Source organism: Herpailurus yagouaroundi, unplaced genomic scaffold, assembly GCF_014898765.1.
Source record: "Herpailurus yagouaroundi ecotype Mexico unplaced genomic scaffold, PumYag 428, whole genome shotgun sequence".
NCBI classification, from domain to species: domain Eukaryota; kingdom Metazoa; phylum Chordata; class Mammalia; order Carnivora; family Felidae; genus Herpailurus; species Herpailurus yagouaroundi.
In genome coordinates this window covers 1,625,362-1,762,422 of record NW_024412645.1, presented here as the reverse complement: position 1 = coordinate 1,762,422, position 137,061 = coordinate 1,625,362, and the positions used below count along the sequence as shown (strand labels likewise).

The 137,061-nt window shown below is 52.5% G+C and overlaps 7 protein-coding genes and 2 long non-coding RNA genes across 30 annotated transcripts; 1 reads left to right on the top strand and 8 right to left on the bottom strand.

The window, feature by feature from the left end:
* Positions 1-3,401: 3,401 nt before the first annotated feature.
* Positions 3,402-20,185, bottom strand: LIF (LIF interleukin 6 family cytokine). 2 transcript variants are annotated; one of them, XM_040463807.1, is made up of 4 exons: positions 20,072-20,185; positions 9,753-9,872; positions 7,774-7,952; positions 3,402-7,039 (listed from the first exon to the last, which is right to left on the bottom strand). In XM_040463807.1, the coding sequence occupies exons 2-4, from the start codon at positions 9,769-9,771 to the stop codon at positions 6,629-6,631; spliced, it is 609 nt and encodes a 202-aa protein (XP_040319741.1). In that variant the 5' UTR covers positions 9,772-9,872; positions 20,072-20,185; the 3' UTR covers positions 3,402-6,628. The 2 variants fall into 2 exon arrangements, with proteins under 2 accessions (XP_040319741.1, XP_040319740.1); XM_040463806.1 differs by lacking the exon at positions 20,072-20,185 and adding an exon at positions 12,116-12,322.
* A 4,141-nt stretch (positions 20,186-24,326) lies between these two features.
* On the bottom strand, positions 24,327-30,409 carry OSM (oncostatin M). 2 transcript variants are annotated; one of them, XM_040463894.1, is made up of 3 exons: positions 27,134-30,409; positions 26,513-26,646; positions 24,327-25,864 (listed from the first exon to the last, which is right to left on the bottom strand). In XM_040463894.1, the coding sequence occupies exons 1-3, from the start codon at positions 27,153-27,155 to the stop codon at positions 25,316-25,318; spliced, it is 705 nt and encodes a 234-aa protein (XP_040319828.1). In that variant the 5' UTR covers positions 27,156-30,409; the 3' UTR covers positions 24,327-25,315. The 2 variants fall into 2 exon arrangements, with proteins under 2 accessions (XP_040319828.1, XP_040319827.1); XM_040463893.1 differs by having other exon boundaries at positions 28,181-28,214.
* Positions 30,410-32,526: 2,117 nt separating this feature from the next.
* LOC121022570 (uncharacterized) lies at positions 32,527-41,455 on the bottom strand. The gene is made up of 2 exons (XR_005787002.1): positions 39,141-41,455; positions 32,527-34,817 (listed from the first exon to the last, which is right to left on the bottom strand). It is a non-coding gene; the product is annotated as an uncharacterized LOC121022570 (long non-coding RNA).
* Positions 41,456-41,855: 400 nt separating this feature from the next.
* Positions 41,856-46,393, bottom strand: CASTOR1 (cytosolic arginine sensor for mTORC1 subunit 1). Of its 7 annotated transcripts, none has more exons than XM_040463850.1 (9): positions 46,187-46,393; positions 45,483-45,553; positions 44,114-44,301; positions 43,895-44,027; positions 43,511-43,637; positions 42,976-43,089; positions 42,720-42,802; positions 42,527-42,621; positions 41,856-42,396 (listed from the first exon to the last, which is right to left on the bottom strand). In XM_040463850.1, exons 1-9 carry the CDS (start codon positions 46,297-46,299, stop codon positions 42,328-42,330), a joined length of 993 nt encoding a protein of 330 aa, XP_040319784.1. In that variant the 5' UTR covers positions 46,300-46,393; the 3' UTR covers positions 41,856-42,327. The 7 variants fall into 7 exon arrangements, with proteins under 7 accessions (XP_040319784.1, XP_040319785.1, XP_040319788.1 ...); XM_040463851.1 differs by having other exon boundaries at positions 43,511-43,634; XM_040463854.1 differs by having other exon boundaries at positions 45,483-45,581; positions 46,187-46,299.
* A 2,364-nt stretch (positions 46,394-48,757) lies between these two features.
* TBC1D10A (TBC1 domain family member 10A) lies at positions 48,758-79,558 on the bottom strand. Its single transcript, XM_040463846.1, has 9 exons — positions 79,283-79,558; positions 60,036-60,135; positions 55,910-56,017; positions 52,315-52,421; positions 51,535-51,649; positions 51,390-51,455; positions 50,516-50,705; positions 50,255-50,409; positions 48,758-49,655 (listed from the first exon to the last, which is right to left on the bottom strand). The coding sequence occupies exons 1-9, from the start codon at positions 79,489-79,491 to the stop codon at positions 49,149-49,151; spliced, it is 1,557 nt and encodes a 518-aa protein (XP_040319780.1). The 5' UTR covers positions 79,492-79,558; the 3' UTR covers positions 48,758-49,148.
* Positions 79,559-86,151: 6,593 nt separating this feature from the next.
* SF3A1 (splicing factor 3a subunit 1) lies at positions 86,152-105,854 on the bottom strand. Its single transcript, XM_040463830.1, has 16 exons — positions 105,746-105,854; positions 102,988-103,109; positions 98,577-98,784; positions 97,194-97,451; positions 94,587-94,661; positions 93,504-93,654; positions 92,954-93,147; positions 91,950-92,067; positions 91,466-91,651; positions 90,703-90,824; positions 90,354-90,599; positions 89,593-89,800; positions 88,927-89,081; positions 87,607-87,708; positions 87,422-87,493; positions 86,152-86,637 (listed from the first exon to the last, which is right to left on the bottom strand). The coding sequence occupies exons 1-16, from the start codon at positions 105,806-105,808 to the stop codon at positions 86,536-86,538; spliced, it is 2,382 nt and encodes a 793-aa protein (XP_040319764.1). The 5' UTR covers positions 105,809-105,854; the 3' UTR covers positions 86,152-86,535.
* A 97-nt stretch (positions 105,855-105,951) lies between these two features.
* On the top strand, positions 105,952-120,323 carry CCDC157 (coiled-coil domain containing 157). 14 transcript variants are annotated; one of them, XM_040463835.1, is made up of 15 exons: positions 105,952-106,225; positions 106,970-107,072; positions 107,766-107,834; positions 108,967-109,080; positions 109,231-109,383; positions 111,438-111,696; positions 113,459-113,630; positions 114,370-115,015; positions 115,728-115,805; positions 116,180-116,370; positions 117,680-117,856; positions 118,022-118,190; positions 119,260-119,399; positions 119,811-119,899; positions 119,987-120,323. In XM_040463835.1, the coding sequence occupies exons 6-15, from the start codon at positions 111,449-111,451 to the stop codon at positions 120,234-120,236; spliced, it is 2,160 nt and encodes a 719-aa protein (XP_040319769.1). In that variant the 5' UTR covers positions 105,952-106,225; positions 106,970-107,072; positions 107,766-107,834; positions 108,967-109,080; positions 109,231-109,383; positions 111,438-111,448; the 3' UTR covers positions 120,237-120,323. The 14 variants fall into 14 exon arrangements, with proteins under 14 accessions (XP_040319769.1, XP_040319773.1, XP_040319778.1 ...); XM_040463839.1 differs by lacking the exon at positions 106,970-107,072; XM_040463844.1 differs by lacking the exon at positions 108,967-109,080 and having other exon boundaries at positions 117,689-117,856.
* On the bottom strand, positions 117,159-119,266 carry LOC121022597 (uncharacterized). Its single transcript, XR_005787014.1, has 2 exons — positions 119,152-119,266; positions 117,159-117,350 (listed from the first exon to the last, which is right to left on the bottom strand). It is a non-coding gene; the product is annotated as an uncharacterized LOC121022597 (long non-coding RNA).
* Positions 120,324-121,959: 1,636 nt separating the features above from the next.
* Positions 121,960-129,029, bottom strand: RNF215 (ring finger protein 215). The gene is made up of 9 exons (XM_040463847.1): positions 128,664-129,029; positions 128,286-128,429; positions 127,740-127,811; positions 127,574-127,659; positions 126,959-127,115; positions 123,436-123,555; positions 123,214-123,357; positions 122,864-122,966; positions 121,960-122,775 (listed from the first exon to the last, which is right to left on the bottom strand). Exons 1-9 carry the CDS (start codon positions 128,946-128,948, stop codon positions 122,753-122,755), a joined length of 1,134 nt encoding a protein of 377 aa, XP_040319781.1. The 5' UTR covers positions 128,949-129,029; the 3' UTR covers positions 121,960-122,752.
* Positions 129,030-137,061: the final 8,032 nt, after the last annotated feature.

Below are 137,061 nucleotides of genomic sequence, written 5' to 3'. Positions count from 1 at the left end.
AATCACCTTTAGAACCAGTCCCAGGATAGGCTCTGTTTTCCCTGAGCCTCAAGGAAGCCTCCTCCTTTGTGACTTAGAGAATTGCACAACAGACTACATTTCCCTTTTTCCTTTCGCTGCCAGGAATCTCAGAGCCAACTTTGGAGCTCAATCAGGGTAACTATGTGGCCCCTTGTGATCTGAAACACTTATTTTTCTTTCTGTCATCTTAGTTTTCTCACTCTGCTTTTATATTCTCTGATGCTGATTCTCTTGATCCATTTTATCAATTTTTTCATTAAGTGCCTTATGTTGTAAGCTGCTTTGCATGCTGTTTAGGACAAAGAGGACTATAAATAAATAAATACATCGTGGTTCCATTTCAACATTAATTGTATTGCTAAAAATATGGTAGTTTAGCATGATAAGTGAATTCTCCTACTGCATTGTCTAAATTTAGGGCAGAGGTGACCCAGAAATTATTTTTCTTCTATCACTAATTCTTGAGGTCCTTGGGTGTGAAGCCTGGCACATAAAGGCCCTTACTGGTCTTGACCAGGTGAGTGTACAGATGATGAAAATAAAGATGAGCAAACTCGTGGGGAGCCTGAGTGGCTCAGTAGGTTGAGCGTTCGACTTGCTCTGGTCATGATCTCGCGGTTCGGGAGTTGGAGCCCTGCGTCAGGCTCTCTGCTGTCGGCGTGGAGCCTGCTTTGGATCTTCTATCTACCTCTCTCTGCCCCTCCTCCACCTCACACATGCTCTTTCTCTCTCAAAAATAAATAAATGTTTAAAAAATGTTAAAAAAAAAAAAAAAAGACGAGCAAGCACGAAGAGCATCTCTCATAAGCTGAGTGATGTCAGGGTAGTCCTTCAGTGTTCTGGGGCTTCTGTTTGTTTATCTAGAAAACGGAAACAGTAATGTAGTCCCACCTTCAAAATGGTTGGGAAGATGTAGTGACGAGTAAGAAAACACTTTGTAAACTGTAAACTGTAGGACCATCATGGAGCCTGTGAGCTGGTGTGTCCAGGGGGATAGCTGTTGGTGATCATCCTGTTGGGATGGGAGTTCCCCTGTTCTGTTGACCCCCTGAAAGCCAGGACGGAAGAAGGCTCAGCTGGGTATCTGGGCTGCCCCTGGCTCCAGTGCATCCCTGGGGTCAGAGGCCCCTCCGTGCCGGTCTCCTCCAAGCCTGGGGCTTAGGCCACCGTCAGAGGACCACCATCAGCTGGAAGGTTGTCCACTCGGCTTGCCTCGTTTCCCATCAGCCCGGCATCTGGCCGCCTGGCCTCTGAGCTGTCAGATTCTGCCTTCTGCATTCATGGGGGAAAGGAGCCCTTCCCCTTCAGAGAGAGCGCCTGTGCCTAATTCATTCTGCTTCCTCCAACTCCACCTAGCCGGTCCTGATTCCCACAGTGTTTCCATCTCCCTGCTCATGGGATCCCTTTGGCAGCCCTTCGAAGCAGACAGAACAGCATTCATCACCGATTCCTCTTGCAGTTTCACTGATAAGAGAGCTGAGCTCACCCGGGAGGGTCACAGGACTGCACGTGGCAGAGCCGCTGAGGACCCAGGCCTCAAGGGCAGGGCTTTCCAGGCCGAACAAAGGCCTCCCTTCCTCCCACCAACTGATTGTTTTCACCTCTTATTGGGACAGTAATCCAATAACCAATCAACAGTCCTTTGTTCTGTCTGGCCAGGGCAGGGCAAAGCACAGAGCACCTGTCCTCTCCTCAGGGACCCAGAGCTCCGAACTCCCCTGCCTCAGACAGAGGCGAGGGAAATACCTAGGGGCCCAGGCACCTGGCTGGCCCCACAGCACAGCAGACAGGATGTGACATCCCTGTACTTCCCTCATTTCTGTGCCTTGGTGCTTGTTTTGTTTTCCTCTTGTTTCCTAGTAAAGACTTCTTTTGAAAAGCTACAACCTTGTCTCCCAGGAGAGAAGGGGAAGGAGGGCAGTGCTGGTGGGGAGTAGCCTGACCATGGGACCCAGCCCACTGGGAGGGGCCGTCACCGGCTGGACTTGGGGAGGAAGAGACCCAAATAGCTGTGGGTCAGGCCCCAGGGACCAGGCAGACTCCCCCTCCCAAGCCACTGCCTGTGCCGCCCTTGACGATTTACACTTGGCATCTTCATAGACTCAGGAGGAGTGAGAAAAGGAAGGACTGCAAGGTGGCCTTTCTCAGACTTGGATAGCCACACAAATCCCCTGGGATCTTGTCAAAAGGCAGATTTCTATTCAGCAGGTCTGCGGTGGGGGTGGAAGCAAGATTCTGCGTTCCTGATCAGCTCTCAGGTGAGGCCAACGTTGCCCAGTGTCGTGGGTCAAGGCCCTTCATTGCACAGACAGCAGGGAGGACCACCGACTGAGCCCCCTGCTGACACCCAGTGCAGTGAGTGCTCTCTCCACCTTGGCCTCTGGCACCTTCTATGTGCCTCTTTCATCATTCACATCCTCCCGGATGTGCTCAGTCATTGTCCCCACTGGCCCTTGAGCTTCCAGAAGTCCTGGACTGTATCCTATTCACCTTTGGAACCCAACACAGGACCTGACGCTTATAAACGCTCATGAAAGAGCAAGCAGGTGACTCTCAGAAAAACTGCCCAGATCCTCAAATGAATCTCAGCTGGGGGAGCCCCAAGACCCAAACCCCAGAGCCTCTATGTCTATGGCTATCTGGTCCCAACCTCCCTTATTCCCCAAGGAAGGAGTCCCAGGAGGCTAGGAAGAAGGTTGCAGTGGAAGGAGGTCCCCACATGTGAAACAGACAGAGGGACAGGACAGCAGCGTTCATTATGGGAGGGCTGCTTAGGCCTAGAAGAGCCAGACAGAAAACCCCCGGCCCGGCCCCAGCATCCTGCACAATTCTGGACAGGACCCTTACTTAGATTTCCTGCTCCAAAGTCATTCATGCCTACGCCCTTTAGCTCCCCTTGGACGGTCACTGGGCCACTCCTTGAGGACAGCAGCTGGAATTTTCTAGATCCCTGAAGTTCCATGTAGCAGAAAGAGCATGAGATTTGGAGCTCAGGGGTGGTGCTAAACACTCTGCCAATAGGACCCCTGGCAAGTGGCTTTATCTGTCTGAGCCTCAGTTTCTCTCTCTGTTAAATGGCTCTTAGAGACTCATGGGGCTACAGTGAGAGGGCTGGGGCCTTTCTGGGCAACACTTCAGGGTCTGGAACCCACCCACCTTGTTCTACCTGTGCCTGTTCTGCCCACCACCCCCATGCACCCATGCCAGCACCCTTGCCCGGTGGAAGTGCCCCCCTCTTCCCAACCGCCTGCCCTTTGTCGAGCAGAACTCCACTCAGTTGGGTGGAGAGACAGCCTCGGCCCCTTCAGCCCCGTCTTCCCACATCAATACAGTCTGGAGAGCTTGCCAAGAGCAGATTCTTTATTAATTTCTCTTTTTTCTTAAAAAAAAAAAAGTATTCCTTCAGTATAAAAAATAAATATTTTAAATATGACATTGAATAAATAAAAATAATCTGTCAGTATGAAACATTCCCACAGGGTACATTCATCAAAGAGGAATTTGTCCCACAAGGCCAAGTCCTGTCCAGTAGAAAGGAAGGAGGGAAACACGGAGGCACAAACGGAGCCAGCAGTGCGAATGGGAGAGATGTCCAGGTACTGGAATCGAGGTCGGGGGGTGGGGTGATCTAAAAGGACCTCTGTACCATCTGAAGGGAAATTCTCACTTGATTCCAGCCTCCAACCCCACATGCTGTGTCTATTCTGGAGAGTCAGCAAGGTGGGGTGGGATTGCTTCAGGAGGAAGGAGTTGGGGGAGTCCCCAAAGAGGGGCAAGGAGAGGAAGAGGAGAGACAAATAAACCAGCGGTGCTCTTTTTGTTTAAAATGTTTTTAAATAAATAAAGTCCCCAATATTGCTTTGTCCATAAATTACAAAATGACTGTCCTACCCCCTCCTCTGCTGACAGCCTCTCCCTTCTCCTCTTGACCCAGGATGCAGGTGTGGGTCCACACCAGCAGATGAAAAACGAGGAAAAGGACAGCTTCCTGCCCTGCAAAGCTTTTTCCACACAGAAGCTCCATAATTCCAGGATGCTGTGCAAAGTGGTCTTCTGGATTGGTTCTAGAAAGAGAGCTGAGGATGGGGGCTGAGGGGCAGGGCAGGAAATAGGGGCAGGAAGGGCAGAGGCAGGAAGAGGGAGGCAGAGGGTCCGTGTTGGGCTCAGGGAAGGAGATCCCCTTGGTCCCTGGGCCTCAGAGGCTGCCCAGGTGGGCTCAGCACTGGGAGTCGGTGTACTCAAGGTGATGGGATGATTAAGGACCCAGCTGGCCCCAAGCCTTCTGAGCCGTGTTCACCAAAGCGCAGGGAGGGCAGCAGGCTCAGACACTGGATGAGGGTGAGTGTGACCCAGATGAAGACAGCCTCAGAAAGAGGTTCATGGTCTCCTCTGCCACCCGCCACAAAATAGCCTTGCCAATGGGACGGACAACTCCCAGCTCTGCACCCCCGCCTTGCCCCCTGCCCCAGGAGTCAGGACCCACCTGCTGCCTCACCACCTGCCACCTGGTGTGCATGGGTAAAGTGCTCAGAGAAGACAGAGAGGTGCAAAGTGAGTGCAAAGTACCATAATCACATTGGCTGAACCACTAGGACCGCCACCCGCTTAGGGTTTGAGAAGAAGCCAGAATGCTGCTTTTAGCAGCTGCCCCAGCTCCGCACCCCCTCCCTTGCTCCCAGACTGGAGGGCGTTTCTCCACTAGCCTGGCCCCAGCACAAAGGAAAGGATCGGGTTCCCTGCCTGGGAGCCCAGACATGGGTGGGGGCGTGGGGGGAGGTGGGGCAGCAGGGACCACAGCTTCCTGGTCCTCGGCCCAGGGCCTCCCTGTTCTCCTCTCTGGAGCAGGGAGCTCCTCCCTGCACCGCCCCAGCTTCCCAAGGTCCAGCCAGGCCCTCTCGCCCTTTGTGGGTGTTTGGGCCACCCGAGAAGGAGCTTCCCCACTGTGTGCAAGCATGCTGGGTACTGCATGTGGATGTTCCAGAGCCCCTCAACTGCTGGCTTAGAGGCAGCCTGGGGACAAGGAAAGAGCAGCAGAGCAGGCCACCAGGAATGCCTTACCCAGTGCTCTAGGAGCACCATTCCAACCACGAATGTTGCCCCTGATCACAATTCCAGGAGGTGCCAGAAAACACAGAGTTGAACGAGCCCCCTGGAGCCAACCAACATGGCAGCCCTGTGGAAGGCCCCTGGCCACTCCACAAACTGGCCTGGCCTGCCTTGCAGCCAGGATCCTGATACCCCCAGAGCAAGTCACATTTGGGATGGGGTATGGAGCCGGGTCCCCTGCTCCCCTCCCCCACCAAGGCTGACCAGTTTTCTCAGATCCTGACCCTCCTCTGAGCTTCACCCGTAAGGCTTATTCCACTTGTAACATCCTTGACTTCTGGACCAGTCCCTGCTAAGGCCTGGCCCCTGGCTCCTATAGGAGCCATCATATTATTTCTGTTGGGTAGGAAGCAGGGAAAGGGGAATTAACTTTGCCATTTAAAGCACCAATAAGTTAATATAAATAGGACATCATAATAAATAGACAATCATGCTGGGTCAGACACACAGCACTCTCGGCTCTCAGGCTTCTCTGAGGCCCTGACCTCAGGTTCTGCTGTTCCCTTGCCCTAGGAACCAGAGATGACCTCTGGTCCCCCTCAAGTACCTTTGTGTGACGTCACAGGGCCTCCCTGGGTCCCAGATGTGAGCTGCCACTCTTAACTACCTAGTCCTTCCCATCCCTTATAGACCATTGCCCAGAAGGAAGAATCTGGGTCCCCTCAGAACCTCCTCAGCTGACTTTGCCACCTGCCCACCTCCACAAACCCTACCCCCAGGTCCAGCCACCAGACCCTGGCCATCCCAGGCTTCAGGAAAGCCTGAGGGCAAGGAGAGCTTGTCAAAGCTTTCCGGACCTCTCTTCCTTCCCAGGCCCGAAGGTGGCCTTTCTGCCTCCCTAGGAGCCTGAATGCCAGCGAGCTCATTCTGGAACTTTCTGCCTCATAGTCCAGTCCCTAGGCCTGAGCTCTCCAATCATGCTCAAGAGAAGGAGCATCTCAAACCAGAACTCCCTTCTCTAACTTCCACTCGCTATACTTGTAGGGGCCAAGGAGTCCTCAGGACCCCAGCTCCTCTGGCCTGCCCGAGCCCAGTCAAACCTTCCAAAACCTACATTAAGGGGCAGCAAAGGCACCAATGGCAGTCATTCTGCGGGGCTGGGAGAGTCCCCTGACCCCTGCTGTCTTGCCCCATGGTCAGGGTCACCATGGACAACTTGTACAGTTTTCTCACAAAGTCCCTGGCCAAGGGGACAAGTGGGGACAGAGGTCCAGCCCATAATCCCCTGACCAGCCTGACACCCTAGTGCCTGGCTGCAGTCTCCAGAGGAAGGGGTGCCTTCTTCTAATTGGCGCTGTAGATAGGCCCTGCCTTTGGGTGTTTTGATTCTGCTCGGCTTCATCACAGCCCACCTAGAGGGGAATGGACTGTCCAGAAACCCCTCGGGGTCTGCCAGCAGTCCCCACTTGGGTCTGGCGATGCTCTGGGCCCTGGCCACAGTTTGACAGCTGCCTGAGCCTAAGATCTCAGGTCACTCACTGCATGCTTCAAGACCTCCTGTCTAGAAGGCCTGGGCCACCACAGCAATGACCTGTTTATACTTCCCCAGGAGCTGACAGCCCAGCTTCTTCTTCTGAAAGACGTCCTTGCCTGAGGTGTCAGGGCCATAGGCCACGTCCACATGGGCCACGTGATACTTGTTACACAGGCGGCAGAGCACGTTGCTGAGGAGGCCCCGCATGATGTCTGCAGTGGCGTTCAGCTTGCTGTGGAGGCTGAGGGCATTGGGATTGAGGACCTTCTGGTCCCGGGTGATGTTGCCCAGGGAGGCACCAAGGTAAGCGATGATGCGGTACAGCTCCACTAACCGGGTCTTCTCTGTGCTGTTGGCATGGAATGGCGGGAAGTCCGTCACGTTGGGGCCGCACAGTTTGTCCAGGTTGTTGGGGAACGGCTCCCCCTGGGCCGTGTACTGAGGAGCAGAGAGGGAGAGGGGAGGTGATGTGGGGGTCGGGGACGGGTATTTCAGCCCGGCCACCAAGCCTCTGGGTGAGCTCTTGGGTCTCAGTTTCCCACCTCTGGCACAGAGAGCTGACTACTTGCCCCGTAGGCATCTTGGGATTGTTAGGAGAGCCCAGAATAATCGTGGTGTGAACACACTTGGTAAAGAATCAAGGGCCACACCAGGCAAGGGATCGTCATCACCACCAGCAAGAGCATCAGGGGACTGAAGGGAAACACCATGTCCCACTTCTTGCGGGCACACCACGCACACTTGCTCTTTCAACCCACCGTCCTCCTCTTCTTCCTCGGCGGCTTTGCACCTCCAGACACCCGCAGCCCACTTTCCCAAAAGCATCTCTCTAGGCCCCCCTACTTCCTCTCTGTCTCTCATCGGCCTTCTGCTCCACGTGGGGGAGGAGTCCCTAGGCCATCAGTGCCCGGCCTCTCCCTTCTCCCCCAGCTTTGCCCAGGATGAACTGGGCACCTTGGGAAAGTGGCTTCCAGTCTCAGAGCCTGGGTTGGGGGTGGGGTGGGGGGCTCAGAAGCCGTAGGAGTCCGCATGTGGTTGAACCAAGCCCTTTCCCCATTCCCTCCTTCCAGCTCCAAAAGCTCTCTTCCCTGACCAGCCCCGACAGCCCAGGTCAGTGCAGCGGCCCTCCCCCCTCCCTCCCTCCTCTCTCAGGACCTGGAAGGGGGACTTACATAGAGAATAAAGAGGGCATTGGCACTGCCATTGAGCTGCGCCAGTTGGTTCCTGATCTGGTTCATGAGGTTGCTGTGACATGGGTGGCGTGTGGCACAGGTGGCGTTGACAGGGGTGATAGGAAGGGGGCTCCCCGCCCCATGTTTCCAGTGCAGAACCAGCAGCAGGGGCACGACTCCTGGGAATAGGCAGGAAGGAGCCATGAGCAGGGGGCAGGGGGCGGGCAAGGGGGCTCATGGCAGAAGATGCGCCTCATCTCCCCAGGGACACCAGTGCCCTGGCTCCCCCTCCGGCTCTATCTTCCCCTGGTTGCTTCTGGTTTTCATGAGGTCACTGCATCTGTTTCTATGTCTCTCTCTCTCTAGCTCTGCTTCCCTCCACTTTCCCAGTTTTCCCTTCTCTTTCCTGAGAGGACACGAGCTGTTCCCACCAGCGGGGAGCTGGGTTCAGGGTGACACCAACCACCCAGCCCTTTCCCCTGAGGCCTCTTGCCCCTCTGGGTGGAAGGGACCATGCCCCAGGCCCAGCGAGTCTCAAGAAAAAGAGAGGCCCCTATCTTCCCACCTCGAAGGATGGTCCAGATTCCTGCACATTGTTTCATGCTCACTGACCCACTGCGGGCCAGGTCTCCCAGATGGGGACCCCATGGGACCCTGGTGGGGGAGGCGGTGGATCTTCTGTTGACACTCTTCTATCTCTTTAAACCTGTCATTTGATTCTGACTCCCAGGGTCATTTGTCCCCTAATTTCGCCTGCCACCCTCCCCCATCTCTTCTATAGCTTTCCTTCTCCAAATGTGGCCACTCGCCTATCTGGGACCTTCAACCCCACCCCAATTCTGCAATTCTGCCCCCTCTCCAACCCCAAATCATCATTCAGAATTTCTTGTCCCCCCACCCCCACCCCCCACCCCACCACCTGCTCTGCACAGCTCCTGCCTCCATGCCATCCCCCTCTTGTCCCAGGCCCTGGATTAGGACAAGGAAAATCCTGGGGTCCCACAGGCCCTCAGAGCCTTAGGGAGGCAAAGGAAATGGTGCAACCAGAAAAGAGAAAAGGGAAAAGGTCACAGGCAGCCAGGTTGGTGGGGGAGGAAGGAAAGTGAAAGGTGACAGGAGAGCTGGGAGCTGTCGGGGCCTGTCCTGGGTCGCCCCTCCCTCCCAAGGCGCCTGCTTCCCCTATTTACTCTCAGGTCCCTTCCGAGGGGCTTCTCCTGGTGGCCCACCAGCAGGAGCTGGGGGTCTGCAGACCAGTGAGGCTGGAGAACCGGTGAGGCTGGGGTGAAGGGGGGGGTGCTGGAGCGCCTCAGGGATCTCCCCTGCTGGGACAGTGGCAGCCTCAAGTTCACTTCTCCTGGGTCCCCTGTTCCTCCCAACATCCCCAGGCAGCTCTGAGGCCCCCGGGGATGGTCGGGGGCCCCCCACACCCCCCGCTCACCTAGCAAAGACCACAGCTTTCCAGGCACTAGCAGATGGAGGCGGCACCTGCTTCCGTCCCCGCCGGAGTTTGCAAGCTGCTTGGCGGCCGGTGCCCCTCCCTGGGAGCAGCCCGGGACGCGGTTGGAAAAGAGAAAGCGGAAAGACAGAAAGAAAGAAAGAGGGAGGGTGAATCGGGAGAAAGCGGAGCGGGAAGAGCAGCAAGGGAAAGTGGCAGGAACAAGGAGGAGGAGGAGGAGGAGGAGGAGGAGGAGGAAGCGGAGGAGGTGGAGGAGGAGCAGGAGGAAGGCTTCGGCAGCCCCCTCCGTTGCCCGCCAACCTGCTGGCCCCCAGGCAGGCTGGGCGCGCGGTGCCGGGACCATGTGTCTGCGCTCGCTCCCGGCCGCCACCCAGCGCCTCCGGCAGCCCGGGCCGGTTGCACGGGTGCCCGGAGCCCGTGTGTCTGAGGCGGGTGGGTGTCCCGTTCGCGATCGCCAAGTGCCCCAAGCTGCCGCAGCACCGGCAGTGGGGCGCGGAAGCCGGTGCGGGGCGGGTGGATTTACCTGCCGCCAAGACCTTCATTATGGGCTGGACTCCAGAGGGCCTTGGAGGAGACCTTAGATGCCGGCAGTTTTCAGAGATTCATGCTCAACGGGGAATTTGCCTGATTTATATACTGGAGCCTGTGTTGTAAGACAGAGAGAGAAACAGCTATATTTAGCAGGGATCCCCGTCCAGGAAGTTGTTTGAGGTGCATCATAGGAAATTATGAATGGAAGAAAGTGAGAGTTGAGGGGGGGGGGGGGAGTGAAGGGGGAGGGTGGAGAGAGCAGACTTTTTCCCTCTTCTAAGAATTTGATTGATAAAATTATAATGAACTCTTCTACAAAACAGCCTGTGGTTTTCCTGAATGGCTCGCCCTAGGAGTTGTTTGAAGTTGGAGAGGGCAAGGAGGGTCCCCAGGCCGAGTCATCGGGGTCCCCGTGGCTGTAGGTGCTCCAGACAGCCCTGACTCACCTGGGTTTGGGGAGGTGGCTTGACCATAGGCAAGCAGATGGAGGCTGGCACCTGTGGCCCCCTGATCAAGGGATTTTGGGGGCAGTGGGGAGGAGGCAGGCTGGGGCTTGGCTGAGAAGGAGGCTCCAGGAAGAGGGGCTGGGGCCCTGCTTGGACTTTAGACAGTAATAAAGCAGAACTGAACGTGGGCACCTCAGAGGTAGCCTCCTCCAACCTGCCCATTGCCACTGGGCAAAATGGGGCTCCAAAGGCAACAGGTTGCCCAGAGTTCCACAGGGTCAGACCCCCTGACCACCATCAGCAAGCCTGCATTGCTGACCGCAGGTACCTGTGAGGCTGGGCAAGGGCTGGGAAGATGGGGAGGGGAGAGGTTGCTGTGACTTAGTAGTTCCTTGGGGACAGCCTGAGAAACTTCTGGGAAGGTGTTGTGTGTCTGGGGTTTACCTAAACTCTGCAACCCCAGCTTGCCCTTCAGGGGAAGGTGGTCCAGTGTTTCCATTCTGGAGGGACACCTGAAGCAGAGACCCAGGTTTCTTCCTCAGGATGCTGAGGGCTGGCCGGGGACGAGAGAAATAGCTTGCCCCTCAAAACCTGCCTTGGAAGCCCCTTGGGGCTCAGCCTCAGAGAATAATGGTGGCCCTCAAAAGGTGCCTCTAAGGTGTCTGTAAGGCAGGGTCACAAATTCTGGTGTCTATCGTGGCCAGTTAGATTTGTAAATGAGTGAGGAGAGGCAGGAAGGAATGGTGAGGACCAGGGCAAAATGAGCACAGGGACAGCTCCCCCCAAAAAGCATTTCCAAAAAATGATGTGAGTGAATGCTGGCCAGAGAACACATATCTGGCACCACACTGTCCCCCCAAGTGGTCAGGGGCACCCTTTGTCCCAGGAGATGTCTCATTCCCCTAGGGCCAGCCTGACCCCAACCAGAAAACAATGTGGGAGAGTTGGTTTTCCAAGACCAGGGAGACGCACAGCCTTTCCCTGACCCCTAGCACCCCGTACTCACCCCCTCACCCATCCCCCATGCATGCCCCCAGCTCCTGCCTCTTGCCACATCCCGGACCTGCCCAGCCACGCGTTCCTCCCTCATCATGCCAGGACGAGCCCTCGTGCCTGCTGCGGTCGGTCCCCCTGCCCCCACACACACCCTGCCCTCTCCAGGCTCACTTCCCTCATGCTCTCCCAGCAGGGCCTGGGATGTGGGGTGATAAAACTGCCCATCCCAGCTGGCACTTCCCAGCAGGAAGGAGGCTGGTAGAGTCCAGACTGGCTCTCCTTCCTCTTCCCTACCTTCTCCCTGGTCTCTTCCTTGGAGGGCCATAGAAGACCCCACCTGGCACTTGCTCCTCCCATGCACCTACTGTGGGTGGGCAGAGGCCCCCAGGAGGCCCACCTACCCCAGCCTAGCTCGGATGACCCCAACAGCACTCCTCTACTCTCCCGCAGGAGGGCCTGACATGAACACAGAGCACATCAACATGAACGCTGCATCAGCCTCCAGTCCTAATGCCACATCTCCTGGACCCCTGTCACCTGACTCAGCCTGGTGCTTCTGATGTGGACCCCAAATCCATTTGACCAAGGCCCCACTGTGGCCCCATCTATGGATCCCCTTGTTCCCCTACCTGAGACTCTCACTAGGTGCCCTGATTTTCCTAGAGGCTGTGACCCTGTGCTGCCACTCTCCTGCCCCTGTCTCTTCCCTGCATCCTTCTGAGTGGACTTCCGGGTCCTCGTACTGTCTTCTGGCTCCCCAGGTCCCACGCCAGCCCGACAATCCACCCCCAATCACCATGTAATCTCAGCCCCACCCCACAGGAAACAGGAAGTGGGGGCAGAGTCTAGAAGATATTTAACTCCCTCCCCAACCGGCCCCCTTCCCATGCCTCAGTTTCCCCTCTCACGGTACCTGACTTGGTCCATGCTCCCCAAGAGCTGTGGGCCCCTTGGCACCCCAGGCCCAGCCTCCCTTTCCTGTCCATGTCCAGGCACCACCTGCACCGGCCTCTGGGGGGAAGCTTGGGCAGGGTCTTGGAGCCGCCAGGCTGTGAGCTGCCTGCAACGTGGCCTCGGTCCCCAGGAATCGGCCGCCCAGACCGCGCTCCAGGCCAGCTTTGGTCTCCTGGAGTTTGTTTTCTTCCCTCCCTCTCTACGCTGTGTGTGTGTGTGTGTGTGTGTGTGTGTGTGTGTGTGTTTTCCCCTCGGCTTCCTCACGGAAGGCATCCTCCCTTCTTGGCTGCATGCTCCCAGGGTCGTGACCCCAGGCCCCACCCTGGAGTGGCAGCCCCAGCTCAGCCCCTTCCAGCTGTGACTTCATCCCCAGCCTGTCCTGCTCCTGCACCCTGGCCTGCTGGGGATTTGACCTGCCTCAGAGTGAGGGGGACAGGAAGGGTCCACATGGGACCCTTCTCTGCCTGGGCAGGGCACTGCCAGGTCAGGGCCCCAGGGTGCTGTCTCCAGGTGGCTGTGCCAGCCACTTGCTCATCTCCTCTCCAGGAAGTAAGCCCATGTGTCGACCTTCCCTGGGCCCCTCAGGTCTCTTTCTGTCCAACACAGTCTGCTGCATGTGGCCATCCAGGCCTCCTTTTCTGCTGATTCTTACCCTCCATCCATAAGCCTCTCCTAGAAAGTCACAAGTGTTTTATTTTTCAGATGGGGAAACTGAGGCTTGGAGAAGTCAAGGCACTTGCCCAGGGCCATGCAGGGACAATACAGCAGGGTCTGGAACCTAGGCCTCTGGCTTGCAGGCCACGGTGATACCAGAAGCACCTCCCACTCTGATGAAAGCAAAGGTTGATGAGGAACACATAGGCCACTTCTTCCAGGATGTCTCCCCTGCACACGGCCCAGACTGGCTCGAGTCTGCCTCATCCTGCCTGCTCTCCTTTCAAGTGGAGACAAGTCTTATTCCTTGCTCTTCGAGGGCTTGGATGGGGTCTGGTACTCATTTGTACTCTTGACAGCATCTGGCTTAGGGTTACACCAGAAGAGATGCTAAGTAGCTTTTAAATGCATTTCACAATTTCCAAAAGCTCTCTGTGCCAAATGTCTCGTGGAGAGACATTGTAGAGCTTCGTGGTTTGAAGCGTGGACTTTGGCCTCAGTCAGAAACTGGCTTTGCCAGTTATGAGCTGGGTGACTTTGGAGAAGTGAGCACCCTGGGGCCTCAGTTTCTCCATCAATAAAATGGGAATAATGGTACCTACTCTGTGGGTTCGCCGTGAGGTGTCAGGGCTCAGCATAGTTCTGGGCACCCAGCAAGCCCTCTATACGTCAGCATTGATTCCTACCAGGTGAGGATCCTTACCTCACCCGTAAGGTAGGGGGTTTTGTCCCCATTTTACAAATGAGGAAAGTGGGCACACTCCAGGGCTGAGGGAGAAAAGCTGAGAGGATAATGGAGGCAGGACACCCTTACAGACCCTTGAGGGACACCCCGGGGAGATCAGACAGCTTACATGGGGGGGAATGGCATGGCAGTCCGCTCACTCCCCCCTTGTCCCCTCCTGGCCCCTGACCACCCCCACCCCAGGCCTGAGCTGAGGACAGCAGCTGACCCCGGGCTCACCGCCCCCAGGAACTGATTCACCCCCAGGCCCCATCTGAGAAGGAAGGAGACATAGCTCAGCTCAGAGGGGCTTGAATCACCAGCCGCCCCCTGCGGAGCCCCAGGGGGGGATGTGGGGGCGGGGGCCAGCCCCCTGCCTGTCTGTCTGTCTCTTTCCTGGGCCTCAGGGCACTCAGGGGAGAGGGCAGTGTGGCAGTGGCCATCGGCAGGGGGGTGGCTGGGAGGTACCCTCACAGTCAGGCATCCTGTGTGGGCAGCCAGTAGCCGTTACTCACCAGGTAAGCAGCTCTCTGGGCATCGGGGAATTCCCCAAGACCAGTGACCCAGAAACAGTGCTCCGGGCAACCCCCACTGCCCAGGCCAGCCCCCTCCTTCCTTCACCATCCCCTCCCCTGTGCCCAGCTAAGATCTCAGTTCTCTGAAAAACCAACCAGCAGCTGCTCTTAGCCACGAGCTTTGCCCAGCCCCGTGCCTTGATGTTCCCACTTGGGAAATGAGCTCAGGGGAGTCAGATGGGCCCCGGGGAGGAAGGTGGGGGTCAGAGGCTGTGGTCCAGGACTAGGGCAAGTGAGGGGCAGCCAGAGTAGACAGGAGCAGCTCAGGAATTCCTGGCACAGCGCTGGAAGTTGGGTGTCCTGTCCAAAAAGGGAAAAGCACCTCATTATTCAACACTTGAGAAGTGAAAGTGTAGCTACACCTGTGGCCCCAGCCGGCAGCCCGCAGTACCACGAAACCATCCACATGCCCTTGTGGACTTTCCTGTGGCCCAGGGCCCCGTCTTGCAAGTCAAGCTCGGGCCAGCCAGGACTACGCTGGTGGTGGTGCCCATGGGTAAAGGTGTGGCTTAGAGCCAGGCAAACCTGGGTTCAAATCCTGCCCACACCACCTACCAGCTGTGTGACCTGGGGCAACCGGCTTCCTTTCTCTGAGCCGTGATTTTCCCTCTGGAAGTAGGGAATCCTATAATGCTGTCATGAGGATGTTAAGTGGGAAACACAGATAAAGTGCCTAACACGTGACGGTCATTCTAACCAGAGATCTGAGTGGTCACAGGAGGGGCTCAAACCCCGGCTTGAGTCAGGGGTTTGGGTCAGAGAGTTAGGCCAGAGAGGGCCCCTGGGTCAGTACACAGAGCATGGCGTGGGTCCTGGGGGGACAGGCAGCTTTCCAGAACCTCAGCAGGGAATAAGTAATACTTCCCACCTCAGCATTCTAGAGAGCCCAGCTGTTGTTAGGACTCTTGAGGCCCAGGCTCTGGGCATATAGTCTGCTCTTTCTCACCCTCACCCCATCACATCTCTGGCAGGGACCAACTATACCCCTCAGGGCCAAGCACAGGGCCCGAAGCCATCCTGGCCTGCTTCCAACTGCCCCCATCATCATCCGGACATTTCCCGACTGGTTCTGCGTCAGGAATCACCCCCCTGGAGGTGAATCAGAGTGACTGCATTTTTTCTTCAATTCTGATAGAAGTTGCAAGGGAAGCATCAGCCCACAGAGCCCTGATCCCATCACCAGCAGGGTCAAGAGGCTGCCTCCAAGGCCCATGTTGTTGCAGGAAGTCTGGTTCCACTCCGGAGTCTGCCCTCAGCATCTCCATCTTTAGAATGGGTTGCTCACCTCTCTCTTCATTCATCAGCATACCCTCTGTAAACACTTTGCCCTCCTCCGGGCTCTCCCTGAGTCTGCAACTAGCTCGAGACTGTAGCAGGAACATGTCGAGAGCAATACTTTCTATCATGCTATAGGTTTCAGTGGCCTCTTAGCAGCCCATGGATTCAATTTGGAGGGCTTGCCGCAGCACTTTCAAAACGGAAATGGAATGGCAAAATCATCGGGCATCGCCCGGAGCGAGGGCAAGCACCGTTCCACAAAACTTTTTTTCCCGTTGTCTGTATGTGTCAGCGTGCGCATCATCTTCTGGTTGCAAGGTGCAATGTGTTTCTAACTGTGGGTCGCGGTCAACAACGTTTGTAAGCCACTGGTATCGATGATGAAAGCCAGGCCCTGAGGGGCTGAGGAGTGACTTGCTCAAGGTCGCTCAGCGGTTGGCAGCATGGGACTCATGACTTCTATGTCATCCGCCATCCCTTCCAGCTCAGGAATGGACGGGAAGCGCTGCAGGCGGGGCGGGGTGGGGCGGGTGCTCCTGGTGTGGGGTGGAGGCCTGTCATCACCTTGTGTGGGACAAAGGCCCTCATGGGCCCCAACCTCCCACTGTCCACTCCCTTCCGTAGCCTCAGACCCCCAGCTCCCCACCCCAACCTGCCCCACCTGGGTGGGGTGAGGACAGTCATGGGCCTTTCCTTACTCATCCACAGGAGCCCTTCATCCTCACCAAAGGCGGTGGCTGGAGCAGGGTAGCCTACAACCCAGAGGCTAAATCCGTGTCTGGGAGTGCCTGCCGGGCATCCCATGGGTCTGTCTGTCTGGGTCTGAATGGGCACTCAAACGTGAGTGTAGCAAGGGCCTTTGTGTGTCTGCACATCTGTGTTCAGCCATGTCTGACCCTATAAATGTGCACGCGTGTGCCTGTGCTGGTCTGTTTGCTTGTGGGAGAGAGCTGAAGCATGCACATCTCCAGCTGACCTTGTGAGTCCTCTGTGTAACTGTGTGGATGTGTAAGTGACTGTGTGCGTGAATCCTGTACACGTATGCATCTGACCTTGTGTCTGTGTGAGTCCGTGCGTGGCAGGGGGTCTCTGGTCACAAGCGAGGAGGCATGACCATGTGCGTGTGTGTATGTGTGTGTGTGTCCTGAGTGTGTCTCCAAAATCCCTACCCCTCACCCTCCAGCTCCCGCCCCTGGGAACCGTGTGGCAGCCTCACGTCACGGGGGCCACCAGCAGCTGGTTTCCTCCCCACCCCACCCCAGGCCCCCCCTGCCCTGGCCACCCTGACTCTTGGCACAGGGACAAAGCTGATGTCAGAGTTGAGCTGACAGCTTCCTTCTCCCACTGGATTTTCCAAAAGAGAGAGACCACAGCTCGGCTCCTATTAAATAATCATGGGGCCGGGGGTGGGGGGGGAGGGTGGGGGGAGGAGGATGTTTCACTCAATGATTTCCTGAACTCAGAGGCAATAAACAGAACAGGAAGCAGCCTTGTGGACCCACTCAGCCTGAAACTGGCCAGCCAGAGGTGGGGCCCAGGCTCCCTCCCGAGTCAAGCTCACTGGAGCCACCCAACCCGACCCCAGAGATGATGTCAGGGAGGCAGTCAGGCCTTCTCTCCAAACTGTCCCTCAGTGCCTGCAGGGACTGAGGAAATGTTCTGAGGACGGTGGGTGGGAGGTGATAAGATGGAAAGAGCAGAGTGGCCCCCTCCCAGTGGGTGGGGATGATGGAGGGAACAAGGCCCAGTCAGGGTTGGACCATTCTCTTCCCTGGGAAGAAAAGAAAAGATGAGCTCCCTGAAGTCAGGGGAGGGACAGGACCAGGTAGGGTAGCAGCTCCTGGGGAGCAAGGAGAAGGCCAGGCCTCCCCCTGCCTCCCTCAGGCAATCTGGATATGATGCCTGTCTCCCACAAACCCTGCACCTGTGGGCCACTCCAGCCCTGCTTCCCACCCTTTCTGGGGCACATGGCTGGCACACTTCAAACCCCAAAGGCCACCATGGGCCTCTGTCCCAATTAATGTCCCCCAAAGCAAGCATTACAAAGTGCTTCCTAAAGTCCCCTATTAACTTCAGTCCTAGTTGGCACCTCCAAAGGAGGCATTTTAATCCTGTTTCACAGACATGGAAACTGAGGCTCAGCGAGCTGAACGTTTGACCAAGGCCACACAGAGTGTGATGGAGCCGGTTCTCCCCCACACCCCCACAGCCTCCCCACAACAGGACCCTGGATGGCAGGTGTGGCCCGCAAGCCGGGCAGGGCCCACTGGCCACAGGGGCCATGGGGGTCCCTGGGATGTGTCGTCTCGGGGGAGCCCCTCCTTCTGCTTGGGCCGGTCACTCAGCTGCTTATCAGCCACAGGACTCCATGACACAATCCTGCTCTGATCTCCTGCCCAGCAGGGCCTCTTCCACCCCGGCCCCACCCCAGGACCCTGTTTCCGTTTCCTCCCTTTCTGGGTGGGACCAGGCCTGCCCCGGGATCAGAGTGGGCAGTTGGGAGAGCCAGTATCCCTGCCAGCCCCTCCGCAGCCAGGAGCTTCCACTTGCACTCTGGCCGGCAGGCGGCCAGCAGGGGACCCTCACAGAAGGAGGATGGTGGCCTATAGTTCCCCATCCTTAGACTCTCTTCTGAAAGCCCACTTCTCCCAAGAGGTCTGAGGAGGACGAGGGAACTTAGAGACCATCATGGCCTCTCTTGGCCTCGGTGTCCCCACTTGTAAAGGGAAAAGTTTGGGAGGATGAGACTGAGGGGTGGGGGAGAACTAGGTGGGCTCAGCAACTGGCCAGACCTCAGGTCCAGTCATAGCTCTGACACTTAAGAGCTGTGGCCCTCAGACAGGGGCCGTCATCTCTCAGACCTCCAACATCTACAAAATGGGACGGAACATCGTCAACCCGTGAGGGTAGCAACACCCTCTGGAAGGTGGGCCTAAGTTATAGATACTAACCTAGCTGTTAAAATTCCACAGGTGGGACCCAGAGAAGGGAAGTCACTCTTCCAAGGCCACAGGCCACATAGCAAATTAGTAGCACATCCCCCAACAGCATGTGTGTGGTTTGCCTCACTTGGACTCTCAGACAGAGCTGGGAACCCTGAGTTTTAGTCCCCTTCGGTTGTGAGAATTCCAGAAGGAAGCTTCTTGGAGTCTCAGCTGCCTCAGCTGTGAAACAGTTCTTTCTAGAGAAGGCCATCAGTCTCAAAGGATCCAGAAACGGCTTTTCAAGATGTGGACTTTGGGGGTCTGGTGGTGGAGGACAGAGAAAGTCTTCCAGGTGCCCTGGAAAGCTGGGCCCGGCAAGGTTGAGAGCTAGCTAGGTCCCTGGCTCGGAGCCCTGCGTTCTCCTCCGCCCAGCCACTTAGGTCCGCTCCAAGCCGCGGGCTGCAGCGCCCCCCACTGCCCAGTCAGCAGCAGCCGCCTTGGCCACAGCACCACCAAGCCCCAGGATGGCGTTTCTCGCGCCGGTGCCTCCCCCAGGGCTGGGCAGGGCGGTAATTGGGAGGGGGGATTGAGGAAGTGGGCGGGGATGCCTGAGGCACCGAATGGAGGGTAAGCAGAGGCCCTTGGCCAAGACCGGGGAAGAGGACACACGCGTATGGGTCCTGGGCGAACCTTGGCCTGGCCCAGCACCTACGTGGGGAAGAGAAGGGGAGAGCCCCGAGTACCGGCCGCAAGGGGGCGCCAATGACCACACTCAGTGGGCTGGGGTGGGGCGGAGTGCCTGGATCCAGCTGGAGATCTGGAAGGAGGGAGTTGGGGACACCACCGCCCCTTCCCACCCACCTCGGGCCCCAGAACCACCTAGTTCACGTAGGACAGGCTCTGGGGACAATGTCCCCGCCATCCCGGAAGCTTCTCCACAGTCAGGAACTGCTGATGGCAAGATTGGGGTCCAGCCCCTTCTCAGGTTATTCGTGCCAAGGTGCCCTCTCCTCTGGTACAAAGCTCTGCACAGACTTCAGTTGTGTTTTTCCTTTTTCCTCACCAAGCTGGTGCTTCCACAATTAGGCCCATCTTACAGAGTGAACAAAGCAGAGTGGTCGAGCCCTGTGCTTGACAAGGTCAAAAGTGTAGGAGCCGTGACCTTGACTGACCACACACCCCAGAGCCTCCAGTGAGGGACTTCGCTTTGCCCTTCTCCCCAACGCATAGGCAGGCAGGGTCCACCCCATGACCCACCACAGCCCCTTCTAAAGAGACAGGGATCCTCTGCCTGCCACATCTCCATCTGAGGAAAAACCAGGCTGCCATGGCCTCAGAACCCTCTACTTCTTTGGGGTAAAGGGAACTTGAGGGTCCCTTGGGAATCCAGGAATCAATACCCTGAAGAGAGGTGACCCTCTGGGATCACATAAAACCAGGATTCTGGCCTCCCCATCCAGTTCTCTCTCCTCCACTCTTCCGTGATCTTTAACCTTTAGTGACCCATAACACTTTCGAATCTAGCATCCGATCTATCCACTTTACCTCAACATCTTTGGTGAGATGGGCAGGGAATGTCTTCCCATGCCTGTTACACAGCTGGGAAGACTGAGGCTCGGAGAACTGTGCAGGCCACCAGGTACCCCCCCCCCCCCCCCGGGGGGGGGGGGGGGGGGGGGGGGGGGGGGGGGGGGGGGGGGTGGGACCACCCCCGCCCCCCCCACCCCCCGCCCCAGCCCTGCCCTGTGAGGGAAGCCTACCGTGGTCTGTTCTGGCGCAGGACCCTCTGGAGTCTCACAGGTGTTTTCCAGGTCTTCAATGGGACACCATCGACTTCAGGGCCAGGCCTCCTCTGCTTCCCTCTCTTGCTGAATCTTCTCTGGAGACAGCTCCTCACGCTGCACCCCACTTGACTTCCCGTCAAGTGCCGCGTGGCCCTGAGGCTCCCCCCACTTCCACCCCACCCCCTGGCTGAAGGGCTGGGTGCAACAGGGGCAGAGAACCCCAGGCCCCTGGCCAGACTGTGCCTAACAAGGGCAGGATCTTCAGGGTGGCCAAGGGGGAAAAGTGGGGCTGCGGCTGGGGCTGGGGAGGGGGCGACCCTGTGCCCAATGCCCCTACCCAGTGCTGCGTGGCAAGGCCGCTGGGACCTGAGTCACAACTGACTGGGCCGCACCCAGCCTGCCTGGGTGACCCAGGCCAGCATAAGGCGATGACTGAGCAGCCCTCCGCATGACCGGCCGGGGTCGGCCTTAGGTGTTTTGACTCAGACCTGCCACAAGCCGTGTGCACCAGGGCCATGCCCCTTGTCCCTGTCCCCAGAAGAGTCACAGGGCCGCAGCTGTCCCCCTGGACACAGTGCCCCCCCCAAGCCACCACACGCTTTCCGGACACCCACCTCAGAACCCCGGAGTCACCTGGCCCGTCTGGTTGGCCCTCCTCCACAGGCTCCAGGGCCCCACCTGCCCAACCCACCTCCCTGGGAGACCTTCGCCCCTCCCCGAGCCAGGGAGCAGAGGCCAGCCCTTGGGGCCGCCCCAGGAAGCAGGGAGTGGGGCTGGCCAAGTGGAAGGCCTCTCCAATGCTGACCATGGACTGTGAGCCTTGCCTCAGCATGGAAAAGGTGGTCTGTGTGCACTCTGGGTCCCAGGCCTGGTGTGGAGGGTAGGGGGTGCAGGGGGACAGGGGCACAGAGAGAAAAGCCGTGAAGAGAGCAATAAGGAAAAAGGGAAAATGAGAGAGAGAAAATACAGAGAACGTTGCTTGTGCACCTGCTCAGTAACCGCTTACGATAATGCCGAAATAGCGCAGTGTTTGTGTGGTCTCCTGGGAAATCTGTCACAGCCAGGGCGGTGGGCCAGTTCAGCCCATTGTACAAAGGGGAAAACTGAGGCTCAACCCAGGAGGTCACACGGCTTTGAAGGCAGGGTGGCTGGGGGTTGAACTCATTTTACTTAACTCTCAAGTATTTTCTCATCCTTCGAGAAAGAGGAGGAAAAAAATCGCATTAATAGTGGTGGACAGTGAAGGCCATGGAGGCGAAAAACCCAGCTCTGCCGTTTGCAAGCTGTGTTTGTTTTGTGGATAGGTAGTAAGTGCACCCCATCCCCACCTCTTTCCAGCAGTGTCCCTGCCCTCTGGGACCCCTGTCCTGGGGAACTTTCCATCCTGTGTGTTACATGTAGTTGACTGAAGGTCTGTCACTTTGAAAAACTTGAAAAAGAAGAAGAAAATCTGGCTTCAAGCTGATGCCTGCAACAAGGCCAGGACCCCTTTATCTTCCTGAGCCTTTGTCCCTTCACATAACCACTGGAGAGGAAGCATACACTGTGGGCCCACAGGGTATTGCCACTCCAGGAAAATGTGCCTTGTATAGGATCAGCTCCTTCTGTGGCACAAAAGCATTATTTGGGCCCCTGCCCCACTGCCTGTCACACCAATGATTGTGGGAACCCCAGTCTCACCATCAGAGAAAGCTTATTCTGACTTGAGATGCAGACTCTAGAAATGTCACCCTGCAGGCTCTCTGTAGGCCACCTGTGGCCCCCAGGGAAGCCCCATAAACCCTTCTGGATGGGGAAATCAAGGAGGAGGGGGAATTCGAACTGGGGCTCAGGGCAGAAGGGTAGGAGGCTGAGGCTGGGAATGGAGGGGGGAAGCCCAGGCTTCAGGGAGGTCAGGATGCCTATATGGGTTAGGGAGCCAGCAAAGCATGGCTCGAACACAGACATGAGCGGGCAAAGCTGGCCTGGCATGAGAGCAGGGGCCTGGCATGTTACGATGAGGGGTTTGGAATTGGTACCACAGCAGTAGGACAGGAAGGAGTCTCTGAAGGTTTGGGAGCAGAAGATATGGTGGCAGTGACATTTTTGACCCTGTCCAGGGAGCCAGGACCTGGCTGGCTGTCGGGAGAGCAGGAGGCATGTGCCAGAGATGGGATGTGGGAGAGATCGAGGGACCTTGTGATCAACGGACAGGGGAGAAGCTGAGAGAGGTGACGGTGAGGACTGGGGCTCTGGAACCTCTGTGGGGGCAAATAGGAAGCAGAAATCAGGTGTGGGGTGGAGGTGACTTTGGCCCTGAGGCCTTTGGCACAGGGCTCCTTGCAGAGGTTCCTAGAAGTCGAGTCTGTAGGCTTGGGAGAGCACCAGACTGGAGATGGCAGTTTGGGGGCACCTGCAGCTGTGGTCTCATCAGGATATGACATAGAGATGACAAGTCCTCAAAGGTGGGACCCCTGAAACTCCCTCCCCAGATTCTGGAGCTCCCTGATCTGCTTCCTATGGAGTGGGTGCTGTTCCAGCTCAAAGTCAGATGCCTCTCCTTAGGCTTATCCACAGAATAAGGGGTTGGCAAGGGGCCCAGGCAGGGGTAGGGGGCAGCCACCCTGGGCTTCCCAGCTCTTCCTCCACAGACCAACCTCTGCTCACTCCGTGGGCAACCGCACGCCTGCCGCAGCGCCAGCTCCCCTTCCGCTCCGAGAACCTGAGCGTGCCTGGCTTTCGGCGTCTGCCACCTCCCACCCACAGCTTCCCAGCAACTCAGCCTGAGGAAAGCCCCCCCTCCCCTATGCCGGGGCAGGGCAGAAAAGAGAGAGGCCCGGCCCCCTGCCGTTGGTGGCACCGGGATGGTACCACCCAAGCCAGCCTCTCTGGCATGCTGCTCGCTGAGCTCCTACTGAGTGCAGGCCCTGTGCTGGGTGCTGAGGCGGAGCAAAGGGAAGCAGCTGCTGTCTCCACATTCTTGGCAGCTCTAGGCTAGTGTGGGAGGCAGATGGTAAAGCACCGCAGCAGGCAAGAGCCTCCCAAGAGGACAGTTTTATGAGGACAAATAACCAAGTTGCTGGACCCAGACCATGGGTGGTAGGGAAGAATAGCTGAAGATGCACTGAGCAAAATGACAGGGAACGGTGTTCCAGACAGAGGGAACAGCATAAGCAGAGGCCTCATGGTAGGACAGAGCCCTGGGCATATCGAGAGCCAAAAGGTGGCCTGTGTGGCAGATCCTCAAGAGCAAGGGAGAGCCCAGTGGGAGACGGTGGAAAGCTCTTACTGGGGACTTGGTAGGTCACCTGGAACACATTGGGCATTGCCGAGAAGACTATTGGTTGGGAGTCAGGGTCCGGAGTTCTGTGCTGGAGTTCCCTCTGTGATCTTGAGCAAGATGCTTCCCTTCTCCGGGCCTTTTTGATATAAATCAGTGACGCCCCTGGCTCACTATATGCTGATCCTGGAATGCTTGGAGCCTTTGCCCTAGCTGTTTCTGCCACCTGGGGGCCCCACCCCCTCTCCTGTGCCATTCAGATTTCAGAGTGGATGGAGAGGCTTCACCTCTCCCAGGGCCATGCCTGTTGCCTGAGGTTCTCATTCTATTACATCACCCGATTGATTTCGTTTTGCAGAGCTCATAGCCCAATATTCTGAGTTGGTTCTTCTGCATGTCTATTGCCTGTCTGCCCCCTAGCCTGGGAGTTCTGTGCCCTTAGGGACTCATGACATTGCTGACCAAGTTACAGAGGTTGAAGAGTAACAGAAGATGCTCTGGCATCTAACAGACCTGAATTCAGCATGTGTCCGCCCTCCCAGAAAACGTGTTCTGAGGACATGGGCAGGTAACTCAGTCTCCCTGAGACTCAGTCTTCTTATCTGCAAAGTGGATCTTATCTATTGCAGAGAGTCCTGCCAGGAGCCCTTCAAGAAACAGGTTCAAGCGCACAGCAAGTCACAGGCCATGTCTGAGGCAGGGTCTGTTACTATCTTGTCTATTTCACGTAACACGCATAAGCACACATACCCCCCAGTCACACACCTACAGGGGACCACACACTCCAGCTTTCCTCCCTCCTCTCTTGCTCCCAAACCCTCTAGTCCCTAGCATCTCAAGGGAGTCACATTCAGACACAATAAATGCCCTGTTTGAGACACCCCCACGGTCAGGCCCCCCCGCCCTTCCTCCAAGAGGCTAGATTCCCTCAAATTCTTTCCCACAAGGCAACAGAGAGACACAGGGACTTTAGAAACCAGGCAAGTTTTAAATATATGTTGGCACAATATTAACATTAAATATGTATCATAAATAAGCCTTATAAATAGGAAACAGATAAAAACTGATAAAAATCGATAAATTAATCATATTCCTGCAAAGAATTGGCCCAGCAGCTTCTGGGACTCCCTCGCTTCAGCATGAGAAAATTTCATGATGCACCACCAGGGGGAGGAGCCAGCAGCCAGGACCCAAGACTGGGTACTTCCAGACACTAGGTCTTTACTCCATGTCCATTTGCACTGCATTTGATATCCACTGTATGCCATAGAATCCCAGCTACTGGCAAGCAGAGAGGGCTTTACACGGTCCCAACTCTCTTGAATCACAAAAAGAAAACTGAAGTCCAGAGAGGTAAGGTGGTCTTCCCGAGGCTACACAGTGAGAGGGGTTGAGCTGGCCTTTGAGCCCCACTTTTAGACACCCTACCCCGATCAGCACTCCTTCTAGGACACTCTGCCTGTGTCACAGCTGCCTAAAATGAGGTCACCCAGATGTCCAGGTGTCTGGCCTGAGACTGTCAATGAGGCATAAGAGGCTAGCTCAGGCCCTGACCTCCCCCTCGGAACCATGCCTCCATGGAAAGGAGGAAGTCTGGGGTCAACAGCCCTGCAAGTCATGAGAGGGAAGGGCCGACAGGCCTCTGGGGAGCAGAGCAGGGGGGGCAGTCAGTCTGGCCATGAGTCAGCCTGTGTCATCAGACCCCTGAATCAATGGAAAGTTAGCCCCGCGTGGCCTGACCTGGCCATCCCACCGAGACTGGGGAACTCAGGGCTGGGGGTTAAATGGTCTAACCCTACCCTCCCCGCCTGGAGGAGGTAGAGGGGCCTGCTTGGCTCCCACCCCTTAAAGTGCGCTTCTGGGGGGGGGGGGACAGAGGAGAGCAGGTTTGGAGGCCGGCAGGGATGGGCCATCCTACAGAATACCTGTGAGTCCTTTATCTGTCAGGGGTACCCCTAAGGCTACCGGGGCAACCACCCTCTGGGAATGAGTCTTTTGTTCCTGCTGGAGAGATGCGTCCTGTGCTTCCCCTTCCGCAGGCCCCGGCGGGGGCTGTGTCTCCGGCTCCGACTCGGGCTCTGCCCCCACTCTCGGAATACCTGACCCACTGAGTGCATGAAGCGGTGGTAGCCATGCAGGAACCTGCAGCCCTCCAGCCTGCGCTGAAAGGCGTCTGAGATGGGGGTGGGTGACGGAGAAGCCCCTGGGCCTGTCGGAGTGGGCTCAGTCTTCTCCAAGGAGCCTGGAAGCAGCTGGGCCATGCAGTGGATATTGTTCTTGAACCCGCGAATGTTTAACTTTGCTATATTTAGCTTCTCTAAGTCCTGGGCTTTGGGGATGTCCTTCTGTAAAGTTCTCAGTCTGTGCAGAACGTGGCCCAGTGTGGTGTTAAGGATCTGCAGAAATTCCTGCCTGCTGAGCCGCTGCAGGGCATCTTTGCTGGGGAAGACCCCGGGGCGCTCCCGACAGTGCTTCTTCAGACCATCCTTGTCCAGGCCTTGGATGCTGATCTAGAGGGAAAGGAGAATCAGAGGGTGAGTGCTAGAGCCCCCACCACACACACACACACACACACATACACACACACAATTCTGCTCTGGTCAGCCTTGAAATGCTCAACCTCATGTATCCCATCCAATCCTCCCATCGTACAGATCAGAAACTGAGGCCAAGGAGGAGCAAGGACTCTCCCATCACTGCAGACAGGACAGAAGGATGTTGGGGGGCTGGCGGGTTGAGGTGACTGCACAGGCGGTGATTGTGGTGTGCAGAGTTTGAGTGGGGGTGGGTGGGTAACCTTGAGCTTTTTTAGGAGGACGGGACTCTGTTTTGTTCACTGTTACATCTCTGAGGCCTAGAGCAGGGCACATGGGTAGGTGTACAATGGAGTTGAGGTTTTCACTCCGGCCCACTGAGCTGGGAAAGCTGTAATGTCTCCTTGGCATTTCAGAGGAGTGAAGTGCCAAGGAGTGGAACACTCCAAGGCCTGGAGTGTTCGATGTGGCCCTGGAATAACACAGGGACTTGGTTTCCCCACCTGCCCCATATCGAGTAGGGGTTGGGTGAATGGGAGTCGGGTCTCATCTTCTCTGGGCTCACTGCTGCCCTAGGCCTACTATTCTCTGAAACTCAGATGCCACCAGGGGCCAGGCGCTCACATAGGGGTCCAGGAGCATGCTGGTGTGCTGCATGAAGTCCGCCTGCTTCTGGAGCTGCCCAAGGAGCTCTTGGTAGTTGTCCAAACAGCTGCCCATGGCCGGCATACTCAGGAACAGGAGTCCAAGGACCAGACCTGGGGCAGAGAAGGGGGGTGTCACCTGACTTGGGAAGGCGGGTGGCTTTCAGAGGGGAGGGAACCTAAGAGGGCCTTAGAGGGCACAGCCCATCGTCTCAGGCTTCGTGCCGTCACGGGTGGGGCTGGGCACCGTGTGTGCACAGGAAGGAGCACCTGCTGGGGCCACCACCACCTCCCCCGTGAGGCACTGCCCAGCATCCAAAACAGGGCTGCACTTCACCATGCAGGCCTTTGAGAGGAGGTTTTGGGGCCCAGTTGGACCTCCTGCACTTGCCAATCTTCCCAACCCCAGGATCTGACACACAGCAGCCCAGGTGGGGCTGCTGCCTGCAAGACCTCCGGGTCCCCCCGTAACAGAGCCTGGCCCTCCTTGCAGGTGGGCTTAGCCTGGCAGCAGCCTGGTGCCCTGAGCTATGTCTGTACAAACAAGAGAGCCCCCATTTTACTGACAGGAAAACCAAGGCACTGAAGGAGAAGGGCTCACCCGGGTCACACAAGGCCAGCATTGTCCTCAACCTCTTGCACCCTCCTCTTCTCTCCCTTCATGTCCCACATCTGTCAGGCCCACCAGATACGCCGTGAGCCAGAATGTTCGGGGTGGGAAGAGCATACTTACTGCCGGCCAACCTCCCCACACCCACCCCCCAGGCACCGGCAGCCATGTGGTCGGAAGGGGCCTGTGGCGCAATGGCCCGGAAGGCAGTGACACCATGTTCCCTTCCTAAGAACCGTTCAGCTCCTGGGGAAGCATGAGGGGCTGGCCACCCAGGCACGGCGACCACAGGGCACTCCTCGCCACCTCCTCAGGTATCTGCTGCTGGGCTTGGGCAGGGGAGTCTGTGTGAGCACCACATGCACGTGGGGCTAGGGTGTCTTCATGGGCGTGTGTCCAGGTCTGTGTGAGGTGAAAGGAAGGAGCTGGCCACAAACAAACGTTGTGCCCTGTCCACCGTGGGGGCCCAGGCTGCATGTGGGGGTTCCCAAGTTGGTGAGATTGAGGGCTCTGAATGACATCACACGGCTCTGTGTGCGCGTCATCCTGTGGGTGTGGCTATGTGTGCTGTGTGATTGTGTGGGTTCCAGGGTCCCTGGGCCTGGCTGGCTGTGTGTATCCATTCCAGACCCTGCAAATCAGGGCAAGAAGGAGGCCTCATCACCCCTCCAGACATCACACTGTTTTCCTCTTGGCTTCTGCAGCTTCCTACTCTATCCAGCACGTCTCTCACCTCCCCTCTGCTTCTCTGGCTTCTCCCCTCAATCTATCCCCTTCCCTCACTCTCTTGTTCCCAGAGCTGCCTCTACATCACCTCCCCTTTAGAAGCCTTCTGGGGATAGTCCTTCTCTACCTTGTAAAGATGCTGTGTTCTCAGTGGACCACTTGCTTTGCCTGACCTCCCAGCTCTCCCCCCTTCTCAGCATCCTTCTGGTGCCCAGCCTTTCCAGCTCCCAAAAGACAGAAGGTGCCTCTGCTCCCCGCTGGTGCCCAGGGGCACAGCAAGTGGGTACTGGTGGAGAGGAAGGAAGTACTTACTGAGCAGCGTCCTCCGCATAAGCTGTGCCCGCATGCTGGGTGCCCGAGCTCCGGCCGGCGCCTGCTGGGGGTGACACCTCCTGGCTGGGAGCCCTGCGGGCTAGCAGCCACTTTATGCCCGCCAGGGCGATTGGCCAACACCTCGTGAGGTGGGTGGGGAGCGGAGGGGGGGGAGGGGCAGGCCTTCTGGGAACATGACCCCAAAAACCAAAGTTTCCACGGGCGGCCAATGGGCGCTGGGTGCGGTGGCATGCCTGCTCCTCCTCCTGTTTTCTTCGAATTCGTTCTTCGAGGTCAGCCCCACGCCCAAGGATGATGCAAACCGCAGCCCCAGCCTTCCTGGGGCGAGTAGGGAACATGGGGGTCCGAGCCATGTGCAGGGAGCTGTGCCCAGGATAGAGGGGAGAGTGTGCCAACTGGGGCCTCAGAGGGCCCGCAGGCCCAGGAGCCATCAGCCTCAGCAGCCACTGTGGTTTGGGACTGAGGGGAGCGAGACATCTTCCTTCTTGAGTGCCCTTCCCGCCCTCCTGCTGGGGCTGTTGGGACATCTGTGAGCGGAAACCACCGGGCTCTGGGCACAGAGCCAGACCCAGGCTGGCAGCCCCGAGATTGTGGTTCTGGCCCCAGGACCTGCATCCTCCAGTGGGGCTCCCAGCCATCTCCTTTCTCCCATCATGCAAACCCCTTGCAACAAACCTTCTTTATCCCAGGCCCATTGCCCACACCTAGTCCCTTTCTTTACAGACAGGGTCTTCTGGGGGAAAACAGGTGCTTAAAGCAAGAGAAACAGGAGGTTAGGGCTCAAGCGGGCTGACATACTGTGTGACCAGAGGCAAGTCATTTAACCTCTCTGGGCCTCAGAGGCCCCACCTGTAAAAGGAGGGTTCAAACAGTATTTCCTGGCTCAGGCTCACAGAGCTGCTGCTGTCATGGACATAAAAGGCAAAAGTCCTTTGAAGGAAAAAAGAAAGCTGAAAGTCTAATTCCAAGTACTAGCTGTTGAGGGATGGTGTGGGGGGCGGAGGAGATGGGGAAGCTGTGAGCTCAGAGGGGAAGCCAGGGTGGGGGAGTCGCCGTGGTGACGGTTGGGGACCAGGTTTCACTTTCTCTGAAAGATAGTGATTGTGGGTTGGTCCTCAGCTTCTCGCAGACCTCTGGACGTCAGAGTGAAGGAACCCTGGAGACCACGCCTCTCTAGTCTACCTGTTACTTTGCCTAGGGTGAAGGAGGCCTGGGCTAGGGCAGACAAGGGGGCGGAAATGCTGGCTCAGGCCTGCAGGTCATGCCTGGCACCCGCAGCATATCTACCAGGCCCGGAAGGGGGTCTGTGGCCCGCACCCTCAGGAGCCCGGTGGGGAGGGGGGCCTCGGAAGGCTGGGAACCAGGGTGGGGCCTCTGGAATCTGCCAGGGAGGCCTGGGCTGCTCCAGCTGGGGAGAGCATTGGGCCCGTGGAGGCTGAACAAGGAGAGCTGGGGTGGCCAGGAAGGAAGAGGATCGGACACCCTCCTGTCCATCCATGTCCCCAGCACCCATCATGACCACCAAGGCTATTCCTACCTGTTCTCTCCTCTGTATATACACTTAACATCACTCATTTACCCATTCAAAAAACTTTTATTTGGCCCTTCTCTGAGCCAGCCATTCCCAAGTGCTAAGGATCCAGTAGTGGGTAAAACCAGACACACCTCCACGCCCAGGAGGCTGTTCGTCACCCCCCACCCACTCCCTGGCACCCCAGCATGGTGCTTACCACACCCACCAGTGCCACCCCCAAAGGCCAGTTCTGGATTCTCCTCCTGAGAACGTTGCTTCTGCTAAATTCCTCATCTCTGTGCCCACCCCCGCAAGACTATTTCCTGGGGCCCAAGCCAAGCTGGGATCCTTCTTCATTTCACATCCCTGATCTCATCTTGCAACAGCCCTGAGAGGGAGAGCACCCAGGCAGGGATGCTTTGGCTCCTTTTAATGAGGAAACTGAGAAGCTCGGGGCCTGGCTCCAAGCAGGAGAGCCACATCCAGCAGGAGAGCCTTTGCCCCTCTCAGCTACTGCAGACCAACCTCCACACTCGGGGGAGAGCTACATGCCTTTACTTTCCCGTCCCCGTGTCACCCTGTGTGGGAATAGTTAAAAGGAGGCGACATTCAGCGGCACCTGGGTGGCTCAGTCAGTTAAGCGTCCAACTTTGGTTCAGGTCATGATCCCGCAGTTTGTGGGCTCGAGCCTTGCCTCAGGCTCTCACTGACAGCTGAGTTGGCTTCGGATTCTCTCTCTCTCTGCCCCTCAACTTGCTCACGTGTGCTCTCCCTCTCTCTCTCTCTAAAAAAATAAACAAATAAACTTAAAAAAAAAAAAAAGAAAAAAGAGGAGGGGGCATTCAAACCAGGGCTGTCAAGTCTAAAAGACGACGCTCTGAGCACGTAGCTAACCGAGGTTCAGTGTGCAGGCCCCAGGGACAAAGGCCACCAAAGGCAAAGGGGGCTTCTATATTAGTTTGCGTGGACTGCTGTAACAAAGCACAGATGGCAGGACATAAACAATAGGAAGGCATGTTGGCGCCGTCCTAAGTCTTGAGACCCAGGTGTCAGCAGGGTGGATTTCATCTGGCAGCCTCTCTCCTTGACTTGTAGATGGCTGCCTTCTCATCTCCTCACATGGTTGGCCCTCTGTCTATCCTAATCTCCTCTTCTTATACGGACACCGGTCATATTGTATTAGCCCCACCCTCCCACAATGACCTCATTATACCTTACCTCTTTGAAGGTCCTATCTCCAAATACAGCCACATTCTGAGGTACAGTGGGGTTAGGTCTTTAACATATAAACTTAAGGGATAAAATTCAGCCTATAACAGCTCGCAAGTGGAGGGCATGGCTGGAGGGCTGCAGGGAGTGGGGACGATGGGGGAGTGTCCAGAGCTCGGTGGGAGGAGACAGTGATGTGTAGGAGGACAGGGAGTGGCCCCAAGGTGAGGAGACCCGGCTGGTCAACAGAGCAAAGCGTGAGGGGAAGATGCGTCAGCGTTTCTGGTGAGGTCAGCACCCAGTGACGTCCCTCTCGCCAGCAGGAAAAGCTTGCAACATGGCCCAGCCAGTATAAATAGGCTCCCCGACCACAGGCCCGGGCTGTCCCCTCTTCCCGGGCCACGTCAGCTAGATCCGCGTGATTTGGAGGGGGAAAGAGGACCAGCTTTGTTCCTTAGAACTGCTGTTTCCATGTCTTTCCGGCCCACCCTCCGGCTGTGGGGCTCTACTGCTTTAAATGCAAGAAAAAGACCTGGGGTGACCTTTGTGAGTGGGTCAAAATGGAAGGCAGGAGGCCATTCATCTGGGAAGAGAGACAGTGATCTCTGACCTGTTAGGGTGGGAGGTGGAGATCCATCCAGTTACCGGTCTCAATTTGCTTATGAGCTCAGTGTTCTTGGCCCAGTCACATCCCCTTTCTGAGCCTCGGTTTCCCCTGTGGACTGCAGTGCCACAATTTAACAATCAAGAGACAACCCAATTTTAAAACGGGCAAAGGAGAAATGAATAGGTATTTCTTCAAAACAGACAGACAAATGGCCAATAAATACATAAAAAGCTGCTCATCATCGTTAGCCATCAGGAAAATGCAAAATCAAACCTGCAATGAGACACCTCTTCATATCCACTAGGTGGCTACAATCAAAGACAGACAATAACAACTACTGGAGAGGACACGGAGAAACCCAAAACCCTCACAGGCTGCTGGTGGGAATGCAAAATGGTGCAGCCGCTTCGGAAGGCTGTCTGGCAGAACCTCAAACCGTTAAACATTAAGAGGTGTCATACACCGAACTATTTCATGCCTACATACACACCCCAGAGACTTGAAAGCATACATTCACACAAGAACTTGCACACAAATATTTATAGCAGCATTTATTCACAATAGCCCCAAAGTGGAAGCAATCCAAATGTCCATCAGCAGAAAACAGGTTTTTAAACTGTGGTATATCCATACAATGGAATATTATTCAGCCACAAAAGGAATGAAGTACAGACACATGCTACAATGTGGATGAGCCTCAAAAACCTTATACTAAGTAAAAGAAACCAGTCACAAAAGGTTGCTGGATGATTCCATTTATATGAAATGTCCAGAATAGGTTAATTCATAGAGACAGAAAGCACCTGAGTGCTCCCCAGTGCCTGGAGAGATCTAAGGATAAGGAGTGACAGCTAATGGGTATGGGGTTTCTTTTGGGGTGATGAAATGTTTTTGAATTAAATAGTGGTGATGGTTGTACAATCTTCTGAATATACTAAAACCCACCGAATTTTTTACTTTAAAATGGTGAAGTTGATAATATACATATCTTGTATCTCTATTTTTTTAAAAATGCAGTGGTAAGTGCTGTCTCAAGAGGACAGTGAGGGTAATTTGGTGGATAATGCGTGCAAATGCCTAGCTCATAGCAAGTGCTCGAAAAATACCCGCCAGCCACTGGGGCAGACAGAGGCGTACATTTGCTTATGTCATAGCATGGCTTTGAGGACGATTGGGAAAGACAACATTACATAAACCCTGGGGTGAGCAAGTATCTACCAGGGCCCTCCCCATGAGGCCAGCGAGGTCACCCTGGGCTGGAGGATCCTTTGGCTTGAGATGTGCCACAGAATTCTTCTGGGACCTGGTGTGTCCACAGTGTGGGAGGCCTCTGTGTGTCCAGCGGCTCCCCCAAATTGGGTAACTGAGCCCCCTTCCAGAGGCCTGAACCTTCAGAGAAATGCAGCATAGAGATAGGGATAGAAGGACTCACTTCTGTTCAGGAGGCTCACTGTCTTCGGCAGTGGGGCGGGGGGCAGGGGACAAGCATCTACTCTGAGATGGGATGACCAGGAGATAAGAGCGCTGCCCTGCTATCTTCTCTCTGGCTGGCCTAGAACAACCACCCCCCTCACCATCCCCTCTGAGCCCAGGGTCCTCTCTGAGAGATGAGGGGATGGGCGAGATGAACACAGAGGGCCTAGAACCCTACAGGCTCTAAGCACTGAGATATCACTGTAAATAAAAATAACCTTAACCATCAAACAAGGATCACGAAGTCCAATGGAGTCCTGACTTTTCTCATGCTGGCAACATACAACGCCTATTTTGAAACATCACATTCTTGCCAAAAATGTTTTGGTGCCCAGGCACGTGCCATTTGCCCACTGGTAATAATCAGACGTTTCTGGAGCTCTTCTGTGGGCTGCACCCAGTTCTGAGCACTTCCTCCTACAGGCTGGCTCTGTGAATTCTCCCAACCATCCTCACAGAGATCATTGTGTCTATCCTGTAGATGGGGAAACTGAGGCCTGAGAGATGAGGTATTTGACGGGAGGTCACACAGGTGGGAGGGAGCAAAGGCAAGTTGGGCTCCAGGCAGCTGTCCTAGGTCCACACGATTGGCCAGCACACCATACACGCAGTGGCTTGCCCAGAACTCATGCAGCCACATGGCTCAACAAACTTGAAAACAAGTGGTTTTCACAGTGGGAAGATGGATATCCACTTGGTCAAGGACCAGCCAGGGAGTAATTGGGTGAGGAGGTCGGTATTTCTACAGGTCTGGGATGGAAGAGGGGGGCGGGGAATGCCAGTTTTACTGGCAAAAATGCAGGAGGGAGATGCTACAAATTCCACGTGGAGAGGACTGCATGAGGTGATATGCAAGCAAGACTGCATAGGTCTGGTTTAGAGAAAAGCAGGTGTGGCTGGAAGTCTTAGCAGAGAGGGAGGAAAGTCAGGAGGAAGGAAGTGGATCCACCCACCAAATGGCTTTACTGCCATTGCAGTCCCTCCAGGGGACTTGTACAATACAGCCTGGTGCCACCCTCTTGTTTAAAACACTCCCCTGGATTCATGCGGACGTTTGGTGAGGCCAAAGTTATTACCACAGCCACCAGGCCCTGCCCACCCCCAAGCCTCACCCATACCTTTCTAGCCCACTGCCTTCTCTGACTTTCTTCAGTCCCTCAGGGGAGCAGAGCACTCACCTCATGGCCTTTGCATATGCTGTTCCCACTGCCTGAACCTCCTCCTACTGAATGAACTGTCATCCAGACATCAAGGTCCAGTCCAAGCTTCACCTCTTCAGGAAAGCCCCCCCTGAACTTCCTCCACCCCAGGCTGGTCCCTGCCCACCCCTGACAAAATTCCGAGAGGGTGTGTGCTGTGGTTGTGGCTCCTCGTTGCCTTTCCAGAGCACAGCACAGTCCACGTCATATAGTAGGTGCTCAATAAATCTTTAGTGAATGGATGAATGCATGACCACAGATGTGGCCATCTGCAGAATCCCCAGGAAAGGTCACCTGTGGCTCCCAGGGTACAGGATCCAGATGTGTCCCTCCCATATCTAGTGCACCTGCAGCCAGGCCTCTGGAAGTTCAGGCCAACCTCACTGCTGGGCAGGAACAGGTTTTCTTGAAAGCCTTTCTCATGCCTTCTCTTGGTCATCTTTCCCCAAAGAAATCAGAATTATATCACTCACAATACACCAAAGCACATGATCCTTTTTTTAGGAAGCCTGGATTTTAAAGACGCTGACTTTTTCCTTTATGATATTTTTTTAAGTGAATTCAAAATATATTCTTTCACCCACTGCAGATTTCAACACTTTCCTGGAAAACGAACTGAAAAAGAAAAAGACAAGGCATTTCTCCTACTTCCTTTAAAGAATTCACTTCAGAATGAATTCCACATAAGCAGTACCTGACAGCCTGATAGAAAGGGGCCAGTCTTCACTAGAGGGCACAATCCTACATTTTGCAAAAAGAGACAAATCGTGGTGGCTTTTCAGTCCCTCACTCAACCTATATTTAAGTAATTCACTGTATGTATCAGGCACCAGGCTAGGTATGGGGTAGAGATCAGCAAGAAAGACTAGGCTTATAGGTAAGTGAATTTGTTGTGAATGTCTTTTTATGTCCAGGTTTTGAAGGGTGAATAAACATACAAGCCAACATCCAGCATGAGGAAGGATCTGGAAGACCCATCATCTGTCAGCCTGCTCAGTTCTCACCCCAGGCCACAGGAGGGAGCACCCAACCCTGCCTGGCCCTTCGTGGTACCTTGGAATCCATCACTACACCTATGTACTGAGCAGAACCAATCACAATCCTTTCCCAAGACTGATGTCAGACTCAGGGGACACACCTCCTTTGCATGGCCAGGGTTTCTGAGCTGGGATGTCACTGGTCTGATGCCAAGAAAGGTCACTTTCCCAACTCCATGGGGTGGGGTGGGGTCCTGTCAAGTGGGTGACAACATGGCTGGCACAGCCAGGGAGGCCAAGCGACTTCCTTGAGTCCCTGGTCTCTGCCTGAAGCCAGGACCAACCCCTTGGCTAGTTCCAGCTACACGGGACAATGATGTCAATCTATTTTCTGCTAGTTGAACTGGTTTCCTGGCACTTGCAGTGGGGAGTCCTTTGTCCTGCCCCAGTATGAGGATGGAGGCAGGAGGGGTGGAGGCTACAGAGGAAGTGGGGTGGGCTTGGAGCCTTCTCTTGGTGCCAGCTGCTGTGAAAGCTCAGAACCTCTGCTCAACAGAGAAAGCAACTGGAGAAAGATGGGTACAACCAGCCAGGGTCCCCATGGGAATGTCTATGATAGTCCTGGTGCCAAGGGGAAGTCCAGGACAGAGGTGGGACTCACTAGCAGGGATGCCTGGAGGAAATGACCTGGGAAAGGTGCTGTGGAAGACCTGCCTTCTTCTTCCTCTTGTTCTTGGGGAGATGCCAAGGAAACTCTGGGTGTTAATCTTTTTTTTTAATGTTTATTTTTGATAAAAAGAAAGTATGAGCAGGGGAGGGCAGAGGGGGGGCAGAGGATCCGAAGTGGGCTCCGCACTGACAGCAGTGAGCCCAATGTGGGGCTCAAACCCACAAACTGCAAGATCATGACTTGAGCCGAAGTCAAATGCTCAACCGACTGAGCCCACCCAGGTGCCTCTGGGTGCTTATCTTGATAAGAAAAAAAAAACAGATCCTGCAGCTCCAAGGGGAGAAAAGGCCATCAAAGCTTGCTCTGTCCAAAGGCCTACTGGTGGACAGTAGGGTGGGCACCCATTCCATGGGTGATGGGAGTGTGGCCAGCTGGGGCCAGGACACCTTGTCCACAGAACAAGCATGTGAGGAAGAGAAGCGGAACAGTATGGCAGTAAACACAAATGTTGGGCACCCTCCCCTAGTCAAGAAGGCAGAGCTTAACAGCCAAAAGGTGGGAACCCAAATGTCCGTCAGCAGATAACAAATTTTTAAAAAGTGGTGTGTCCAGGGGCGCCTGGGTGGCGCAGTCGGTTAAGCGTCCGACTTCAGCCAGGTCACGATCTCACTGTCTGTGAGTTCGAGCCCCACGTCGGGCTCTGGGCTGATGGCTCAGAGCCTGGAGCCTGTTTCTGGTTCTGTGTCTCCCTCTCTCTCTGCCCCTCCCCCGTTCATGCTCTGTCTCTCTCTGTCCCAAAAATAAATAAATGTTGAAAAAAAAAAATTAAAATAAATAAATAAATAAAAAGTGGTGTGTCCATACAATAGAATGTCATTCAGCCACAAAATGGAATGAAGTACTAATACATGCCACCACCTGGATGTACCCTGAAAACATCAAGCTGAGTCAAACAAGCTAGAGGCCAAAAGTCACTTATTACAGAATTCTTTGTGATATGTCCAGAATAGGGAAATCCAGAGATAGAATGTAGATTGGCGGCTGCCAGGGGCTGGTAGGAAGAAGAATGAGTGACTATTGATGGGTATGGGTTTCCTTTTGGGGTGACGAAAATGTTCTAGAACTATACAGGTGGTGGTTGCACAACACTATGAATGTGCTAAATGCCACCGAGGTATTCACTCTAAAATGGTCTGTTACATACTATGTGACTTTCACCTCAATTAAAAAAATTTGGGGGGGGGGCACCTGGGTGGCTCAGTTACTTAGGTGTCTGACTCTTGGTTTTGGCTCAGGTCATGATCTCATGGTCTTGACATTGAGCCCTGAGTCAGGCTCTGCGCTGACAGTGGGGAGGTTGCTTGGGATTCTCTCTCTCCCTCTCTCTGCCCCTCCACTGCATGTGTGCGTGCACTCTCTCTCTCTCTCTCTCTCCCAAAATAAATAAACATTATTATTATTTTTTTTAAGGCAGAGCTTAAAAGTTCTGGCAACTCCAGAAAAACCAAGGGGCTGGAAAGCAGTGAGTCAGCGGCAAGGGAGCAGGAGAGAGTCAGAGGCCTCCCCTGCCCCTCCTGTTACAGCCTGGTTAGCACTTGTCCCAGAGCTCTTGTTCGTTGACTTAGAGAAGGCTCACCTCAGCTTAAAAGGCCGGGGCATGCCTGCTCAGGACAGGGCCTGACAGCTGCCCCAGGGAGAGGATCCCAGTTTTGGGGAAGAACAAGTCTAGGGTGAGGCACTGGAGGTCAGAGCAAGCAGAAGAGCTGATACGGCCAGGAGGTCTCCAAGGCACACCTCCCGAGCAAGGGTCTACCCAAGGCTGGTGATCAGGGAGGGAGGGGACGCACTAAGATTTTGTTGGGGAAAATGTACTTGTGCAGCCAGATGACAGCGAGACCTGTAGGAAGTCTGGGGAAGCGCAGGTGAGGACAACTGTGGGCTGAATCAGGGCCCTGGCAAGTGGGGAGGGCCAGGCTGTGGAGGACACTGGAGCTGGGAAGCCAGGGGTGGGGGGGGGAAGGGGGTCGATTCCTCTGTGTCCTGGTGGAGGGCCCACGTTGAGGGGCAGAAAGGCAGGCCAAGCTTGACTTCAGGCTGCAGACAGAAGAGGAGGGACAGAGGAGGAATGGGCAGAGAGGTAAGAGGGAGACCAGGGAGGCTGAGGCAGCTGGGGCAGAGGGTGAAGGTAGAAGGGTAGGATCGGGGGGCACCCAGCACAGCCCATCAGTCCCCTGGTGACTGCAGGAAGCTGGGCCTCCTGAGATTAGGGAGAGGCAGGGAGGCCTGAGAAGATGTGGGTCCGGGGAAGGAAAGTGGACAGGAAGGCACACACGGACACACACATGAACATGAAAACACAAGATACAGATATGCGCACGGGCACACGCAGACATAAAAAGCTGCCATTCCACAGACAAAAGCAGACATATAGAAACCAGTACCACAAGTGCTCAGACGTGCACATACAGTCACAGATGCACGCTCCAGCCACGCCTACGTGGGGCACACGCAGAAATGGAGCCAGGCACGCAGCTGATGTTCATATGTAACTGGATGTACGTTTGGCCATAGACAGAGGCACAGGTACACACTCGAATACACTGACATGGACACAAGTGTGGACAGACAGACACACTTTCTGGCAAAAATAGGCTTATCTGCAGAGATGCACACAGAGGTCTGCACTGACCGCAAGTACAGCCCTGTACATGCACACCCACACAGAAGACACCCATGCAGCACACACATCTACACGGCATCATGACCAACCATTCTACACAAAAGAAGCTCTGTGCACCCCTATTCGAGGCATCCGTGGCTCTAGAACCCCGGCACCAGAGCCCGCCTGGGAAAGTGAGACACAAACCGCGGCCATTGCGCAACACACCTACTGGGCCCAGCTCAAGGTCAGGGAGGAGCCAGGACCAGTCCTCTCGTGCCTGCCCACGCACTCACTGCCATCGGCGGCAGACACCAGCCACCGACAACGGCCAGCCACCGACGTAGACAGCTGGGATTGCAAGGGATCTTGCAAAATCATCCCCATCCCTCAGGGTTCAGCTAAAGTGTCCCTTCCCCCACGGAACCTCTCCAGGCTGTGGCCACTGTTAGCCTTTTTGAATTCTGGTTTTTGCCGTGCCCAGCTCTGTGACCTTGGGCAAGTCACTCCACCTCTCGGTGCTTTGTTTCCCCCTACGTAGAGCGGAAGGTAATGAGAACGTGTGTTGAGTACATGAGCACATCCCTTCCCACCTCTTGCACAGATGGGAGAAGCAGCTTCCCAGTACTCACAGTCAGCTGGCTGTAGAGGGGGCTGCCCTCCTGCCTCCTGCTTGGTTCCTTCCCACCAGATGGGATCTTGGGGCCAGGTGGAACATCGAGAGGGTGTGGGTGTATTCTCCTTTCTACACAAAACCAAGAAGCCAGCTTTGGAGCAACTTGGCAATAAGCACGGGACCATACAGCCCTGCCTGGCAGGGGTAAGGGACGACTTTAAACCCTGAGTTTCTGCTCAAATAACTTCAAAGAGGACTTACAAGATCATTTCCTCTGCATGGGCATGCAAAATCAGAAAGGGTGGAAATGAGCCACTGACTCTCCCCGCCTGAGGTTTCCTCATCTCCTGTCCCCACCCACCCAAGAGCCCCCCACCTAGGTTCACATCCTCCCAGCAGATGTCAGACACTGGGCTGGCAGTCAGAGGGCTAAGAGCACCTTCCTACTCCCCAGGGGACTGTGGGTACGGTTTCCCCAGACACAGGCTACCATCTTTATGAGGATGAGCACTCAGGCTCCGCAGTCTGGGGCCTTGACCCTTGAACTCAGGAATGGCTGTGCTGATGTGGACAGGTGGACTGGGGCTCCCAGGGTTGGAAGGACAAAGATGTGGACTGTGTGCCAGTGAGCACACCCCAACCTCAGTTCTGAATGACCCAAGCTGTGCTCAACTCCAGGCTGGGTTGACCATACTGACTTCCTTTGTTCTAGAACTCTTCAGGGGCCTGGGTGGGACCAAGAGGTGATTCTGGGAGCCCCCCACCTCATCTTGGGACAGCTTAAGGCCTGTCTATCTAATGGTACCCAGAGCATCAGCCACATGTGAGGTCCAGAGTCATGTTCCCTCTCAGCTGAGTGTGCCCCAGTCACCTCCCAAGCCCTGTGCCCTGACCCCAGGTGGGTCCTGGTCTTCCTGGCAATCTCAGAGCAGATCTCCCCATTTGTAACCTTCTGAAGGCCAAGCTGACTCAGTGAGCCCCAAGGACTCTAATGCCCTGGGAGCTAAGCCCCTCCACACAGACTCACACATATGTGGCAAAGAGACACACGTGAGCTCTAGACCTGGGTCCAAGTCAGACTAGCCCACTGGGGCATGCCGGTGGCCCCCCTACCTGTGGGCAGCATGCCAAGAACTAACCAATGCCAGGTTAAGACCTGGTCTGAGGGACTGGGCAAACCCTGATGCCATCTGGAAAGCCGGGATGACAGAAACATCCAAATCAGCCCATGACTCACAGGGACTCATAAGCAGACAGATGGACAGAGTCCCCAGAGCTGAACATGGGGCCCAGGAGCTCTCTACCTGCAGGTCAGGAGCCCTAAGGATTCTGGTGTTAAAGCCCCCACTCAGCCCAAGACATCCCTTGAACCAGGGCCCAGGGTGGGCCCTCCAGAGAGAAGCCAGAACTCCCCAATTTCCCCCCAAGTCAAACTACAAAGCAATGCCAGCTTCCCAGGGCCAAGAAGAATAGGGATCCTGAAGGAGCTGCCTCCTAGATCTTGATACACATGAGGAAACAGAGGCTGAGGGGAAGGAGATGGTCTAGGGTCCCCGACCGCTCACTCACCAGGTTGGGCTGTGCTCTCTGCTCCTTGATCTGTAGGCCCTGGGTCCCAGGGGTAGGGTGGGCACACTGCCAGAGGCCTGGCCCCCGTTCTGGCTTTTCTGGGGAGCCACTGCAACCTCTGAATACGCCGAAGTCACACCCTTCTTCCTTTCCTGAATGTGGGCGGGTCTGGGCTGAGGGTACCTGATAACCTCCCCAGCACATCTGTAGGGCCCCATCTGGCCACAGTGGAATCCCAGTCTTGTGGAGCAGGGAGGCAGCCCCTCTGTGACAGGAAACCCGGGCCCACATGTGCTGAGCCTCTGGCCCAGGAAGGCAGCCTTTGAAGGCACATTGGGTTCCAGGTGGCCTCCAGGCCCCAGTCCTCTCCTTCTGGCCAGGGGAAGCCCAGTGTGTGGACTCCCAGGTCCCCACTCTGGCTGGCCCCCCTCCTACCACTACTCCAGGAGAGCCCTGGTGACAAGAACTAACTGATTTTTTGGTCAACAGGGACTCCTGTGTGGGACCTCCAGGACTCAGGCGTGGTCTAAAAGCAAGCAAGCAGCAGTCTAGAAGAAAGGTGCTTTTGGGCCCACCTTGGGGTGGCAGGGAAGGCTGGAGGACTTCCAGGTGGGATGGTCTGGGAATCTCTAACCATGTTCAGAACCTTCTGGACTATTGCAAAACAGCAAGAAAGGAAGAAAGAGTGGGGCGCCTGGGTGGCTCAGTTGGTTAAGCGTCCGACTTCAGCTCAGGTCATGATCTCACACTCTGTGAGTTCGAGCCCCATGTCGGACTCTGTGCTGACAGCTCAGAGCCTGGAGCCTGCTTCAGACTCTGTGTCTCCCCCTCTCTCTGCCCCTCCCCTGCTCATGCACTGTCTCAAAAATAAATAAAAACATTAAGGAAGGAAGGAAGGAAGGAAGGAAGGAAGGAAGGAAGGAAGGAAGGAAGGAAGAGGCTGGGCTTCAGAGGCAGGTAGCCTTGGATGGGAATCAGGTGAACTTGGCTAAGTCACATCACCTCTCAAGGCTTCGGTTCTCCCCGAGGCGAGAACTGAGTCAGGTGAGCCCAGCCAGAGCCAGCGACACAGGGAAGACCAGGACCTCAGGCAGAGGGGCTGGAAGGAGCAGCAGAGTAGCCATGGCTGAGCTCAAACAACCCCCATGGACCACAGCCCAACCCTTTATAACTATAAGCCTTTATTAATAAGTCAATAAAAAAGGGAGAAAGATGTAAAAATACTTTTCTTGGAGGCCCCGGGAGGGGCAGGCACTGTCAGAACTCACCTGGCCAGGGAAGGTGACCCAGCCAGAAGCAGAATGGAGACCAGGGCCCTGTCCAAGGGAGCAGCTGGCTCAGGGCACTGAGAGGGGGGATGTCTTGGGCCTCAGGCAGGGAATGTGCAAACACTGAGGCCGAGCAGGGAGTGAGGGGTGAGGGCTTCCTGGAGGAAGCCCAGAGCACCGTGTTCCCCTGCGTGGGCAGACACGCGTGTCCACGTGAGAGCCGGTGCCTGCACGCAGCTTACATACAGAGAGCAGAAGGAGGGGTCCCCCAGCAGGAATGGGGGTGGGGAGGACTCATCCCAGAGCTTGAGGAAATAGCTTAGAGAAGTCTCTGGAAGCCTGGGGTGAGGGGACAGCATGGAGGCCTCAGGAGCCCTGGCCGTCCTGCCGTCGTTGGAGGACCTCAATGGCGCTGCCGATGCCATCCTCAGGCACCTGCGGGCAGGTGGACGGAGAGAGGGGTCAGGGCCATGCTGACTTCCTGGCCCAGATGGACTACATCCTGTACCCTCACCACTCTCCTGGGCCTCAGTGTCTTTCCAGGAGCCCAACCCATGGTGCTTACCAGGGCATGGTCAAAGTTGAAGGTGCTGATGTAGTAGGCAGAGATGTCGGCCGCAGCCAGGGGGCCTGCGATCTGAGCCACGATTCCACACTCATCTGAGGGTTATGGGGGAGGGGGGTGCATGTGGATCATCCTGGTTGCCCCCCTCCCCAGATTCCCCCCAAGTCCCCAGCCCACCAGGAGCAGCCCTTACCAAAGCCCAGGGGCTGTCCACCGATGCGCACCATCCTCCACAGCTCCCCCGAGGAGCTGGTCAGCAGGAGGTCACTGGGGAACCTGGAGAGGCAGGCAGGCAGTGGGCAGGGCACCCACCTGTCCCCTCCCTACCCCAATGTGAGCCCCTGGGAGCAGGTTGACCTGGTGACCTCAGAGTCTGATGCTCCACCTCCTCCTCCCTCCCTAGGACTGGCTTAGGATCTATGGTCCACTAGGGGTCAGGAGTCACATACTTTTTCTGTGTCTCAGCATCCATGACGATGGAGATGTAGCCCTCGATGAGGGAGAAGGCAAAGAATGTAATAGAGCTGGGTCCAGGACCACCAGAGGCTGCCTCCTTGGGGGCACTGGGAAGGGACAGAAGGCTCAAGTGCTCTTCAGGGCACCCGGCCCACTGCATCTCCTCCTATCTCTGGGCCACTCTCCTCCTCTGTCCAAGGGCCCTGATCTCCTGATGGTGTCAGGTGGAGGTGGGGGAGGACAATAAATCTCGCCTGTTCCAAAGACACTGGACCCCAGGGCTGGCAGAGGACCAGACCAAGGCATGGCTCGGGGTTGTCTGTTCACAATACAGGAAAGGGTTGCAGCTGTGGCATCGAGATCTTCCCTGAACATCAGTGAGGGGCACACGGGTATCACAGGCTGCCAGGAACCCAAGACATAGAACAGGGCACAGAGCTGCAGAACTGAGGGACAAGCGGAAGGTAGTGGAACACAGGATAGGGAACAATGGTGTGAAAAGAGAAACAAAGTGCAAACAAGGCCCACCTGTATGAGTAGAAGAGAACATCGATGAGGGTGGTAGCAATGGCTGGCAGTGTCTCAGGGTCCAGCGTAAGGACACAGAAGCGGTTCTGTGGGCTCTGGATGGGATGCACAGTGGGGCTGGGTCCTGCTAGGAGGGACCAGGCAGCAGCCGGTGTTAAGGAGATTGTGGGTTGGGGTGCCCCCTGGTGGCCAGATAGGGTCATCTGGGTGGGGTGTAGGGTCATGCTCTACAGGAACCCACCTCTTTCCTCCACATTTCCCTGTCTTGTGAGGCAGTCAGTATCAGCTGGTATCCCCATGCCCGCAGACCAATCCTCACAAGGGAAGGGTCCCAGTGGGAAAAGGAGGCCCTGCCTAGGTCTGGGTGTCAGAGGGTAACCTCACCATGCTGAGAACGGGGAAAGCCATTGCTGGAATCATCCCTGGCAACAGGCACAGGCTCCCCGCCCACTTCTCGGTAAATGTTGAACTCCTGGGATAGTGTGTGGATCACCACAGACAGGTCCTGTTCCCGCACCTGGACCACAGGGAGATGATATATCACATGAGCCCCCAGGCACCCATACCCACCCTGCCCTGCAATGGAGCTTGCAGAAAACTCACCAGGATGAAGTCCGTCTGGTAAGTAGACAGCATCAGCACAGACACATGGTGCTCGGCCAGTGGTGCAATGACTGAGCGCGCGATTTTGGTGACCCCAGCAGCCTGCACTGCTGCACCACTGTGGGATGACACGTTCAGCACCAGCCATGTGGCCTCAGCCACTTGAAGGAACTCAGATGGGGGTAGTTCTGTGAGCAGGAAGTATACACCATGTCAGGACCTACTGGGCTGTCCCCTGCCGCTCAGTTTCCCTGTCTATGCCTTGGCAGGGGTGGAGAGGGGGGAGGTGGGGCGTGCTCTACCAAGGTAGGAGCAGGTCTGGAGACTGGGGCTGTCTCCCTCTCCTAAGTTCTGCTCCTGAGAATTGCATGTATGTAAGGACTGAGAAGTTCTTCAGGTGCTGGCCTGCCAGGGATCCAAACTTTCCAGTTAAGACTGGAACTCCAGATTTAGACAGACCTGGGTTTAAATACCAGCTTCACCATTTACTTGCTGTTGACCTGGGGCAAATGATTTAACTTCTCTGAATCTCAGTTTCCTCATCTGTAAAATGGGATGACAGCATTATGTCTCATGATGGCATTCTTTGGGTGAACAGAGGTTTTATACCACCTGGCACCACCAGGGGGCGCCAGCAGATCAGGTTGACAGAGAGATGCCCTTCTCCCTTAGCAGACCCAGACTTTCCCGCATTACAAACAGGGAAACTAAGGCCTGGAAGGGTCCAGCGGATGGGCCAAGCCACAGTTTCATGGCCTGAGACTCCAGACCTGTGAGGACGGGTCAGGCTGGCAGGAGTAGGAGCCAGATATCAGCTCCAGAGACCAGGGAGGGAGGAACCAGGCTGGCGTCCAGTCCGGAGCAGAAGCTGGGGCCAAGGTGTCTGCTAATCTCCCAACCGCAGCCAGGAGGCCCCCAGGACCCTGCCCTGGACTGGCTGCCTGCTCCTGCATTCCTTTCCCAGCCCTCAGACTCCTGGAGTTCCCAGACCAGTCAGGGAGGGGATGATCCGCACCAGGGAGATAAGTCTAGCGTGAAATAATGGCCAGGGGGATATAAATGCCTCAGGAACACCCCGATTCTTGCTCTGAACTGTAACTGAAGCCCTGCTACTGGCCTGAGGCTGCCAAGTGCCTTTCAAACCCCTGTCTATAAAGTTCTCATGGGATTCTATTAAGCAAGAACCATAACTATACCCATTTTACATAAGAGGAAACAAACAGCTCAGAGAGAGGAAGCGACTTGCTCAAGGGCACACAGCCAGTGAGTGGCGGAGTCAAATTCGCATCCAGATCTTGGGACTCTGGATTCCAGCATCTAGTGAGAATCCCACAAAGAGGGGAGCACAACATCCTTCCCCAGCCCCCACCTTTGAAGCCCTCCTCGTCCACCATGAGCGTGTAATCCTCGGGGGTCTCCGTCAGGCTGAAGAACTTGCACCTGGATGGGGGTGGGGGGCATCTTCAGCCTGGGTTGAGCGGAGGGGGCGAGCAGACTTCACTTCAAGCGCCTGGAAAGACCCCTGCTTGCCCCCTCAAGCCCCAATTTTCTTCCCGGGCCAGGGGAGTGTGGGCCTCATCACCGGAATCACAAACTGTTTTTCGCCTCCCGACCTCCGCAGAATCTCCGGACCCTCCCTTCCGGAAGGGGAGGCTCACCCGCGGCGACACCCCCGGGGGCGTCGGACTTTGGGCCCCCTAGATCGGTCCCTCTGACCCGATGGGAGGCATCTGGAAAAAGCTCCCCATAGTCGCCAGGAAGGAACTGCGTCCATTTGACACCACTCGGAGTTAAGCATTGCCCACCCCGGGTTGTTTGCGCCTTAACTAGCTCTGGGAGGGGGCCTCACGGGGCCGGATAGGCGGCGGTCCCAGGGAGGTAGGCCCAAGCCGGATGGAGGCCGGGACGGGGGGGGGGGCCGGCGCAGGGGGGGGGGGGGGGGGGGGGGGTAGAGAGGAGAAGGGCCCTCCCCGCCCGCTCCCGCTTGCCCCGCGGCTATGTTAATCTCCCGACCCCGTCCCGGAACAACAGCGAAGCCCACCCCCATCTATGCCTCCGAACCCGGGCGCGCACCGGCTGCGGCGGGGTAGGAAGAGTAGCTTGATGAGCGGGTGGGTGTAGAGCCAGAGACCTGGGCGGGCGAGGCTCAGCACCCGCACCCGGTGCTCTAGGATGTGCAGCTCCATCACGGTCCGCGCGGACCCGACCGGGTCGCCAACCAGACCCAGACCGCCGCGGGGGGCGGGGCGGTGGGGGCGGTGCCGGGGGCTTAAAGGAGCCGCTCTGCAGCCGCTTCCACGCCGCCCGCTAAGCCGTGGATCTTCCTAGCCCCATGCCGTGTCCACCTCCCTGACGGCCACGCCCTCAGGAATGAGCGGCCTATCTGGAGTGGCCACGCCTCCTTTTTGAGGCCAGAGCCTCTTCCCTCGTGTTCCAGCCCGCCGAGCTCCGCCCCCGATGACTCCGCCCCTTCAGCGTTGGCTGGAGATTTTAGGCTGATCCCGCCCCATTGAGTCCTCCAGGCCCCGCCTATGCCGCGCCCCCTCAGCCGGCTTTTCCGCAGGCCTCCTGCCTTGCTGGGGTCGGGAGCATGGGGGAGGTGTGGAATAGGTTTTTGTCCTTTGGGTCCCCATATGGGTCTTATGATTGATATCCTTGAGGCTCCGAAGGGCCGTGAGGCGAACCAGGGCTCAGCTGGGACCAGAGTGTCGCCTCCAAAACTCTGGAGTATGGAGGGGTATGCTGTAAAGCCCTGGTGACCCTGTGATTCTCTCCCAACGAAGTGTCCTGCTGCCTTTCTCCCTCTTCCTCTTACGGAGGAAGAATGCACTTACTCACGGGGGTCATAGAGATAGGGAGGGCCCCAGCCACTTATGTCTGAGCAACATACTGTAGGGTAGGGTAATGAAGGTGGCCAGGCTTATTTATGGCTTGAGACCCCTCAAGACTAAGCGCTTGGGCCAGGGATGCCCCAGGCTCAGACTTCAGTAGACACTCCCATGCATCTGGGGCTCATGGGTACTCAGATCTCAGACTTGAGACTTGAGCCCTGTTGAGACCTCCCAAAGAGTGAGCCATTAGCAGAACCCAGTTGGCCTGAGCACATGTAAACTTGCTTCATGCCCAGAGAGGCCCTCAGCACTGGCAGATGCCCCAGATCTGAGGCTTGTTAGGACCAACTTGGGCTCATTTCAACATTAGAATGTGTTCTGCTCAGGCTGCCTCAGGTCTAAGAAGACTTCAAAGTCTAAGCAAGCATCAGCATACCTAGGCTGGCTCTGTAGCAAGACAGACAGAGCATGCTCTGGGGGACCTTTGTCTGGCCCAAGCATCCTTAGGCCTCAGATCTGAAGCTTTGAACCAAACAGGTTAAAGCAGGCCTCAGGCCTGACTGGGACCCAGCAGGCCTACACAAGCCTCCTGCCTGCTCAGAAGCCTCTACTGTAGGTGGATGGAAGCTGGGCAGCACCCTCCCTCCCTGGGCTCTCTGGCTCAGGGGGCTCCTGTGGAACACTGCAGCTGCCACATCCTGGCCTGTTCCCTGGAAAGCCAGGGGGAAGGGAGTCCTCAAAACCCCTCATGACAGGTACAGATGGGGTGGGAAACCACAGGGGTGAGGGGTGGGAGGCAGGAAGTGGTAGCCTGCCCTGATAGACTCAGAGGCGCTTGACCTCCCTAGGCCTCAGTATCCCCAGCTGTACCAGGACAAGATGTTCCAGGCCCAGGCCCTGTGATGCCTGAAAGCTCTTAGGGAGGCTCTATTCCTCCCTCTCCCACCCCCTCCCACAATGGCCCAGCCCAGCCCAGCCCAGCTTGATAGCCTGCCAGGAACAGACGCTATTGTTTGACTGGAAAAGCTGCTTCCTCAGCAGAAGGGAGGGCCTTTCCCAGGGACACCCTGTCCTTACCCTCACAGTCATCAGGTTGTGACCATAGTGCCTGCCTGGGCCCTCAATGGCATTGCCAGGTCACCAGGCACGCTGCTCAGGAGAGGTAACTGAGGGACTCTAGGCGCAAATCAATCAGCTTCATCTTTCCCACTCAGCTCCCCTGTTTGCTCATCTGTAAAATGGGGATAATAATAGAGCCTACCTGATCAGCAGGTGATATAACCAGCCCAGCCTGGCACATGCTGAGCACCAGGAAATGACAGGCAGGCTTTTATCAAAGACCCAAACTTCTCCCCTCACCCCTCTACCTAAAGTGGAGGTCTGGACTTAGCATGTAACAGCATTCATGGTCCCCCACCCCTGGCTCCAGCACTCAACCTAAATGAACACTCAGACCCTTACTGGGATCTGAAGTGGTATCCAGGTCAGGCCTTGGTGGAGGAAGGCCCTGAAAAGACCTTCTTAAGGAGCCCCTCCCCGTCAGAGGTGGGTAGATATCAAGGCCTGGGAAGCAGGCCCCTGCTCTGCTCCAGCACTGGGCTCTAGCTCCGGTGAGCCTCATCTATGGCAGCTGGTGGACATGGGGAAGAGTGGATAGGGTGAGAGAAAGTGGGGGCCAGCAACAGGACTGGCCCTGGACTTGGCATCCCCTATGGCAAAATCATTTCTAGAGAGGCCCTGGTGCTGGGCTGGGGCAAGGATGGGGGGGCTCTATAGGGCACAGAGGAGATACTGAGCACAGAGGTAGCTCTCCTTCCCAGTCCCTAGTTGCACAGCAACTCTCTACACAAGCCTGTTTATTTCTGTACAAAATCATTTTTCTATTTTACACAAAGAGCAACCCACCCTTTACCCCACCCTCTCTCCTCACAACAGCACCCCCCAGGAGGAGGGGGCTGTGTGAGGCACCACCCATGGGTCCTCACTTCTGCCTGTCCCAGCTGGGCTGGCCCAAGCTCCACTCTGGAGAAAATAAATAAGGAGGCTCAGGCAGAATCTGTGCTGGGCCAGCCAGACTCTCTGCCACCCAGTGGCCAGGCAGCTGGGCCCTCAGTGCGTGGGCTGGCCCTCGAATGTCAGTTCATGAACCGTGTAGGTATGTCAGGTATGTGGAGACCCCACGCCACAGGCCTGAGCTGCCAGGGTTACAAGTAGGTGTCCTCACTCTCCTGGGACGTCAGGCTCTCCTGGGAATGGTGGTGGGCTGAATCCTGGGAGTGGTGGTGGGCTGAATCCTGGGGAGCTGAGTCCTGCGGGGCTGAGTCCTGGTGGGCTGGATCCTTTGGGGGTACATCCTGTGGGGGACATGCATCTCCTGCAGCAGCTGCCACCTTGGCTTGACTTGGGACTGGGGGCTTGTCCAGCTGCCCACTTGCCTTTGCCTGCTTCCACTGCTCCTTCTCCTTCTGGCTCTGTTTGGGTGGCTTGGGCTTGCCTTTGGAGCCAGGGAGGGGGGCATCCGGGGGCAGGCGGATGGATGGTGAGGGTTGCAGTGTGGGCCGGGGGCCTGGCTCCGCCTCCAGGATGGCCTTGGCACCATGCAGCCTGGGCGGGGAGCAGCACTGCAGCTCACCCCGGGTCTCTTGCCAGCGCCGCAGCTGAATGAGGTGCTCACGTTCAATCTGGCGCTCTGTCACTGGCAACTCTATCACCTGTGTGGGTGGTGACAGGCAGATAAGACCAGGAAGAAACTTCCCCTGTGTCTCCCAGCCTGGTGTCTGTTCTCCCTCAGTGTCCTCCAGTCTTGGTCACTAATGGTTGACCTTAGGAATAATGGGGGTCTGGTTCCTGTGGTGATCACAAGTCCCAAAGCTGAGTGCCAGGTGAGCCAGGCACTTGAGGCCCACTGCCTCTATGGAGAAAGCTGCCCACAACTCATGAGTCCACTTGCCCAACTATACGTCACCAAAGTATAGCCCCTGAGAGACAAAATTGCACAAAAGAAAGAAAAAAGGGAAAATAAAGCCAAGGCCATGGATGTGGTACCAGGGAAAAAGAGAGGTGATGAGTTGCAGCTTCTTTCATTCCAAAGTGGTTCAGAACTTGGGAGGCCCTGCAAACCTAGGCCTCTCTGTGACCCTGTCTTCTCATTGAGACAGGAGGATAAGGTCTACCCATACTATCCTAAGCTGCTGAGCACCAGGCCTGACACCAGTGACTCACCTTCAAGGGCAGAGCTACAAGGCCCCTTCCAAAGGACCCCCATGTCTCCTGCTCCCACCCAGGGGTAAGGGAAGGGTGTGGGTCATACCTCCTGGACCAGGAAGGCCTCCTGCATGATTTTGGGGCTAAGGCTCCGCAGCTGCTCGATAGTCTCATACTGGCCCTGGCAGGCTTTGAGCTTGTCAGGGGAGCCCAATGCATGTTTCAGCAGCACCAGTCCCACACGGAAGATGATCTTGACTCCTGCATGAGGGGGTGGTAAGGGGGCCTGTAAGGAATTTCTCTGGAAATAGAGGCCCCCTTGGGCTGGGTTAGAAGCAGGGGTGCTCCCCTGAGCCCAACCCAGTACCTTCGCAAAAGAACATATCCCAGACGCGCAACACAGAGCTCCAGGGCAGGGTGCGGGCAAAGGCACACATGAACCACTCTGTCATGTACAGCAGTGGGTCGATCTTCTGCCTGCTGAGGTGCTTGTGGGCCACGGGTGACACCTTCTGCAGCAGTGAGAAGAGGATCTCCCCATCCAGTTGGATCGCCTCCTGGGGACACAGCAAGGCCATGGGACCAGGAATGTAGGCTCACAGCAGGCAGGACAGAGACTACGCCCTGGCTCCCAGGGCAGGCATTCATTCATCTCTCAGGCAGCTACTGCCTGTAGGCAGCCAACCTTGTGTTGGGTGCTGGGATACAATGAAGAGCAAACAAGATATAGCTGGTCCCCCTCATGGAGCATGTAGTAAAAAGGGGCAGACAGATGAATTACAGGAGCAAAGAGACTAGCAGCAGGGCATAGGGGGTGGCTAAGTGCCTAGAATATGGCAGGACCAGGAATGCTGGATTAGCATGTGCCAGAAATCCCACCTGTCAGGGTCACAGAAAGCTCCCTAAGGGCTGAAAACTGAAGGAAAGCAGGGGTTATTAAAAGAAGGAAGGGGGTAGAGATTTAAGCCTATGCCAAGGCTGAGGCAGGGAAGAACTTGGTGCACTGGTGGAACTGAGATCCTGACAACAGCCAGACGGCTTGAGCAGGGATGGATGGCAGGGTGGAACCAATGAGTCTGGAGCCTAGAAGACCTGATCGTGTCAGGCCTTGGGTCTTCAGCCTGAAAGCAACAGAAGTCTGGGAAGGTTTTAAGCTGGGGCAAGAGTGGCTGCGGAGAGAAAGGCCTGGAGAGGCTACCAACAGCAGGTCCCAGGCCAGGTCTCCAACCACAAACACTCACCAGTTTCTCACTGTAGTAGCCAGGCAGGTACTTCTCACAGATCTGCACCAGGCACCAGAAGGCTTGCTGGGGGCAAGAGAGACATGAGGTCTTGCTGCTGGGTATTTCCTGCCCACCTACTCACCCGCCCAGGGCCTGGTGGTACCTCAGCAGGCATGTGCATGAGCAGAACAGCAGCAATGGGCGCCTGGGCCTGGCAGTATCCCTCCTCAGGTCGGTATAGGGTGTAGGCCTTCAGCACACGGAATAGGTCCTGCTGGCTGTGGAAGGGCCAAGTGGGGCAGGGAAGATAGGTGTGACTCTGCCATCCGCTGTCCTTACCTATGCCCTACCAGACCAGACCTGTCTTAGAATTTGCTCTTCTCTGGTGACCTGACTGTGGTCAGCAAGGGGTCAGTCTCCCACTGTAGCACACAGACTCTCACAAGACCAGAGGAGGGAGGCAGGAGGGCACCCCCTCCCCCAGTTTGAAAGGTGAGGGCAGAGGCTCAAAGAGAAAGCAGAGGCAGAGCCAGGCAGGATACCAGATACAAGGTAAGGGTGTGTCAGGGCTGGAAGTCTGGGGCTCTTACTCAGCAGTTGTGTCCCCTTGGCCAAGTCAGCTTTGTCCTAGGTGTCTGTCTTGGTCCCTTGGCCTGGCCTGCCTATCCTTCCCTTCCTACATACCCTCTGTGTACCCAATTATCTCTAACACTCTTTCTTACCACCGAAACTTATTTCTAGAAGCTCTAGCACTATGGGGAGTAAATGAAAGTTGCCCCAGAGGTAAGAGGAGAAGCTAAGAAGACCCATCAGATTCAAACCAAAGGGAAACTCTAACAGTGGAGTTTGGGGCTGCCAGCTTCTGGAACTCATTTTACCCCCTCTGCACTCTGAGGGACAGGGCTCAGAGCCACCTCCAGTGTGCAAGGCCCAGCCTACTCACCCATGGCCTCCCCGGGACACAAACATCTCATGGAAAGGGAACTGCCGGTGCAGGTCACGCTCAATCACATCTAGCCACTTGGGGTCCCCAGGGGACATGTCCAGCTCCTAGAAACAAGGTCAAGAGCATGTATTAGGAGTTAGGAATAGCTGCTGGAATATACAATTGTCCTGGGTACTGGAGGAGCCCCCTGCCAGGAGTAATGCCCACCCAATCCTATCATGAACTGGGCCCTCCTGAAGACAAGTCAGGAAGCTCAGGTAAGGAAGCCTGGGCAGAGGCAAAAAGGCAAGGAGGGAGCGCCCTAGAAACTCTGAGGGGTGATCCAGGAAGACCCATGTGGTCAAGTGTCTGTCATAGCTGTGGCTAGAAATAACCCCTAGACACTTTATTCAGGACTTACTCAAATACCTTATGTCACATCCTTAAGATGGAAGGCTACTATCAAAGCAATAGCTACCACCTGTTGCCACTGCTCTGAGCTACCCATGGGCGTCACTGACTTTTCCTTAATCCCAAAAGTCCTACCATTATACTGTTCACAGATAAGGAGACTGAAGGTCAAAGAAAAGTCACTTGCCCAAATCCTCATGGTTAGAAAAATGGTAGAGCTGGGCCTGGAAGCCAGGTTGACTCAGAGCCGTTGATCCCAACTCCTCTGCTCTCTGTCTCCCTGTGCAAGTGGTGTCACCTATTCAGGTAAGGGTGTTTGTGTGTGGGTGTGGGTGTGAGAAAGAGACAGTGAGAGAGGGAAAGAGAGGGAGAGATCTGCATAGAGTGTTATGTGGAAGGATACGACATTTGTCAAACCATTAAACTCAGCCATCTCTGGGTGCTGGGGTTTCAACTAAGTTTTACTGTTTTCTTTGAACTTCTGTGAACATTTTGCCATGAGTTTTAAAAAACAAAGTATTACACAAACAAAAATCATTTCCTCATCATTTGAAATGTCCTATATTGTGATTTGCTTGTTAGTTACATGGATATGTATTATTTGTCAAAACTCACTGAACTGCACACTTAAGATCTGTGCATTTTACCCTCTGTAAATTCATGCTCCAACTTTAAAAAAAAGAAAGAATATATCAATAAAAAGGAAACCCAGAGGGCTGAGCAGGGAAACAGATTAAGTACATGTTGCCTGCGGGGCTTGTGCAGCATTAGGGAAGGCCCCTGGGATGAGGGCCAGGTTCTCAGCAAACACACCAGTGCGCACAGACCCAGGCCTTGGCCTTGACTGGCAGGTGTCTTCATACAAGCTCCTTTCTCTCTTGTGCCCTTTCAGTGGGGGTGTCCCAATATTAAGCTAAAAACCCTAGGGTGCCAGGTAACTTGACATGAGAGAGTGAGTCTGAGAGAAAAAACTGATGGAATGTTCAAGGCTGGAAGGTGGAAGGAAGGGCGAGGTGCCTCCACAGAGGGCCCTTGAGCAGGCACAGAGTGAAGAAGTGGGTATACAACCTCTAGAGTCCCACATATTCTAAAGATGGGGATCTATGCATGTCCTATGAACTTCCCAAGTCAAGCCCAGAGCTGGATACTGTCTGAACACAATGCAGGATTGCTTTTGTCAGAAAGTGGAGGAGGATCCTACAAATTCTCCCGAGGGCTCTGGTAAGGTAGGGACCTGAGACTCCAAAAAGTCAGTTCCTAGGATGTACTTGCCTGACACCTCAGCAGCCCAAAGCACTTGACCACACATGGGTGGGTGAGAAAGAAAAAGGTATAGCTGAAGGACCTATGGGGAGAAAGGGCTCTGGGAATCAAAGGCAGGTGTGAGCCGCTGGCAACTCATGCCACTATTGCAGCCTCCAAGAGAGCCTGAAGGCACTGGCACCATCATGAGGTGAAGCCAGAGAAGAAAACCGGGTAAGGAAAGGACTTGCCTGCCCAATGAAGGAGGAAGAAGAGCAAGTGTGGGAGAAGACAGAACCACAAGAGGCTGCAGAACCTTCTCTGACAGCTGAGGTTGGGGTCAACTACCTGGATCTTCAGGGGAACACAGGAATAGGTGCTGTTATGTGCTGCCACCAATAGCCTGTCACTGTACCCTTGCCTTTGGCTATCTTGTCCACAGCAGCCAGAGGGAGCTTCTCAACCTTGCTTACTTCCTCCATGTCATCCACAGGCAAAGTCCTTCTAGGTGTGCTCGAAAACTACTGCTCCAGCCCCCAGGACTGCCTTGGGGACCCACTACTCAGCTTCAGAGTATCTAGAAGGCCTTTCTGGGAAAAATCTACCTTTTCCCACAAGCAACCCTCAAGACTCCACAGAGGTGGCTGATTCCTCTCCAGATACACTATTCCCCACACACAAAATGCACACACATGCTCCATACTCTGCTATTCACACAACACGTGCTCACATTTGCTAACTATGGAACCAGGAGTCTGGCCAGGCCAACTAAGCTCTTGGCTCCTATGCCTGTGCTCTGGCAGCCAGAGGTAACCTTGGGGTGAGGTTCCCACCACTGAGTTTTTCCCTCCATCCAGGATGCAGCCTCCTGAAATGTAAGGGATGGGAGGAAGACATTGGGAGGTAGGCTTTGGAGTCAAGAGGCTGCTCTAGTAGGACCTGGTATTGATGTTTGGTAGGACAGTCCAATCTGATTCAGAGCTGCCCTCAGCCAGACACTCCACCAAATCCCCCAGCCCCAGGGCCAAGTACTGTTAGTAAAAGGCTCTCACCCTCTTCAGGTCAACAGCAGAAACTCTAGGCTCCCCTGCCCCACCTACTCTTCTTAGGGAACAGGTTTGGCAAAACAGGAGTGTTTGCGGAAGCATGAAGTATGTCAACAAAAAGCTGGTAGCTGGCAGCTCTTTCTCACTGCCTGTCATCAGTCCCAAGAGGTTGGAAGAAACCCTGATGCCTACGGCCAGGTCTAGGAGATAAGCAGGGGCAACCCCAGGGGAGCCAACTCCTGGAGAAGCTGCCCCGCCCAGGTGGGCCCTAAGAAGCCCATGAAAGAAGGGGTGTTCTTACTCTGGCAGTGATGGGGTAGGGAGCAGCAGGTGGGGAGGGGAAGGCATGCCTGCAGAGGACACCCTCTCTGGCCACTGACTGGTTTTTAACCCTTAAGGATACTGGTTTGGCTATGCCACCCCTAAGGCTGACAACTAGCAGCACAGGTGAACTGTGTCTGGCCAGCTTGGATGAGGCAGGAGAAAAGAGTTGAGGATGGGAGGCTAAGATTACTGAAGGTCCTGTGGTCCTGAGGGCAGGCCTCCAAAAGCCCAGAGCACGGAGCCCAAGGAAGTCAGGGAAGTGGTCTGAGTATCCCCTCCTGACAACCAAGAGCTGGGAGATGGCCTGCTAACCCCAAGAAAACAAAACTGGGTGGTTGACAAAATAAAGAGCTGGAATAGAGGATGCAAAATCTGTCCATCCCACTGAAGCCTGCACAGTTGGAGCTTCAGATGGACAGAGCCCCCAGGAGTCACAGGTTGAATAGGCCTGGCCAATGGGGCATTTTATGGGTGGTCCTATTGATCAGCTCATATTGCTGAGGTCCAAGTGAGTACATGGAGGACTGCTGCCATGGGTAGGGCATCAAGAGACATGGAAGGGAGGGTAGGGTGAAGGAAGGGCCACTCACGTCAAACTTTCCAGGGTTCTGCTGTAGCTTCACCTTGCCTCCTGACAAGTACTGCCAAGCACGGCCCCGCAGAGAAGGTGGGATGCCCTTCTGGCACCGCAGACGGATCTGAAAGTCAAAAGGACTGTGCTTATACATCCACCCAGGCAGCTCCTCCAGAGGCTGTGTGCCAGTCCAGCTCCTCTATTGGTGTTTGGCGGGCTTTTAGTTAGCACACTGGGCAAGCTGTAAAGTGGAGAAAATAGGACTCCCCTCCTGCTGCTACTGTTGCTACAATGCACAGCCTAGGATGCTGGTGGGGGCAGTGGGGGTGGTGACAAGTAATGACTGTAATTAGATATGCTGCCACCAGGTGATGGCAGTCTCCATGTCCCCTGGTCCAGTGATAAAACAGGTTATTTCTAAGATCTACCACATAATTCTGAATCCCCATGACCATTTTCTGGACCAAAAATGGAACCATTCAAGTTGGAGGAGCCCCATGGGATATCACCAGGGAGGAATCTGCATGGTGCGGGGCACAGCTGCAGCTCAGGAAAGGGTAGCTTATGAGATGACTCAGACTGTGCCCAGAGACATGGCCTGGGCACTTTCACAGGGGTGTTTGTTTAAGTAGCCGTGTGGCCACCTAGAGTGGAAAGTCAGCAGAACTCAAGGGAGATGGGAACTGAGCAGAATGACTCCATACTTGTTTTAGTCATGAATCCTCTCTCTTCTGTGCTCCTTGACCCTGAGCTCCCATAATTACCAGCCCAGCCCAAGTCAGAGGCAGCTTTCCTGGCTGTGAATCCTGATTCCAACCCTTGCTACAATGGCATGGGTCTTTCCTACTCATAGGAAAAGTCCCATAGACTGGGAGAGGTGAGGGAGAAAGTATCTGGGATAACTCATGACCCAGAGCTATGCTCAATTCTTATGCTTGCTGTCTTTAAAAGAAAAAGACTTCTGTGTCAAAATCCAGTTTGAAAAATCATCTTTTACGAGTGGGAAAACTGAAGACAGAGTGAGAAAATATTAAGGTCACACCATAAGGAACCCACTACTTCCTATACCACACAGGCTAGGGGGATCCACCCCCATGAGCTTTCCACTTCACTGGCCTCACAGGACTAGTTGGGAGATGAGCTCCACCTGGACTTTGGGACAGAATGAGACTGAGGGCAGCTGCCCTGATCATCCTCTTTGACCTCAAGGCCAATGGTCAAGGATGATAAGACCAAAAGCAGAGGTACCAATCCTATAGAATGGAGGTGGGGGTACTGACCAATGACACTCCCCTCAACCCCTGCACTAAGTAGCCTGGCCTGGGACGGAGATGGGAGCTCAGGGCACTGGGAAGAGCAACTGGATATGAGTTTGAATCCAGCACTGGATTCAACCAATCAAGTCTCATCAATAGTTAAACACAGAATGGTAATACCCAGGATTCTATTAGAAGGTTGGGAAAATGCCTAGAATGGGGCTTGACACACAGTCTGTGTTTAATAAATGCCTTCCTTTCCACCCCTCCATCCCAGGAAGATGCCTGACACAGAAACCCCAGGGGCTCCTGCTCACACCTAACTTTCCCTTACCTGGAAACCCCCTCAAATAGTCCCGTTGGAATCTCTCAGAGGAGCACAGAAGGCCTAGCCTTCCTGATGATGAGCACAAACAAGAGAAAACTTTCCAAGGGTCAGAGAGTATCAAGAACCAGGAAGGAGACAGGCAGACAGGCAGGAGGCAGTGGGGGAAGAGAGCAGAGTAGCTGGTCATGAGAGCTAAGCTGGAGCTTCTGGGACTGCTTGCAAAGGGGGGCAAGGAAGGGAGTGGAAGGGAACTGCCCCAGACTCTGGGAATAATAGTTTCCTGCTGTGTGGGACGAGAGTCTCCTTAAGGAGTCCACTTGGTCTGAGAAGGTTTTGGCAAAGGGATATAGTATGGCCTAGAGCCACAGGTCCTTTGGGCTCTCCCCAGGGCCAAGCTTAGCTGACCTAAGCCAGCCCCCACATCATCACAGCCCCCTGTCATAGTTGGCCTGCCACAGGGGAGCCCAGGAATACCTTCAGTTCATTAAGGCTCTCAAAAAGGCCCTGCCCTCATTCAGGCCAGAGCTGGGGAGGTGGGGATGGAGAACCAGGAGTATAGCCATCTTTTCCCACTCTGGCCTCTGGAATCCTCCTCAGCACAGAAGTGTTAGAGATGGCAATTTCTACCTGCCAGCCTTAGAGAGGAGGCAATGGTGGGTATCAGAAAAGAAAAAGCAAGAGAAAATGCTCACCAAACAGAAAGCACAAGGGTTATTATTCTCTGACGACAGCTGAGTGAGGCCACACCCTGCCTGCTGAACTCTGGGAGAGCTAGGCCACAGTGTGAGCAGAGCCCTACAGGGGAAGACAGCATTCCAGCCACAGCCTTGCCTCCCTACAGGGCCTGGACCCCCTCCTGGGGATTCAGATTCTAAGTCCAGGAAAGGTGTTGGGTCTGGACCCACTTCCTGAAGCAGGTATTATCCTTCCTGTGCCATGACTTCCTGACCAAGGGGAGAGCCCAAGCCTGTGCAGCCAGACAGGAAGAGATCCTAGGGCCAGTGTGACCACAGCTGAGGTGGCAGGAGCAGAGAGCAGTGAGCTAGGGCTTCTGGGTAGGATAGGGTATAGCCTCTTGTGGTGGCCCCTGCTGGACAAGGGGAGCTCTTGGCTTCCTAACCACAGTGCCAGGGAAGCAAAGGGGAAGAGGAAGTGGAGCCTGCTCTGCTGAAAGGATCTCCCCAAGGCTCCCTTCTGGAATCCCCCATTTGCAAGGGATACTGGGGCAAGAAGGATCCACCATCTCTGCTAGTCACTAATCATGAGATTGGAGAGGGATCTGAAGCTCAGGGTAAGAGCCTGAGGGGTAAGGAGGGAGGAAAATAGACTCCAGAGTCATGCATGACACAGTTGAGAAGAGCTGTCTTTAAAAAAAAAATGTTTTTTAAGAGAAATGTTAATAAGCAAAAAATGAATGCTCCAAAGCCTACATAGAACAGCAAGAAAGAGCCTGGGCTAGGTGTGCCTCTTCTCCATAGGCACAAGGCTTTGCAGTCACCAACTGATGGGAGCCTCCCAACATGACTGTCATTTCCATTCAACCAGGGAAACTGAGGGTGAAGTGGCTCACACAAAGTTGCACAGCTAGCCACAGGCATGAAGAGGGGAAGGTAGTGGGGCTGGGCCCAAGCCCATATATGACTTTCAGGCCTGAGATTTCTGCTTGACCCTGCAGCCAGCTATGCCAGCCTACACCAGACCAGCATGTCAGGTGATAAGAGCAGGACAGCAGGTTCACTCTGTGCAGTGGGAACTTATGCAGAGACACCCTGGCTATGAAGTTCTGGACAGGTCTCCACTAGGCCAAGGAGTAACTAGATCCTGCCCAGGTATCCAAGGGCACCAACACACACATTGTGCTAGGCTACGATGTTCCTATGGGGCAATAGAGCTAGTGTCTAAAGAAAGACCAATTAGAAGAGGGCCAGAGGGTATTTTCATTTTAATAAGACCATTAAACTGCGAGGTTACTTTTCTTTGGCCAGGAGGCAAGAGGGAACTCATCAAATTCATCTAGAGGGTGGTGATGAAGAATGAAGGTACTAAATGTAGATTGCCTGGGTGCAAATTTTGATTTTGTGTGTCATCCATAAAGTAGGGGTACTACTGCTACCAACCTCACTGAAGTGTTATAAGGACTACTCAAGTCAAGTGTCCAGCACACTGCAAATGTTCAACACATGTTAGCTATTATTAGTATTATAAAGTCCTCCCTGATAGGTAGTAAACGGCAGTAAGAACTTCTCCCAAAAGAGGGCTGGAGGAAAGCTACCTATAAGGGCTTTTGGCTAAAAGCGGCTTTGAAGTTTGACTCCAGGACAAAGTTCTAGGTGAGTCTGAAGCCATCTTGGAAGATCAAGTAAAGACTGGTCCCTGCCCTCCAGCCAGCTTCTGTTTCCTTTTCAGAGTTGGCAGACAGAGACACTTAAGGCTACTGGCAGTTGGAGAAGGCTATTGGCAGTTGACTACTGCTCCTCTAAGCTGATACAGTTCCTCCTTCTTCCTTCCTTCTCCAGGCTGCCAACTCCCAGCCCAAGGCCCAAGGCCAGGCCCCTCACCTTTTTGTGCTTCTTGGCCATCCATTTGTCCCAGTTGTTGAGCATGTCCAGCCACTTGGACTCCCTCTGCCTCAGCACCTCCAGGGGGACTTCCTCTAGCCTGTGGAGCAAAGGGTAGGACCTGTCAGAAGTGCCAAAGGAAGCAAAGGCCCCGGCTTAAGCCCCAGCCACCAGCCTTGTCAGGCCTTCATTCCTACTCATCTTCCATCCCTGCTGTTCCCTTCAGGGCTGCTAACTCTTGAACACGCTTACACAGACAAGAGGGAATGCTGCCTCCTCCCTAGAAGGCACAGGCCAGAGAGACACCAGGTTAAGTGCCCACTCCCCCAATGTGTCAAGGGGCCAGGGGTCACTGTGCCTCTCTGGGGACAGAGGTCTGAGTGCGTGCATCTGTGCACCAAAGCAAAGCATTCCTGTCCTGGGTCTGTCTAGATAAATAAGCCTCTTAGGGGGCCTGCATGCAAGGTGTAGAGCTGGATCAAAACAAAACAAAACAAACAAGTACATAAATAACATGCTCACCTCTTCATTCTAGCAAAACTAGTTATTCATAGTTTCCACAATTATGCCCTGGCCCTTTCCCACCTCTCAACCTTGCTCATGCCAGTGCCTTTGCTGGAAGGGACCCCAAGTTGTCTCTACCTATCAAAATCCTACACATGCTTCAAATCCTCATCAATATCACTTGTATTTGTACATCTACCAACTGAGCAGCTATCACAGCTGTGCTAGCATTGTTCTAGGTCCAGGGCTTCTGGGCAGGCTGTGAGGAAACACTCCTTTGACTAGAACAAAGTCCTGGCCTTCATGGCATTGACATTCTACTGGACTCTGAATGCCCACTAGAGTCAGTGGCAGAAACACTGGGCATGGAGACCCACCCTAGGCAAGAAGATCAGCACCGGAGCAGCTGAGGCAGGTTGGGGCAGAATCCCTGGCTTAGCCAGAGGGTGCTTCAAGTGAGTAGGCTTCCTCTAAAAAGTGACTTCCTGAGAATTCCTGAGTTCAAATAACTGAGGGGCAAAGAGGAGGAGACTAGCATTTACAGAGTGATTATTCTACATATGCTTTCTTATTTAGACTACAGAGCAATATTGATAAAAAAACAAAAAAATGTATGTGTACACCTCTGTACACACACATACATGCTCTCTTCTTTTTTTATTTTATTTTTTAAGTGTACTTATTTTGAGAGAGAGGGAGCATGATGGGGGAGGGGCAGAGAACAGGAGAGACAGAATCCCAAGCAGGCTCCCCACCATCAGTACAGAGCCTGATGCGGGGCTTGAACTCACAAACACGGACATCATGACCTGAGCCAAGATCAAGAGTTGGACGCTTGACTGACTATGCCACCCAGGTGCCCTACATACATGCTGTCTTCTTCTTTTTTTTTTTTTTTAAGTTTATTTATTTCTGACAGAGAGTGTGTGAGCGTGAGCGGGGGGGGGGGGGCGGGGGGGGGGGCGCGGCGGGCAGAGAGAGGGAGACACAGAATCTGAAGCAGGCTCCAGGCTCTGAGCTGTTAGCACAGAGCCCGATGCGGGGCTCAAACTCATGAACCGTGAGATCATGACCTGGGCCGAAGTCGGAGGCTTAACCGACTGAACCACTCAGGTGTCCCAAGCTCTCTTCTTAAAATCATTTTTTAAGTGGTAGATTTTGACTTTCTTATTTTTAACATTTTTTTTTTCAATTAAAAAAAGTGCTTGATGTTATTTAGAGGTAAGATACCCAGGGAGGGTATCTTGCTCAGAGTCAAACAGCAAATCAGTGGAAAATCCCAGAATCCAAGTTAGATCCTAGCCAAGAGCCTGCACTCAGTCCTGCCTGACCTCCCAGAAAAGAGTGCAGGGTCAGAAGCACTCAGGCAGCTGGGAGGAGGCCCTTAGGAACAGGACATAATGGGGCTAGGGCTTGGCCCAGGCCTTGATTCTCTAACGGAAGGAAATGCGCTGCTGTGACTTTTACTGGTTGGAAGAGCAGAGGGAGGGGCCTTGGCAGAGCAGAGGCCTCCCAGACACAAAAGGGCAGGTCTTCTTTATGCACTTTATTCTGGGGAACTGCACAGGCCTGAGAGCAGCTTTGGAGCTGAAGAGCTGAGGAGGAAAGGCAGTCTAGGGCAAACTTAGCCCCCTCAACACACTGACAAAAGTCATTCTCCTCTTGAACTGCTGACTCTCTCCTCACCACCCAGAGGCAGAACCAGGGTGTGAGGACACTTCTTTCCTTTCCTTCCTCATGGGAGAAAACCAGAGACCACACCTTTAGATCAAATAAACTGACAGATGCATGTCTCCAGGCAACCCCTAAACACCCAGGAAACGGAAACCAAAGGCCCAGACACCACAGGGCATGCTGCCTCCCACCACCTACAAAGCACTAGCTTATACAAGTCAGGGGACGAGGCTTCTGGTTAGCTAAATGAAAGGGGATGCCCACACTGTGTTAACAGGAAGTTTTGGCAGTTGTGGATGTGGATAATATTTGATCCAACCCCTCCACTGAGCAGATGAGAAAACTGAGGCTCAAAGAGGGCAAGGCTTTTGCCTGAGACTATGTTTCCAGTGAATTCCCATGTGATTAAATACATGCCCATTTGATACCTCAACCCTCCAGGTCTTTGTTGATAAGATCTGATTGCAGGGCCTCAGAGATACCCATTCTCCCAATTGCAGATACACAGGGGAACACATTCAAGTTCAGTGTTCCTTTAAATGATGTCAGATAACAGCTTTGGCAGTTTCAAAGCCCCAACATCAAACCTCAAACCGGAATTTCAATTGGTTACAAAACAAACGACCATATTTCCTGGATTCTACGACGCTACTGACTTTAAGCTATACCATTGATTTGGCAAGATCTTCTCAGAAACAAAAAACCCACCACTACTTGAAATGTACATGTCAACTGAAAGATCTGCTTTGACTTTTAAAACCTTAAACTGGGAAAACTTTGAGGGAATAGGGTCATTTGAGTAGCTTCTCCTCCAATAGTAGAGGAGTTTAAGCCACCTGGAGATGGTGAAAAGGAAGACCACTAGAGGTCTGGTTGTACCCAGAACTCACCACACCACATGCTCTCTAACTGCAGGTAGATTTCTCTCTATGCACAGGATGTGCTCCTGAAAAGTTGCAGGCTATCCTTTTTTTAAAACCAGAAAGTTCACATATCCTTTGGTCTAGTCAGTCAGGATCTTAAAAGGTATCTGATCAGACTGCTGTCTGGTATAGGAATCCCTTCTACAACAGGTAAGCTGCTTGCCCTCTTCAGACCTCAATTTCCCTACATGATTAGAATGATCTGCATTGTGAATTGATCCTCAAAGGAAGCCCAGAAAAGAGCCATGAGATGAAGATAGAGTCAGGTGTGTCCCTGCAAACGGCATGATGGTGTAGAGGCTATCTGAGGTGGTTTCCTCCTGACAGTGGAGGGAGAGCATGAGCCAGTTTCTAGTGACAAGGAAGTTGACCAAATGGCCAGTTTAAGGGATCAAACGGCCCACTGGGGATGTTTCAGGTCTCAGAGCTTCACTCTCCCTTCAGAAAACCCCTCTTTCTTTCAAGTGGCTTGAGGGACTCTCTGCAATCAAAAGAGCCTAATGAGGAACAGTCTCTAGTGGCCCAATCTATGCTGGAATTCTGCCAGGGATGGGTCTCATTATCACCAGGTGAAGCCACCCTATTGTTGAAATTTCTAGTGCTAAAAATTTCCTCCCCCTGTAATGCCAAAACTTTCCTGGCACCATCTATCTATAATCTCAACACTCCTTTTAAGGCTACACACATCTCAGCCAGATCAGTCTCATACCAGGCACACACATACTTATCCCTTGTCACCAACCCATCCTTACCTAGAATGCCCCTTCTTCTCCCCTCTCCAAGTCACAGCAACCCTTTCAGGGCCCAATATAACAATACAAATCACAACTGCAACAATACCAGCAGCAATAGTAGTTACCATTTATACATCATTTTCTACTTACCGAATTCTTCCTAAAAGTGTTATATACATTTTTATCATGTACCTTTCATAATAACCCTACCATAATATCATTCTTTTAATTTTCCAGAAGTAGAATCCAAGACTTAGTAAAGTTAAGTGACTTACTTAAGGCCAAATAGCTGGAAGAGACAAAGCTGGGACTCAAATCCAGGCCTGCCTGACTCCATAGTCCATGCTCTTGACCCTTGTACTATAGCCCTCTGGTCCTATAGGTCAAGCCCTCAGCCTCCATCCACATGGCCTCCACACTTGCTCAGATCTCATTAACTGTCCTCCAATCTGAAGACTTTTATCTTGACTTAGAATACCATTTCTCACAAGTTTTAAAACTGAGACCCACAATAAGAAATACATTATATATTGAGATTTTATACACACACACACACACACACACACACACACAGCTGAAATACATTTTATGAAATAATTTACTTTTTTTAAGTTTATTTTTTTTATTTTGAGAGAGAGTGTGTGCATGTGCACACACATGTGGGAGAGGTGCAGAGAGAGTGAAAAAGAGAATCAATCCTAAGCAGTCTCTTTGCTCCCTCATTGGGCTTGGCACTCAATGTCACGAACCGTGAGATCAAGACCTGAGCCAAAAACAAGAGTTGGATGCTTAACTGACCGGGCCATCCAGGCATCCCATAATAATTTATTCTTACATGCACTCCAAAATTTTCAGTTTAGTTTTATATTATTCTATTTTCTTCCTTTTTTTTTTTTTTCTTTTTTGAGAGAGAGAGAGAGGGCACAAGTGAGCAAGAGCAGAGTGAGAGAATCCCACAAGGGGCAGAGAGAGAGAGAAGTAGGGCTCACCTGAAGTGGGGCTTGTGTTCACCTGAAGTGGGGCTCGAGTTCACCCAATGTGGGGCTCAAGCTACCGAACCGTGATGTGAGATCATGACTTGTGCCTAAGTCAGATGCTTAATGACTGAGCCACCCAGGCGATACCCCCCCTTTTTTTCTTTTAATGCTGTCCCAATCCCCTAAAATTAATTTCAGCAGTAATTCACTAATAAATCAAGACATGAAATTAACACTTCATTACACCTTGCTCATATTGCTTAGCACTGTCCCTCCCTAACTAGACTGGGTCTTGAACTTCTGTAACTCCCACCAAGCACCTCAAGGTATTCAACAGTGCCTGCCTGCTTTTCTCCATGACATCATTACTTTCATATGAATTGCCTTCAGGTCTACAAGCCACTGCTGCCTACAGCAATTTTATTTGTGCCCCTAATAGCTCAGTGAGGTGGAGCCCTCCTTAATTAATAGATGATTTACTATTTCCACTTGGTCCATGAGAGATTTGACCCAATCAGAGACATTACATGACTTGGGCAACGTCACAAAGGTAATAAGTTAAGTCGCAGAACTAGGGCTTCCCCTCTGCCACAGTGACTCGTGTGCTGTTTTGGACTCCCCTGGGAAGACTATGAGGAAATCAGGCTATTCTCCAGATGCCACTGTGGGGATCTATCTCTAGTCCCCAAGCCCCTGAAGCCAGTCTATCCCCATCGTCAGTGTTCTGACTGTCCCAGTGAGCATCTTGCCCACTCCTAGTAATGCTCAGGGAAGCCAATATGCTGGATGGGCACAGGTTCCAAGCACAACCTCAGTTGGAGATGGCAAGCCTGGGCAATGTACTGTTTGCCAGCCACCCCTCCTGACGGAGAGAGGCACAGAGGAGACAAAAGTGGGCAGCCAGGGGGGTGACTGAGACCAGATTCTGTTGGGCTCTCAGGCTGAGCTAGGCTTAGCGGTGTTATGCCAGGCCATGGCCCAAGGCAGTAGTAACACTCTGCTGACCCTGTGCTCTGAAGGCTCCCAGTTACCTACTCTTTTCTCCAAACTCAGAACTGGAAGTTTCCAAGAACTCAGAGGAACAAGACCAGTTCCCAAGGCTATCAAGACCAAAGACTGGGGCTCTCTCCGCACTTGTGCCTTCTGCCCAAGCACACCTCAGCCCTTCTGGCTGGCAGTCAGCCAGGTATGGTGCCCATACCCATGCCCCCTTTATCCGATGGTGGAAGATAAATCTTGGTCCCAAAGACCCAGTGCAACCTCCTCCTTCAAGCTTCACTCTTCAAAGAAGCCCAAATGAAGAGAAACACAGCTTAAGCAGAAAGCCCAAGGCCACAGATCACAGGATTGTTCCTCATCTTAAGCACTGGAGGCCAGCTAGGTTATGGAGCGAGTGAACAGAGTGGAGATCTTGAGGCCAATCAACTTCCAGCTCCTCCACCTGGGAAACCATGGACAAAATACTTGTCCTCCCTAAGTCTTGACTTCTCCATCTTTAAGTGGGACTATAATACACACCTCAGATTTTACAGGGCTGAAACAAGCCTGATGAGTGGACAGAAAATGGTAGCTATTAGGTGACTGATATTTGCAGCTAACCTAGCACTTTCATATCCCACTTGTCATCTGACTGGTCCACATATACAGCCACATACACATGCAGCAGGGCAGGATTATGCCCATTTAACTATGAAGCAATTAAGGTCCAGAGAGATTAAGTAATTTACTCAATGACACAAAGACTGTAACTCCTGGCTTCTGATCCCAGCTCTATCATTTTATAGCTGCCTGAAACAGGGCAGGCTGCTCCACTCCAAGCAGGTTCCCCACCTGTAATATGGGGGCACTGCCACCTCCTTAGAGGGCAGTGGTAAAGATCACACGAGGCAGTAAGAGCTGATACATTTCCAGCATTGGCCATGTAGTAGCTCTGCCAAGTACTACATATGCACACAATTCCCCAAGGAAGTAGCTTTTATTGTCTCCATTTAATAGACAAGAAAACTAAAGCTCAGTATGGTTGAGTAATCTGCCCAAGGTTACACAGCTTGGAAGTGGAGGCTGCCACTTAAGCACTAAATTATCCAATAAATATAAAATGTCTCACCACCTGGCCTCAATACAATCTAAAGCCCTCAGTGCCTGTCACATTCTCTTTCCTCTTCTTTAGTACCAATAGAGAACCACTACCCTCTGTGCTGAGAACAGTAGAAGTGAGCAACAAGGAAGTGTGGAAAATTGGGAAGTAGATGTCCAGAAAGAGCATAGCCAATGACAGATCCAGTGACAAGGCCGGGGGGGGGGGGGGGGGGCGGGCTCCCTTCTCCCAGTGCTGGAAAAAGTGAGGATAAACAAAAGGCTGACCTACTTTGCACACTGGGTAACAACCTCTGGAGTTCATTAACCTAAGAGTTGGTAAGGACTGCAAGTATAAATAGCTTTTATGCCAGCTCCATAATAACTGATGATAAGAAACTGGAATGCAAGAGAGGGTTGGGAGGGTACAAATGGCTGACAGTCCAGGCTGGAAGGCCTGTGAAATCACCCAGGGGGTCTACTCCTCCTCAGAGAGCCAGCAATGCCTATAGCCCAAAGGGTAAGTGATTTGCCCAAGGCCATGCTGTGAGTCAGTGTGGAAAAGCAAGATGGTCTGCAGAAGCCTGGCACTCCCTCCTGCAGCCTGGCAGCCACTGGTTTAAGGGTAGGGCAATGTCCAGGCTCTCTGTCTGGGTGAGAGTCTGGCTTGCTTCACTCTCCCCAATTCCCAGTGCAAGCTAGTTCTGGGTCTGCTTCCCTTTCCCATAAGGAATTCCCTGGCTTTGCTCCTTCTAGCCCTGGGTCAGTGCACAATGGTAAACAGGTTCTCTCCACCCTTCACTGGCCTTGGGCCTCTGCCCAACTCTCCACTCTGTTCAGCTCCACCCCTCTTGATGTCAGATGGAAGAAATGGTTCCTTTAGGCACCAACCTTGCTGGTTCCAAAAAGCAAGGAATCCCCACTTCCTCACCCAGCTAGGGAAAGGCACAGACCACAGCAGAAACCTCCAGGGCAGCTCTCCCTGACAACTGCAGAAAGGTATGGAGACTATTCTCAATAGACTTCCCTTCCCCAAGCCTTCACCCTTAGCAGGCTGAGTAGTGCTTGAAATTTCCCACTGGCAACTGGGTTTTCAGATCACAATCTCACTGTGGGCACCCAGGGGCCATCCTGACTCATGTATGGGCTCCTTAGCCATCCTTACCAAATTGCTAGATCATACTGATAGATTTTACCAAATTAGTTTTGACTCACTGTTTATATAAGGCCTTTCCTCTGCTCACATTCCTTCAAGGCTCCCTACTGCCCTCCTTGTCCAACAGAAACCTCAGGTCCTCCTATTTCCTCTAAACATTCCTCTTCTTTCCCCAGCCCTATCTCTAGGTGGCCCTCTCTCTGAACTGGCCTCCCTCACCCCTACCCCCACTCTAGTTCAGTCCCACTCATCTTCCAAGGCCTCATTCAGAACTCCCTCTCATGTCTACAAAGCCTTTCCTAACTACTCCAGGGACAAAACACAATCAGCCCCTCATTATATTCCATACACATTTCTCTAGAGCTTGTGTTCCAGGCCCTGAATCTACAAAGATGAATAAAATGCAGTCCTTGCCCTTGAAGAGGTCAATCTGGCAGAGGAGACAGATGGGTGAGTAGAAAACTAGCACACATAGAAGTGCTATCACAGAAGCATGTAGAAGGTGCTAAGAAACTGCAAGAAGCCCCCAGGGTGGTGCTAGTGGTTGGTGGGGGGTGGGGGTGGTGTTCAGAGAAAGCTTTTAAGAGGGGGCTGATTTTTGAGATGGTCTTTGAAGGGTGACAGGAAGTAGCCAGGGTGAGAAAGGGGAAAGGGCACACCAGCCAGAAGACCCAGTATGAGCAAGCACAAGTTAACAGAAAAGACCACGGCTTGTTTGGGGAATGTGAGCAGTCTAGTGGAGCAGGTACAGCTTCTCCACCCGAATATCCTATCTGCTCTGCTGAGGCAGCATTCCGTGAGAAGGTACATTCCTGGAGGGCTCTGCCCATCTCATTCTCCACAGTGTGTTCTGGGCCTAGAATAGAGCTTGGTTTTGTTGGTGCCCAATAAATGTGTGTTGACAGAATCATTAGCTTTGTGACCTCGGGAACTCTGTGTTTCAGTTTTCTCCACAGTGAGATGGGAATACTGTCCTCAACCTTGAGATCAGGTGGGTAAAACACAGAAAGTGCTTCATAAAGAACATTCCCTCTCTGGCCTGATACCAGCTCTGGATCTTCCTTGAAGCCCAGCACAGGGTTGAACAGATGTGCTTAATGACAGCCTTTTACAACATTATAATTCGAATATTCAATTAATGCAACTGAATGTCTGTTAGAGCACTTACCAGGCACTTGCTATGCAACAGACATGGTGCTCAGCACTTAACTTACATTATTTCATTTAATCTTGACAACAGGCCCATGAAATAGGTCCTCTAATTATCACCGCCGCCTCCCCTTCCACAGATGAAGAAACAGGTTTTCAGTAAGCCAGTAACTAAGGTCTAGGGTGAGCAGAAGACAGCCCTGGGAGATGAATCCAGACCCTGTTCTTCTTCTGCTCTGTCACTCAACTCCAGCACAGAGTGCTAACCACTAGGCAGGGTTCATACCAGCCTTGATCCCAGGGAACTTGGAGCTTTGTGGACTCAGAGCCATAAACTGTGTGGTGTTTGGCAAGTCACTTAACCTCTCTGAAATTTGGTATCTGCTTCTGTGAAATGGAGATTATGATGAACTGTATCTCACAGAATTAAATGGGGGCAGTGTCAGTAAAAGCCTGGTCCACCATTCAGGCTCCTCTGTGAACCGGCATTACCATGTGACTATGCTGGGAGGGTGGAGGAGGTCACCCTGAAGCAGGACAGGAAGCTCAGGATCAAAGTCTACAAGAAGCACAGAAGGAGGGTGGTAGTAATTATGAAGCAAATTCTGATTTCTTCCCCAAGTAACTGCCACTACCCAGGAAGGCTGAGGTCCCAGGCAGCACTATGGTTACATGCTTTGAGGTGAATCTTTCAGGAGACCCACCTTTATTCTCACTTCTGCTTGATCTTCACAGTCCAAAGAGAAGGAAGATCAGGCCCTCCGAGTCAGGGTCACCTGAGGACTCTGTTCCAAATGACTCAAAGAGGAACTGATGGGGGGATTCCCAGTCTGCCCTGGCATGCCAGAATGCTCCAGACCACAAGCTGAGTGGGACTGGCTCCTCTGCCCACCACTCCCAAGGGTGGTGGTCAGAGCACATAAAGAAATCTGGATCTTCACACCCATATTGCCTTGCTGTCTCACCATTATGCCAAAGGCTTGAAGCAAACCTCAGAGGATAATTCACACTCGAATTATAAGAGCCACCCTGTACCTTTATTTTGTGACAGACACTGTGCTGGGTGTTTTACCAACATTAGCTCTCTTAATCCTCATAACACCCCTCTCTCCCAGTGTCAACACGGCCTATTTACTTTAGAGAGGTCACATGACCAGAAAGTGACAAGAGCCAGGACTAGAAGTCAGGTCTGCCTGTGTCTTAAACCCAAGGGTCAAATTTAGGTTCTCCCTTTTTGTGAAACCAATACAGAGAGGTAAGGGAAAAGAAGCAGCATCCTCCAAAAGTGGATGGTTGGAAAGGATCGTTTCTGGACATACAGAGTCTAGGGCCCAGAGTGCACTCAGAAGGAACAAGAGCTCTCCACACTATGTTTCTGGACCCCCTCACTAGCCAGCTGTTCCTGCCTTGTCTTGGGGTACATATGAGGGGCTGTGTGTGGAGATCTGGGACAAGAAGTGCTCCATTCATCACAACAATTCAAACAACTTGAGAGGCCTACTAGGAGAAGCACAAACACTTGGGGCTGAACTGAAATTCTAAAGCTGAGACAGGGAGGGGCCAGAGAGGCCACACAGTGGCCACCAGCTTTGGTAAGATGGAAAACTGGAAAAAAGCAGTCCTGAGTCCCAGGCCCAATTCCATTACTTGCTCAGCTTTGGTTTCCTTGGCTGTAAACGGGAAAATAAAACTTAGCCTACCAATTTCCCATTGCTCCTATAAGGACTACTGTAAGGCAATGGGAATGAAAGCACTTTGCAGACTAAAAAGCTAAACAAATCAAAGCATCCTTTGATTTGATTATACTCCCTAAGACATGAGGGCCACTGGTCCTACACACAAAGAGAGGTCCTCCCACAAGAAGAACAGAGCATGCTGAAAGAACTGGCTTCTGTGGGCTGTGCCATAACGACCCCTTGCACTTGCGTGACACCTCATAAAAAACTTCTCAAAGCACTTTTCATATACTCCAAGGTCAGTCTCAGAATATTAGAAGTGAAAGAGCTTTTCAACATCATCCCATTAAAACTGCCTTAGTTTAGGGGTACCTGGGGGGCTCAGCTAGTTAAACGTCCGACTTCAGCTCAGGCCACGGTCTCATGGTTTCGTGAGTTCAAGCCCAGCATCAGGCTCTCTGCTGTCATCCCAGAACCCACTTCAGTTAGGGATCCACGAGGCCCAGGACTCAGGTCTCCTGACCCCTGTTCAGTAGTCTTTGTTTATGCTATGCTCATAATCCACTTATCTCATTTGATCCTCACAATCCTTTTGTACACAGGCCATGCCTTTAACTACCTACTGAACGTCTCACTTCCCTGCTAGGCTGTAAGCCCCGGGAGGGCAGGACCAGATCTGCATCCCCTGAGCCTAGCACACAGCTGTACACATAGTAAGTGCTGGGTGAGAAACAGGGAGCATCAGTCCCATGATCAAGTGAGGGGATGTGCCTAAGTCATATACCATAACGGTCTGAGGTAGAGCCGGCATTAGTGCCTTGACTCCTGTGCCTCATTCAGAGCCTTTTCCGACTACTAGCCTAAACCTATATTTCCAGCCAGAACCTTTAATCTCTGAGAAATGGCTGGTGATGTCCCTAAGTGCTAAGGGGTTCACCTTCTCATAGGTACTGGACTTATTTCCACCTGTCCCATCTGAGGAACCACCTCCAGGAACAGAATAAAGACATGGGTTGAGGTCAAGCCAGCCCTGGCTGCCATCTGCCTCCCCTTGATCAGTTTATCTATGCCCAAACCCCCAAACTCCCAAATCTACCCTCTCCAGCTGCACACTACCCTAAGGCTGGTTTTCTATGCCCTTAGGCCTTACTCCTCTCTCCTTGGAGAGGAGTCTGGTTCTCCTTGCCATCCAGTATGTTTACCGGGCAGAGAACACAAAGCTCAGTACCACTCACCCCACCCCCTCCCAACCAGGCCAGCTAACCCGCTCTCCCACTGGAGAGAGACAAAGAACCCCTTGATGTGTCCTGGGCATGCCAGCCATGCCAGGCACCTTGGGGAGCCCAGGGCTGTGACAAAGCAGAGTTAGCAGCAGCCCACTGTCCACTTCACAGGAAGGCCACAGCTGGCCTTCCCTCCCTGTGGCCAGAAGGCCCCAGGATGGGTTCTGTGAGAGACTAGGGCCTCTTCAGCTTATCCTGAGACTTCCCAATTCCCCATCAGTCCACACAGCCTGCCAGGCACCAAGCCCTACTGATTTGCTGGTCTCTTCATCCTCACAGCTCCAGACATCTCCCAGGCCTCTCCATAGCCCTTTTGGGCTGTCCTGAGCTCTCTCAACTGGTCTCGCTGCCTGTGGTCCAGTTCTTCCCTATGCCATCTTCCACACCAGCACCAGACTGACTTTGATGAAACACAGGAGGCCTCAGTCTGACATTCAAGGCTAGGCATGATCTGCCCAACCTACTTTCCTAGCCTCCCCTTGCTTCACATCCACCTCCTGCCTTCTGCTCTTCTTGTCACCTCTCTTCTTGGCATACCACGTTTCTTAAACAGCTGGATTTTGGTGGGGGGGAGGGGGTCTTGTACATAGGTCCCCTCCCACCCAGTGAAATGCCCTTCCTTGCTACTTCTGAGGCCTGGATCAAATGTCACTTCTTCCTGGGCTCCTATAGATGGAGCTGGCTATCTCTTCCTATATATTCCAGAGCGACCACACACCTCAATTATGGCCTTTATTGCTCAACATTGTAATGATTTATTTGTGGTTCTATTTTCCAACAAGTCTATGAACCTCTTGAGGGCAATAAGACAAAGATGCCTTTGTTCAGTTCTGAATCCTTTGTTCCAATCACAGGGGCTGACAGAGTAGGTGCTCAATAAATGTTTGGTAAATAAGCTCACTACTAAGGTAGATAAGCTGGCAAAAGTAAGCCTTGGCTTTCTCTCCCAGACTCCTGAGTCTGCTGCTTACTTCCCTACCTGAGGAGCAGTAAAGAGCTAAGCTGTGACAGCCTCTTAGGAGCTATACAGGGCATGAAACAGAGTAGGTGGGATGAAGAAGGGAAAAAGAAAGGTGAGATAAATAAAGCCAAAGTTGGCAGCTACCCTGAAATCCTGGATAGGAGGCTTCTAAGCAGGTGAAGCATCAGGAGCTTTGGTTTGCCAGTGGGGAGGACAGGACAGCTTTCCCTCTGCCAGGGAGGTTCCTTGGGCCCTGGATAGCAGATTTGTCAGGGGCAGACAAAGCAGCTAAAGGAGGCGTCCTCCCCCTCAGCTGTGCTGCCTGCAGGTTAAAGTGATCAACTAGGGCACTGACAATGAGTGGATGATGGCTGGGTTCTGCTCTGGTGGGCAATGTCTCCTGGCCTGGAGGCTCAATTGGCTTGGAGTCAGGAAGAGAATGGGCACTGACATATAGGGTAGCAGTGGGCTGAGTATCAGAAGATCTGGGATCCCTCCTTAATTTGGCTCCATTGTTAACTAACTGCAAGGCTGCTCCAACCCTCAGATTCCTCACCTGTATGGGGAGCATAATCCCTGCCTAATCTACGAAGAAACAAAGGCACAGACTGGATATCAAAGTCAGATGACCATTAAGCAGTATTTTGGGGTCAAGAGCAATGCAGTGTGGACTCTGGCCTATGGGAGGACTAGACCAGGCCAGTCTGGTCATGCTTTCAGGGTCTCCCCAAGGATCTTTCTCACTGGGTCTTTCTGTGATTTGGCTGGCTATGGACTTAAGCTGTACTGAGACTCACACTGCCCTCCACACCAGGTTGAAGAGGTAGCCAAGTTCCTGCTAACTCCTGCTCTGGGTGTGGGGGCCTCTGGGACTAGTGAGCACCTGTCATCTGCCTGCTGCCACATTAGCAAGGCTTAGTCACTGGATTTAACATTGAGAAACAGGTTCTAGTCCTAGTTCTGCCATTTACCAGCTGGCAAACCTTGGGCACTTTCTTCTCAGATCTTTGGTGTGTTCATCTATAGAATGGGGATATCTATCTCTCTCCGGGGAAAGTGAGGGTGCACCACTGGTTAGAGTTCACTCCTCCCTGCAGGAGAATGGACCTCACTGACACTCATCATCATATCTAGAGATACAAATAGAAAATGAAAAGACAGGACCACTAGCCACTCCAGTCTTAAAAAGAAGCAAGAACAGGGGCACCTGGCTGGTTCAGTCACAAGAGCATGCAACTCTCTTGCATGACCACGAGAGCATGATCTCGGGGTCATGAGTTCAAGCCCCATGTTAGGTGTAGAGATTACTAAAAATAAATAAATAAATAAACATTTAATAAAAGGAGCAAGAACATTCATTGAGCACCTACTGTACTGTGTGCCAGGCTCTTTTCAAACATCAGCTCATTTAAACCTCACCAACATCCTGCAAAATCAGTATTATCACAACCATTTTCACAGTGAGAAACTAAGACTTAGTAAAGTGAAGCAACATGTCCAAAGTCACACAGACAGCCAGACTCCAGAGTTTGTGTGAAGAGGGAACACAGAGCATCTTCTTTCCCCCACCTCAGTGTAAACAGATTGGGTGGCTGGACCAGAGCCAGGCCTCACTGGTCCTCTGGAGGTCCTGTTTCAAACCCAGATGCTAGGAGGACAAAACATCAAGCAGGTCCCACTGCTTTATCTCTTTCCCACAGCTTAGGATTTCCTAGCAGGCGGACATGCAGGCACCTTCCCAGGGCAGCAGCTGGTGCGCTGGCCTTCCCCTTCACCAAGTCAAGTCTTGTCTGAGGCCCTAGAACACCCACAGGGCCACCAAACCGGATTTTCCTTTGAAGCTGGAAAGAGAAGGAGGAGAGAAAATGGAGGGCCTGTGGTCTAGTCCACATGTACAGCCGCCTCCTTCCAGATGGACCACCCAGGGACCACTCCATTGCCAGTTCCATGCTCTCCTGGGAACCATAATAGCTCAAGAAAAGAGGATGCTCTGAGCTTACAAGCTGGAGAAGGTGGTGGGAAGGCAGGGAGACAGGCTCTGGCCTGCCAGGAGGGCCCTGGCCCTACCCCAACAAAAACTGGCACAAACCAAACTATAGGGATGCCAATTAAGCCAGTTCTATGATTTCCAAAGCCACAGGGCTGCCATAGTTGGCTAGGAGTAGTGGAGAACCCCAGGGGACAGGAGAACTGAATCAGCCGAAGACAATACTACTGTTCCAGATGTTTCTCTCTGGACCCAGCTCAGATTCCTCTCTCCCCTAGCAGGAAGCCAACACCCACGGGATCCCAGAAAGCATAGCTCCTCACCTCATCTGGCCTGCAGCACTGAGCAGACTGAAGCTGGGTGGGAAGCTCCAGCCTAAGGAAGCCAGTCCTGGCAATTACATGGGAAAAGTAGAGGGAGGTTGGGAACCCATCTCTCTCAGGCCATCTCCCTTGGGCCAGGAGACCTAGTATCCAACTGGTATCCTTCTTTTCCTTCATGACCCCCTCCCCTATGCTGCAGAAGGGACTTCCCCGCATAGATCTGCTCTTCCTACCCCAAGGTGATAGGAACGGTAACATCACTCTTCCTACCCCTCCCCTCTAAGGACACTTCTTTTTCCTCCTCTGGTCCTTCCTGGGCTTCAACAACCAGCTCAACTCCCAACCAAGCCAAAAGAACTAATGCTGTCAGCTCCTTGTCTGTGTCCATGCCTCCCACAGGGCTCTTTGCTGGTTTGGTTGCTTTCTTGTCTTTCCTCACTGGCTTCTGCTCACATGCAGGTGAAGACTATCACAGGCTCACCAAAGGTGCCCCATAGAGTAGGCTCAAAAGACAGATGAGGTGAAGAAGTAGAAAAGGCTCAGGGTTGGGAATCAGGAGTTCTGGGTTAAATTTCTGGCTTTGATCTTAACAGACTGAAGAGGTGAGGCTAATTAGTTCTCTCAGATCTCAGTTTACCTATCTGTATGATGATTGCCATCTCTAAGGTCACTTTCAGCTCTCTGACTTGAAATGTCTGTCAGTTAATGTCATTCAGTAAGTAAATACTAGTTGAGCATTTACTTCTCTGCAGGCCTGAATAGAAAAAGGTGAATAAGCCTGGCCCCAGCCCTAAAGTTGATAGTCTAATGAACTGGTAATGACAACACACTCTTACCCTTGCTGGGCAGGACTTGTTAGCCTCCTACACTACTGAGCTAAGCCAGGGAAAGTGAGGGCAGGCAGGTTCCTGCTAAGAACCTTCTGTTCTACCTACCTGGCACCTGGTTTCCTGTTGGGACCACAGGCTGTATTAATGGATGGTGAAAGCAGTGGAAACTATCCCGACCTAGGAGTCAGAAACCTTGGGTTCAAGTCCTGGTTCTGCCAACTAATATGCTGTGTGTTCTTAAGTAAGTGATTCTCCTCTCTGGGCTTTGGTTTCCTTATCTGTAAAAGCAAGGGCTAAGCTCAGTCAATCTCTTAAGATCCCTTCCAGTTCCAACAGTCTATGATTTTATGATCTACTCATGCCAACCACCTAACAGTCACCTAAGCAGGGTAGCCTCTGATCTGCTTTCTTCCCTGCCCCCAAGCCCCTGGTAACTGCCAAAACTGACCATCTTGAGACAACCTTTGGTCCAGGGTGGCTGAAATGGACCTTTAATCTAGAGCCAGAGTTCCTGCCCTCTCCACTGCAGCCATCAGTGCTAATGTTTCACTCTCTGGGATAACACATGGACTCCTAGCCCTTAACCACAAGATTAGCTTTAGGGCAATCACCCTGATACTTTCCATAACTTCCCCTCTTATGGCTTTGGGCAGGGACTTACTTTTGGCTTCCTTGGAACCACATTATAAACTCAGCAGGGAACAGTCAAAACTTTCAGACACCAGATATTTTAGGTTGACCAAGAGGGTCAAAAAAGTGAGGCAGGGAGAGAGAAAGGAGCCTGGGACCCCATCTCAGTCCCAGTTCTATAAACACCAGTGAGGTAGAGGGCATCTGCAAAATCTGGGTTTGTGGTTGGAGTGTGGGGAAGACAGATGTCTGGCTGTCTGGTGGGGAATACAGCCAAAGGGAGGTGCTCCCACTGGGGCGTCTCTCTGTTAAAAAATACCAGAGGTACGCCCTCATTTTTCTCATCAGTTCTCAGACCCTTAGAAGGAAAAGAAAGGAAACTAACATATTCTGGGCCACTACTTGGGTCAGGCACAGTGCTAGGCACCTTCATATACCTGATTTCATTTAATCCCCATAGTAATCTTGGGAGTACATGTGACTGCTGCCCTTTATGGTGAGCAAACAGGCTCAGAGATTCAGGATCTTGCCCAAGGTCACACAGCTAGCAAGTGTGATTTTTTTCCTAAGTCTGGTCTTTTCCCACTATATCACTGCTGTGTACCCCGATATCTGGTTAACTGTCTGGTAAGAATGTAGCAGGAATTCTTATCTCTTAGAACTCACAGGCAAATTTGAGGTCCTCCTTCCAAGAACCCACAAATGCAACTGGGAACTCCTTTCCCACTTCTCAAGATCCCATCCCTCTCAGGGCCCTGATCCCTAGTGATTCAAAAATTGACCCCTCAATTCAAAAAATATACTTCAGGTCCCCTTTGGGTTCTCACAGGCTAATCCCTGGGGAGCTGTGACAAAGCATCATAGCAAGATGAAGCATCAGAATAAAGGGTGATCTCTGGGGTCCTGCACTGGACAAGGTTTAGCCTGCTGTGAGCAAGTGGAGAGAGGCTGGAGGACACAGTCCAGTGGGTAAGAGAGAGCTCTCCTTAGAGGAGGGGGCTATATTTCTCCAAAGGAGAAGGAGGCCTGGTGAATTTGAAACTGGGAGAAATCCGGAAGTGACCTTTATGGGGCTGCTTGTATGGGGTGGGGTTCTTAACAGATGGTCAAGGCACTTTCATTAGTCATAAGAGAGGCTGGAAGAGGCTTGGACAGTCACAACTGGTCAGAGAAGGGGAGAAAGGACCATGTGGAGTAGGATCTTGGCTGAGTCTTGTGGGGCCCCCACAGGTAATTGTGTGAGGCCCTCTGTTGAAGGGGAGGCACACCAGGAGGAAGGCTTGTCAATGCTGTGCAGAACACTGGTCTCATGTGACAGGACAGCTGGAATGGGAGTGGGGTCTGGAGTCTGTCCTTCTCAGAGGGTTCTGTGGGGCAGTGCGGCTGCCCAGTTACCCAGCTTGGAGGGAAGGTGCTGCTTCACTGCCTTGCGTATCTCTGCCTGACAGCTGGGTCCTGGAGGCTCTGGGGGTGGGGGATCAGAGTGTGCTACCAGCAGGGACCCTGCTGTCTCCATGACTGCCCCCTCAAGAGTCTGTGTTTGGGAGGAGGTGTGTGTTTCCACAGCATACACAAAGACAGCCAACAGTCTGTCCTGGAGGTGAGGCACTGTCACCCTGTGGGTACCAAGAAGGGGGAGTGTCTGCCCACCTGTTGCCAGTGAGGAGAAATCAGCCTCCGAAGGGAGGGGAGAGCACTCTCTGACCCTTCCCTGAAGGGAAGGGAATATCTGCCCCAGGGTGGGACTGTCTGGGAGGGAGATGACCAATGTCAGTCCAGTCCACCCAGGAGCCTGTGTGTCTTGAGGTAAGGGGTCAGTCTGTCCTGGAGTGGAATGAGGGCAGGGCAGTCTGTCCCTTTGAAGTCCCTCTCCCTAAAGTATCCCCCTGGTGCGGGGTAGTAGGGTGGAGACAGGGCATCTGTGGGTCTTGGGGGATGGGGGTAGAGAAGGTATGTGTCGGGGGAGGGGCAGCCATCTGTGAGCCTGTCAGGGGTGGCACAATCAGGCCTAAGGCCGCGGTGGCAGCAGTGGGGTTGGGCCAGGTGTCTGTCGTTCTGTCCCGCAGTTGGGAGGAGGGCACTGTGGGCCCTTCTTGGGGGCGGGTCAATGTGTCTGGAGGGCGGGGGCTGGGTGGAGGGTTGTCCGTCCTTAGGTCGGAAGCAGGCTCGCGAACGAGGGGCGGGTCAGTCGGCCCTGGTTGGGGGAGTGGGGGGGGGGGGGGCAGGGAGAGAAGGGGTCAGTTGTCCCCGGTTGGGAGGCGAGCTCGTCGGTCTGTCCTAAGGGCAGCTCCGTCAGCGTCTAGGCCCCCCGCGAAGGTCCCGCGCCGGCCCCGGCCCCCGGCCCCAAGCCCCGGCGCTACTCACGCGCCCTCCGCGCCTTGCGAGCCCACGATGAAGCCGAACTTGTCGATGCGGCGTTCGGCGAAGCCGTTGGCCTCCGAGTCGGAGCCGAGAGAGCTGAGCTCGTCCGCGGCTGCGGCGTCGGGGCCCGGGGCCAGGCTCTCCCGGGTCCCGGACAGACTTCCTTCGGCCGCGGGCGCGCGCGGCCCGTTCTCTCCGCGGCTCTTCGCCATCCTGGCCGCGCCCGCCGCCTCAGCCCCAGCGGCCACCTCAGCCACCTCAGCCGCCTCAGCCTCAGGGCCGCCGCCGACGCCGCCGACGCCCCGCCCACGCGCCGCGTCCATTGGCCGCCGCAAGGCCAGGGGCGGGGCCCTAGGCCCTCCCGGGAGCTTCCCCCCACGCCCAATGGGCGCAGCGGACCCCAGGGCCCGCCCACCTGCCCTAGACTGGCGCCAACCGACCCGACGTGAGGGGGCGGGGCAGCCGTCACTGGGAGCCCTCCCCCCCGGGCTGTCAATCAAGAGAGCTTACCTGAAAAAGCTCCCCGGGCCTTTCTCGGTTGGCTCCCGCCCGCCCGTCACCTGCAAGCGCCGCTCAGTCACTGGCTGAGGGAGTGCGCTGGGGATTCCGCATTGCCTCCTGAGCCCCTGGCTCCTCGCGAGACCCCAGGGATGTAGGTAGGGATGGTTTCAACCGTTCATGAGGACCTCTGAGGAGACCTAGGAAGGGTCCAGGGATTCGCCCAGGGACACTCAACGTCTTAAAGACACAGGCTGAGCTAGAAGTTCAGCAACCCCTGCTCACTGCCTCTAGGGCTTTAAATGAGCCCTTGGGAGACCCAGTTAATAAGAGTAATGACCAACGTTTATTGAGACACTCATTGCCCCAAGTTCTACCTTTCTCTTGTAATCTTTTTCCCAGCAGCTTTATTGAGACATAACTAACCTACCATAAAAATCACCAGTTTAAAGTGTATAGTTCAATCGTTTTAAGCATATTTGTGGAGTTGTGCAACTATCACCACAACCTAATTTTAGAACATTTTCATCACCCCCCAAATTCCTATCCATTAGCAGTCACTCACCATCCTTCCTCCCCTAGTCTCTGGCAACCACAAATCTGCTTTCTGTTTCTAAAGATTTGCCCTTTCTGGACATTTCATAGAAATGGAATCATACAACGTGGCCTTTGTGTCTGGCTTCTTTCATTCAGCATGTTTTCAAGGTTCATCCATGTTGTAGCATGTTATCAGTACTTCACTCCTTTCTGTGCCTGAATAATATTGCACCAAATGCAATACTACATTTGTTTATCCATTTGCCAGTGATGGTCAGGTACAAGCTTTTGTATGGACATACGTTTTAGTTTTTCTTGGGTAAATACCTAGGAGTGGGAATTACTAGGTTATATGGTAACCTGTTAATCTTCTGAGGGAGGAACTGGCAAACTGTTTTCCAAATTGGTCACACCATCTCTTGGAACCTTCGTGCAATGAGGTAGATACAATTTTGTCCCATTTTTACAGTTAAAAAAAACCCTGAGGTTCAGGGAAGTTAAATCAGCTCCCTAAAGTCCCAGCAATAGCTGTGGCAGAGGCAGGATTTGAAAATAGCTCTTACCAACAGTTTATGGGGAGGCATGGACCAATTGTATCTATATAGACTTAGCTCCCAGAAGCCTACTTCTCACCCCAGGATTGTCAACACTTAGAGTCACTATAATAGCTCCTCAGTTAAGCCCAGTACTTTATAGTTTACAAGTCACAACCACGTTGTCATCTGATATTCCCCATAGATCTGTGAGCAGACAGACCCAGAAAAAAGAAAGCACTGTGAGAGCCAGGCCTGAGCTGCAGAGCCTGGGGCAGGCTAAGGGGCCCATGGCATGGTCCCAAGAAGGGGGTCTTAAGACTTGAGTGATTTCACCGAGTGTTTCCTTGATGCCACATGGCCCAGACATTCTTGAAGACTTCACTGTGCAATCTTCACATTCCATAGGCTTCTGGTTTTCCATAAACAGGGCAACAGCAGACGTGGGACTGGGCGCAGGCTATTTTGGTCTTAAACTCTCAAGTCTAGGAGGACATTCCTCCTCTCCAATGGCTCTAGACAGTGGTGGGCTCTTACTCCCAGCTCCTAGGAGGGACAGAGTGGGCCTTACATGGGGATGTGGGCCTATCCCAGGGAAGGGAGAGAGGAGCCAGACACACGGAGAGCATATGTGAGACCTAAAGTTGGGCAAAGTATTGACAACCCTTTGACTTCATAATTCTGGTCTTAGGATGATCATATTCCAAATATGTTCAGCTCTGTAAGGGCATAGGCACAGTGATGTTTAGCTCAGAGGTATTTGCAGTGGGGGTGAGGGACATTAGAAGCACCTGGGTGTCCATCTTTGGAAGAGTAAATGTTTCTCAAGTTAAGGCCTTGAGGCCCCAGCTTTTAATTTTCTTACACAAGACCACCCAGAATTCAAATCTCAGCTGTCACTGTGTACCTTAGACAAACCACTTCTCTCTGAGCCCATTTCCTCATCTGCAAAGTGGAAATACTGGAAAATATACCTCCTTGGGGCAGTTGTTCTGAGACTTTGGTGTGATATGTGCTAAGCATCTGACACATGGAGGTACTCAGTAGATGGAAGCCAGGAGTGCTGATGTTTGTAGTTTGCAAAGCACTTTGCAAATCCATTATTGTCTTGAATATTTCCCACCACGGCCTGTGGCTGCAGCAGGGGTGTTTACCTAATCTAACCAATGGAACATGGCTTGGGAGACTTCATTTCATGGCTGTGCCCCTCAATAACTGGGCGTTTCTTATGCAAAATCACTTCACTTCTCAGAACCTCAGCTTCCTCTTCTGAAAAATGTCAATAATTACTTGGTGATGGGGCATCTGGCTGGCTCAGTCAGTACAGCATGCAACTCTTCATCTCAGGGTCATGATTTCAAACTCCACATTGGATGTAGAGCTTACTTAAAAAAAAAAAAGACATATGGTAAACTCCATGAACTGTTTCTGAAGCCTCCAGCACATAGTAGACACTCAATTGTTACATTTCTTTACTTCAAATTCCAGAACTCTTTATCTGATATTTAGTGAGCAAGAGAGATGAAGACCAGGACCAACAGTTTATATTGCAGTAGAGGAAGAACATGTGTGTGAAGAAGAAAATAAAGCAGGGTAAGGTAGGAAGAATGTTAGGGGAAAGGGTGCTGGTGAGGGTGAGGAGTAGATGGAAATAAGGAAGCTTCTCTGTGGGGATCTAGGAAAAAGTGGGCAGGAAGCAGGGCAGCAAGTTGCAAAGCTCACGAAGGAGAAGCAGGCTCAGAGATTGGGGTGATCAGACTGAAGTAACAAAGCAAGAGTGAATGAATGAATGATCCACAGGAATGCCCTGCAGAGTCATGTGGCTCCCTGAAATACTAAGAGGCCTTTGGCAATGGTGTGAGACATCCAGTAGACTGGCAGCTGTAGGTGTTCTTTTGAGGATTAGATGCTTAGCCAGGGCTACAGGAATGTATGGATAACCTAGTCTCATCATCTACTGGGGTCATTCCTGCAAGTTTTGCTCTAGGAGCTTACACAGGCCCCGGGGAAGTCCCCTCTCCTGGATCCTGGAATGAGAAACTTGCATGAGCTTAGAAAATCTGGCAGCATTGGCCATGAGCCGATATCCAGATGTCATAGCCTGGATTTGTAATGAGAATGGAGCTGAGGTTTAAAAGGTAGACAGTTTTAAGTGCCCAGAAGCCAATGAAGAGTAGGCAAACTATAAAACTTCCTTATCCCTGAGAATAACAGTTAAGATTCTTTTGGTCCAAGTGGCAGCGGTCCAAATGGGCTTACCCCCAAACTGCATTTAGTGGGTCCTATAACTTAAAAGAAATTCATAGGCAAATGAGCTTCAGGAGCAGTTTGATCCAGAAATTGACAAGGGAGAGCAGCCTCATTTTCCTCTTTTCCCTTTTCTTTTTGTCCTCCTTCCTGTGGTTACCTTCATCTGAAGCTAGAGCCCCTCATGGCAGCAGCTACAGGCTCACATCCTTCCTCCACACATCAATACAACAGAATCTTCTGGTAGCTTCTGCTCAATAGTGAGGTGGAGGCATTCCTTCATGTATCATGTTCACACTAGGATACGTGCCTAACCCTAATCTAATCACCATATCTCAGGGATAACACTGACTGGACTCAGTTAAAGGCAACAGTAGTACCTTCTCTGTAACGATACAAGGAATAGGAGTATCTCTTGTCTTGCTTCATGGATTATATGGCTCAGGAGTTATCTATAATTATTCACTTACTTTTTAACAAAATATAACAATATAGAATAGTTGAGAGCAAATTCCCAAACTAGAGTTAATAACGTTAATTTCAAGATGGTACATTTTAGGGGTGCCTGGATGGCTCAGTCAGTTGAATGTCCGACTTCAGCTCAGATCATGATCTCATGGTTTGTGGGTTGAGCCCCACATCAGGCTCTGTGCTAACAGCTCGGAGCCTGGAGCCTGCTTCAGGTTCTGTGTTGCCCTCTCTGCCCCTCCCCTGCTTGCTGTCTTTCTCGCTCTCAAAAATAAACATTAAAAAAAATTTTTTTAAACGGTACATTTTACTTGTATTAAAAAAAATAAACTAAAAATCTTATATACTAGTATGTGTACCCTTAAACACGTTGCTTAAGCCGTATTGTATTTTGCCTTTGTGAATTATTACATGAGAACTGCTATCGAGTATGCCATATATTTCCATTTAAGTATATACTCTAATGTAACCTAATATAACCTTTATATATATTCCCTAATACAATATTTAATTTTAAAAAAATGAAACGGGTGTAATCATAGGTGGCTTCCTCTCGGCTACATGACAATTCAAGCAGCTGGTAGAGTTCAAAGTGAAATTCCTAATGTCTATAATTCCCAATGTCTTCTTTGCCTAAATCTAAAATGACAACCACTCTGACAGCATTAAGTCCTGCCCATTTTCCCAGCAGTCCCACAACAGGAACATCTCTCCCCTGCCCTGGTGAGGCAGTAGGACAGCGTGGTCTCCAGGAATATAAGAGCTATTTTGGCCTTCCAGAGCCCTCACTGGCTACATGACCTTGGGTATCCACCTAATCTTAAAAGTGGGGCAGATAATTCTCAGAGAATTGCAGCGAGATTCAGAAAAGCTGTGTGAGCAAGGCATTGCCTTCATGTTGCATACCCTAACCCAGAAGTACAGAGTGCTGTGCCCAAGGCCAATGATGGTCACAAGGCTACCCTGGTCAATGGCCCTTCTTCAACAGGAGTAAGCCAGGACAGATGTCCACTCAGGAGCTCTGGGAAATTGGGTTTGGGCCCCAGAGGGTGGCTCAAAGGACCCATTCACTCACATTCTACCCAAATACATTCCTAGCCTCCAGTCACAGCCTCCGTAATCCAGAGCCCTTGGGATCTGCCATCTGTGGGGACAGCGCCCAACACCACACCCTACTCCCCATCCCCAGAGCCAATCCGTGGAAGAAAGGAGAGCTTGGAGCACAGGACTCCCCCAGGTCTCCTGACCCCCTTCCCAGGTGGTGTTTAGTGTTTTTGGTGTTGACTACAGAGAAGCAACCAGCAGTGCCTTCATTTTAGGCACCCAAACCATGGAACCCACTCTGCCCGGGGGGGGGGGGGGGGAACTTCCAGTAAATGTCAAACAAGGTGAGGAAGAACATCCCTCTGACCAAGTTAAAAATGTGAGGGATCCAGCAGTGTGTAATGGAGCCATGCAAGTGGCACTGCAGAAGGGCCATCTGTGCCCCAGGTCTAGAGTAAGAAGCTTTAGCTTGCAAGTGTATATTAGGCACAAGGAATAGGAGTATCTCTTGTCTTGCTTCATAGATTATATGGCTCAGGAGTTATCTATAATTATTCACTTACTTTTTAACAAAATATAACAATATAGAATAGTTAATTCTATATAGTGTGCAGAGTAGAGCAGGGTGGTGACTAGAATACTGGTTCTATGACCTTGGGAATGGCCTTACCCCCTGAGCCTTGGAGAGGACCTCATGGAGCAGCTAGAAGATCGAATGGAGGGACTGCAAAGAAAAGGCATTACAAACTCTCAAAAGATAAACACATGTGAAATCTTCAGAATAAAATGGGATTTAGGTTTCAAACCAGGAAACAGTTTTCAACAGGCTCTCACCTTCCTTCCTCTAAACACCCACAGTGGCGCCTATGTCCCTGTGATAGCATAATTCCAAAAATAATAGCCGGCGTCTGGCTCTTACTAGGGAGCAAGGCCTGTGACAAGCATTTTGCACACATTCTTTTCATCTTCTTACTGTGTGGCTGTGGGCATATGATCCACCTTCTCTGTGCCTCAGTATAAAACAGGAATACTCAAGATTATGTAGGTTAAAACTGATGAAACACTTAAAACAATAAACAGTAAACTGGTTAAATTTTATAAAATCCTTGGAATGGTTCAAGGCTGTGGCACAATTTAGCATTTTGTAAATAAATAAGTTTAAAAAACGTCATGTCCTTGTGCTCACTCAGGGTAAGCCACCTAAGGTCATAGAGCCAATCAGGTGATGGGTGATTCCAGGTCTGCAGGAAACTATACTGCCCCCCCCACCAACCCCAAGTCTCATCTACATGTATCTCTCTGCTGCCCACTGGCCCAGGAAGTGCATCACACTTGTCCTTGTTCTTCTGTGGTCCTGGCATGTTAAAGGCACTTTGTAGCAATCTGTTAAATACGCAGGGTATGCCTTTGAAAGGTCCAAATGTTTTAAACGAGCCATAAAAAGAAATCTAAGACGGATTCATGAAAGACTTGGTGGCAACAAGAATTTAGTTAAAAGTCCAGCACTCCTCAGAGCAGAAGAGGAGCCAAGTCTCAGGACACTGATTTCACAAGAAGGACACAAGAGGTTTATTAGACAACCCATGGCAAAATACAAAATGATTAATAATGAGAACAACCATATTCTACCAGCCAAGTGCCACTTGGCACTATGATACTATCCCACAGGACATCTCTGGGTTCATATCTCCTAATATGCTACCTAAAGAAATGAATCCCCTCAAATCAAGACTCAAACACAAAGGGATTCCAGAGACCACTGGGAAGGAGAGTGGCTTAGAAAGCTCAGGACCATTTGAATTTCCAAACTTAGTAAGAAATAAAGAAATGTGCAAGGCAGGGTCTCCTGGGTCTGGGGCAGAGGGTGGGGCAGTAGGGGATAGTAGAGGCAAAAACGGCAGTGGCTGAGATCTGACAGCAGGTTTCCCTCTACTTCTTCCTCCCGCCTCTCTCCTTGAGGGCCAGGTGGATGACAGCGCCATTGGCCATGTTGTAGTAAGCCAGTGAGTTGGAATCCTTGATGAAAATGCCCTGGAAAACAGATGGTGTGCTTTAGCACAGGGCAATCTGGCCTTTAACAGTATATAGCCTCACAACTCCCAACATCCATTCACTCTGAACTCAGAGAATACAGGGGCCTGAAAGAAGGTAGGACAATGGCAGGGGGGTGGGGGGGTGGGAGGGTGTAAGGGTGGGACTGAAGGTCTCTGGTTCCCTCCCAGAACGCTCTGCTTTTCCCTCCTTCCTAGTAAGTCACGCTCTTCCTCTTTGTCAACTCCCCAAGAAGTTGGCCCAGACCAACCCCCATGAAATTCTGACTCTCAAATCAGAAGATCTTTAGAGATCAACTAGTCCAAGTCTCATCTGACAGAGCAGGAAACTGAGGCTCAGAGTAGGCATTTGTCAAAGTACTGAGACGGAGAATAAAGCATGCCAGACGGACACCAGGTTGAGGTGGACTATGACCTCTGTGTCCCTGCCCAAAGCCAGGCTACCCCAGACCACACTGGCTGGGATGGCTCTACCTCCCGTTCGTACCTCTACCTCTGGGCCAGAAACCGACCAAATGTCCACCCTAGTCATTAAGGCAAAAAGTTTTTTGGGCCTCACACAAGACTATACTGTGACCCCAGCAGAGTTTCATTCTGTCAGGCTAACCTGCCCTGGCACTCCTAGCCAGCATCATCACTTCTAGGATAGACTCACATGGCCACCCCACATGTCTCCCCACTCCTTTAGATTCCACAGGTCATTAAGCTTCTGCGATGGTAGAGGTGTTGAACCCAAGGGGCAGGAGCACTGATATGTGACCCACCTCATACTGCAGCTTCTGTTTCCCTGCGGGCATACCCGTGGCTTCGTGAATCTTCACCTTGATGACAGAGACCTGTGGGACAGAGAGAGGTCATTCACCTCTTTGCTAAGGTCAGCTAAAGAAAGCTGCCCCCTGAATCCTGGGATCCAGTGCACCTGATGCCAGTTAGCAACACCAACTCATACCTGATCTGTCAGCGGGAGGGTGAAGACCAGAACTTGTCCATTCAGTTTCCATTCAGTCTTATCCTGCATGTTGGGCACTTGGACTTTGATGGACACTGGACCCTGCAAAATAGGACATGGCCATTATGGCCAGGGAACCCTGAGCCCATCAGCAACTATGCTCTCCTATTCCTGGACCAGTCTGAACAATGTCTCCTGTCCATGTGAACTCCTGGACTCTGCTCCAATTCACTATTAAGGCCATTAGTATGATGTCACAACTCATCCCCCCCATTTTCAAGATTTGGGATTAAAGGTCTCTGGTTCCCCCCAGCATGCTCTGCTTTTCCTTCCTTCCTAGTAAGTTACATTCTTCCTCTTTGCCAACTCCCTAAGAAGTTAGCCCAGACCAACCCCATGAAATTCTGACTCTCAAATCATAAGATCTTTAGAGATCAACTAATCCAAGTCTCATTTTACAGAGCAGGAAATACCTTTCCTTACCTTACCTTTACAGAGCAAAGAAATCTTTAAAACGATCTCTACCCTGCCTTTTGGTGAGTCTGGAACCAAAAAAGTAGTAAGAAAATGCCCTACAAACCCCAGAAGCACCACAGAGAGAATATAAACTGCAAGGTCAGAGACCTAGGCTCCCAACTGAGTTTCCCTGCTAACTAGGTCTCTCTGAGCCTCAACGCCAAGTTTATAAAACAAGTGATCACAACGACTGCATGGTACTGTTGTAAGCACTGAAGAAACAAGTGCCCATAAAACGTGTAGCTCTTGGCACTTCAGCTGGTACTCAGAAAATGGGAACTGCTACCAGAAAGAAAAAAAAAAAAAAATCTGGTCAAATGCACTGGGGGAGTGCGGCTAGGACTGTTTCTGCCTCCTCACTAGAGGCGGACAGCTTCCTTAGGCACTGGAAGTGTCAAAGTTCTCCTTATTTCTAGCACCCCAACAGGATCCCCACAACAGGGAGAACTTCAAAGGACTGGAGCCACAGAAGAAGGTCGCAAAGAAATTAAGAACTACACCCGGGATTTCTTCCAGTATTCAAGGTCCCTTCACACTCAAGTCCTGCTGCCTACCAGCTAGTTTTCTTACTGGTCTCCATGATAGTTCACAACAGAGGGACTGCCTATTTGGTCCGGTCCTTCCACTGTTGACTATGCATCTACTGTGTACCCAGAAGCCCTTACAGGCTTCCAATAACTGACCCAGGCCCCAGAAGCCAAAAGGGTGGGAGAAGAGGGTGCGCCAGGGAGTGTGTAACTGGGGCAAGACTGGGTCCCCCCACTAGTCACTCCAGGCCACAGGTGGCACTCTGGTATCACATACCTTATTTCTGCGTAGGAACTCCTCCTCAGGCACAAGGCTGTCCTCTGTCTTCAGTTTCTTGGAGGCAGGCTCATCCTCCATGGGAGGTGGGGGGTGGACAGGGGGCATGGGGGCTGGAGCTGGGACAGGTGCCACAGGAGGAGCAGGCACAAATGCTGCCAAGACAGGAATAAGCAGCCGCATGAGTGGGAGGAAGGGCCCTGGGACTCAGGGATAGTGATAAATGAGGAAAGACTGCAAAGGTGTCCCACTTCTCATAGTCAGGGGTGTGAAGAGTCACTCCTGGCTCAGTCTGAGAGCCAGTAAGTTCCCTGGCAGGGAGACCTAAGAGACTGCCCACACTGGGCAACAGAAGCCTAGAAGAGGGGCAGGACTGATGGATGGAGTAGGTGCCAGCTGACAGCAAGTCTCACTAGGCCTCTGCACCTGTCTGGGGCCTGACCACTCCAGGTGCACAGACCCCAGCTCAGCCACATCAGCCTATCTCCCCTAGGACCACCAGTTCCCCAGCTCCTAGCTCAGGGATTGTTCACATGGGGAAACCAAGGCTCTTCTCTGAGCTGGACGCCCAACTGGAAAAGCTGGGCACTACCATCAGCCACTGCTGATGTGCCTGGTCCAAAGTCCTGACCCAATGGCTTGGAAAGCGACATGAGAGACACTGACCTGTTGGCACAATCATGGGGGGTGGGCGGGGTGCCATGATAGGAGGGGCTGAGGGAGGCATGGGCACCACATTGATCCTGGGTGCATGGATGATTGGCGGCATGGGGGCAATCACTGAGCCTGGGGGTAGTCGGACCACTGATGCCATCGGGGGGCGGGGCATGACAGGTACTGCAGACACAACCGTGGTACGAACAGGAGGTGGCATCTGTGGGGAAGAAGGGACACATAGATCACAGAAAACCAAAGGTGGACCTCAATGGCACATATGGCTGGTGATTAGCCATCAGCAACCTTTGAGGATGGGGGCTGGAAAGCTCCAACTCAATCCCCTGGGACTGACAAACTGCAGCCCATGACTAAACTCTGACAGGAACTACGCCAAGAGAGGCCCAGGGTGACATTCGTTCCTCCTGAGACTCAACCAGCTGCTTGTGGCAGACACTGAAAAAGCCACTAAAGAGGCTGACCTCAACTTAGCTTCCTGGAAACAGGCCAACAGTCCTCAAAGACCTGTTAAGCCCTGCAGCCCTTCTCTGCCCCAAGCCTGCTTCTCACTTTTGCCTCCTGCTTCCCTCCCTGTTCCAATCCTCCCACACAGACTAGAGGTTCCCACTTACTATTAAAGAGTTCTTTGTCTCTCAACTTAACCCAAGCAGCCCTTGGGCCCCACTGCAAGGAAGCTGTCCTTCTCAGCCAATCGAGTCCAACCCCAAAAAGCAAATGCTAAAAGATTAGTCCCAAAGTGGCTACTGGCTTACTGCGGGTGGCCGAGGCACAGAGGTAATGGGAGGGGCAGAGCTAGGAATGTTGGTGGCTGAAGATGGAGGTGGTGGCTGCTGAGGAAGTTCATTGGGTTTGCTGGGACCAATCTTCTCCTTCGTATCATCCTCTGGCACTAGGCCCTTGGCCTTGTGGATGGCCTCAATCTGCTCCTGGAGGGTGATATTGGCCTGGGCAGCCTGCTGGGTCCGCGCCATGCTGCCTGAGTGACCGTCCCAGGTCACCTACAAAGGAAAGCAAAGCCGCAGCTTGTCAGGGCTTCTGAAACTGAGCCCAAGTATAGGAGTGTGAGGGTGGGGAAAGTACTAGGATCCATCAGAATGTCACCTTTTCCTCTGGCTTCTGGATCTCCTCCTCACCAATCTTCTTACCAATGGCTGTTTCCTCTACACCGAAGATGTCAGTACGCCGCTCAGCCAACTGTTTCAAGCTGCTTTCGATATCCAGACCTGGATAGTCACAAAATGGAGGCAGGGAGCAGAAAGGAAAACTAAAACCAGGTGTCCTTCCAACATACCAGCAACCCTCATGGTGCAGGGTAGTGGCTGGTCCCATGGAGCAGGCCTGAATCTGGGTCCCAACATAGCATGCCTATCCTCTGAGCCTGGGGAAGGCTGCCCAACCAGCAAAAAGCCCGTACACTAGAGGCTATCCAATTGCTTAACTTACGAAAAGCAACTGGGAGGACAGGGTCACAAAAGCGACAAGTAGCAGTCAGGACTAAAAGCTTAGTCTCCTGCTTCCGGGACAGTTTTCTCCCTATCGTGTCTCATTTCAAATTGCTCAAGGTGCTCCAGCCACCAGAGCCCTCATTCTAAGACAACTCCAAGACGAGCACCCTTCCAACTCTGGGATGTCTGGGATGCCATCCATGTCAGGTGTCTGCCTCTGGAGGAGTCTTAGGAAGAGTCCTTCTGGAAAACGGGCAGTTCTTTTGTAGCATCACAAACTATACCTATCCTCCAAAGTTTTTGTTGACCTCAATTCTTGCTTTTCATTTCTTTAAAGTCTAGACGTGCCCATGAGTCAAAGGGAGTCAGGGCGGAGTCAGAGAAGGGGTGTGGACTGGGTGGGAGAACCCCCACCTCACCTGGTGCATACACCTCATCATCGCTCTGCTTCTCACGGATGGAGCGGTCTCGCTGCTCCAGCCAGCGGGGATCGAGAAGCCCGATGCGCATGTGTTCCTGCATTTTGCTGGCAGGGATTTTCTCCCCCGTGATGGGAGACACGAGATATTCATCTGGTGCAGGGGCTGGAGGCAGGGGCTTGGAAGCTAAAAAAAAAAAAACCAAAAAACAGAGATGCTTGAATGAGAATACTGGGAAGCAACAGACGTTAAGAAATTATTGTTTTATTCATGTGTTACTCATCCAAGACCCATCCATTTAGTGCCATGCTGTACCTAGCACTGTGCAAGGCACCTGGGCACCAAAGAGGACTAAGCTCTGTTCCCTATCACTAGGCCTGCAAAGGAAAAGACTATCAATGTCTTCGCGACCAGCAACCTCGAGCCCTCTTAGAAACAGAAGGTCTGAGGAATATGTGAAGGCAGGAAAGCAGGCAGGCCCTACCTTTAGGGTCATAATCCTTCCGAACAATGACTTGGTCTGGAGTCGGGGGCAGAGGAGGAGGCATGGGTGTCTCTGGGGGTGGGGGCACTTTCTGCCCTTCTTCTTCATCATCTGAACCCTGAAAAGCAAAGCAATGGCAGGACTTAGAGAAGGGCTGACAGGCCATCCCCCTGCAGCTGAGCCCTGGCAGCTCTCAGAGTGGCAAGGAACCTAGGTCCCTGCCAGCCAGCGTCCATGTGCTAAGCCTCTGGGGGCAGCCGAGGCCAGCCGGCAGCCAGCCAAGCTGCTTCCTCACAACATGAATGAGAGTGCTGGGGGCTGTGGTGCTAACACTCCACCCAGGCATTTCCAGCAGCTGGCACCAGGCAGTCCCAGGAGGCCAAGGGCACTTAAACATGCTGGGGAGGGGTGCGGGGGGCAAGCTGGCACTCAATGGTAGCTGCTCATGGAGCAATGCTGGGAGGGAGAGAAAAAGTCAATTCCCACAGACACAGGAGCCTTTCTTCTCACACACAAATTCTTTCCAAGGGGAGGAGGCAGCTTGGCTCTAGAGGCTCTATGCCTGCTCGGCGGGCCTGCCTCGGAGGGGGTAGAGGCGGTCGAAGGGAAGCAACAGGCTACACTTAGAAAAGGTCTGGGAACTGCTGATCATTTGGGCCCAAGCTCAAATGTATCAAAGCATGTGGTGCAAAGCGTTCCTTAACTGAGAGCTGGCACAGGAGCAGTGGGGAGCAGGGCCTCTGGGCAAAGGGGGAAGGTCACAGAACAGAGCCAGCACAGCTTTCAGATCCTTGCCTGTGAATGAATCTTTGTTGCCTGAGCTGGAAAGAGGTTCTATGCTGCCTGAGTTTGGGCAGCTGCTCAACCAGGATGCCTTATTCAGGACCTGTGCCTCCTTCCAAGGTTCACAAGGGAGGTGGATCTCTGACTCTGGTGGAGAGCACCCCCATCTCCTTAAGCTCCAGAAGGAAAGGCCAGCCCCACAGGCCCTCCCAGAAGCACACCTCATCCATGTCTTGCACTTGGGTGTCCTGGTCCAACTGGGAAGGAGGCTCCTCCGTTTTTTCTTGTTTCTCATCCTCCTCATCAGACTCGACCTCCATCTCAACCTCTTCACTTTCCCCAAACTTCTCATAGCGCTCCTGAATAAGGATTCGGGCCCCCAGCTCCTCCGGCGTGGTAGGGGGAGGGAAGTTTCCTGGCAGAAAGCAATCCAGAGTCAAAGGGAGACCTCCACAGACGCTCTTTATCAAAGGCCCATCCGTCTGCCCTTCCCGCACTGTAAGCTCTCCAAGGGCCAAGGCTGCCTGACTTCTCTCCCAGCTCCAGACACCCACCCAAAGGTCTGGCACTAAGTTTGCTCAATTGGGTTTAAGTGGGGGCAATGTGGTAAATCTAAAGTCTTCTGAGAGCAGAGATGAAACATACTGATAAAAACCTCGGGGGCACTGTGCTGCTCCCTGGGAAGAGATGTGTATCTGAAATATCCCAGGATGGTTCTAAGCTCCTGGCTCCCCATCTGGAGTCACACACCTCCCTTCCTCACAGACCTACCTTGCTCATTGGGTTGGAAGTCTACTGTTTCTACCACAACAAAATCATGCCAGTCGATCTGTGCATATGCCACCCGCTCCTTCTCCTTTTCCTCTTCTTCCTTCTTCCTCTCTCGCTCCTGGAACTTGGCCCACTCCACCCGGTAACACACCTGAAGAAACAGAAAACAGCATGATGCTATGCTGAATCAGGGTCAGCTCCTGATGGAGCAGCCACCTTCAATACCTTTACCAAAGCCAGCATCTCCCTTGGAAGAGGAGACTGTTCTGCATACAAGAGGAAATTCCTGGTATGTGCATCTGGTCTCAGTCAGGCCCAAAGCTTGGACAGAATAAAAATTCTAAATGTCGGGGCACCTGGGTGGCTCAGTCGGTTAAGCATCCGACTTCGGCTCAGGTCATGATGTCACAGTTTGTGAGGTCGAGCCCCATGTCAAGCTCTGTGCGGACAGCTCAGAGCCTGGAGCCTGCTTCGGATTCTGTGTCTCCCTCTCTCTCTCTGCCTCTCCCCCACTTGTGCTCTCTCTCTCAAAAATAAATAAAATGTAAAAAAAAAAAAAAAATTCTAAATGTCATAGAAACCTTGTGTCTGGGCCCCAAGGGCAGCCATTTGTTATAACCTCAGTTTTCTGCTTGATTTGGCAAGAGGCTCTGTTCTCACAGAGCATCAAACTCCGTCCCAGGAAGTCTGTGTGACAACCAAGTACCCACAAAAGCAGCAGCAATCTGAGAGTCTGAGAACAAAACCTTCATGCAGCTACCCAAAACAAGCAGCACCAATATGCCTTCTCTCCTTGACTCTTAAGAACTTGGGGCCTCAAAAGGCATCTGTCACCAGAAAACCTGCTCAGGAGTTGGCTTCTAGTGAGGGCAAAAAAGAGAAAGATCCAGTAAAGCTGAGAGAAAAACAGAAAGTTAGCGACCAGACAATCTAGGTTTCTTTGGCTTTTTGTGGCCACAAGGCCTTTCTTCTCACCACTCCTGTGCATGGAACACAGCAAGGTACCACCTCAGAGACTATTTCCAAACATGAAACAACCCAAAGTAACTTGCACCATCAGTAACTGGTTATAATTCAGTTTACCTGGTCCAAAACTTCTCGGGGATTCTCAGCCTCTTTCTTGAGCTTTGTAAATAACCCTTTAGGTGGAATCAAGATCTGAAACACAAAAGAGTTAAAGCAACTGTCAGTGCACAACACAGGACAAAGAGGTTGCCTTTTGGAGCCTATGGAAAGGCATAAGAGAAGTGAGAGCATAGGGTTCCAGGTCCCAATCCCAGCTCCACTTGGCTATGCAACAACTTTGGGCAAGTTACTTAACCTCTGTAACTTGGCTTCCTTCTACAAATGGTGACACCACCACTTAAAGTCAGCACGGTCAACATTAAAAGGTTGCTGCAAGAATCAGCAGGAAAATACACAAATGCACTGCCTATATCACCCAGGGTACAGTCAGCATGTGCTGGCTGCTCTCAGGGCACAGAAACGTTCCTACCCTTTTGCACATGCTCCCCTGATGACCCTACCCAAGACTGCCACCCACAGGCCCTATCTCCTAGATCTCTGTCCCCTGCTTTCTATTTCTCCACAGGATTTATTACCAGCTAACATCCACTGACATTGCACTTGCCTGTTGCCCCCTCACTAGACCAGAAACTCCATAGACAGAAATTAATCTGTTTTCTGTTCACTATTGTTAATTCCAGAATTTGAAATGAATTCTGACAATGAACATACGTTTGACAACAAATGATGGCTTTGTTCAAAACAGCCAGTCATTCTACCTGCCCCAATAGTTTTTTTTTTTTTAATTTTTTAAAAAATATTTATTTTTGAGAGGGAGACAGAGAATGTGAGCAGGGGAGGGGCAGAGAGAGAGGGAGAAACAGAATCTGAAGCAGGCTCCAAGTTGTCAGCAAGAAGCCCAATGCAGGGCTTGAATTCACAAACCGCAAGATCACGACCTGAGCCGAAGTCAGATGCTTAACCATCTTGAGCCACCCGGGCACCCCTCTCCCCCCACAAATACTATTTATTGTTACTGGTAAACTGGCTCAGCCCACCCCTCCCCCGCCCCCATCCTCTCTATACCTCTATCCCAGGAATAAATCTGCTCCTGGAATCTCCCATGGCTAAAGACAGACACCAGTGCCCTCAGGTTAGAGTACTAAATGTCTATACCCAAGTTCTGAGGGAGAAGAAACAGGAAAGTAACAGAGTAAAAAGGTATCTGGGGACCCTTAACCCTGGAAGTAGTCCACTAGGGAAAATTAACACAGGGCTCACTTAAAATCGATACTGTGTAATTACACTAACCCTTTGGCCTTCAAATGATTGTTATTTTAGCTACTCTACCATTTTTGGATTTGATCATTTTCTAAACGCATATATCTTTGTAATTCTTTCTAGTTACATACTCAGATCAAAATTAGAGGAAATCATTATGAGTCCTTTTAAGTCAGATCTTTAATGTACTGTTTCTAAATAACAAGAAAAGATGTACAAATCATGCCACTAATCAGGAAGACAACCTCCACTACATGTGTAACAAGAAAAACAAGCCACTGGCAAATCTGTTATCAGTGTTCTTTGCAATAAATTAATGATCTAATTTTTTAAAATTTATTTTGAGAGAGAGAGAGAGAAAGAGAAAGAGAGAGAGAGAGAGAGAGAGAGAGAGAGAGAGAGAAAATAGGGAAGGGAATCCCAAGCAGGCTCCACACAGTGTAGAGACTGATGTGGGGCTCAAACTCACAACTCTTATGTGAGATCATAACCTGAGCTGAAGTCAGACATTTAACCGACTGAGCCACCCAGGGACCCCAGATCCAATTATTTTTCAATACCAATATTGACTTGTCCAGATTCTTGATTACAACAATGTAGTATAATAATTAAGATATTTTTAACAGGATAATTAAGATCCAGGTCTTAGGGTCTGGAGTAAAAATGCCAGAGGTCATGTCCCAGCTCAGCAAGCCCTGGCTGTGTAACTCTATCCAAATTAACTTTGCTGTGCCCATTTCCTCTTCTATAAAATAAGGAGACCAGTGGCTACCTTAGAGTTTATTAGGAATTAAATGAAAACATACTACATATACAAGTATTCCATCAATACTGGCTATGCTTATGTTGAATTGTTTCTCAATACCTACTTAAATTATATTCTAATTCCAGGTACTTTTTAGAGTGAAAAACAACATAGGTGTTAAGAGTCAGTGCAGCCACTTACTAGCTGAGACCATGAGTAAGTGACTTCAACTCTCTGAGCCCGTTTCTACTTCTGAAAAAGGGGAGAGGGGAACACATTCTAGGTTCTTGTGAAGATTAAACTGGGCAAAAAGGAGGCAATTATTAACAGCGTGCTTCTTCTCAGGTACTATGCAAGGCAACTGAAAATTTAAATGTACTTAAGAGCAGCTAGTACCACTTGGCCTTGTCACATAGCAGGCACTAACCTAATGACAGTTATCAATCACACGTTTCACTTCTCTTTAAAACCAGCAATCTGTTACATTTAAAAAGAAAAACTCAATAGAAATCAAGACTTTACACTGAACTGGAATTTTTACATCTGCCCAGGGACCCACGGTGGAGTACTGTCCTAGTAGACATGAATAGATTCAGTGCTTCCGCAAGATGCCTTCCTTCCCTAGGCCCAGCACCCCAGCCCCTGCCCTGCCCAGGCACCTTGGTGTACTGCTCCACCAGCTTCGTGAAGTAGTTGAAAAGGCTGTGCTGAGGGCGGAGGAAGTCAAACTGGTAGTTGCGCTGTTCTTTCTGCATCAGCTGGGTCAGAAACTGGCGGCCATTCCTGGCCACAAACTGAGCCGTCAGCTTCACCACATCCAGGTCGAAGGCTGAGATGGAGGGGGGGTCTGCGATGAACTCAAACTCAGGAGGGGGCTCTTTGGGCACGATGGTCTCTTGGATTACCTGGGCTTGGACCTACAATGCAGATAGAGGGAATGTGAGGCTCGAGGGGGGTGGGAAGACACCCCCGATAGGATGGCATGGACCTCTACGCTTCTGTTAACCATGTGCACATCACTGGCCCATGGTGTGAGAGAATACTAACTCACAAGAGCACCAATTAGTTGGCCAACTGTGGCCTCAACTCCCTGCATGGCTTTGAGCAAGAACCGTGCCCCTCTGTATTTCTGCTGTTGCCCTGAAATTGAAGGCCAAAACTTGGTGGCAGAAGATTCTACAGGAACATGCCATATTAAATCCCATCTGAGGGATATGGAGGCCACAATAAGCCCTACATGTGTGCAGAGGGCCCACTGGAGAGGACTCCACGGTTGTTACCTCATCTGGCCTCCACACAAACCACGAGGTGGACAGAACAGGTACTGTGAATCCTTTTTACAGATGAGGAAACTGAGGTAGCCTGAGGCCCTAGGAGTAGTAAATTGCAATGCAAGGTAACAGAATCTACTTGAACCTTTATTTCCCACTGTAAAACAAGAGGTAGCCTTTGCCACCATGGTTCAGGAAAACAGCAAAGAGAAAGGACCAGTCCAGGTCTATACAGGAGGGAAACTGTGCCAGCCCTTCTTGTCCACACCAACAACCCTTAATTGTCCCTATTTGTGGACCTAGTGAGGATTAGGTATTAGGGCAGGCCAGATGGAGGGGCCCTGGGAAGGTGAGATGGAAGGGAGGGATGCTCAAGAAGGGGATCACAAGCCACTGTCCTCACTCCACGGTCAAGGCAAAGAGCAGGGGCCAAGAGTTTGAACTCTGGACTCCTGACTGTGGCCTGGGTAAACTGTATTTCCCCAAGCCTTAGGTTCCTCAGCTGTAAAATGGTCACTTTGCTGTCCTCCTTAAGCAGCTGCTGTGAGGTGACAGGAAGACTCCTAAAGCACTGAGCAAAGAGCTGGACAAGCAGTGCTCAGAAAATGCCAACTGTCAACAGTACTTTGCTATCTGAGCCTCAGTAGATAAAAACCTCGTATCTCCTCCTGGCTGGTAGAGAGGTTTGGAGAGCAGAGTTCATTATCCTCCCCTCTCTGTCCAGGCTTCCCTCTTAGCCCTGGGGATATGAAGGGAGGGGTGAGTTCCAACCTTCTGGGGCAGCTGCTGCTGGGTGGCCTGCTGCTGCTGCTGCATGACCTTGGGGATGGCAGCCGAGGGCTCCTGAGCCTTCCCCTCCTTGAACTCGCTGACCTTGTGGCGGTAGTAGGCATGGTAAGGGTCATTGGGGTTCAAGAAGTTAAACTTGGGATTGTTGATCTCATTCTGTCGTATCCTAGCTTCAAATTCAGGTCCATTTCTACAAGGAAGGAAAGAGAATTAACACTACAACCCTTACAATTGCCTAGACTCAGAACATTACCCATTCAAGCCCCCTTCTTGTCACCACTCATCAAACTAGCCCATACCTAAGCACTGTAGAGGTCCTCCTGAAACTCTTGTGTCACCAGCCAGAGTTGTCTACCTCCTTCAAGCCTGGGCCAGAACACCTCTACCACAGGGTGTCCCAGACCTCTGTCATTCCTGCAGCCCTTCTGCTAGTCTTGCCATTCCCAAAATTATCTAAGCTACTGTGTTCTTTTAATGAAGTTTATTCATTTTAAGAATTACTCAAAAAGGAAAGCATATACTACTACTTCAAGTAAAAATCAGTATGGCTTTACTAACAAAAGGAAACATAAAATTAAACATAATGAAAACAAAGTAGTATCATTAAAGTCTAGTTCAAGGTTTCCTGAGACTGAGGCCAGATCTTAGTTAAAAAGAGAGAGGACAAAAAAAAAAAAAAAAAAAAAGAGGACAGAGGGCTGGAGTACTGTTAAAGATACACTAGCACCAAACTGACACTTTGTCCTTTGGGTAACCACAAGGATTGAGAAAAACATCAAAACACAGACCATTTGATGTAATGCTTTGTCCAAGTACTACCTTGTCCAAAGTAGTACTTTGTCCAAGTACTACCAAATCACCCCATTTACTAAGTGAGGCCCACACTGGAAAAACTGCTCCCCAAGGACATGATCTGTGCTATGTAAGGCACATTCAGATAACAAGGGGAGCGGTAAGAATAGAAGGGAGGTCTCTACCTCTCTCGGTAGCTGAGACAGTTTTCCACATAAACCCCAGGTCCCCAGTTTACATTCCTTTAAAACTTCAGGATTTAAAAAAAAAAAAAAAAAAAAAAAAAAAATCCCTGTCGTGAAATTTAGGAAACCCTGATTTTCAGAGAGCCCAATGGCAATACTTCAAGGCGTCAGACATATACACCATCTGTGTCAGTCAGAAAGCACGTTAACCCTAAAGACATAAGATATGGACAATATTCATATTTTGGGTTCACTAACGATTCTTCAAGTTATCAACCCTCCCCGCTTTTTTTTTTAATTTCCTAGATTACCAGTTTATTAAAAAAAAAAAGATATTTTAAAGGGTAAAAATGAACAGCCAGATGAAAAGACACACAGGGATAGGTCTGGTAGGGTCCTGAGCACAGGAGATTCTGTCCCTGTAGAGTGTGGGGTGCACCACCCTCCCAGCACCCCCTCAGATGTGTTCTTACTTACCGACCTGGAAGCTCTCTGAATCCCATCAGTTAGGGTTTTTTTATGGAGACTTAGTTACATAGGCATGATTGATTAAATCACTGGCCACTGGCGAGTGAACTCAATCTCCAGCCCCTCTACCCTCCCCACCCCCAAAATTGGGAACCCAACCTTCTCTTTGACTCAATTTCCCATGTGTAAGATGCAACTAATACTACCTTCTCTCTCTACCCTGGTGTACTGAGAAGATCAAATCAGCTAAGGAGATGCCAAAGTTTTTCTGAATCATAGGGTGGCCTGAAATCCAAGGGCTGTCACTCCTATGAAACTTAGAAAGGGCTGTTCCACAAACATTAGAGATGATCTGGGTATTAGATGTCTGTAGGGCTTCCCTCACTACTCCAGACAGAGCCCAACACTCAGAAGATGCTCCAAAATCATCAAGGGATGGTTCTAGGGGCTGCTGGTAGCAGGTTGCTCCCTTTCTTCAGACTTTCACACCCTGGCCCTATTAGTTGAAGAGAGGGCAGGAGACAGGGTACATAAAGGCAACGCTGTGCCCCAGATTAGCAACCATAACAAACTGCCATGGCAGTGGTAAACACCCAGGCTAGCTACTTTGCAAGCTCTGGCCACACCCTGTAGCATGAATAACACCATGAGGTCTCAATTTGACAGTGCATTAGTCCAACTGGAACCTCCTACTTGGGGAAGAAGCATCTTTCCCTCTCTTATAATGCAAACCATATATGAAGAGGAAGGTAAGTGCACACTTAGATATTGCTAAACTAGACAATCATACCCAGCAAACGCCCAGGGCAGACAAAGGGCTGCTAAGCAAAGGGGGCTCTGGTTGCTTCTTCTATCACTGCCTCCTAAGCCATAACCTTACCACATCTGGGAATAATCTGAAAGAAAAAAAGAAGGCAAGAATGTTTGTTCCAAGAGATTCTGTTCTTTTAAATTAACTTAATGTTAATTTTAGAATTATGTTCTCTAACACAAGGAATAGATTTCAGCAGAAAAAGACATGATTCTGAGTCAACCCAGCTGGTGGGACTTTTTAAGGGTAATTTCCACTTCAGTTTCTTGACAGGAAAATTCAGGAAAGACCAAACCAAGAGAGAAAAAACTTCTTTCGGAAAAACATACTCAGTGATTTTTACTGTATGCTCCATCAATCAATATATGTGACCCAACAGAAGTGAAGTAGAGGGTCCTGCATGCTTTCTTTATCCCCGAGTGGGATGGTGCTGGTCTGTTCCTTCATTGCAATGTACATGAAAGCAAGTCCAGATTTTAAAAATGCCTACAAAGCAATCACCTTAGCCAAAAATAAATCTAGAAATATGGAAGCATACATTTTTATTTTTAAGAAAACTTGGAAACTCTTATTTCTATGGCAGCAGAGGCTGGCACAAAATTATTGGAAAGCTACTTGGCAAAATGTTTAAGAAAATCTTTAAAAACCCTCTTTCAGCCAGTTATGTGCCACACAGAATTCTCTTCTAAGGAAACAATCTAGAAGGGAAAGAAAATGCTCAGATTTCCCCACAGCTTCATTTGCCAAATTGAAATGTTGGAAACAACCTTGAAGGAAAATATAGAGGAGACTGCCAAGTCCAGGAAGGAACATCACCTCAGCATGGTGTATCAAGGACGGCACAGCATCAGGGGACCACGGAGCTACATGGGAAAAGGCTTATAACACAACACAAAAGGGAAAAGCAGGATGTGAAAGTATCTACTAGTATTAAAGGATCTAAAAAAGGATGCCAAGGCCCAGAAGGAAACCGGAAAGTGAAAACAGCTGGTAGAAACTATTCTGGTAGTGAGACTGTGGTGATTCTTCCTCTAACACCCTATTTATTCTGTTTTTAAATTATCAGGGGGAAGAGAGAAGTATGAGCGTTGCTATGAGATACTAAACATTTATCATAAACACAACACTTACTGCCCTAAATCTGACTGTTCAATCAAGCACAGAACAGATTTAACGCAATACCCAAGTTAATCAAAGCCTTTGAAATGTAATAATATGAATCTGCATGGAGCCTGACAAGTGAAAGCCATCAAGCAGAATAACTTCTACCTTTCATTATATTAGGGGGTTGGGAAAGGAAGGAGTCCTGTATTACATGATGTACTGTGATGGGGATGCTGCCTTGGGGTCAAGGAGTGGCCCTTTGGAGTATATGCCCTGACCGAAGGCAGGAGTCTATTCTAGGCCAGCTACTTCTTCCATGCAATGAGCTGTCTGGTTGCCCACAGAAGCCAGAAATCCAGATTTAGTGTGCAATCTCCACATTTTTCAACAGTGGCAACTAATTCTAGTTTTAAAAAAATATACTGTGAAGAAAAACAAGAGCTCTGTAGGTTGCATGAGGCCTGCTGGCTGCCAAAGAATATTTTAAACTAGGGGACGTGTTGACCTTTGGAGTCAAGTGGCCATCAAGAAGATTCCATCTGAGGAAGTGGGAGCGTATATAAGATGCGGAAGAGTGAGAGGAACTCAGACTGACTTCCATGCCATCCACGAAGACTGCTGACACGTGCAGCTCAGTCCCACTCCTCCTCTCCTGCCTTACAACAACTCTGAGGTGGTATTTTATTCCATTTTACAGATGGGTCAGTTGAAGCTCTGAGCACAGTTCTTACATAATGAGAACAATCAACTCCTTTCTTTGTCTTCCTCAGGTCAGCAGCTCAGACTATCATACTATCATACAGTAGTACAGACACACATACTATCCATGACAAAGCAACTTTCCAGGCACTTCCTCAGGCCCATTTTGGAAGCACAGGTTCCTGGTGACTCTGGGACTGGGTGTGATTCACATTCTGCCCCTACCATGCTGTGCTGTAGACACCAATCTTGCCCACTGCCTACCTCACCGCCAGCTTGTGGTGTCAGATGAGCTAACAGGTCTAGGCTGACAACGCAGAAGCAGCTACGTTACCTGGCCACAAAGCTGGCAGTCTTGTCAACGATATTCCTGACCTCTGGAGGAGGATAAATAATTCCCACCACTGGCTTGGAGGGAGTAGAATCCTCCTTCGAAGAAGCTTCTTCTTCTGTGGGCTGTGAAAACAAGAAAAGGAAAATAATGTCTTAAAGTTCCTCATTTGGGACTGGATCCCCACTGTCAAACTCCTCTAAGATATTATTGAGAATGTAGACTCTCTTCCGTGGACATTCCTCTAGTTAGGACCCTCTGATCCAGAAAAGTGGTTATCTTAACTGCACTATACTTGAGTGGGACTCTCCTGGGGAAACCAGTGAAAAAAGCAGCCTCCTTGGCTCCCTCACAGGCAAGTGGTCTCAGTGACACTGGGAATCTACATTTTTACCAAGTGCCCCGGTGATTAAGATGGGGGATGGGGGTGAGAATCTGACCACATTCTAAGAAACCATCTCCCAGAATTCAGAAGGCCATGTTTGCACCTAGGGATGTGCCTGGCATGGAATATTTAATGATTGTTTGCTGAATAAAGAAACAGGAAACTCTTTGCTGACAACTCCTTATGCCCCTTTCCTCTGCATCTATTCCAGTCTTAACCACCATTCAATGCACAAATGTTCTGTGAAACCCCACTGGAATACCCAACATCAACTGTCCCATAAACTCCAATATTCTTTCTTTACTAGCTTCTTCTCCTTAGTAAACAAAGGGTCCATCTCTCGTCTTAAAAAAAAAATAGCAGCACCCCTGCCCTCACGTTCTTTTCTGCTGTTGTCTTCTCCCCCTCTTCCTCTGGTAAATATCCTGAGTTCTCTGTCTTGCCATTCCTACCTCCTCACCTCCCATCCATTTCAAGTGCTCTTGCCAAAGTAAAAAATGCCAAATACAGCAGCCATCTGATCATGTGACCAGTGACCATGCCTTCACAAAACTCTCTACTCCCCAACTCCTAGGTCCCATTCTCACCTGTCTTACCTTCTTGCTCACCATTCCATCCAAGTTTCCTTCCTAGCTCCTGTTTCATCTTCTGCCCTAGGGCTCCCCCAAATTCTATTCTCTAAGGTATTCACACTGTACTCAGGCACTCACAACCATGTCCTCTACTTCCCCTACCACCTCTAGGTTGAACAATCCAGCCCAAACTGATGTCCCAGATCACTCTTATGTGCCAGAGAACTCTAGATCCAGCTGACTCCCGGGCACTTTCTTCTCTAACCACTTTCCTTATGAATGGTCAACCATGCACTCAGTCATTCAGGCCAGAAACATGGGCCTCCTCTCCCTTCCTCAGCCTCCACATTCGATGATAACATTTACCAAGAACGTAGTGGGTTCCATATACTTTTCTAAAAACTTTAAATAGATTAACTCTTATAAGAGCCTTATGACGTGAATATTCCATTTACAGATGACAAAATTGAGGAATGTAACGCTTAACTGGACCAAAGAGCAGAACCAGGATTCCAACACATCACTTTAGCTGCAGAATCTGCACCACCAGCCATTTTGTGACTTGAGCTTGCCCATCCCGTCTGTCTCACCCCCCTGCCACAATCTAAGCTAGGCCCTCAGCATCTTTTGAATAACTGTGCTCCTAGCATTTCTCATCACAACCTGCCTACCTGAATTTCTGAAACAGAAACATGTCATTATCCAGCTTAAAACTCTTCCCTTTCTCCCCACTGTGTACTAGAAAAAGTTCAAATCCCCCCCAAATGCATCTTTTGCCACCCCTTTCCAACCCTACGCTTCAACCACACTTTTTAATTTACTCTTGATCTGAGACACCACCTGATGCCTACCCTGGTGTTTTTGCAATTATCTGGTATTACCTTGTTTACTTTTCCCCAAATGACTGGGAAAATACCAGGGATACTGACATACTTAAATATTTGTGCTAAGGGTATGGACCTCTTCTCTCACGTACTCTGCTGTATACTGAACCCAAAGCAGTAATCAGCACACCTGTATGTGCTTAATAAAGGTTTGCTGAATGAATAAAGGATGCTATTTCCCCTTTCCAATCACCTATCTGACAAACCAATTCATCTTTCTAAAAACATTTTACTTAGCATTCATGTGGGCTTCACCTACAGGGCATATCACACCACACTGCAATGATTTACACACCTCTTTCCCTCTCGGTTGATTTAAGAGCTGGCTGGTATCAATTACGGTGATTAAAGCAATAAACATTTGTTGAGAATTCACTTACATCTGTCTCCCCACTAGAACCGTGAACTTCATAAACTAGCTGTGCTCCATTCATTCTGGTTCAGTCGGAGCCTTACACGGTGGTTGGCTTAAGGGTACGCAAAGAGTAGATACTGAGAACTACCACAAATGTACCCTACAGGCTGGGAAGTTAGGGATTACTGGGCAAAAGCAAGAGGGCAGGGTGAGGAGAGGCAGTACCACAGAAAACCTGCAAGTGAGCTGGATCGGTGTTTCTCAACCTTTAACCAATCACCTTGAGATCTTGCTAAAATGCATTAGTGTTTAGTTCTGGCAATTCTAATGAACTCCCAGGTGATGCTGATGCTGCTGGTCCGCGAACCACACTTCGAAAGACCGCTAGTTTCGCTACCCGAAGGCAGCGTAGGGCGGGAAGCGCGCTGCCTCCTGGGACTTGCAGTCCCTCCAAGCCCTCGTAAGCGGCCGCTTCTTCCTCTACACGAGTGAAGAGCGCCCGCGCCGGAGAGGAGGGCCCAGGCCGAGGCTTAGGCTGCCGATTAAGGTGCGGGGGTCGCGGTACCTGTTTGGGCTCGGTGGCCGCCGGCGGCGGCGGGGGCACCGCCTGCACGGGTCCGGCCGGCATGACTGCGACGCTCAGGGCTGCCAGTCCGCCTTGTTGAAGGTGAGCGGTGCTGCGTCAAAGCAGCTCCCCGCACGGACGATACGACAAGCTCGCAAGATGGCGGCGGCCGAGAAAATCGTCGCCGGGGAGGAGAGGCTGACGCACTTCCGGGACCGCCCCTTCTTCGTGATGCAACTTCCTGCCCCTTTCCTAGGGCTGCCGGCGCGAGACGCCGTTGCCATGGCAGCGGTCGGGGCACCAGGCTAGGATTTGTCGGCGATCGCAGGAGCAGCAGGCGCGCAGGGGACAGTTCATGAGCCGACCAGACACTGGGGCTGAGGCTGCAACGCAGGAGACTGGGGAGACGTCCTATATCACCCTCCGGACACTCTCCGCCCGCACCTCACGACCTTGGCTCCCCTCTCCTTTAGTCCTAAGGTGGGTTCCTCGCTCCCTCACATTGGCCTGTCCCTTTGGAGAGCCCCTTCCCCTCGAGGCTGCCTTCTGAAAACCCCGCCTTCCTTCTCCCTTAAACTCCTCTTTTGCTTCAGGTCCACCTCCTCTATACCCCCTTCCCAAGTAACAAGCCCTAATTCCCACTGGTCCCTTTTCCCGTGGGACTGCCTTTCTTAGGTTCCACCCTCTACCTCCCATAGTCCCGCCCTCAAGCCCCACAGACCAACTCAAATCAATACCTTTTCAGGTGCGTTCCTGCTGACCCTAGCTTCCCCGAGGCTCACCTCGAATCCTGCCCATTCCACTTCCTCTCCTGAGATACTGTCTTCTTTGTCCCGTCACCCCTCCCTCCCAGCTCCTGAATCCGGGCCGGCTTTTGCCCTGTCTGGATAGTTTAACAGTTTCTTCACCTGTGAAATGGAGCCCGGGTAGGAAGAGATGCCCTCCCAAGTGTCTTACCCCAGCCCTCTTTCTCACACGCACACACTCCATAGCTGGTTTATGTCATTGTTGTTATTGTTAATGTAGAACGATGATAGCTAGGATTTATTGACCCTGTGCCAAACACTACATGCTTTACATCACTTATTTCTTATAGCAACTTATTTACAGATGAGAACAGTGAAGTTTTGAGTTGGTGGAGTGGAAATCCAAACCCATTCTTGTTCCTTTACTAGTGCAGCTACTTATTCCTTTGTCTTCATTCAGGTCCTTTATTATCCCCAGGGATCCAGGCAATTAGCAATCCTGAGTCAGAGGCTGACAACTCGTTTTAGAATTTCCAAAGTGTTTGATGACCTTGAATCTCAGCAGGGGCACTGGCCAGGAGGTTGGCAAGATCTTTTTTTTTTTTTTTAAACGTTTATTTATTTTTGAGAGACAGAGACAGAATGCGAGCTGGGGAGGGGCAGAAAGATAGGGAGACTCAGAATCCTATGCAGGCTCTAGACTCTGAGCTGTTAGCACAGAGCCTGACGCAGGGCTCAAACCCAAGAACCTCGAGATGATGAGCTGAAATGATGACCTGAGCCGAAGTCGGACGCTTAACAGACTGGGCCACCCAGGCACCCCAGAGGTGGGCATAATCTTTACCAGAGGGGTAGGGTCCTATGGCTCAGAGAAGCAAAGAGCTTTCATGTTGAATGGGAATGGAAGAAAGGCCCCTTCCCTTCTCTGCAAGTCAAAAGTCCACCTTAAGCATGAGGGAACTCAGAGGCAGGGTTAGCTGCTGCTCCTTCCTCAGGGCAATGTTAGCACAATTAGTGCCATCACCTATATGATCTCAGTCAGTACAGGGCTGGCAGCTTCAGGCTGAGGGTTCCACTCAAGACCCAGGAATTACAGAGAAAGCCATGTCAAATGCTTCTTCACTTGACACAAAACTAAGTGGTTCTCAAAACACGTTTGTAACTGCAAATCTCTAGTGTTCAGAAGAAAACGACGGGTGGTAACCTTGGATATTTTCCAGTGTTGTTTTCCTTTCACATATTACTGATGCTTTGGCATTTGTTCTACTTAACAGAACCAGAGTTCAGGAGTTGGTATCTCAAATGATCCCAGATGGCAGCTATAGTTATTTGAGGGTGAACAGGTCAGTGTTTTTTTTTTTTTTTCCCAACGTTTATTTTTATTTTTGGGACAGAGAGAGACAGAGCATCAGAGCATGAACGGGGGAGGGGCAGAGAGAGAGGGAGACACAGAATCGGAAACAGGCTCCAGGCTCTGAGCCATCAGCCCAGAGCCTGACGCGGGGCTCGAACTCCCGGACCGCGAGATCGTGACCTGGCTGAAGTCGGATGCTTAACCGACTGCGCCACCCAGGCGCCCCATAGGTCAGCGTTTCTTGATGTCTTCACAAGCAAGCTCCTGAGTTCCAGGTGCTTTGCCACCTGCATATGCCTCCCGCCAGGATGGGATTTCTTGCTTTCTTTATTTCCTCCCTCCCATTCCAGGAAGGAAACCCAGAATCTTTCAGTCTGTTTTTTGTTTGTTTCTGCCTCATTCCTTGGGGATATAAATAAAATCTCACAGGTGGCAATATCTCACGAGAGGCGGTCACCGCGGCAACATGAGTTTGCGGGATGTGGGCCAGTGTGTGTTTATGAGTGTTGTAGGGTGGATACTCATTGCCCCGTGGGTGGAATTGACAGAACTGACACACCAAAGACCTGCCCCCCGTAGGGGTCCTCAGAGGTGGTCCCTGGGGACAGGGCTCTGTGTGTCCTTCTCTGTCTGTATTCTTGACACAGTGCCCAGCATTCATAGGTGCTCAGTCACCATTTGCTTTGTGAACACACAGGATGTGACCCTCTATACCTGTACTGTCCAGTACAGTAGCCACCAGTCCATGTGGTGGTGCATTTGAAGATGGTGGCTGGTCCAAATTGAAATGTGCTGTGTCACATAGACACTGGATTTTGAGACCAAATGTGGAAAAGACTGTAAAATAATCTCCTTAATAATGTTATTTTGATTTCATGTTGGAGTGAGAGTATTTGGGGTTTATTAGGTTAAATAAAATATATAGTTAAAATTAACTTACCTGTTTCTTTTTACTTTTTTTATGGCTAGTAGAAAATTTAAAATCCCATATAAGGCTAGCATTACAATTCTTTTGGACAGTGCTGCTCTAGAAGCAGCATGGCCTGAAGACAGAGCAGAAATGTTGGACTCAAGAATTCTAGCTCCCTGAGTGACTTCGGGTTAATCCCCTAACTTTCCAGAGCCTCAGGTTCCTCACCTGTGTAAAGGAGGCAGATTCAGGAAGTAACACACACTAGGTCCTTGTGGTCAGGGCCTAACACCATTAAAGTACAACCTCTGTGCTCAGGCTCAAGGTAGGTGGCCCCACATGTGCTTTCTCTCACTCCATTCCTCTAGCCTGGGACACCCTCTTCTTCTGGGACAGGCTCCTCCCTGCCCCCACCCCACCCCAGGAAGTCTCGCTGAGTGCCCACTCACTCACTCTTGCCTTCATCCATTCCCAGACACTGAAGAGCTACTTGGGGCCAGCCCTGCACTGGATATAGGAAGCCAGGGACCCGGATGAGCCTCTGACCCTGAACCCCAGAGCCCACAGGCTAGTTTGACAGCCAGACATACTCAGGCATTCAGCTTCACCGGCAGGCACCTGTGCAGAGGTGAGGACAGGGCCCAAGTCCTCTGGGAAGCCAGAGAGGCCAGCTCAGCCCTCAGGAATCACCTCTGGGTGCCTTTGAGCATCCCAGGAGCTGTGGACACAGCAGTCCCTCAGGTCTCTCAGCCCAGGTGGCCAGGTCATACCACAGTGAACTTAAAAGACAGTCCATGCACTTGTAGAGAAACAGACTGCTAACTACAAATAATTATTCAAATAATAATTCAGTGCCAGTGTGGCGTATGCTGGGAGGGAAAAGAACAGAGTGCTCTGAGAATGTGTAACAGGTGAACTCACCTGGCCTCGGGACCTGAAGGAAGGGGTCTTATCTAGAGAAAGTGTGGGAAGGTGAGGGCACATTCTGGATGGTAAAATGCTGAAGTGGGAACAGACCACACAGGGGCAGAGCCCAAGGAAGTGTTCCAGTGTTTATGCTGTAGAAAGCCATTCAAGAGTTCTAGGCTGGGGGGTGAGTTGCTTTTTAAATGATCACTCTGGCAATATACAGAATGAATGGACGAGGTGGTGCTGGGCAGAGGGACAAGGGTGACTCCTAAGGGAGGCGGTGATGGTGGTCTAGAGAGAAGATGGGGTGTGGAGCAGCACTAACGAACACGGTGGTGGGTTCTCAGTGTGGTCTGGACACAGGATTGGCAGCACTAGGCGCTTGGATGTGAGGGTAAAGGAAGGGAGTACAAGGAAGTGTCCAGTTGCACATAGTGGGGGTGCCATTTTCTGAGATGAGTGAGGTTGGGGTAGAAATAGGTTGGAGGAAGAGAAACTTCTGTACCAGGCCTGGACTTGCTGGGAATCAGGGAAACCAACCATGACCTAAATACTGCCCAAGAAGCCCATGCAGGGAAGGGAAGAGCTATGGTACAAGGAAGTGCTTTCTGCTGCTAAGAAACCCACAAAGGACAAGAGACCCTGCTGCAGGGTGGGGAAGAACCAGGGCTGCCCAGCTCTGAACAGAGGGAAGAGGGTGAAACTGGCAGGGCATGCGATGAGCCACTGGAGGGGCAGGACAGTGTCATGCTTCTCCACCTTCTGAGTCAAGGACCCGGGACCATTTGTCACTTTCTTCAGATGTCCACAGATTCCAGAGATGGACAAGAAGCATTCTGTATGGGCTGCAGGGGGAAAGGGGACATATAGAAGGCAGGCAGTGGCTCCAGACAAGGATGGTCTTTGTTGCTGCTACTGCTAATAATAGTAATCACAAGAATAATGTTTATTATTGCTTGAGCACTTTTACTGGTGTCTTGCCCTAGAGGGTGGTCAGGGAGGGCTTCCTGAAGGAGTTGATATCCAGGAAGCCCAAAGGATGAGAGGAATTAGCGGGGTGATGGGAATTGAATGGGGAAAGCATGATATAGACAGAGAGACAGATCGGGCCCAGGTTTAGAAATGAGTGCTGGCACTTGAACTGCTGTTTGGAGCTGATGGTGGTTGGGACGCAGAGTATGGCAGTGGGGGAGATGTGGCCAGAGGTGGCCTTTCTCCCAAGGGAATCCTGAGGGGGTGTTGGCCGGTGTGACATGCTCGGGTCGGGTTTGGCCCAGATCTCTAGAGCTGAAGTGCGTCACTTGGAGGGATCAGACCTGCGGCCCTGCTGGAAGATGCTGCAGCTGTCCAGGCAGGAGCTGACAGTGGCCCAGCATGATCCAGCCCTTCCTGTCACCTTGTAACTACCACTCTCTTTTAGGTGTCAGTTGCCTGTTCAGTGGTTTGCTCAGGGAGAGAAGGACTATAGGTACTTGTTCATAGCTGTATCTGCCCAGCCTTTAGCAGGGGTCTGGCACACCTGGGCCCTTGGAGGGACTCCTGGAGCTATGGAATTGGCAGTGTGGGCATCGCGTTGGGGGGATGAGAGGGACTTTGGTAAAGTCTACCCACCAGCAGGTACCAAAGGGCCCATGACCCAGGCCTGGGAAAGACTTTTCCCCAGGGTCTAGGTTGGACTTTCGGCCTAAGAACGGGGCAGATCGGGGTTTTAGGAAGTTTCCTCCAGCAGCAGCCACATGGCTCTGGCTAACGGGGATCCTCTCTGCTCAGCAGGAGCCACGAGGATGGCGCACTTGCTGGGCAGCCAGTCCTGCATGGACAGCCTGCGCAAGGACCTCACCGACTTACAGGGCGCCATTGTGGACGTGTTCTCTCGTGCTGGGCCTGTGCGCTTCCCCTCCTGGAAGTTCCCTGACCGTGTGGCTTGCGACCTGGACATGGTGGCCCTGCTAGAGCACTATGACCATGTGCCAGGTGACCCCGAGTTCACGCAGCTGTCCCATGCTGTTCTGCTGGAGCTGGTCATCGACAGGTGAGGGCCTCCACCAAACCTGGTGATCTCAGGATGCTGGCATCTGCCCCTTAAACCAGTAGACCAGCCTTGGGATCCCCCTCAGCAGGGATAATGTTGGTGACAATAATCACCTTTAACTGAGTACCTGTCAGGAGGCTGGTCAGTTCAAGGCCCTCATAGTGATCTCTTCTGTCACGTGCTGTACTTTCCTATCGTGCCTGCCTCAGGGGGTTGCCAGCAACCTCCCCCCCCCCCCGCCCCGACCCCACCACAACAACTGCCTCTCCAGCTGCCGTCGCTGCCTCCTCAGGGTTTCTGTGCCTTGGGGACACCACGGCTGCTGCTCAGAGTTTCCATCCCAGGCTCTTTTTCCTGGTGTCTTGTGGGCTATGCTATTCTCTGTGTCACAAGGTCAGACATGGGATATGTTTTTCCAGATTCTGGCCCTGCTGGGAAGAGGCCAGCAGATTGCCCTGAAGCCCCTCCACTTCCACACTATCATTAAACGTAACATGGTCATCAGGCTTCCACTTCCTGGGGCCCGAAACCCAGGCTCCCTGTGCTCCAAATCCATACACGTACCGAAGTCATGGGGGCCTGACAGGCAAGGACACCAGCGGTCTGGGGATGACCTGCCTGGGGACAGAGAAGCCGGGGTAACCACTTAGAAGAACCCCCAGTATGAAAGCATTATTTGGAGCCTGTGAAAGGCTAAACACGGATAAGCACAGAACACACCTTCCTTTCTCTGTGCCTTTACATACACTGTGCCCTCTGCTCGAGCACCCCTGCCCAGCCCTTCCTGGTCCGGCCAAGCCCCACTCATCCATCAAGGCCCAGTCTACCTATGCCCCTGTGGAAGCTGTTGCTGACATGTCTTCTCCACTCCCTCTGTCAAGGCCATGCTCTGTCTTCTTTCCAGGCTCTTCCCCCTGCCCCCACCCCCCACCCCGCCAGTGCTGCCCAGCCCTGCAGCAGACACAGCTGTCCCCATTCACAGAGGAAGACACCTTGGCCCAGAAAGGGGTGGGCCCTGGAGGCATTTGGTGCATCCTCCCCAGGCCTTCTCTGCCCAAGGCCCCGATGGGTTTAGGATGACCCTTCTGCACTCGGAACAAGAGAAGGTGGCTTACCTGCCCAGTATGCTCTGTAAACATAATTCCTCTTCCTTTAAAATAGCTTGGTTCCCATGCAGATCCAAGCTCATCCTTCTAATGCCTCTCTTCCTTAAAAGTAGCCTGACTCTAATTTTGAACACTGAGGTTAACATAGACACCCAGCTGTCTTCATGTGTCCCATGTCACAGGAGCAGCTTGCCCTGCAGGAGACCCTGACTAGAATCAGGAAACTCCAGGGCACGCCTGCCCTGCATGCTCGCCCTGAAGCTGTGGGCAGGCCCTTTCCCCTCTCAGAGTCTCTGCTCTGTCCTCTGTAAGGTGAAGGCTCTGAGCCATGTGATGTAATGCAGCCACCCACCCAGCACCTTCCGAGCACTCACAGCACAACTGAAGCAAGACCCTGTCTCCCAGAGCATCCCAGTGTAGTGGGGAACAGCCAGGTAGCAGTGCTGTTACCCAGGAAGCCTGGAAGAGGCCCCCAAGCACAGCCCTCAGGGAGGGCTTCCTAGAGGAAGTGGCTCTTGGATTGGGTTTGAAGCTGGTCCAGTAGAGCACATTTTAAGGCCCTCTAAGTCCTCAGAGTCAGAGGCTGCTAGTTGCATGGTGTGTAGGCATGCCTGCACCAGACTCTACCCTAGCTGACCTCCCATCTCTGCCCACAGGCTCCTGCTGCTGCTTCAGAGCTGTGCCAGCTACTTGGAGAACCTTGGTTCAGAGCAAACGGTGCCCTCTGCCCAGGCCATGGGGCGCTGCATGTCTGTGGGGCTCACAGCGCGGTGCTTTTGGAACAGCCTACTGAGGCTGGGCATGCTCTACAAGCAGGCAGCCCCACAGGTGGGTTGGCTCCCCCCCACTCCCCAACCATGGCCACCCTCATACCTGCCGCGGTCCCAGCTTCCTTGCACACCATGTGTGTACCACATCCTTTGCTGGCCCCGTGCTTCCTGAAGGAGATAGTATCAACTCTGGAGCCTTCCTATCAATGCCAAATACAGTACGCAGTTAGCAATGCAGGCCTCAGGGGTCATGTCTGGGCTACCTGGCTCTGCTCTTTATGCATGGGACTTTGGGGAAAATCCCTACCTATTCTGAACCTCAGTTTGTTCATCTGTACAGTGGGAATAATAGCAATTCCTACCTCTCGGGGCGTTGTTGGGTAATACTGTTAATGTTAGCCCCATTTGTTATGGCTTATCTTGTAATCTTCACAAATCCCCAGTGAAGGGGAGGAAAGGAAACAGGGAGGAAAGGAAAACTGCGAGCAGCTACGGTGACCTGACAGCAAGCAAGTCCACTAGGCAAGACCCCAGTAACTGGCAGCTGCAGCTTCACTGTTAGACACCTAATGCCATGCATGTAACTACACGGAGCCTAGGGCAGGGGGCAGCAGAGAAGGGGCCTTGGCTTGGTAAATTGAGGCAGTAGAAAGGAGAAGTTTCTCTCTCTCATTCACATTGGTGTCAGATAATGAGGGTCTGAATATCAGGAGAGGCTGTCACAATATCCCCAGGAAACTGGTCACCTTCCAGGCCTGTCTCCCTCATCTGCTTTCCCTTTCTTTTCCTGACCACAGAAAAGGGTAAACCAAGGGGAGACCCTCACCTCCAAGCCCACAGCCAAGGGTGAGCCAGCCAGGAGCCCTGAATTTGTGACTGCCAAGTTCATCAAGCCCCCCTCCCCAATGCCGGGCTCGCCCCAGACCTGCCAGGAGCCAGACAGCCTCCCTGCCAGAGTATCCCTGCAATGTCCAGCCAGGACCGTCAAGAACAGTAGGAGCGTCCACTCCCAGACTGTGGAGACGGCCCTGGTGCCCTGTGATGCATGCATCAGTGTCCAGGGAAGCCTGCGGGAGGTGGGCAACATGGTCATCAGCCTATGTCAGAGCCAGAACTTGCCCTCGTCCTTAGGCCAGTTCCAGCAGCTGGTGCAGGACAACATGGGGCTCAGGCCGCTGCCGGCCGCCACCATGGGCCACTGGGCGGCAGAGCAGAGCAAAGACCTGACACGCCTCAGTAAGCATGTGGGGGCCCTTGCTCAGCTTGTTGGGCCCCTTAGGGCCCAGCTGGAGGAGGCTGAGGGCCAGAAGGATGGACTGAGGAAGCAGGTGGGCGAGCTGGAGCAGGCACTGCAGCAGGAGCAGGGGGAACGGCGGCGACAGGCAGATGAAGCCGCGCAGCACCTGGTGGAGTGGGAGTGCAACAAGCAGCAACTGCTCACAGGTCTGTGCCCCAGACGCCGGACCCTTAGTGCCCAAGGCTCTGCTATGGCCTTAGCGCGGGCTCTCCCAGAAGCGGCCCCCAAACAGGGCTGCAGGTATCAGTAGTCGGTGTAAAGAAACCCAGGCTAAGGAGTGGGCAAGAGACACAGAGGGAAGGTAACTCATCAAGCTGGTGACACTGCAGGCAACTGGAGCTTGATCCCAACGGGGAACACTGGAGCTGGTGGTATAGAACACGCACCTCAGAGCTGCCCCATAGGAGGGTGAGGGAGCCAGGGAATTAATCCACTCACTCCGGTGTCGCTGAAGTAGCTCCTGGCAGAGCTACTCCCCTGGCACCTCCAGCCAGCAGAGCAGCCTCTTTGGCTTCAGTGGAAGCCGTCAGGCAAAGGTACAGCTATGGCACCAGAAATGGGTCAGCACCCACTGATGCGGTGTGGCCTGACGGATTTGGGCAAGCCACTGCCTTTTCTCAGCCTGTTGCCTCTGTGGAGGACACTAAGGCCCAGAGAGGTATAGAAGCATGGCAGTCAGCCAGTAGATAGGGTAAATGGGGGCCCAGGCCTCCTGGCATCTCCCTAGAGCTTCTACAAGCTCAGGGAGCCCCTCTGCACGGCAACAGCTGCCACTGCTTTGCAGGGTACACTGGGTGTGAAGGCACTGGCTGGGGCCAAGGGAGCCTCTGAAAGACCCCTCTCTCTCGGCTGCCATAGAAACAAGTGACCTCAGGATGAAGGTGGCCACCCTGGAGAGGGAGCTGAAGCAGCAACAGGAGTCCATGCAGGCTGTGGGTGAGGAGTCCCATCGTGTGGCCCTGAACCCCGTGCCATGTGCTCGGTGGTGCAGCAGGATGAGCACCCTCCATCTCTGTCCCCTGGGCTTCTGGGGCAGAGAAAGGGAACCACAAGGAGAGTGGGCCTGACTGGCCACGCTGTTGGGTGATGGCCAGAGTTGGGGTGCCACCTCCCGCCCAAAGAGCACCTTCTATTTTCACAACCCACTTCAGGCAGTGTTCAGGGCCCCATTTTGTGGCTGAGGACACTGAGACCCAGAGATGAGACCCCTCCGCACCCCACCTCAGGTCCCATCCGGGTCAGAGGCAGCACAGGGACTTGCACCCAGGCTTCCCTGCACTACCCTTTCCCATGCCCACCCAATCCTGCAGAGACCAAGGCCCGGCAGCTTCAAGAGGAGGCCGAGCGCAGGGCAGAGGCCGAGAGGCAGGTACACCGGCTGGAGGAGCAGGTGCAGGTGCTGGCAGGGCGGCTGGATGGGGCCAGCCAGCAGATCCGCTGGGCCAGCACAGAGCTGGACAAGGAGAAAGCCCGAGTTGACAGCATGGTCCGCCACCAAGAGGTGAGGCCCCCAGCACCTGAGGGTATCTGCAACGTGGGCTGCAGGAAGAGAGAGCTCCATTGGTGGGGTGTGGGGGGTTATCCGTGTAGGGTACCTACTCCCCAGCATGCACCCAGGTTGTTTGATTTTTACCAAGAGTCTGAGCCTTTCCCTGAGCCCTGGGCCCTGGGGAAACAGTGATCCAGGAACAGATATAGCCAAAGGAGGCCTTGTTCTGGAGGAGCTCCCCACCCAGTGAGGACAAGCAGTTGGGCCACCGTAGTTCTGCTGCCAGATGGCTAACAGGGGCAGGAAGAGTACTGCAGGAGTACAGAGGGACAGGCACATCTGCCTGTGGGAGTCCAGGATGGCTTCTGGGAGGAAGTGGCCTTTAAACTGGATGCCAAGGGCTGGTGATTAGTCCATCAGTCAGAGGAAGGATAGGGAGGGCAAGGGTGAGCCGAAGCCCAGAATACAGCTGTGCCCTCGGCATTGGGGCCTTGCAGGAACCCTCAAGAGTATGGCTGAGGGAGCAAGTAACCTGCCACCTAGAGAAAGGGATAGGTCTGGGGACTGTCCTGACTGTTCTTCAGCTCATTTGGGAAGCTAAGACCCCAGGTGGAAGTCCCCAGCATCAGGCATGGCCCAGTATGGGAAAGCCTGTCAACTGCAAGCAGGTGCTTTTCTCAGTGCCCTGCAAACAGTCATGGTCACCGTGCAAAAGGTGTGTGTAGTGATCCAGATGGTAGGTTTCAGCCTCTGGAGCCCTCTTGTTCTTATTCCTCATCACAACAGAAGGAGGCAGATACTCTTGTCATATCCCTATTTTATGGATAAGGAAACAGGCTAGGTGAGATTAAGGAAATTGCCAAAGCTGCACAGCTAGCCAGAGGTAGAGCCAGGACTCAGAACGGACCAGCTTTGGTTCTTCCTGCTTTGCACTCAGTGGGTGTCAGGAAATGTGGGTCCCAAGTGACATGGGCTGATGGGACACTGAAGACCTAAGGAGAAGAAGAAAAGCATATTGCCCAGAATGCCTCTCCGAGTGGAGACTGTGACTGTAAAGAAGGGGGCGAGACTGATAATGAATTGGCCAACTGCTCTACAAAGGGGCAGCGGTCTGCAGGTTGGGGGGCTTGGCCCTGACTGGCCTGGGGGTATACATTAGGGTATACAACTGTGTTCCCTGTGCCCCTTCTTCTGCATGCTTGTGCACAGCCTCCCCTCTACACAGGCAGGGCACAAGGGAGAGGGCTTGGAGGGTCAAAGATACCATAGCCTTCTTTGTACCAGCCGGCTGGGCCTCACCCACCTGCCCACCCCGGCTCAGTCCCTGCAGTCCAAACAGCGAGCCCTGCTGCAGCAGCTGGACAGCCTGGACCAGGAACGTGAGGAGTTGCGGGGCAGCCTGGACGAGGCCGAGGCCCAGCGGGCCCACGTGGAGGAGCAGCTGCAGAATGTACGGAGCGAGAGGGAGCAGGGGCAGAGCCAGCTCCTGGCCCAGCAGGTGGGAGCAGGCAAGGCAAGGGTGTGGGATGGCTCTTCCCTTTCACCAGAGGGTATCCAGCCAGCTGAGTGCCTGTGGGCCAGTCCCCTGTCTGGTAGGGAAGGGGGTGTCCCCAGGGGAGTCAGGAGCCATTCCTTGGACAAGACGAGGCTCTCCCTGCCCCAGGAGCTACTGCAGAGCCTGCAGCAGGAGAAGCAAAGCCTGGAGCAGACCACGACAGATCTGCAGTTGACCATATCCGGGATGGAACAGGAGCTCGTGGAGCTGAGGGAGCGGGAGCGACTGCTGGTGGCCTTCCCAGACCTGCACAGACCCATCGAGGCCCAGATCCCAAGTAGGGACCCAGAGGTGGTGGAAAGGGCATATCAGGGCCCGGACGGGCAGCTGAGGGTTCACCTGGACAAGACACTGGGTCTGCAACTCCCCAGCCTGCAGCGTGGCCTCTACCGAGCTCCCAGGACACACAGTGCATCATCCACTCTGTGTAGATGGGGACACAGAAGCCCAGAGGTGAGGTGACCGCCCACTGTCACACAGCTGAGTCCAATGTACAGTTGTAACACCGCAGCCTGTGTTCTTTACCATGTCACATGCCAGTCCTTGCTCAACTTCCTCGTGTCCCCCATCCTGGTGTCTCCCCAAACCACACCACGGAGCCAGCTCCAGGGGTACAGCCCCAGTTGTCCAGTGTCATGCAGCCCATGGCACAGGAGTGCTAGTTACCCATCTTAGCAGAGGACTGGATGCCAGGCAACCTGGGTTCTCATTCCAGCCCCTCCAGCCCTCACCCAAATGGATGGGGGTGAATCCATTTGCAAGGCTGCCAGGAAGATCCACAATTTAGTGGTCCTGAGCACTGTGTTCCAGGCCCTTCCATTGTCCCTTCATCGGCCCCACAAGGCGGGCAAGAGCCCTTTTACAAACCGTGAAACTGAGAACCACAGCAAGCAACAACTTGCTCAGGTTCATAGAGTCAGAGAAGAAACCACCATCCCCCAAGTGGTGAGAAAGAACGTCTTTGCTGAATTCCTGTGACTCATACCCAAGAAGAGCTGGCTGTGTGACTTTGGACAGCTCACTGTCTCTCTGGCCCTCTGAAAACAGGCGGCTTTGGCAGAGATTCACTCTCTTGCCTAGTTACAGTCTTCAGTGAGCTGGAGGTCCCACCCAGCTGTCAGATTCTACAATGCTGCAGTCACCTCCCAGCAAGTAGGGGTGGGAAACAGAGACAAGGCCTCAGGAGAAGGAAGATGAGGTGGAAGGCTCAGTGCACTCACTGACTGTGCTCAGCTCACCTGTGCTTGCCAGGCCACCAACCCAAGCCATACCTCAGCTGGCATGTGTGCCCTCTGAGGTCCTCTTCCACGGGTTGGGGTGAGGTACCAGAGAGCTTGTCTCCATAGGCTCCGGCAATGTTACAGATGACATGGAGAGGCAGGTGCAGGCCAACGACATCCGCATCTGGGTCCTGCAGGAGGAGAATGGGCGGCTCCGGTCTATGCTGTCCAAAATCCGGGAAGTAGCCCAGCAGGGCGGCCTTAAGGTGGGCATCCTGGCTCCCCAACCTGAGAGGGACGACCCTTGGAGACTTGGAGGAGGTACCTAACTGGCAGGTCTTCAGACCCCACCCTGGGAACCTGTTGAAAGCCTGCCTCATCACGTGGCTTACACAGGTTTCAAGCAGGCATGAGAGTGTTACAGTGCCTGCCAGCTCCGAATTTCCCCCTCCAGTCCTTGGTACCTTTATTTCAAGTGCAACGTGGAGCTTGTCAGAAAGCAAAATGTCCCACACTTACTGCAGCTGGGGTAGCCCTGGAAGGCTTCCCAAACCCTGCCCCTCAGAGGAAGGGTGTGGGTACAGGTTTGGGCCCTCCCTCTCCTCCATGGTGATGATACCCTCTCTGAACAGTACAGAGAATTTCCTGAGCCTTTCTGACATTGGTTTTTTTTGCAGCTGATTCCACAGGACCAGCTCTGGGCCCCTCACAACAAGGGCATCCACGGAGCAGCGCCCCTGGCCCAGGCCCAGAACGCATCCCCAGGGTGAGTAAGGCTTTGCCAGAGGTGGGGCAGATAGGTGGGCTGGTCCCCCTCACTCACAGGGGATCTTGCCATCTGGTCCTCCCTCAGGCCCCCGGACAGGCAGCACCTGCCCAGCAGCAGGACAGCCAGTGCGGGCAGGACCCTACCGTGCCAGCTCCGGGCATCCCCACCTCAGCAGCCCTGCAGCCGGTCCAGCAAGCCCTCCTTGGAGGACATGACCCACTCGACCAACTATGCTCAGAACCCCATCCGGGCCTTGGCCAGGCTGAGGAGGAGACTGTCACCAGGCCAACGCCAGGCCAGCCCTGCACATCAGCCCCAGGAGCGGCCCACGTAGCCTGCTGTGGGGTGGGGCTAGAGGGCAGGTGTCTGGCAACCCACTCAATGTAATAAAGCCTTGGCCATCTGCCCACAGCAACCTTGATCTCAAAGGCCTGGCTGAGCCAGGGGAAGAGTCCTTCCTTCCCCTTTCTGGGCAGGGACCACCTAGTCCCCGGTCATGCAGGTCACCTGCCAGGAGAGGCCTGGCACACTGTGGGCCCTCAGTAAATGGGTGCTACCTGCCTCTGTCCTGACAGGGCAATGGGAGAAGAGGGCACACCAAGGACAGAAAGAAGCTCCAGTACCTGGGCCAGGTGAAAGGCCCACAGCAAGGGCAAAAGGGTGATGTGGAGTCGGTGATTCCTACCAATGAAGAGCAAGGTCAGGGTAGGGGGTATGTCAGGGAAGGAGAGCAGCTGCCAAGGTAGGCCCAGTGAGGATGTATGAGGCAGAAGGGTGTCAGAGAACAGGGTCCCGGCTCTGGGCTCACAGAAGCAGGCAGAGGGCAGGGAAGCCTTCCCCAGCCCCAGACTGGGCCTGGGAACTCCTGCCCCAGCTCTGAATCTGGGATGAGGACATTAAGGACCCAAGAAAGGCAGCCCTCCTTTTACCGAGGATCTGTTCACCTTCAAGAAATGTAGGCGTTTTCTAAATCCAGGAGGTTGGATTCCTAGAAGGCAGGGCAAGGCCTCATCTAATCAGACACCCAGCAAGCCCTGGCTTCCCAGGCCTGTCTCCTAAGACCTGGGCATAGATGCTACCAGCCACACCAGGCCCATGGTCCAGTTTGCCTCACGAAGCCTCCAGCCTGCCCTAAGTTACCTCATCAGTGAAGGATAAGCTCTAAGGCCTTACCGAGGACTTCTCAGGGTAGGCACTCTCAGCTTCCTGTGAAATTTTACCCTGGTGAGGAGGCCAGCACGTAGTGTGCCTCAATTTACAGAGAAGGGTTGAGAGGGGCCATGTGTGTAGCTCAACTGGCATGGCCACTGTCTGCCCGACTCTAGCTTCTGTGGAGCCCGGTGGTCCTGGGATGCCCTGGCCCTGTCCCTTATAGGTGAGAGCCAGCCCTTGGGGTGGAATCCCTGAGGCATGGGCCCCAGGGGGAGGACCTGTCACAGCTCATCTCCCCTCTGCTCACAGTTCTGTAGGTCAGAAGTCCAGGCCCTGTGGCTGGGTTCTCCATTCAGGATCTTAGAAGACTCACATCAAAATATCTGCCAGGTTACATTCCTTTCTGACAGCTCTGGGAAAGAACCCATTCCTAGGCTCATTCTGATTGTTGGAGGAATTCCGATTCTTGCAGCTATAGGACTGAGGTCCACTTCTTTTCTGGCCACTGGCAGCAGGGGCCACTCTTAGCTCTTAGAGGCTGTCTGTCTTCCTTGCCCCCTCTGTCTTTAAGTCAGCAACAGAGAATTTCTCATGCATTGAATGCCCTTCCTGCTTCAACTTTTGACTTCTTCTTCTTCCATCAACTAGAGAAAACTCTCTGCTTCTAATGGGCTCTCGTGTTAGGTTAGGCCCTCTTGGATACTTTCTCTACCTTAAAGTCAACTGTGCCATATAACATAACCTAATCATGGGAATTAAATCCATTAGACTCATAGTTGCAGGTTTATAACAGGGGATGTTCAGGAGGGCTGGGAGATCTTGGGGCCCATTTTAGAATCCACCTCCCACACAGTAGAGCCCAAAGTGACTCTTCTGTCTTAAAACATCCACACAAATCTGATAGCTTATGTTAAAATATATCCATGTTTACTTCAATATTAAACCTCCCCCCTACCCCAAATCTAAAAAAACCGGCTGCCCCTAAAAGATGCACCACATTTATCCTGCAGCTTCAAGTATCCTGGGCGGCAACCTATAGCCCGGCCAAGAAGCACAGGACTTGATGGCTCTTGAGGCCTCTGATCCCAGCCAGGCCTGGGAAGGGAACCCCGCTGGACAGGCAGTAGCACTCATAGCTCCCAGTGTCCAAGGGCTGAGGGCAGTATCAGTGGAGGGGCCTCTCTGGGTTGACCATCACAGCCTTGACCAAGAGGTGTCCCCAAGGCTGGACAGCTCCTCCCACAACCCAAACCCCAATAAATAAGCATAAAGCCTGGCCAGCCACTGCAGCCTCAGCCCCCAGGGATACCTGGACAGGCGGGTCAGAGAGCCGCCAGAGCCCTGGGAACAGCTGTGCTGCCCCACACCCTCTTTCCAGGGTTCCCACCCAGGGTCATGGGATCTGTCTGTGGGGAGGGCAGACACAGACACGCCAGGATGGCAGAGAAGGGCCCCAAAGTGGCTTCTCCCTCTTGACTGGCAGGTCCAGACCCTGCATCCTTAACTGGGGGCTGTGGTCCCTCCTTCCCAGTACAAATATGATGGGGTGCCTTGCCCCCCAGGAGGGGAGGCCCCTATCCTTCCTCCCACTGGCAGAGCTTCCCGTCCATCTGCTGTTGTGTTCCACGAGCCCAGGCCTAGGGCCAGGGTGCAGGCGGGAGGGTCCCTTGCCCACATGCAGAGACCCAGCTGCGGCAGCTAATCATCTGAGTAGCGGTTCCCTGCAGGAGAGGAGGAAAAAACAGGAGGGAAGGGTCAGGTGGGAAGCAGGTATATAGCCAGCCAAGGGTCCCCACCCTTGGTGCTTACCCAGCACATTGAATTTGCACAGAGGGCAGGTCTGCTGGAGCATCAGCCAGGGGTCCACGCAGTCTCGGTGAAACTCATGCTTACAGGGCAGCACCCGGAGCCACTGCAGGGGGTGAGGCAAGAGTACAGGCCCCAGAGTCAAGCCTCCAAGTGGGGATGCCTGGCCCCCACCTGAGCTGGGGAAATGATGAAAATCCTGTGGCCTATCCCCCGCCCACCATTCTGCTTTCCTAATTATAGCGGGGGCTGGGAGCATAAGGGCCCAGTCGGAATGGTTCTGGGGTCTCTCAGGAGTGGAGTGAGAGACATCATGGGTCAGCCGATGGCTGGCCTCTGCCCAGGGCACTAACCTGCTTGTTGCAGAAGTAGTCCAAACACACGGCACAAGTCTCAGCACCAGGCTCTGGGGGCCCCTGCGCTGCCCTACCCAGACGGCAGCGCCGGGTCTTGAGGGATGCCAGTCTCTGCACCACGCGGCGCTTGAACAGATCTACCTGTTGGGGGAGGGCAGACACAGTTAAAGGGTAGGTTGGAGGTCTGGGGCACCGGGGCTCCCAGGAGCTGGCTCTCACCTGGCCTCCGGGCTCCCGCTGGCTCTGCCTTGACGCCTGCCGCTGGGCCTGGACCACAAGGCCTGTGCACAGGAGCATGGCCACCAGCAGGATGGCGTTCCACAGCTGCTGCAGGGGCTTCTGGAGAGGGGAGTAGAGTGTCAGGGGTCCTGGGGCCACTCCACACTCTTCCCACAGTAAATCCACTCAAAGGACCAGGCAGGTAAGGTCCGTTGGCACTGTGTCCCTGCAGGCTCCTGGCTTCCTCTTCTGAAGCCTCTGTTCCTCCCATCTGTGTGCTCCCAGGGTCTGCCCCCGGCTGTCTACACAACTCCTCGTTCAGCAGCTGAGGGGACCCACATGTGTCCCCAGCCCAGGCCTCTCTTGGGCAACAAACTCAGTATGTTTTGCATACTTGGAAGCTTCTCTCTGGCAGCCTTACAGACTCCCCAGCCCCTCTGCAGCTCACCTTCCCATCCCAATCCCTAACCCACACTTCTCCTGGTCTACTTTCTTGAGCGCCATCACTTATCCACTTCCGTGTGGGCAGAACATTCACATGGTCCCCTGTGGCTTCACGCTTAGGAGTCTCATGCATCCCTTCCCTCCGTCCCACTCCTTGGGTGGTCACCCCCCCACTCCTTGGGTGACCTGCTCAAGCCTCATTAGCCCATTTCCCACAGCCACAAGGATCTCACCTGCAAACTGATCATGGAGGACCCCTGCTGGACACTCTTCCCTGCAGTGCCCCCACCCCCTGCCCCCACCCTCAGGAGAAAACCCAAACTCCTCTAGCAGCCCTCTGACAAGGCCCTAGATCTTTCACCCACTCTGTTCCTTGCTTCTTCTCATGTTCCCTGTTCTTCCTCACCCCTTCCTTTGGCTAATGCCTTTGGAAGTCCCTTGCTCCCAAGCTCTCCCTGACCACCAGGGCTAAGCAAATGCTCCCACTTGCCTCCCCCTGCCCAGCCAAGCCCTCCTCACACTCTAGTGTGTACTTCCTTGCCGCCGCCCTTGGTGGTCCCGCTGGTGGGAGGGAACCACATCTGACCTGCCTCAGCCTTTGAGAGTCCCCTTAGGGCCTCAGAGTTCTGGGGCACACAGTGACTTTGACTGAACTCCCCCCACAGCAATGTGGCAGCTGGACTTTGACTACAAAACAGCTGGCTCAGGAAATGATGCAGCAGAGTAAGCAAACTCCAGCCAGCTCACCCACACAGGCTCACCTTTTCACAGGGTCTTTGGATATGTTAGGAGGAATGAAAGCATTCATTTAAAAGCTTTCTGCATTCCTAGTAGCTTTCTGCCATCATGTTCTTCCTCAGCCAACAATGAAGTTCAACTATCATCAAGTTGGGGGAGAGAGGCCGAGAAATGATTTGCTACCAAAAGAGAACACCACTCTGGATAAGGCTCGGTGTCACTAGTGTCACAAGATGTTAATCTTGCTCAGTGGTGGCACCCAAGAGACCATTATCAAGAGATGTCAGTGAGCCCCAGCTTCCCACTCCTCACCCTCTCCCCTGTGGTCTTTGTGTCCCTGTCTCCCTTGTGCACCTGCTCCAGGAAGCTTTCCCCAGCGCCTTAGGCTGAGCTCAGATGCATTTGCTGTGTCCCAAGGGCCGATGCCCACCATCAGCTCGGTGCTCAACCCAGCAGAGGGACAGCCATGGCCTATCTCCTCCCCAGATGGGGCCCAGGGCTGGAGCTACCCTGCTGAGCCAGACTGACACGTGGCAGGACTCCATGGCCATTGCAATGTAAACTCTCCAGGGTGGAACCTGGACTTCCAGGCTTTGGAGCAGCCTGTGAGCACTGGGTGGGTGGAGGGCATGGCCGCCTTGGAGCTCTGCTGCAGGCTGGAGACCAGCCTCCCCAGGCTCAGCCCATCTTAGGGACCCCCAGGTGAGGAGGGAGGGCAGGGTCTGTCCATCCGAGCAGTAAGGGAGTGGTTCATCTGACCTTTCTGATACACGGGTGCTGTAGCTCTGGATTTTGAAGCTGGAAGGATGGTGACTAGGCCCTGGGGTTGGGGCTGAGAGCTGGCTTCAGCTACCCTTAAGATTCCTCAGCTATCATGGCTAGCCAACAATTGTATGGGTCCACCGTGGCCAGCAGCATGGCTGTTCAGCTTTGCCCTCTGTACCAGCCAGACTGACCTGAAGACTGCGTACATTCCCAGCTCCAGGCCCCTTGCCCAGCCTGCCCCTTCCCTATCTCCAGTCTTTCTACAGGCACTTCCTCTCATCTGACAGCCCTTCACCAAATGTCTGCCCCACCCACAGGTCTGAGTGGGCTGCCCTCCAGGGGGAAATACGGTGGGGCTCCCTTTTCTTCCAGAAAGCCCTTCCATTCTACCAGTCCCAGTGGCTGCTCCTTCCCTTCACAGAACTGTGGTTCAGTTCCTGCTGCTCAAACAGTAAATACCACAAGCTGGGCTGAACTGCAGAGGCCTTTTTGTGTGAGAGAGCCCTGCTCATCTTTGAGCCCTTCAGGTCAGAGCCCAGGTGTCTCAGGTCTTTTGGACCCTCCACAGCCCTTCTCATGGAGCCCTAAGTGTCCTAAGATCTCAAAAGTTATCTGATGACTGCTAACTCATTCAGGAACTTCTAACAGTGAAGATATTCAGGGTAGCAGCACCTGCCCATCTGCTCCATGCCCACTGCGAGCTTTATGTACACGACTCCCTGACAACCCTGTGGCTGTGTGCTGGCCTTGGTTCGCAAGCGAGGGACATGAGACCAGAAAAGTTAAACACACAGCCTGAGATCACTCAGCTAAAATTGCAAGTCTGCCTGACTTGAAGTTGCCCCGCATGGTCCACATCCACCAACATCTACCGGAGGCTGCCCACCAGGAGACCAGGACATGCCTGCCCTGCAAAGAGTAGGGACTCTAGAAATGCTTATGGATGGAATACCTTTGAACCCTCTCGATGCCCAGCATTGAGAAATCCAGAGATAAGTAAGACATAGCCCCAGCCTTCAGGAGACACCCATTCCCCAACACATATACAGGATGGCCTGTCTTAAGAACCCTGTGAAGGGCTTGACAAGGCGCTGCTGTGATTTAGAAGAAGGAGAGAGGAACAGTGAGCGGAGGTTGTGAGGGAAACTTTCCAAAGAAAGCAGGCAGACAGAGACATATGGAGACGGAGAAAAAGAGCAGGCATGGGCAAGGCCTAGCGGCAGGAAACCAGGGTATGTGTGAAGGCCAGTAAATGGCACAGGATGCAGAATATAAGGAGAAAGCTAGAAAATAAAGGATAGGTGAGTAATTAGGAGCGCTGGTCTGAGCTTTATTCTGTAGGCAATGGGCAGCCAAAGAGGGCTTCTGAGCGGGAGAATAACATGACAATAGTAGTTGACACTGTGCATGACCCTGGTCAGGCACTGCACGGAGCACCCACCATGTCAATGAACACTCATTTCAGCCCTGGGAGGTGGAAGAAGTGCTCCTGGTCACCAAGGCGAGGAGAGGCCACAGGATCTGAGACAAGGCATGTGTGCGGCCCCACCTGAGTCTCCTCCCCCCAGGCACCCACCTGCTCCTGGGCCCGACTGCCTCCCAGGCACACCAAGTCCTGCCATCCTCCGTAGCCATCCTTGGAGAGGCCACAGGTGGTCCACAGGGTCAGCTTCCACTCGATATTGGCTGACAGGGACTCCCCGCTGGTGATCTCAGCTGTGGCCTGGGTCCTCCTGGAAGGGAAAGCCACAGAGGGGCCAGACGGAAGGACTCTTGGGAGGAGAGGCCCAGATCCATCCACCCCAGCCTTGTAGAAAAAAAAGGATACCCCCAAGTATCCTCCCACAGCCCTTCTGCTTTGGCTTCTAGGTCCTTCCTGGCTATTGGTTTTTCCAGTTCTTGTATCAGCCAGGCCAGGGAGGCCTGCAAGTCCCAGAAAGAACCCGTCAATCAGGAATCCAGCTTCCTCCTTGCTGAAGCCAATTCCCCTCTGTCCCTAGAGCTGTCTCTTTGCTCCAGGCCTTGGTATCTTCTTTCAGTCCCCTCACCCATTTTTCAGACTAAGAGACTATAGCTTTAAGGTCAACAAGAAAATCCCTGGTCCTGAGACCTCTGAACCACGGCAGATTCAGGGACCCCTCAGTACCCAGGCTCCCAGGCCCAGTCCTTTGGAACCCAAACCCCAACTCACTGCAGCAGTGCCTCCAGTAGCTTGGTGACATTGGAGGAATAATGGAGGACAATCACTGGTCTGAGCAGAAGCTGCGATATGTCTAGCTGTTAATGGACAAGAAGGTCAGCAGGCCTTGGTCCCCTCTTCCCTGGCCTGCACACCCCCACTGACTGAACACGTTTACCTCTCGGACCACGTTGTGGTTCAAGATGAGGAGGAGCAGGGCAGAGGCTCCCAGGAAGAGCGCCCTCTGCATCTGCAAGGGGACAAAGGCAGAAGCTAGCAGGCACGCTGCCCACACACCTGCCTCACCACCCACGACAGGGTTCTTAGTTGGTGGCTCTGCACCAGGTGTTTCCTCTGAACAGACTGGCTGTACACTCTTTGAGGTCAAGGGCAGAAACTCTTATTCCTCCTGCCATTCCCCCAGATGCTCTGTGGGACTCCAATGATTCTGTGCCTTCCCTGGTCCTAGCAGGAAGGGCCTGCCCCCAGACCCTGGGGAGACTCCCCATCTGATACTCTCAGAGCCTGATGAAGTTTCCTGACTCTCTGGCCTCCTCCCACCTCCCTGCTTCCACTGACTCAATTCTACAAACTGGGGGCCCTTGCCTCACCCAGGCCCAGGGTTTCTCTGGAAGCTCCTTAGGGGCCCACATGGTAGTCAGGCTCTAGCAGATGCCTTGAAACCCCTTCCTCCAGCCCCCTTTGCCACCTACACCCTCTGCACCTGCTGAACCAGGGCCTTAGGATAGGCCTGCGGGCCGCTGCCCTGACTCTCCTGGTGGAACTGGGCCGCCTGCTCCTTGCCCACGTATGCCACTGCAATCCAGCCTTCTACCGGCACCTCCTGCTCAGCATCCACGATGTCCATCTGTGGGGCAAAGGACCATGGGCAGAGGGAGGAGGGGGAAGAAGAGGGGACACACGGAGGATTCAAGGCCAGGGTTTGGAAGCGAGTTTGAAGGGGAGAGCATCTGGATCTCGGGTTTTGGAAGCCGGAATCTGGGGCCTGGGCAGCCTGGGGAGGGGGCGCTGCACTGCTAGGGCTTGGTCCAGGATGAAGGCCAGATCTGGGTGCGGAGCCAGATGGCTCGGCTGCGCTCACCAGCAGCAGGCGACCGCCCAGCGTGGGTGCTGGGTCGGCTTCGGGGCCAATCCTGACGCCCTCCAGGATCAGAGCGTCCTGCCGCGGCAGCCTCACGTCCACCCTCACGGCGCGGGCCCCGCCCCGCCCCGCCCTGGCCGCAGGCTCGCTGCCGTCCGCCGCGGCGCCGGGTCCCGCCAGGCCCAGCCAGAGCGGCAGCAGGGGCAGCAGCAGTAGCAGTGGCGACGGCGGCGGCGGAGGAGGCGGCGGGGGCGACCTCAGAACGGGGCGAGCGGCGGGGCCCATGGCCGGACCCTGCGAGCAGACGAGACCGGAGCCGGGGGTCCGGGGCGCTGGGGGGCGAGGGGGTGGGGAACGTAAGGAACGAGGCCGCGGCCGGACGGGGCGGGGCGCCGGGAGGGGCGGGGGCGGGGCCGGACGGGGCGGGGCGGGGCGCCAGGATGGGGGTGGTTCTTTGCGACTCCAGCGCTCAGACTGGGCCGCGCGCACCCCCTGGTGGCGGCGGAGAATTCAGGCGCCGGCGGCCGCGGAAGCAGGAATGGGGCGGAGCCCGGGTAGAGGTCTGTGCAGAGGTGGGAAGTAAGAGAGTTAGCGGTCACCGCCTGTGGCCGTTGTCAGACCTGCCGAGACCAGAGCAGGGGAGACCGAGGGAAAAAGTTGGTTGCAAGGGGAGGCGGAGGCACGATGAGGGCTCCAGAAGGGCAAGAACAAGGGACAGCCCTTGCTGTGCGCCAGCCTTAACGGTTACACGGTCATACGGTGTGGCTTTGGTCAAGTCACAACCCCCTCCTTCCTGGGTTTCTAGCTCTCCTCCAGACCAAGCTCCAGGAGACAGAGAACCAGACATTGGCGTGGGAGGAAGATGGGGGAAGGGTCCTGAAAGGGCTGAGAAAGGGGCTCGGGGTGCTTGCCTAGACAAAGCAGGGCAGACACAGCTCCTCAGTGGCTCCCACAGGCTGGGTCTTCAGGCAGGTCACTTTCCTGGGTAGTAAAATGAGCGCGATATTAGAGCAGCACTGCCTCATCTCTAACAATTTCTGATGCCTAAAGGAATGTGAGAGGTCCACACGTCCTAAAACTCATCCTTTTCTCCCAAAGGTTGTGGCTGCTGGGAACTACCTCGTCTGAAACCTGAACCTTTTAAAAATTGTATCCTGGAGCGCCTGGGTGGCTCACTCTGTTGAGCTTCCTACTCTTGATTTTGGCTCAGTGTGATCTCATGGTTTGTGAGTTCCAACCCTATGTCTGGTTCTGCGCTGGCAGCACAGAGCCTGCTTGGCATTCTCTGTCTCCTCCCTCTCTCTCTCTCAAATATAAATAATTTTTTAAAAATAAAAACTGTATCTTGATAAAAGGGCAAAGGCCAGATAAGCCACAACACTCTTTCCCCAGTATTTTATTTTGAACATTTTCAAATATACAGAAAATTTGAAAGAATTTTATAGTGAACACCCATAAAACCACCGATGATGAACTGTCAAGATGCCCCTGAAGAATAAAATGGAGAGAATAAGACAGTCCGATGTAAGTCCAAAGACAGACAAGCAGGCATCCAACAGAGAAGCCAGAAACTGGCCTCCATACCTAAAATGTGGCTATGTCAGAGGAAGCGCTGCAGTTGGGGGGAGTGGGGAGGGCCAGTATGATCACTGTTTGGCAAATTGTGCTAAGAAAATGAGTTTACCATAAGGAAAAGAAATGAAATTGGACCTCTTCTGCACATCATACACAAAAAAATCAATTCAGTATGAATTAAAGATCTAAATATGAAAAGTAATACTTCAAACATTTTTAGAAAGAAATATAAAAGGCTATCGTATTTCCTTCAAGGTCAGGAGAGATTTTTTACAATGTAAAAACAGATTATAAAGGAAAATATTGAAAAAAATGCATCTACAATAAAATGACAAACTTCTAAATTTTATTTTAATGTTTATTTATTTATTTTTTAACATTTATTTATTATGGAGAGACAGAGACACACAGAGTGTGAGCAGGGGAGGGGGCAGAGAGAGGGGGAGACACAGAATCTGAAGCAGGCTCCAGGCTCTGAGCTGTCAGCCCAGAGCCTGACCCGAAGCTCGAACTCACAAACCGTAAGATCATGGCCTGAGCCAAAGTCTGACGCTTAACCAACTGAGCCACCCAGGCACCCCTAAAGTGACAAACTTCTGTTAATCAGAACCTTGTAATAGAATGGCAGGGGAAGCCACAAACTGGGAGAAGGTGTTTGCAACCAAAGGATTCCTCTGCAGAATGTACAAATGGATAGATAGTTAAGGGCCTGGGGTACGCTAGGCAATTGACAAAAGAGCAACAAGAATGGTCAATAGATATAACAAGGTGCTCAACGTCATCAGTAATCAGGAAAATACAAGTTAAGATCACACGAGAGATCAACTGGCAAAAATTTTAAATCTAACATGTCATGGGTTGGTAGGGATGTGGAATAATGGAATCTGTACTATTGAGGGTGGTATGGCTTGGTTGTACCATACAGTTGGCAACGATTTTACATCAAATCAAACTGAAAATGTACACTCCCAGGAATCCCACTCCTAGGTATACACTCTAGAGTAGTGGTTCTCAACACAGACTGAACATTAGAATCATCTAAGGATCTTCTTAAAAATGCTGCCCAAACCCTACTCCAAATCAACAGAATCTTGGGAGGTAGGGCCTTATTGCTGGTAATGACAAAAGACTTGTACTCCAGATGACTCTAATGTGCAGTCCCAGGTGAGAACCATTCCCTGGGTATATGCAGAGCAGCCCTGCTTGAATAGTAAAAGACTAAAATGGCCTGACTCGTCATCACTAGGAGAAGAGATAAACTGTAGGATCTTCTTATGTAAAATACCACGCAACAAAGGAAAACAAATGTATTAGTTGTGCATATCATCATAGACAATTCTAATAGAATGCTTGGCACAAAAAGCAAGTCTTCAAATAATAATATCATTTAAGCCCCAAAATATCAGGATTTAAGGGCGCCTGGGTGGCTCAGTGGGTTAAGCACCCGACTCTTGATTTTGGCTCAGGTCGTGATCTCCCGATTTGTGAGATGGAGCCCCTCACTGGACTCCAGGCTGACAGCATGGAGCCTGCTTGGGATTTTCCCTCTCCCTCTCTCTCTCTGCCCCTCCCCTGCTTGCACATGCTCTCTCTCTCAAAATAAACTCTTAAGAAGTCAGAATGTATAAGATCAACACACAAAAATCAGTTGTGTATCTCCACACCAGCAATGAAAGATTTTAAAAGAACATTAAGGTAACGATTCTATTTGTGATAGTTTCCATAAAAAATTAAATTACCTGGGAATAAGCTTAGGCAAGGAGCTGAAAAACGTGCATTGAAAACTACAAAACATTCCTGAAATAAATTAAAGAAGACCTAAATAAATGGAGAGACATCCATGTTAATGGGTTGGCAGACTTAATATTGTTAAGATGGCCCAACTACCCAAATTAATGTGCAGATTCAATGCAATCCCTATTGAAATCCTAATGACCTTTTTTGAAGACATGGAAAACTCATCCTAAAATTCATATGGAATTGCAAGGAGCCCTGAATACCCCATATTGAAAAAAAGGAACAGGGACGCCTGGATGGCTTGGTGGTTGGGCATCTGACTCTTGATTTGGGCTTAGGTCATGATCTCACGGTTTGTGAGTTTAAGCCCCATGACAGACTGCACTGACAGCGTGGAGCCTGCTTGGAGTATTCATTCTCTCTCTCTCTCTCTCTCTCTCTCTCTCTCTCTCTCACTCACTCTCTCTCTCTCTCTCTCCCCACCTCCCAAATAAGTAAATAAACATTAAAAAGAAAAAGAAGAGAACAAATTTAGAGGACTCACACTTCCCAATTTAAAAATATACTACAAAGGACAGTAATCAAAACAGTGTGGTACTGGCATAAAGTGATCCATAGATCAATGGAATACAATTGCCAGTCCAGAAATATACCCAGACATCTATGGCCAACTGATTTTCAATAAGGGTGCCAAGACTATTCAATAAGGGAAAGAATAGTCTCTAACAAATGGTGCTGGGACAACTGGACAGCTACATGCAAAAGAATGAAATTGGACTCCTACCTCACGCTATATACAAAAATTAACTCAAAATGGATCAACAATGGGAATGTAAAATGGTACAGCTGCTATAGAAAATAATATGATGGTTCCTTAAAAAATTAAACGTAAAATTACTATATTATCCAGCAATTCTACTTGTGGGTATATATCCAAAATAAATGAAGGCAAGGACTCGAACAGAGATTTGTACACCAATGTTCATAGCAGTGTTATTCACAATGATTGAAAGGTGGAAACAACTGAAATGTCCATTGATTGATGGATAAATTTTGATATGTCCATATAATAGAATATTATTTAGCCATAAATAGGAATGAAGTACTGACCCATGCTACCATATGGTTGAAGCTTGAAAACGTTATGCTAAGTGAAATAACCCCCACACAAAAGGCCTAGATATTGTATGATATATCCAGAATAGATAAATTGGTAGAGACAGAAAGCTGATTGGTGACTGGGTCAGGGGGCCGGTAGAGGAAATGGTAAGTAACTGCTTAACGGGTATAAGGTTTCTTTCCGGGGTGATGAAAATGTTTTGGAACTAGATAGAGGTGCTGGCTGCACCACATTGTGAATGTACGAAGTACCACTAGACTTTTTTTAACTCTAAAATTGTTAATTTTATGTTATGTGAATTTCACCTCAATTAAAGAAGAAACACGCAAGACTGACTATATTTTTAAGAGATAAATTCATCCGTAACTTAACTATAGAGAAAATCAAGGGAATGAGAAACACAAACTTCAGTTCACCTGTGGGATATAATTGGGGAAGGGCACCCAGGAGTATTCTGCTTTTTAAATCACATCAGTGTTCATTATATCATTATTTCTTTACGTAGGTTACTAACATTCTTTCATACGTCAAAGAAATCATTCTTGGGGGGCCTGGGTGGCTCAGTCGGTTGAGTGCCCAACTCTTAATTTCAACTCTGGTCATGATCTCACAGTGTGTGAGTTCGAGCCCCACATGGGGCTGTGCTGACAGTGCAGAGCCTCCTTGGGATTCTCTCTCTCTGCCCCTCCCCCACTTGTGTGCATGCTCTCTCTATCGCTCTCTCTCTCTCAAAAGTAAATAAATATTTTTTAAAAAAAAACATTCTCCATAATTTGCAAAATGCACTGTGCAGTCTCCTTGGTGTCCACTGACAGTCTTGTTTCTCCAATTCTGTGGATGTCCCAGCCCATCTGTCAGCCCCAATGACAGGGTTGCAAGGACACACCCTGTAATCAGCCAGGCTGCTGGCTCCACTGTCTGCCTATCCCCATTCCCACTACTTGCTCCCTAACCCCCATCCTGCCCACCCAGGCAAGGGGTCCTCACTGCCCCCTTAATGCACATACACAAACCAGGCACAGAACCTTGCCTGTGTCTGTCACCAGCCTGGAACAAGTTTCTGCTTCCCCACGAATATACATATCCTGGCTTTCCCTCAGTGGGAGCCTGAGCACCCTTGTAAACTTGGTGAGTAATCAGAGTTCCTCTGTGGTCTGTCCTCCCCCTGGGTAACCCTTAGTTACCCTCGAAGAGACAAGTGCTTGTAAACGTGGCAGGGTATAGCCCAGCCCAACTAGGGCCCTTCTGCTGTTGTGTGTGGTGGGTTGGGGTGGGGGGCAGGTAGAGGGGCAGTGAAGATGGGAGCTACTGCTGGAGGGAGTATCAGCCCAGGGACAAGGCAGCAAAGGTCAGGAGACTGACTGCAGGGAATGAATGCCAGGAGAGGTCCTGCTTGGGATCACAGCATCTGAGGAGGAGGAGACTAGAGGACCCAACAGGGAAGGAAGGGATCCCAGTGGGAGAAGAGGCAGGCAGCTAGACCTGGTGCAGTACCTCAGGCTTCCCTGCTCTCAGGGAGGGACAAACAGGATGCTTAGCCCTGTGGGCCGCTCCAGAGGAGCCAAGTTCCTCAGATCCTAGCTTGCTTCACTTCTGGGGCTGGGTGGGGAGCTGGCAGGGACAGGGCTGTCACTCTTTCTGCCATGTTCTTCTGAGCAAGCCACTTCCCTTTTCTTGGCTCATGTCTCCAACTGTAAAGTAAAATGGGAGTTGGACCAAACACTTTGGAGCTGGGGGAGGCTTTCACCAGAACATGCTGTCATTCCAAATGGCTTGTGTCTTGGGTTACAAGGTTTCCTAGCCCTGGGCTGGCCTGTGAACTGTGTGGAGGAGGCCCCAATGCACCCTATCTCCTTCACCCCCTTAAGTTGCAGGGACCTAGGAAGAAATGAAGCTGTTAACAAAAGTGTGAGGCATGGCATGTGTTCCCCCAAGTGGAACAGGGTTGGGCCAGTGAAATGTTTTAGAATCGACACCAGTAATAGAATATGTGGTAAGGCCGGTGAATTCCATGGGCACAAGCCCATGGCTGCTCTTCCTTTGCTGTGAAATGAATTCTTCAATGTGATGCCAGGCTGTGCATAAAAATGGACAAAGCATTCCGTGAGCGATGCTGGAAGTAGGATGAAGGGCAGGGAAGGCAAGTCCATATCCAGAATGTGTGTCTGCCACCCAGGAGTACCCTCCCGGGATGGAAGAGGGCCAATGTAATCAAGCTGCCACCAGGAGGCAGGCTAGTCCCCGGGGACCACGCTGGGGCCCCGTGCTGCACTCTGCTGTTTTCAAAAAGGGCCTTCAGGAAGGCAATGCCTAGCTGAGGGGAGTGCGCCCCGCCCCTACCCCCATGGGAGCTTTCAGGACCAGTGGCAACAAGAGAGGGCTAGGCTGGGGGCTGCATTTTCAGACCTCAGAGATCCTTGAGGTCCTTTCACTTAATAGGCATGAGCTCCGGGACATGTAACAAATTTTCTTAGAAAATTCTTAGACTGTCGGGGCATCTGGGCGGCTCAGTAGGTTCAACATCCAACTTCGGCTCAGGTCATGATCTCACGGGTCATGGGTTCAAGCCCTGCGTCGGGCTGTCAGCACAGAGCCCTCTTCAGATCCTCTGGTGCCTTCTCTCTCTGCCTCTCCCCCACTCGTGCTCTCTCTCTCTCTCTCTCTCTCTCTCTCTCTCTCAAAAATAAATTAACATTAAAAAAAAAAGCAGATTTTAAAAAATTTGTCTAGTTACATTGCCCTCTCCCTCCCCTCCCCCGGATGCCCAGAAAGGGGTGGTGACTTTCCAAAGATCACACAGGGCAGGGTCAGAGGTACAGAGTAGCAGCATCTTAACTGTGGTGTCGGGGAGGAAGGGCTACCAAAGGAGGGGTAGCCACGGGCCTGCTCCTTCCCTGGTCCCAGCCCTTGGGGGACAGAGTGAGTGCTGGGTCCTGCCCACAAATGGATATGGAGCGCCTGCTGGGTTCTAGGCACTGGACATGGAACAGTGACCAGGACCAGCAATGGCTCCTGCCCTTCCGAATAGATAGGAAACCATCACCACATATACAAGCAGGGTAATTTCAGGCCATGGTTAGTGCCATAGGAAGGAGATAAAATAGCATGGGGGGGTGGGTTGCTGGGAGCTACTTCAGTTTCAGTACCAAGGGAGGAAAGGCCTCTCTGAGAAGTGGTGTGTGTGTTAAGATCTGAATGGCAAGAATATCATGGGGGGAAGAAATAAGAAGTACAAATAAAAACAGCCAGTACATTTAATATGTTCCAGGCACTGTTCAAGGTCCCTTTGCATGAATTAGCTCATTTAATCTCACCAAAGGCATATGAGGTAGTAGATTATCATTGCCATCTAATGGAAGGGAAATTGAGGCATGGAGGTCAAGTAACCTTGGTAGGTGATGGAACCAGGACCTGAACCCAGGTAGTCTAACTCCAGAGTCAGGGGGGGCTTATCCCATGCCATTCTGTTTCTCAAAGGCACTGACCTGCCCTGAGCAAGTCTGACTGTAGAATCTGGATTCTATCTCGGATACAGGGTACAGGTGTAGAAATGAAAACCCACTCTGCCCAAGGGAAGTCTCCAGGCTCATGCCAGCTAGTCCAGAGCCAGGGCAGGGTCTCCAGTACCCTTCCTACCCTCCTCCACTGTCCCCTCCACTCGGGGGGAGTCCTGAAGCCCCTGCTCCCTGCCCCCAGCTTCTGGGTTCACAGCTAACTGGGCCACCTCGTTCTAAAGGGATTTGAATCCCTGGGACAACTGGAGACAGGTGAGAAAAGGCTTAGGGATTAGATAATGATAGCTGGGAAGGTAAGGGACTTAATTAGGGGGGTTCAGTTGTGGGAAGTGGGGCGGGGAGGGGATTTGCGTCTTCACAAAGCCAGGATGGACTGCGGAAGTGAAGAGGAAGTGGGCTTCTTGGGAGGAGCTGGGCAGGCTCAGTTTCTCCAGTCTGTTGTGCCTTCAGA

What these genes read in the sequence shown, in the direction of transcription:
- SF3A1 (XM_040463830.1), bottom strand. Translation starts at nt 105,808, where the DNA reads ATGCCGGCCGGACCCGTGCAGGCGGTGCCCCCGCCGCCGCCGGCGGCC. An exon ending in TGATGAGGTGTATGCACCAG is followed by an intron (nt 90,825 to 91,465) that starts GTGAGGTGGGGG and finishes GTGACTATCCAG; the next exon opens with GTCTGGATATCGAAAGCAGC. An exon ending in CTGTGCCTCGGCCACCCGCA is followed by an intron (nt 89,801 to 90,353) that starts GTAAGCCAGTAG and finishes TCTTCCCCACAG; the next exon opens with ATGCCACCTCCTGTTCGTAC.
- OSM (XM_040463893.1), bottom strand. Translation starts at nt 28,214, where the DNA reads ATGCGGGCACAGCTTATGCGGAGGACGCTGCTCA. An exon ending in TATGCGGAGGACGCTGCTCA is followed by an intron (nt 26,647 to 28,180) that starts GTAAGTACTTCC and finishes TCTCTGCCCCAG; the next exon opens with GTCTGGTCCTTGGACTCCTG. An exon ending in GCATGCTCCTGGACCCCTAT is followed by an intron (nt 25,865 to 26,512) that starts GTGAGCGCCTGG and finishes CTTTCCCTCTAG; the next exon opens with ATCAGCATCCAAGGCCTGGA.
- CCDC157 (XM_040463843.1), top strand. Translation starts at nt 111,449, where the DNA reads ATGGCGCACTTGCTGGGCAGCCAGTCCTGCATGGACAGCCTGCGCAAG. An exon ending in ACAAGCAGGCAGCCCCACAG is followed by an intron (nt 113,631 to 114,369) that starts GTGGGTTGGCTC and finishes TCCTGACCACAG; the next exon opens with AAAAGGGTAAACCAAGGGGA. An exon ending in GCCCAGAACGCATCCCCAGG is followed by an intron (nt 119,900 to 119,986) that starts GTGAGTAAGGCT and finishes GTCCTCCCTCAG; the next exon opens with GCCCCCGGACAGGCAGCACC.
- RNF215 (XM_040463847.1), bottom strand. Translation starts at nt 128,948, where the DNA reads ATGGGCCCCGCCGCTCGCCCCGTTCTGAGGTCGCCCCCGCCGCCTCCT. An exon ending in ACTACTTCTGCAACAAGCAG is followed by an intron (nt 122,967 to 123,213) that starts GTTAGTGCCCTG and finishes CACCCCCTGCAG; the next exon opens with TGGCTCCGGGTGCTGCCCTG. An exon ending in GTGCAAATTCAATGTGCTGG is followed by an intron (nt 122,776 to 122,863) that starts GTAAGCACCAAG and finishes CCTCTCCTGCAG; the next exon opens with GGAACCGCTACTCAGATGAT.
- TBC1D10A (XM_040463846.1), bottom strand. Translation starts at nt 79,491, where the DNA reads ATGGCGAAGAGCCGCGGAGAGAACGGGCCGCGCGCGCCCGCGGCCGAA. An exon ending in TGGCCAAGAAGCACAAAAAG is followed by an intron (nt 56,018 to 60,035) that starts GTGAGGGGCCTG and finishes TTTGACTTTCAG; the next exon opens with ATCCGTCTGCGGTGCCAGAA. An exon ending in AGAACCCTGGAAAGTTTGAC is followed by an intron (nt 52,422 to 55,909) that starts GTGAGTGGCCCT and finishes CCTTGTTTCTAG; the next exon opens with GAGCTGGACATGTCCCCTGG.
- LIF (XM_040463807.1), bottom strand. An exon ending in ATGCCCTCTTTATTCTCTAT is followed by an intron (nt 7,040 to 7,773) that starts GTAAGTCCCCCT and finishes TCTGCTCCTCAG; the next exon opens with TACACGGCCCAGGGGGAGCC.
- CASTOR1 (XM_040463848.1), bottom strand. Translation starts at nt 45,911, where the DNA reads ATGCTTAACTCCGAGTGGTGTCAAATGGACGCAGTTCCTTCCTGGCGA. An exon ending in ACCAGACGGACTTCATCCTG is followed by an intron (nt 44,028 to 44,113) that starts GTGAGTTTTCTG and finishes CCTGTGGTCCAG; the next exon opens with GTGCGGGAACAGGACCTGTC. An exon ending in GATGCTGAGACACAGAAAAA is followed by an intron (nt 42,803 to 42,975) that starts GTATGTGACTCC and finishes CTGCCTCTCCAG; the next exon opens with GTTCCCCAGTGACCTCCTGC.